Here is a 139,586-nt window from a genome sequence, read left to right as displayed (position 1 = left end):
TCTCCCTGGAAAGCCCCATCTTTCCAGGAATCCCCGCCCCTAGTCTCTGCCTACTGCCCTAAGACATCTTACAAATCCCCCTTTGCCCTACTCCCACCCCCTACCCCAAGAAGGTGCTTTGAGCACAGGCTCCCCTTCTCCATTCCTTGATCAGTGATAAAGTTTCTGCTCTGCTTAACCGAACCTGGTCTCAATCTATTGGCATGAACGGCACCAAGCAGGGAAAAAACCCCATGAGATCAAAGACCCCCTTGAGGGTCGGTAACAGAATCAGTACAAAGGATGCAAGTATGAGCTCCAGAACATAGATGAAAATGCTCAGCAGAAAAATACAAAAATAAACAAACCAAAAAACTTGTCCAAAGGTGGCTGCATCCAGACCCTGTCAGATCCTCACAAATGACAGCTCTTTACCTCAGGGGCATTGGATAATATCAGGCTCAGGCTGTTCCAGGAGTGGGGGTCCCAGCTCAGTTGGCTATATCGGGCTGTTCCTTCTCCAGCGTTCTCAGGAACTCTCAGGGTTCTCCCCGATGCCTCGGGGTCTCTAGTGAGGGGGAGTGGCGGCAGGCCGGCGATTTGGGGCAAGGAGTGAGAGTCAACGAAGCTGCCTCTGTGATGACAGTGGCCCTGAGATCCGTCTCCTTACCCTTCCGCCCCTCCCCGAGTGCTGGTGTCTTAGCCTGTGGGACACCCCTCCCCCCGCTCCCTCCTCCCACCCCCGCCAAGCCCGCCCCTTCGTTGCCAGAGCCAGAGGGCTCTCCTTGCGTGCCGTTGGTCCCCAGTCCGCGTGCGGCGAGTCTGGGGACATCGACGCTTCAGGGCTGCCAGCACATTCCCCGTGTGGATGCCCACGGCCTCCCAGCCGGGCCGGGCTTGGGATTTCCCTCCCAGCCTCAGACCCTGGCCTGTCCCCCTCCGCCCGAGGGTCATCGCTCCGGCCTCGACGCCCTCCAGCTGTCGCCCTCGCCCGGCTCCGCGCGCCTGGGCCTGGGGGAGAGCAGTGCCCTCGGCGCTCTGCAGCCGGCGGCCGGCCTCCGGTGTCCTCGCCGGGTTCCCACAGCAGGGGATCCCCCACCACGCCTTCCCCCGCCTCAGAGTAGCTGCTGTCTGACCAGGCGCTCCTGTCGCCTCAATGCATCCCGCCCGACGTGGCCCCTTCCCTCCCGACGGGTCTGTGATCACGGCTTCAGTGACCTTGTCCCTGCCCCCGGGCCTTGGTCTAGCGCGCGCTGCACAGGCGTTCTCCCGCTCCCTGACGACCCTGTCTCCTCCCTCATTCCTTGAGGCCGGCTGCCCCTCCCCTACCCCCAGCCTCACTCAGCCTCTCCTAGCCTCCCCCTTTCTCTGCACCCACGAGTCTAAAGGACAGCGCCCCCCTCGCGGTTTCCCGCAGCTGGCCCTTGGAGGTTCCTGGGTGTCGCACGGCTTCCTCCTTTCGGGGACCCCTGTCCTTTCCTGAGTGGCCACTGACGCTCCATCTCTTGAAGGGGTACCCCTCAGCAGCTTGCGCCCCCTGACGCCGCCTTCCCTGTTCCTAGGGGCCGAGGGACGCCCTACCCCAAGTATCCCCCAGCACATGTGTGCACCGCTGTAGATGCCCTCTCTCCTTAGACGCAAGGCCCCTTTCGCTGACACCGTCTCCGCTCCGGTTCCTTATGCTCTCCTTAACTTTATTTTTCCGGCCAGGCCGAAGTTGTTGCTGGATCCCCGGCCCACAGTCCAATCCCATGAGAGCAGTCTGCGGGGTGCGGTGGGGGAGGGCCGGCAAAGACATCCACCCAGCAGCCCAGGTCACACACAGGCCGATGGGAAGGCTCGCCCTTCTTGGCCCAAACCGAATGGCTTAGAACTCCATCATTTCACCATGCCCATTCTCCCCAGACTTGCATTTTTAAGCCTTTTAACTCTAAATGGACGACTTTTTCTACTTTTAAAGGAATTTCAGGAATTACGTTGATGGTATCACGTTTCGCCTCTGTAAGCTCTCTAGCTTTATTGCCTGTTATCTCTATACCCTACTCCCACTTGCCTGCCCCTAGAGTTGTCCATTCCATTCTGTTTATCTTTCGTTTTTATGTGTTCTTGCCAAAAAGTGTCTTGTTTTGCTGACATGCTTTTAAATTTGTGTAAGAGGAATTGTATTCTCATTCCATTTCTTTTTCAATGCTTAGATTTTAAGATTGGTTCATGTACCTTCTGCCCCTTCTAATTACTACCCTTGGGCCCATCTGCCTTGTTTTACCCTTCCCTTTACCTATCCTGCTCCCACTAGTAACAGTGCAATAGGCATTCTCATAATACCACTTTATGCTTCGCTTCTCAAACAGGGTGCAATGTATCACCTGGGAATCTTGTTAAAATGCAGGCTCTTGGCCAGGCATGGTGGCTCACGCCTGTAATCCCAGCACTTTGGGAGGCTGTGGTGGGCAGATCACCTGAGGTCAGGGATTCAAGACCAGCCTGGCCAACATGGTGAAACCCCGTGTCTACTAAAAATACAAAAATTAGTCGGACTCGGTGGCAGGTGCCTATAATCCCAGCTACTCAGGAGGCTGAGGCAGAATTGCTTGAACCTGGGAGGTGGAGCGCAGTGAGCCAAGATTGCACCACTGCACTCCAGCCTGGACAACAGAGCAAGACTCTGTCTCAAAAAAAAAAAAAAATGCAGGCTCTGATTCAGCTGGTCTGGAGCAGGGCCTGAGACTGTAGTTCCAACCAGCTTCCAGGTGATGCCTATGTTGCTGATTCTGGGACTACATTTTGAGGAGCAAGGCCCTTATGGACCTCTGTGAAAATTTTGGGTTTTGAGTCCTAGGGTATATGTAGATCTGATTTGATGAGTATTGCCCATCTGCTCTCTAGTCTGGCTGCACCTCCTTACCCCATACCAGCTGGGCAGGAGGGTAAAAGGTATATAGTCTGTGGGGAAAGGAAGAAGGTCTTCTCCTTGCTGATGCCCACATCTCATCCACCAGTGCAACTGGTCAGGGCCCAAAACTCCTCTCTCTCTTCATTGGAATGGACCCAAGGCTCCAGAGCAACGTCCCTGTCTAGCAATGCATGGCCAAGTCAATGATGGATCTAGGCCAGGCAGCCTGGTCTCTGCCCTCACCACATGGGATCCTGCATCCTCAGCCTGCCAGACATCTAGATTGGTTTGACTCATGACCTCCCTAGGCCTGGGCTTTAGCTCTGATAGGAGCTCTTGAGAAGCCATGGGGTCTTCAGTTAGTTAGGTTGTTTGTGTTTCCTTTGCCCCCTTCACCTTCCCTTGAGTAGCCTGGTAGGACTCAGATGGCCTGGCCTTCCCATTGGCAAATGGCTATCCTGGGCCTGACTTCTCATCTCTAAAATGGGATGGTCACAGCATAGCTATAATTTGTGGTGCTAGGAGCAGTCCCAGGTCCTTCACTCACATGCCAGAGCCCTAAGACAGGGATTCTTGCCTTAGTTTTACCCATGAGGAAAGTGAAGTTGAGGAAGGTTTAGCAATTTCCACTAAGGGCATAGAGCTAGTAAGTGAGAGTGCTGGGATTCAAGCCTAGCCTCAGCTCATACACCAAAACCCATCTAACCATGAGACCATGTCAGTCCCATGTCCTACCTCGCTCTCACTACCAGGCCATAATGCAGGGAGAAATACAAAGAAATAGAAAGGAAGGACTGGACCTTGGGTTTTGGCACTGATGCTGAAGGCATCTAATCAGTGGCATGGAGGGTTGCAAAACTCTAAGGCAAAAATGAACCAGGGTTCTAGGGGCTAGCCCCAAGGCCCTGAGTATTTATGGGGCAAAAGAGGGGGACCTTGGGTCTAGGGCTTCAAGAGCAAGGATTTTAGGGTCATATATAAAGCAGGGATCAGAACTGGGCAGGAGTTGGGGATGGCCAGGGATTGGGTGGGGATCAGGTGTGGATAAAGTTATCTATCATGTACCTTACTTGGTAATAACCGATCACTCAATGTTTTGTTGGAGGGGCCAGCAAGTGAACGAATGGCCAGCATTCAGGGCATCAAAGGATTGCCCTTTCCAAAGCCCTTCTGGTGCCTGAGCGGCTTGCTGAGTCAGTTTTGGAAACCCTGGGGCTGTGCTTTCCCCACTCACACAGCTGTGCAAGCATCTCCTGGCACCCAGCCCCAGGCCCAAGCATTTCATAATCAAAATAGTTCAACATCTGCACATTTTGAGATTTCATGGCACATGACCTTTTACATCTTGTCCACACTTAACCAACCTCTTGTTTACCATTTTAGGGCCAAAATTCTATCCAGGACAGAGAGTTGATCTGAAAGCCCAGAGAAGCTTCCTGTTCCTTCAACAGTCTTTGGGGTCAAAAGATCTTATGCGCCTGCAGAATGTTCTTAGAGCTCAAAACAACATCTTACAGGTTTTTGGCTTTTACAAAATGCTTCACAAATAGATATTGTCTTTGACTCACAACAACCCCATGACAGAAGTGGCCCACGTAACATTGAGGCTCAAATGAATTAATTGGCCAAGGCCACACATTGTGTAAGTGGGTGAAATGGGACTTCTTGATCATTTTTCCATAACAGACCTTGGGATTCTTAGAGAGTGAGTAGGTGCTGTCTGACCCCAGTTGGCCCATTTCTCAGAGTTGGGGATGTGGAGTGAGGCAGGAAGTAGGAAATGTAGGGAGGAGGATGCGTGGGCTGCAAGGTTTGGAGAGCAAGTGAGTTGAGGTCTTCTGGGGCTTCTGGCCAGCCTTCTCCCTGATAGATTTTTGTCACTGGGACCCTCTCTAGAGTCTGTATTTCTCCTGGAAGTGGAAAGAGGGGATTGGTGGGAGGAATGGCAAGGCCAGGGGTACCCAGGTAGAAGTTCTCAGTGAGTCTGAAGCTGAGACAGCTGAGTGGCGTGAGAAAAAGATGCTGTCAGTTGCCAAGGGGGCCCCATGGGTATCATCACATCCATATGGGTGCTATCAGTGGCTTGGTCAAGCTCTGCCCCTGGCTAAGCAATTTCCACCAATGGCTAAGCCATCTTTCTTGACCCCTCTTCTGAAAGCCCCCAGCCCCTCACACCAGGAACCTGCAGCATTGACTTGAGGAAGGAGTCTGGGGTCAGGCCAGTCTACTTGTTAGGGATTGGGGGTCTGGGGCCTGCCAAGGCAGGAGGCCCTGATCCCATTGTCCTCCCTCTCCCCATGGGGTCTCAGGCCCTAGGCCAGGGCTCAACAGACACAGGCAGTGGGATGGGGTTGCCCTTCTATTGATCCAAATCCTGAGTGTAGCCTGGGTGAGTCATGGAGGTGAGGAGGCCCACGAGGCTCAGCAGTGTGGAGAAGAGCAGCAGGAAGGAGGCCGTGAAGAGGAGGGCAGGCAGGGCACTGAGCACCAGCAGCAGGAGAGCCGGTAGCAGATGGCGCCACACCGCGGCCACGACGGGCCACAAGGAGCTCAGCAGGTAGGAGCCAGTGGTGAAGAGTGCATGGCACAACATCAGTGCCAGCAGCAGGTAGAGTATCCCCTCCAGACCCCACAGCAGGCGCTGCAGCGGTTGCCGCCAGTTCGAGGTGCTCCACCACTGGATCCAGCTCGGGGGCATGTGGCTCACCCACCAGCGCACCCAGCCGTGCCTTGTGACCCAGGCTGACCAGGGCACTGCCTGCTGTGGCCCCTCGCCAGCCCCGATGGTATCTGTCTCCACTCGCAGCTGCTGCATCATGGCTGGTGCACCTGGGGAGAGGGCCAGGGCCTTGGAGATGCCTGGGACCTCAGGTGGGGCAGAGAGGGGGTGCAGGGGTCAGGAGGGCACCAGTGTGGGTGGGGTAGGGCAACAGAATTAGGGCCTGGGACTTACCTCTGGGCAGTTACCTAAGTCATGTTGCTTCCTGCAGCGCCCAGGATGGCCTGGCAGGCAGATCCAAGTCCCCACTCTCATCTACCCCCACCCACCCCAGAGGAGCCCCTTTGTGACCCGGGCTAGGGTGGGGTCCATCCAAGAGAGGAGTCACTGTAGGGTGTGAGGCCCACCCAAGTCCCTCTGCACAGAACCTCCAGGCTGGCAGGGGAGCCTCAGAGCCCTGCAGATGTAGTTTCTCATGTGTTCTCATGGGAAGTCCTCCCTGGGTCCCTGTCCCTTTCCTGCTTTCCCTGCTGGCTGATATCCACCCCTTTCCAACCTGTTCTCTCGCAAGTCTTTCTGTCTGGACCTTCATTCTCTAGAGCCACAGAGGAGGCCAGAGTGGCTGCCCCCAACCCACAGGCTCTGAGAAGGCTGCCACATTCTTCCTCGGGCTCCCTGGCTAGTATCCTGCCTTCTCTTGCTGCCCCAAGACTCAGACCCAGGTATCTGATACCTATAATATGGGACTGGAGGTCCTGTGAGGTTCAGACTGGGAAGAAAGGGGTATCATCCCACCTGCCCAGCCAGGAAAGAGAAAAGGGGGCCTGAGGAAGCAGGGTGGCCATTGTATATTTGAAGGACACTGAGTTGTGGAGAGGGGCTCTCAGGCCCAAGGATGGAGGCAGAAAGCCAGGCCAAGCAGGGTCAAGGGCATGCCACAGGCTCTCAGGAGCGGGCCCAGCCCCATGAGCAGCAGCAGCAGTGCATCCTGGAGGCTAAGTTGTCCTGAGACTGTACCCATTTGCAGGAGTAGAGCCTCATGCTGTCCTGGACCCTCACCAGCCCCCTGACTCTGGCCCCTGGTGAGAAGTTTGCGCTGTGGCAGAGTGCCACCTGCGGGCCTGTGGAGAGAGAGGGTGTCGACTGGGTTTAGGGAAGTTGTCCACTGGCCTGCCCGCCTACTATGCCCATCTGCCAGGCTGCTGCCTACTTACCTATGGAGCAGGTCAAAGGCGAGGAAGCTGACCAGAAACAGCAGCAGGGCTGGGCCAGTCGTGGAAAAGACTGCCCGGATTGTCAGTCCTAGTGTCCCCAGCCCTAGGACAATGTAAAGGAGCTGGGCCCAGCTAGGGCCCCAGGGGGATACACGTGGACACACTGGTCTATCTGATCCCTCCCCAGCACCCAGGCCCCTTGGAGGAACTGGGATCGGATCCTCATGTGCTTCGGGTCTGGGTAAGCAGAGCCGGGTCATGGAGGGAGGTAGAGGTGACAGGAAGACCTAGTGCTGAAAAGGATTATAAGGGTGAGAGTGGGGGAAGGGGTAGGGCCCTGGCAGACACAAGGGTGATCTCAGAGTGGGGAATTAGGCTCCTGCAGAGTCTCCCCCTCCCCCATACCCACCCACCAAACCCTCCTAACCTCCTTCCACTTTGGTCAGCATTCGGGGAATGGGCACCTGGGGCATTGTGACCTGTTGCCAGGTGGGGCCGTGGGGTAGGGAGGAGGCTGCTGCTGCTGCTGCCCTGGTCTCACAAGCAGCTGGTGGTCTAGGTGCGGCTTAGCTGGGAAGTCAGGGATTTCTGAGAACTAAGACTCATCCTCTTGCCTTTGCTGATTCTCTGCCCTAGGGCCCTCCCTTGGGGATCTGAGTTGTCAGGAAGGCATTCTAACCCCATTACTGCTTGGGCATCTGTCCAAGGGAGCGAGGTCTGCTTTCTTCTTCCTGTGAGTTTGCAGAGCTGCAGGTCCAGGGCCAAGTCATTCAATATCTCTGTCCCCAGCTGTCTTCCCTGTGGGTCCTTCTGGGGGATTTTTCAGGCCTGAAGTTCCAGATTGCAGAGATGGGCTCTGCCAGGAGACTGCCTGAGGCTTCTGGGGCTGGGCTTCCGCATAACCTGCTAAATGGGGGTGAGAGAGGAGGGGGCTGTTCAGGTATTCTAAGCACTACAGTTTATAGGGGGTATTATGCATACTGAGGTAGAGGACATGAACTTAAGAGGACTATGACCTAGTAACCCCCATATTAGAGGTTAAGGTTACAGTCTGAGAATGGAGTTAAGGAAAATGAACATATAATGAAGGGGTTAGTCACTTGGACTATCAGTATATCAGATTATACTGATAATCTGTAAATGGGTGGTGGCCATAGGGGTCCAGCACATCTCAGTTTAGTGACTTGAGAGGCAAGAGCGGAAATGTGTCATAATAAGAGAACTTAATCTTTGCCAACATATCATACTTTGAAGGAAAACTGGTAGGGGTGGCAAAAGGGGAGACAGTGGCCATACAGCCCCTAGGAGAGGAGGAGACAGAACAAGAATCAGGCTGCATATCCACCTCCAGCAAGCCTTGCCCAGAAACGAGCGTCACCAGCCCTAACGACCATGCACTGATCGCCCTTGCTCTGGCTGTTCTTGCTTATCCAGCAGCTGGGTTTTAGGAGTAGATTTGTCCATAATGGGATAGGGTATAACAGAAGATCCCAGAATTTCTTTTTTGGCATTAAGTTCCAATTGTGTTTGTAAATGAACATTAAGGTTTTTTTTTTTTTTTTGAGACGGAGTCTCGCTCTGTCGCCCAGGCTGGAGTGCAGTGGCGCAATCTCGGCTCACTGCAAGCTCCGCCTCCCGGGTTCACGCCATTCTCCTGCCTCAGCCTCTCCGAGTAGCTGGGACTACAGGCGCCCGCCACCACGCCTGGCTAATTTTTTTGTATTTTTAGTAGAGACGGAGTTTCACTGTGGTCTCGATCTCCTGACCTCGTGATCCGCCCACCTCGGCCTCCCAAAGTGCTGGGATTACAAGCGTGAGCCACCGCGCCCGGCCAAGGAGCATTAAGGTTTAAGATTGCCAATTCCCTGAGCCTGATCAACCCTGGATGCATCCACACAAATGCATTCCTGGACTCAACCCTGGATGCATCCACACAATTGCATTCCTGGACATACAGACCTGGGGAGCATGTCCTGATGAGTCCACCAAGATGAGGCTACTCCATATTGCAGGGCATGGGGGGATCGGAGAGACTAAAGCTCCTTAAAGATTTACTATACACCAGGTGCTCTGTACGCATGTATAGGAGAGTTCTGTCTGTGATTTTCTCAGAGTTTATTTTTTATTCAACAATCATTTATTTAAGTGCTTCCTATGTGCCAGGCACTGCACCAGATGGTGAGTGTATTAGGCCATTCTTGTGTTGCTATGAAGAAATACCTGAGACTGGGTAATTTATAAGAAAAGAGGCTTAGTTGGCTTGCAGTTTTGCAGGCTGTACAGGAAGTAGGGTACCAGCATCTGCTTTTGGGGAGGCCTCAGGAAACTTCCAATCATGGCAGAAGGCAAAGGGTGAGGAGCAAGGCAGAAAATGGTGGTTGGGGGAGTTGCCACACACTTAAACAACCAGATCTTGAGAGAACTCACTCACTATTTCAAGGACAGCACCAAGCCATGAAGTATCCACCCCCATGACCCAAACACCTCCCATCAGGACCTACCTCCAACATTGGGATTTGAGATTTCAACATGAGATTTGGACAAATATTCAGACTATATCAATGGGTCATAATTTCTAAAAGTAGAGCCTGAGATGGGGATACTTGTACACATGGTTTATTGAGGGAGTGTTCTGAGGAGGAAAACTTTTTTTTTTTTTTGAGACAGAGTTTTGCCCTTGTTGCCCAGGCTGGAGTGCAATGGTGCCATCTCGGCTCACTTCAACCTCTGCCTCCCAGGTTTAAGCGATTCTCCTGCTTCAGCCTCCCAAGTAACTGGGATTATAGGCGCCCACCACCACACCTGGCTAATTTTTGTATTTTTAGTAGAGACAGGGTTTCACCATGTCAGCCAGGCTGGTCTCAAACTCCTGACCTCAGGTGATCTGCCTGCCTCAGGCTCCCAAAGTGCTGGGATTATAGGCGTGAGCCACCCTGTCCAACCAGAAGGGGAAGATTTTTAAAAATCAAGAGACTCTTCAGAATTGAAGGACATGATTCTCTAGACCGTAAGTTTCCACCAATTCACAGCCCAATACATGAAAAAGGGCTAACTAACATCAAGGCATATAATGAAATTCACATTAGCAGGGATAAAAAGACACTCCTAAGAGCTTCCACCAAATAAAAACATCACATACATCGGATCTGAAGCAAGAATGGTATCACACTTCTAAACACCAGTACTGGTAGCTGGAAGACAATAAATGCCCTCAAAATTATTTCCAATATAGAAATGTATATGTCTAAATGATTATTAATTGGGAGGGTAGAATAATGATGTTTCAATCATACAAGGTCTCAAAAATTTGACCTTGCATATACCCTTTCTTAGAAAGCTACTGGAGGATGTGCTTCAGCAAAACAAGGAATTAAACTAAGAAAGAGAGAAATATGGCATTCACTAAATGAGATTAAACACAGAAAAGGGACGATGAGAAAGACCTGGGATGTCAACTATACCCCCGGGTATGGAAAGTAACCAACCCAGCCTGAAACCAGAAGATGTGCTCCAGGAGTGATGTCTCCAGAGGAAAATGAAATCAACTGATTGTTAGCTATGTTTGGCTACATTGGGTAAATGTTCAGTTGTATTGGAAGCTTTGGGATTGAATTAATGATTGATGACTAGAAAACTAAGCAAATGATAAAAACAAAGTAATTACTAACTCCAGGTAGCACAAAAAGTTAAACATAATATTTACATAGTCGTAACAAAAGCACTGAATATTGATTCCAAATGGCAATTTAGCTTTACTGAAAATGGAAGGAGGGAGTGTAAGTTTGTGTATCTGGATGTGTGTATTGAGGGGAGGGTGGTAGAAAAACTAATTCCTCAATTTCGTAGCAGAAATCCACAGATAACAACTACATATAGAAAAATCAAGAAATGCACAGTGACTCACGCTGTAATCCCAGAACTTTGGGAGGCTGAGGTGGGCAGATCACTTGAGGCCAGGAGTTCAAGACCAGCCTGGCCAACATGGTAAAACCCCATCTCTACTAAAAATACAAAAATTAACTGAGCATGGTGGCAGGTACCTGTAATCCCAGCTACTTGAGTGGCTGAGGCACACGGATCGCTTGAGCCTGGGAGGCGGAGGTTGCAGTGAGCTGAGATCTTACCACTGCACTCTAGCCTGGACAACAGAGCAAGAAATTGTCTTTAAAAAAAAAAAGAAGAAGAAGAAAAGAAAAGAAAAAAGAAAAAAGGAAATAGCAAGAAATCTAAGCATAGAGATAAATACAGGAGAAATAACAAAAAGAACTAAAAGTGCTTGGCTTGGGAAAGGCCTAGAGCAGAGTCTTCCATTACAAGCCTAAATATGATTTACCTTTAAAACTATATTGTAGCCTGGACCTCTATGGAAAACTGTATGGAGATTTATCAGATAACTAAACATAGATCTACATTCAATTCAGCGATCTCACTACTGGATATCTACCCAAAGGAAAATAAGTTATTATATCAAAAAGACACCTGCCTACATAGTTTATTGCAGCACAGTTCACAATTGCAAAGATATGGAACCAATCTAAGTGCCCATCAACTGATGAGTGAATAGAGGGAATGTGGTGTGTGTGTGTGTGTGTGTGTACACACACACACACACACACACACACACCATGGAATACTACTCAGCCATAAAAAAGAGTGAAATAATGTCTTTTGGATGGAACTGGAAGTCATTATTCTAAGTGAAGTAACTAAGGAATGGAAAGCCAAATACCATATGTTCTCACTTATAAATGGAAGCTGGCCAGGCGCGGTGGCTCATGCCTGTAATCCCAGCACTTTGGGAGGCTGAGGAGGGTAGATCACGAGGTCAGGAGATCGAGACCATCCTGGCTAACACGGTGAAACCTGTCTCTACTAAAAATACAAAAAATTAGCCGGGCATGGTGGCGGGCGCCTGTAGTCCCAGCTACTCGGAGAGGCTGAGGCAGGAGAATGGCGTGAACCCGGGAGGCAGAGCTTGCAGTGAGCCGAGATTGTGCCACTGCACTCCAGCCTGGGCAACAGAGTGAGGCTCCGTCTCAAAAAATAAATAAATAAATAAATAAATAAATAAATAAATGGAAGCTAAGCTGTGGATATGCAAAGGCATACAGAATGGTATAATGGACATTGGAGACTCGGAAGGAGGAAGGTAAGTGGGGGGTGACAGATAAAAAACGACATGTTGCATACGATGTACACTACTTGGGTGATGGGTGCTCTAAAATTTCAAACTTCGCCACTATACAATTCTCCCCTGTAACCAAAAACCGCTTGTACCCCTAAAGCAATTGAAATAAAAATAAAAACTATGTTGTAGCCTGGATGACATAGCGAAAACTTGTCTCTTAAAAAAAAAAATGTGGCCGGGCACAGTGGCTCACACCTGTAATCCCAGCACTTTGGGAGGCCCAAGGCGGGTGGATCACAAGGTCAGGAGATTGAGACCATCCTGGCTAACACAGTGAAACCCCATCTCTACTAAAAATACAAAAAATTAGCCGGGTGTGGTGGCACACGCCTGTAATCCCAGCTACTTGGGAGGCTGAGGCAGGAGAATCGCTTGAACCCGGAGGTGGAGGTTGCAGTGATCCGAGATTGTGCCACAGCACTGCAGCCTGGTGACAGAGTGAGACTTCGTTTCAAAAAAAAAAAAAAGTAGAAATTAGCTGAGCGTGGTGACACGTCCCAGATACTTGGGAGGCAAGGTGGGAGGATCGCTTGAACCCAGGAGTTTGAGACTGCAGTGAGCTGTGATCACACTACTGCACTCCAGCCTAGGCTGTGGGAAAGAGAGTTTCTGGGGTGCCAGTTGAGTTAGTCTTCCCTGTGTGAGACACCCATTGGAAGCCATGGGCGGCCTCTGAGGAGAAAAGTCTCCTTATTGCCTTCATGTCTTTATGCCGGAGAGCATAACCCCTCAGCGGCATTCCACAGGTTGCTCAGGCAGATAGCACTCCCTTGAAGCAGTGGAGTATAATCAAACATCTTGGCTCCTCCTGAAACCCACTGCCACCCGTTTCAGTCCCGATAAGTTAAAATTTTGTTTTGTTTTGTTTTTGTTTGAGACGGAGTCTTGCTCTGTCGCCCAGGCTGGAGTGCAGTGGTGTGATCTCGGCTCACTGCAAGCTCCGCCTCCCGGGTTCACGCCATTCTCCTGCCTCAGCCTCCCGAGTAGCTGGGACTACAGGCGCCCGCCACCATGCCCGGCTAATTTTTTGTATTTTTAGTAGAGACGGGGTTTCACCATGTTAGCCAGAAGTGTCTCGATCTCCTAACTTCGTGATCCGCCCGCCTCGGCCTCCCAAAGTGCTGGGATTACAGGCGTGAGCCACCGCGCCCGGCCAGTTAAAGATCTTAAGTAGTTTAGACACTCGCCTTTGCTCAAGGAAATTCACAGAAACCGCCACTGCTATACATCTTATCGAATGACTCTCGAGTTCTCCTTCACTGATTAATCCTTTTCCTCATCCTTTCCTCCTCCTCCCATCTGCGCTACGAACAAAGAGCTTGTAAACCAACAAATTGGGCGGAGCCTGAGAGCTCTGGGCCGTGAGCAAGCCTCCGACGCTCCGGTCCCCTGGACCCGCCTTTTAAACGCTTATTCTGTCTCTTTCTAACTCCTTTGTCTCCGAGGGACTCGGGGTAACCGCTAGGTGGTATGGGGCTGTGTTCCCCAACATAGGCAACAGAGCAAGACAGTGTCTCTAAAAAAAAAAAACCAAAACTATATTTTGTACTATTTTAATAAAAATGCCTTAGATACAAAGAACAAATCAACAGATAGTTATGCTGTGGAGATCAGGAATATTCCTTCCCAGGGTAAATGAAAGACCAATTCCCTAAAGTTATGTGGATATACGCATAAGATAAAATTACCAGTGACAGCATCAAATACCAGGGATAAAACTCAGTCTTTAACACGCATATGTATCTCCTGGGGTTGAATCCTCTGGAGGTCTTGTTAAAATGCAGATTCTGAGGCCAAAGCGGGGGGATCACAAGGTCAGGAGATTGAGACCATCCTGGCTAACACAGTGAAACCCCATCTCTACTAAAAACACAAAAATTAGCCGGGTGTGGTGGCAGACGCCTGTAGTCCCAGCTACTCAGGAGACTGAGGCAGGAGAATTGCTTGAACCCGGGAGGTGGCAGTTTAGTGAGCCGAGATCGGGCCACTGCACTCCAGCCTGGGAGACAGAGCGAGACTCTGCCTCAAAAAAAAAAAAAAAAAAAAAAAAAAAAAAAAAAGAGGTGGAGCATCCTGCAGACCTGGCCCCTAAAAGATTGGTGGGAGAGTGCCAGCTGCTCCATCCTAGTCACTTTGGGAACTGGTCTTTCAGTTAATAGCCTGCCACGTCCTCTCCTGCAAAACCTGGCACTGTTGGGGAGATCCTTTCAGCCCTGCTTTGTCCCCTCTAACCTTGAATATATTATACACACACTTTATGAGAGCTGACTAGGGACCAGGTGCTGTTCTAGGCTCTGAGGTGCAGCTGTGGACATTTGGGTACAAAGTTCTTCTGGCAGGGTACTTACCTCCTGCTTGGGGCGGGGGAACCTGAACAGCCAACACATAAGTAAAGCAAGATCATCTCAGTGTTGAGTGCCTTGAAGGCAATAATTTAAACGGGTGGGAGGATAGAGTGTGTAAAGTGAAAAAGTTTGCTTTAGTCAGGGTAGTCAGGGAAAGCCTTTGGGAGCAGGTGATATTGAAAGGAAATCTGACTGAGAAGGCAAATTCCATGCACAAATTAAAAGGCCGGGAGGCTAGTTGGGCTGTTGCCTGGGAGGAGCAGCTAGAATGCCAGAGTGACTGGGGGGATGGGAGCCAGGGGATAGGGAGGCAGATGGAATGGGAAAGGCGTGGGCAGGAAGAACTTGGTCTTGAAGACCTTGCAGGTGAACCCACTGGGGGCTTAAGCCTGGAGGAACTTGACAAAATTTGCCTACTGGGTGGGGAACGGCTTGGAGGGGGTGTGGGCTTCAGGAGGCTGAGATGTCCTGTTTCTTGTGCCCCCTCCTTCCTTCCCAACCCCTGAGAAACATGGATGGGTGTGGGGACCAGAGACCTGGAGGTGGCCAGATTGGGCTTTGGCGGGAGGCTTAGCAGCCCTCGGGACCTGTTCAGACTTCGGCCTCCCACCTTCAGGAAGCATCGGCGCTGTCCATCTGCCCCGGCCTGGCGTCCAGGGAGTCCCGGCTATGCAGCGCTTCCCTTGAATGCCTCTCTGTCCTCCCATCCAGTGCCTGGGACCCGGCAGCGCCGTCGAGGCAGGGCGCTCCGAGGCGGGACCCAGTTGCACGTGCCCTGTGGGGTCACTCCCTTTCGGGGGTCCTCTAGCTCTTTACCCTGCGCGCGTGGGGCAGACCAGATGCCTCGAGGAGCTCCAGGACCGGTGCCTATGAGGCAGTCCCTGCCGGTGGTGGACCCCAGTCCCAGACTGCGGCGCGCTATTTCTGGGGTTCGTGTGAACGTGGGCCGCCAGAATGGTGCCGACAAGCTGATTTTGGGTGATTCAAATCATTTATATAGATAGTGGCCCCGCAAAAAAAATTTGCACAGGGCCCCGCTTACGCCAGAGGATTGCCGGCCACTTCTGGGCATCGCTTCTCGTGGGGATGGGAGCATCTCCCTGGAGAGCCCTTTGCCAAGGCCAAGCGCTGGCCAAAGGCACACCGCTGGACGCGTTTCCTTCCTTCTGGAGAGATGACCAGGAATGCAGGCTCCAAAGGGGGTCTTGGAGGGAGGACGGGAAGGGCATCTCCGGATCTGGGCAGACCCAGGGCTGCCGGCTGCTCGAGGAGAACACGGGTTGGGGGCGGGGAGCTGGAGGGGAGGTCAGGGCGCGCGTCAAGCCTTGGCTCCTCCACTCCAGCCCCAGCCCGCGGGCTATCGCTCAGGCTTCTCTCTCCGGGTTATGTAACCCCGGGACGGGACGTGGCAGCCGGGTGAGTGAGCGAAGGAGTAGGGGAGGGAAGGGAAAGGAGAGGAGGGGCGGGGCCGGGGTTGGTGATGGTGGTGGTGGGAAGCGCCGCCGTGCCGCCTCTTCTTGGTCCCCTTGGGTTGTCTTTCTGGAGGATTCCGGGAGCAGCCCTCTCTCCAGGCTCTGGGTCGCCCCCTAGCCCCCTGCCGCCTCATTTTCCCTTCACTCTTTTCCGCCTTCTGTCCCACCCGCCCTGACAGGGGGCCTCTGGCTCTGGATAGCTTTTCCTCTCGGATTGTAGTTTCCTTCCCAAAGTTCTCAGCTTTGCTACCTCGCCCAAGTCATTAGCCACTCTGAGCCTCAGTTTACCAGTTTGTAAAATGAAGTTTGATTGAGCGGCCACGTGTGAAACTCCTGGCATAGTGCATAGTACAAAGTAGATGTCTGCTGCGGGCTAAGGGCCTCGAGGGGCTAAGTGAAGTGTTGTGTGCCAGGCGGGGTGTCAGAGCCCCGGGAGCCGCAGCCACAAATGGTTGGCTCCCGGGTGGTAAAAGAATTTATCAATAGCAGTATAGGTTTGAAAAGTTTTATTAGATGGAAAGAACTCCACAGCAGAGCATAGCGGGGCGCTTCAGCAAGAGATGCCTGAGCTCACTTGCAGGGAACCGAAGGGTAATTTTGACCACATTAGTTATGTAGGTCATAGTAAATGATTCAATTTGTAGACATTTTGGTACCTAGATGACAGCAAAGGTTGCACAATGGGTTCCAACATGTGTGCATTCCGAAGATGTATAGAAATTCTAGGGAAAGAAGCCTGGCACCAGATGTGGCTTTAGATAATAGGAAAATATCATTCTGAGTTCCTTAGATAGGGGGCTTTGCCTCCTGATGGTCTGCTTGATGGCCACCAGGTGATCCTTGCTCTCCTCATTTTCCCCCTGATAAATATTTTGGGCAAATCTTTGACCCTTTGTATTTCTCCATGCTCATGTCTACTTGTCTGTTAGGATCCCAAGAAATGGAAAATGGCACAGTGAAGAGGGGTGTCCAGTCTGTCTGGCTACTTCCTGCTAAAAAGGGGCGTTGAAAGGATTAGTTGCATTTTTCCCTTTCTTGCTTTCTGTCATGAATGGAATGAAGGGTCATGAAAACTTGTTCATGGAGGGAAGACCAGATTTCATCAAGAGGCCCCAAGAAAATAGAAGTTGCTGTTGCAGGCTGGTAATGGGATTGCATAGTCATCTGTAGGTGGAATCATTGTAAGCTGGAAGATATAAGCATTAAAAGGCAGGAATTACAGGTATGCACCTCCATGCCCACAGATTTTTGTGTTTTTAGTAGAGACAGGGTCTCACCATGTTGGCCAGGCTGGTCTCCAACTCCTGACCTCAGGTGATCCGCCCGCCTTGCCTTGGTCTCCCAAAGTACTAGGATTACAGGCGTGAGCCACCACGCCTGGCCCCTGGGGTTTCAATTTGTGTATTTATGCATGGCCTCCACCAGTCTAGCTTGGAAAAGGGCAGGGCTTTCAGATAGTTTCACACATGCAAAATTATTATTTCTTTTTATTTTATTTGAGATGGAATTTCGCTGTTGTTGCCCAGGCTGGAGTGCAATGGCACAATCTCAACTCACCGAAACTTCCACCTCCCAGGTTCAAACGATTCTCCTGCCTCAACCTCCGGAGTAACTGGGATTACAGGCATGCACCACCATGCCCAGCTAATTTTGTATTTTTAGTAGAGACGGGTTTTCTCCATGTTGGCTAGGCTGGTCTCAAACTCCTGACCTCAGGTGAACCACTCGCCTCAGCCTCCTGAAGTGCTGGGATTACAGGTGTGAGCCACTGGGCCCAGCTATTATTTCTTATAATTTAGAAAAATTAACAGGTTTTATTATATATTTTTCAATCCTTCCAACGGAGAAATTACCATATGATTCTGTCTGCCCCTACCTCTGTTTGGGCCAGAATTGGTGGCCTGGTATTGCCAATAGGTTCTATGTTGGGGACAGCTTCTGCCCAGCTCTGTTATTAGGATTGGGAGCATGAGCTTCATCTGCCCACGCTAAAGACCACGTGTGACTTTTTTTGTGTGGGTACAGCAGGTAGTTAACACCACAAATACATCTTGCCAGGTTAAATCAAAGGTGACAGTTAAAGTCCGAAATTCTTGAATGAATTTAGAGGGATCCTGACTAAATGAACCCAACTTGGATTGAATTTGCAAAAGATCAGACATGATCAGAAAAGAGACATGAACTCGGCTTGTTCCCAAATCTTCATTAGCCACCTTAGGGAGAGGCAAAATATTTTGGGGATTTTTCTGAGGACTCTGTACTAGTAGCACATGTGACTCCCCTGAGAGTATGTGAAGGGGAGAAAGTATTTGGGTATGTGGGTGGGAGATTGACTAGGGAATGGAGCAGATGGAGAGGGTGTAGGTGAAGAGTGAGCAGGTTGAGGAGGATGTAATAGGCAAAACGAAGGATCATCTAAGACATCAGAATCGGGGAGGGAGGAAGTTCCTTGGAAGCATACATGACAATTTGTATGTAATTTTGGGTTTGGGTTTGGGGATAAAGCAACAAAGACCTGAACATATGGGACTTCTGAATCCTTTCCAAGGTTCCAGCAAAAAATCAGTTAAGTTGTAAAATAACATTGCAATCCCAAGTTTCATTAATTGGCCAAATTGATTGATTAGGGAGCTTGTATTGAACCCAAGCAATATTACAAAAAAAGTATATGCTTTTTAAAATCTTACTTATTTTTTATTTTTATTTTTTGAGACAGAGTCTTGCTTTGTTGCCCAGGCTGGAGTGCTGTGGCGCCATCTTGGCTCACTGCAACCCCCGCCTCGTAGGTTCAAGTGATTCTCTTGCTTCGGCCTCTGGAGTAGCTGGAATTACAGGTGCGCATCACCACGCCCAGCTAACTTTTGTATTTTTTTTTTTTTTTTTTGAGACGTTGTTTCACCCTTTTGCCCAGACTGGAGTGAAGTGGCGCCATCTTGGCCCATAGCAACCTCCGCCCCTGGGTTCAAGCGATTCTCCTGCCTCAGCCTCCCTAGTAGCTGGGATTATATGTGCCCGCCACATATAATTAGCCCGCTGGCTAATTTTTTTTTTGTACTTTTAGTAGAGACAGCGTTTCGCCATGTTGACCAGGCTGATCTCAAACTCCTGACCTCAGGTGACCCACCCGCCTTGGCCTCCCAACGTGCTAGGATTACAGGTGTGAGTCACTGTGCCCGGCCAATTTTTGTATTTTTAGTAGAGTTGGGGTCTTTAACTCCGGACCTCAGGTGATCTGCCTGCCTTGGCCTCCCAAAGTGCTGGGGTTACAGGCATAAGCCATTGTGCTCAGCCTTATATGCTTATTTTTAAGAGTTTGTGGGTCAAAATGAGACCAATGGGACCATTTTTAAGGAGGCAATCCAAGGGCGAGTTGGATGGAACTGAATTAATTGAACCGAAGTTGGGTTTAGACAAGGAACTACAAGACCCCTGAGGCATCCCTGTGTAGAATTGAGATCCACCGTTTCCAGACAAGGCTTACGGAGTGTTAAAATGAAAGTGCCCTGCCACTCTGACGGGCTATAGCTCTTTTGTCTTGGCCTTGGGGTAACACTGGGGGATGGCGCTTGGCCAGAAACTGTCAGTTGCTAACGAGAATTCAAGCCGGTTCACTGGCAGTCCGAAAACATAAAAGAGCCCTGGCCAGTACCTCACCCCTAAGGGCAAGGACAGCCAGGTATCCCTTCTCTAGGGCTTCAGGATCCCACAGAAGAGCTGCCTCCACCAGGACCGTCAGTTCCCCAAAGAGTAAAGAACCAGACCGTGGAAGGAAGCAGAGAGAAAAAGGAAGAGGGAAATCCCAGTGAAGTCCCCGTATGGGCCACCAAGATGCCAGGCGAAGTGTCAGAGCTCCGGAACTGGGAAGTGGTTGGCTCCCGGGTGGTGAAATAACTTATTAACAACAGTATAGGTTTGAAAAGGAAAGTTTTATTAGATGGAAAGGACGCTGCAGCAGAGCGCAGTAGGCGCTTCAGCAAGAGAGGACTGAGCTCCCTGCGGGGAACTGCAGGGTAATTTGGACCACATTAGTCACTTAGGTCATGGTAAATGGTTACATTTGTCGATATTTTGGTGCCTTGATGTCAGCAAAGTTTGCACAATGGGTCTTAACGTGCACGCATTCCGGAAATGTACAGAAATTCTAGTTACTTATAAATTCTTGGGAAGGAAGCTTGGTACCAGATGTGGCTTTAGACAATAGGGAAGTGTTATTCTGAATTCCTCAGATAAGGGGCTTTGCCTCCTGTTTGTCGACTTGATGGCCACCAGGTGATCTTTGGTCTCTTCAGTGTGGCTTTGCAGACTATAAAGGCGCAGCGCGCCAGTGAGGCGGGTTAGCCCCAGACGGCGGAGAGGAAGGGCAGAGTCGGCGGTCCCGAGACCTGGGGCGGCCCCTTGAAGGTCAGCCCCGCTCGCTCCTCCCGGCCCTCTCCTCCTCTCCGAGGTCCGAGGCGAGCAGCGGGCTGTGGGCGGGCAGGAGGCTGCGGAGGGGCGGGGGGCAGGAAGGGGCGGGGGGCTCGGCGCACTCGGCAGGAAGAGACCGACCCACCACCCGCCGCGGCCCGCGCGCCCCTGGCACTGAATCCCCGCCATGTGGGGGCTCCTGCTGGCCCTGGCCGCCTTCGCGCCGGCCGTCGGCCCGGCTCTGGGGGCGCCTAGGAACTCGGTGCTGGGCCTCGCGCAGCCCGGGACCACCAAGGTCCCGGGCTCGATCCCGGCCCCGCATAGCAGCCCGGCACAGCCGCCGGCGGAGACAGCTAACGGTGAGTTCCCCGACCGACGGTCCGCTCGCCCGCAAGCCGACTGCTCGGCTCCCCTGCCCCGTGGGGCGACCCCTCCCTAACACACGCGGGCACACGCACACTCACACCCACGCACACTCACTCATGCACACTCACCCCACACGCACGCTCGCACTTACACGCGCACACACGCGCGCGCACTCACACACATTCACACACTCACACTCACGCACACTCGCACGCACACGCGCGCGCATTCACACTCATGCACATTCACACACGCACACTCACACGTGCACGCGCGCGCACACACAGTGCACACACACACACACATACACTCACACACTCACAGTGCACACACACATATACACACTCACACTCCCTCAACTCCCTGCTGGGAGCAATGGCTGCTGACTCGGCAGCCCCGGTTCCCTGCCAGACCTAGTCAGCAGTCCCAGGACAGGCGCCAGTGGGATGCTGCCTCTTCCAAGCCCCAAACCTTTCCTTTTCACCAAAGACGAAACAGGCCAGAACTGGCAGGAGGGGAGACAGAGGGGCAAAAGCTCTCAAGGTGCAGAGCAAGACTGCGTAGGAGAGAGTTTGAAGGCGAGGGCTGGAGAGAAAGAACAAAAGGAAAGAAGGGAGAGCCCCTCGCTGAGGCTGCCGGGAGGATGGGGCAGAGCGGGAGAGGAAGGCAGCCCAACCTCCCAGCTTTCCAGATGTGGAATAGGAGAGGAGGAGCGCAAGTGGATGGCACTCAGGGGCTTCTAGAGGAGGCAAGTGGAAGACGGTCTTGAAGGGTGATGTTCCCGAGTCAGGAGAGTCTGGAGAGAGAGAGAGAGAGGGCTGCCAAGAAGGAAGCGGCGGGCAAAGGCACAGGGGCACCAGATGTGGAAATGGGCAGCCTGTTCTGGAGGCAGCTGTGGAGCTTTGATGGGTATCCCCAGCACCTGCCCTGTGCAGAACCTTGTGCTGAAGGGCAGGCGGGTGGGCAGGCGGGCAGGCCCAGCCCTGAAAGCCTCGACACCCAGGCAGACATGGATTCCAGGACAGGCCATCTGAGCCCAGAGGGCAGATACAACAATGGAAGCGGCACAGGGGTTTTGGGGCACGATGCTGAGTCTGGAGCTAAGAAAGCCTCCTTGGAAAGGCATCTGGGCTGAGGTGCAAAGGAAGAATGGGAATTAGGTGAAAAAATCAGAGGCGAGGGGTAGCATTACAGGGGAGGGGATAGCTAGTGCAGAGGCCTGAAGGTAAAGTGCCAGACTCAGTTCTTTGGAGCAACCAAACAGTTTCTAGAGGCTGGGTGCAGCTCTCCATTGGATTAGAGGTTCAGAGGGGAGGCTGGCCAAGCATGTAGTCACATCAGGGAGGAGAAGGAGGAGCCAAGGAAGTGGCTGGAGAGGCAGGTTGGGGTCAGATTGCAGGCCTTTGATGTCATGCGAAGGCTGTTAGATCCTGGCGGTGTGGCCTGCTGTGGGTTTGCATGTCTTCTTGGATTGGCAGACCTTTCCATCCGGGGTTTCACCATTCTTCCTTTCCCCCATGCTGTGCCTCTCGGACCCCAAGGGACCTCAGAACAGCATGTCCGGATTCGAGTCATCAAGAAGAAAAAGGTCATTATGAAGAAGCGGAAGAAGCTAACTCGTCCCACCCCTCTGGTGACTGCCAGGCCCCTTGTGACCCCCACTCCGGCAGGGACCCTGAACCCCGCTGAGAAACAAGAAACAGGTACTTCTTCTCCAGGGGCCCAGCCCAGACTTGCAGCCCCTGGGGCACTTTACCAACACAGCTCTTGGCCTCATGGGCACCGGCATGCCCCTTGCTTGCCTAGCACAGGAGCAAGCTTAGTCTCAGCTTCCCACCTGCCCTGGCTACCCTCCCTCTGGTCCTGTCTCACTGCTCTATCCCCACCCCAGGCTGTCCTCCTTTGGGTCTGGAGTCCCTGCGAGTTTCAGATAGCCGGCTTGAGGCATCCAGCAGCCAGTCCTTTGGTCTTGGACCACACCGAGGACGGCTCAACATTCAGGTCAGTAATCCTGGCTCAGAGCTATGGCCTCAGGGTAGGGAAGGCAGCCCCTGGGAGCTTCTCTGCTGCCTCCTCTCTGTCCTGGCCTGCCCCACTCTGTCCACCTGGGCCTGACCACCATGTCCTGTGTCTGCAGTCAGGCCTGGAGGACGGCGATCTATATGATGGAGGCTGGTGTGCTGAGGAGCAGGACACTGATCCATGGTTTCAGGTGGATGCTGGGCACCCCACCCGCTTCTCGGGTGTTATCACACAGGGCAGGAACTCTGTCTGGAGGTGAGGCAGACTAACCCTAGGTCAGGAGGTCACAGAAGGACTGGGGTGGGAGTCCTGGGGGCACTGATGATCTCTCTCCACCTCTGCCAGGTATGACTGGGTCACATCATACAAGGTCCAGTTCAGCAATGACAGTCGGACCTGGTGGGGAAGTAGGAACCACAGCAGTGGGATGGACGCAGTGAGTGGTCCCACTGTGTGGCTGGGCCCTCCATGCTGGGAGTTGGGCACCCAGTCCAGGCTAGGCTGAGGCTCCTCTGAGGACAAGGAATAGATGCCAGCTTAGGCTTCTCAGGGGGGTGGGGCTTGTTGTCAGGAGGGTGGCATGCGGCAGGCACCATTGGGAGCCAGCTGCTTTGGGACATGCCCACATCCTCCCCAGATAATGTCACCACAGGGTGGGTGCTGCTTCACGGTACAGCTTGCTCCTGGCATGCCCCTTCTGGCCTGGGGCCTCTGGTCCACATCACTTCTTGCCTCCTCGTGGTTCTGACTTCCGTGTCTCATGGACCTCTTTTACACCAGGCTACAATGTGGAGTCCTGACCAGCTCTAGGATTGGCTTCCCCTGAGTCATGTGGCCAAACTGGTCTAATGAACTGTGTCCAACCCAGAGAGCAAGGCTGCCTAGGGCTGTCCATTGGGAGGGGCTGTGGGCTGGGGTCTGTGTTTGATGCACAGTACAAGTCTCTAGCTGAGCCCACTGGGGTGGGGAGACAGTGAGCTTCGAGGCCTGAGCTCCTTCCCTGGGTCCTGGGCCAGGCTTCTGGGGTTTGAGCAGCCACAACAGAGAATTTGCTGCCCCCAGGTATTTCCTGCCAATTCAGACCCAGAAACTCCAGTGCTGAACCTCCTGCCAGAGCCCCAGGTGGCCCGCTTCATTCGCCTGCTGCCCCAGACCTGGCTCCAGGGAGGCGCGCCTTGCCTCCGGGCAGAGATCCTGGCCTGCCCAGTCTCAGGTGGGCAGTCAGGCCAGGGCTGGTTGGGCAGGGCCTGGATGCAGGGTGCATCCTTCACTGTGGACATACCCTTTACCATAAACTCAATCTCCACCAGACCCCAATGACCTATTCCTTGAGGCCTCTGCGTCGGGATCCTCTGACCCTCTAGACTTTCGGCATCACAATTACAAAGCCATGAGGAAGGTCAGATATAACCACTATGACCTGGGAAGGAGGGCTCACCCATCTCAGGTCCCCTTCCCACCGGGGCACAACCTGCTGTGACTGCGCTTATATGCCCCTGCTGCCTCCTGATGTCTCAGCCTTCTCTCCTGTGGACCCCTAAGCTCCATCCCACTTTCCCTTATTATGGCGCCCCCCCGTCTTGCCCCTTCCTCCCGGCTCTGCTGCCGCTGCCCTCTTATACCATGATGGGATGCCCCCTCTGTGTGGGCCATCGCTGACTTTTTAAGTCTTTCCATGGCACATGTGATCTGCCCCTGGGTGTACCCCTCCCATGCCTCATGCCATGCTACACTCTTCCTGCCAGCTGATGAAGCAGGTACACGAGCAATGCCCCAACATCACCCGCATCTACAGCATCGGGAAGAGCTACCAGGGCCTGAAGCTGTATGTGATGGAAATGTCGGACCAGCCTGGGGAGCATGAGCTGGGTACTGGCAAGGGGAGTGGGGAGAGGTAGGCACAGGGCAGGGCCCCAGGCATGAGCCCGCTGCAAGCCCCCATGTGTCCCCAGGGGAGCCTGAGGTGCGCTACGTGGCTGGCATGCATGGGAATGAGGCCCTAGGGCGGGAGTTGCTTCTGCTCCTGATGCAGTTCCTGTGCCATGAGTTCCTGCGAGGGAACCCACGGGTGACCCGGCTGCTCACTGAGATGCGCATTCACCTGCTGCCCTCCATGAACCCTGATGGCTATGAGATCGCCTACCACCGGGTAGGCCACCCAACATGAGGGCCACTCTGTCCTTCTGTCCTGGTGGCTGGACCTGCTCGACTTGAACAAGCTGCTTACCTGGCAGGGTTCAGAGCTGGTGGGCTGGGCCGAGGGCCGCTGGAACAACCAGAGCATCGACCTTAACCATAATTTTGCTGACCTCAACACACCACTGTGGGAAGCGCAGGACGATGGGAAGGTGCCCCACATCGTCCCCAATCATCACCTGCCATTGCCCACTTACTACACCCTGCCCAATGCCACCGTGAGTATTCTGAAGGTGGCAGTGGAGGGCTGTGGGGCGGCGGTGGGCACCTTGTCTCTGTCTCCTGCCCCTCCTGACCTGCCCCATCCAGGTGGCTCCTGAAACTCGAGCAGTAATCAAGTGGATGAAGCGGATCCCCTTTGTGCTCAGTGCCAACCTCCACGGGGGTGAGCTCGTGGTGTCCTACCCATTCGACATGACTCGCACCCCGTGGGCTGCCCGCGAGCTCACGCCCACACCAGATGATGCTGTGTTTCGCTGGCTCAGCACTGTCTATGCTGGCAGTAATCTGGCCATGCAGGACACCAGCCGACGACCCTGCCACAGCCAGGACTTCTCCGTGCACGGCAACATCATCAACGGGGCTGACTGGCACACAGTCCCCGGGAGTATGTGCCTGAGGGTGGAGTTAGCCCTGGCCCCGTAACCCCTGCCCTGATAAGACATTCTGCGGTTGCGTACAGTGCTGGCGTCTGTTCCCACCCTGAAGTGTCCCTCAGAGAGGGGAGGGTAGCGGGAGGATGGGACTGCATCTTGCTTGCTTAGGCACCAGTGTCTGTGGTACCCTTAGGCATGAATGACTTCAGCTACCTACACACCAACTGCTTTGAGGTCACTGTAGAGCTGTCCTGTGACAAGTTCCCTCATGAGAATGAATTGCCCCAGGAGTGGGAGAACAACAAAGACGCCCTCCTCACCTACCTGGAGCAGGTCAGATCTGCATCCCAGCCCCGGGCCTGCCTGAATCACTCCTGCTGTCCATTTAGGCTACAGCTCCTACCAGGGGTTCTTCTAAGGTCCAGCTGAGCATTTAGACTTACAAGATGCCATGGGCCATGCTTGGTATCAGATTGTCTTGGAAGCACACAGGACAGGAAGTGCAGTTTGCTGGCAGCGTGGCATCGTGTTAGAGCCGGTGGGAGGAGCCTCCACTGCAGTCTAGGTGGTGGTCCATGGCGCTGCCCCAGAGCTATCCTCGGGAGAGACTCGTGTGAGGCAGGTGCAGGAGCTGTCCTGGCATAGAAGCTTCATGTTCCATGGAGCTCATAACCCTTGTAATGGCTCCATAAGCAGAGCTTCCAAAGGGTCTACCAAAGATAAGCCCAATAACCTGGGAAAGCCCAAGGATAGATAAGCCTTCCTAACAGGCATTTATCGTTTTCTTAGTCCAGATGTGATTTATCAATCAAGATTTTTTTTTCCAGAAGTAGTGTCACCTAGGAACATAGTAGACCTACCACTTTGATCAGGTTTGCAGGGCAACAGAGCCAGCAAGTTAACTAAACGGCATGTTATCCTGCAGAAGGGGAAGGGCGCTGATAACCTCTTCCCACACAGGTGCGCATGGGCATTGCAGGAGTGGTGCGGGACAAGGACACGGAGCTTGGGATTGCTGATGCTGTCATTGCCGTGGATGGGATTAACCATGACGTGACCACGGGTGTGTTTGACCGGGAGGGCAAGGGAAGGGGCTGGAGGCCTGGAGGCTTGGGAAGAAGCAGAGGATCATTGATTGGGTCCTGATCGTGCCCTTCACTCTCCTCAGCGTGGGGCGGGGATTATTGGCGTCTGCTGACCCCAGGGGACTACATGGTGACTGCCAGTGCCGAGGGCTACCATTCAGTGACACGGAACTGTCGGGTCACCTTTGAAGAGGGCCCCTTCCCCTGCAATTTCGTGCTCACCAAGACTCCCAAACAGAGACTGCGCGAGCTGCTGGCAGCTGGGGCCAAGGTGCCCCCGGACCTTCGCAGGCGCCTGGAGCGGCTAAGGGGACAGAAGGATTGATACCTGCGGTTTAAGAGCCTTAGGGCAGGCTGGACCTGTCAAGATGGGAAGGGGAAGAGTAGAGAGGGAGGGACAAAGTGAGGAAAAGGTGCTCATTAAAGCTACCAGGCACCTTAGCTCATCTTCGTGTTGTCTCTATGCCCCAGGTCCTCTCCCTGGGGTGGGCCTCAGCCCACCCCTCAGTTCCTATTTTGCACACTTGCACACTCATCAGTTGGCTTCTGGACACATTGTGTGAAAAGAGGATCCCACCTGGGCTCTTCTTGAACCAAGGGCCTGGCAGAGCAACTCATTTCTGCTCATCAGCTTCTGCTACAGGTACCATTACATTGCTGCCAGGCATTCTGTAAGCACCTGCTCATTGCCAGGTGTGCAAGGAATCAGTATCAGCAGTGCCTGCACTCAAACTCCTGGGGCTTCTAGTCAAGGGAAAGGATAGTTCAGTACATTGTGAGGCATGCTAGGGTGGAAGCCAGGTGCCGTGAGAGTGCAGAGGAGCTGCACACGTGAAATACAGCACTGCAGATCAACAGGACTGGGGCAGTCAAGGATGCAATAGAGGTAGTGGCTCTAGAAGTTCAGGCGGGAGGTGGGCAGGGTGTGGAGTATGGACAGGGATGGCTCCAAGGAGGAGGGTCAGCCAAAGGTGGGTCAGCTGAGAACGTTTGAATTTGCTTCAGCCATTCTCAGAGTATTGATAACTGATAGGCTTTGCTGAGTTTCTATCAGACTGAAGGGGAAGTTGTGTATCAGTCTGCGTCTTGCCAGGTAAACAACCCATTCTAGGCATTTAAAGTGGAGGGAAATTTAATGCTGGAAATTGGATAGGAAGGTGTTGGAAGAGCTGGATGAGGCCGGGTGTGGTGGCTCATGCCTGTAATCCCAGCACTTTGGGAGGCTGAGGTGGGAGGATTGCTTGAGCCCAGGAGTTTGAGACCAGCCTGGATAACACAGCAAGACCCCGCCTCTACAAAAATAAGAAATAAGAAACATAGTCAGGTGCAGTGGCGCATGGCTGAGGGAGGCAGAGGTGGGAGGATCACTGGAGCCTGGGAGGTGGAGGCTGCAGAGGCAGCAGTGAGCCATGATGGCGCCACTGTACTCCAACCTGGATGGCCATAACAAAATAAACAAAAAAGAGCTGGATGAGAAAAAGGAAGGGAATTTTACCCAGAAATCAGGATAGCACCCTTGGTCTGGTGCTTATAACCTGTATTTGCTGATGGTGCTGGAGGCTTGTAATCACTTGTGACTACTTGCAACCACAAGCAATCACCTGCCATGGCTAGAGCCAGAAACAGGATCGGTTCTCATTTCCTCCCACTTTCTAGTCCCTGACCTATGAAGTCCACTGGCAAAATCTAACAGTAACTCAGCTGGCAAGGAAGCCTACAAAATGTAGTCTCCCAACCCCCTTGTCATTCAGAGTAGAGCTTCCAAGGACAGGAATGGGGCAAATACTAATAGGCAAAATCAGGCATAAAGACATCATGCAGCCTGTTGCCATGTAAGTTCTGCCTACTACTTGGCTCTTGCACTGTTTCTTGAGATGTCTCTGTCTCTCCCACACATCGTCAATATCCATTAATCACCACGAAGGATCTAGTGCCAAATTTCCCTGCACCTTTTTCCCTCACCTCCACTTATATAGTGTCATTTTTCAAAAACAGATTTTTAATTCATTGAAGTTTATCGTATATAATGAAAAGTGCATATAAGTTCACAGCCACATAAATGTACACAGACAGAGCACACTCAGGCACCCATAACCCAGGTTTAAAAAACCCCAATACTACCAGCACTCCAAAATTCTCCCTTTGTTTATCCTTCCAGTCAATACCCCTGTCTGTCAAGAGTAACCACTATCCTCATATCTAACATCATAGTTTAACTTTGCCTGCTTTTTTGTCTAAGATTTCTTATTGTATTCTTGAGTTTGTTCTACAGTTTCTTGGATTCTATTTTGGTTTCACTGGGCATAAGAGTTCTTAGGTGTAGATGATAGAATCCACTCTAAATAGCACTCTAAATAAGCAGAAAGGGATTGATTAAAGGGTCTTAGGAAGCTCACACACTCTCCAGGAGGGATGGAAACCGGACTTGGATGCTTCATAACCAGAAACGTTACAGTCAATGTCAACAGCGGCAAGAGGGAATCCCCAACCGTGTATGTCATGGGAATGTTCCTAGAGAAATAATCACTTTCACCATTGCTTTATATTTGGCAACTAAGATACTGGGGACTAGACGCCAGAACATTTCATATTTGTACCAAAGAAACCATACAGCTCCACTACCATGACTGCCAGAAAATCTGATCTCCCTGAATGTGGTTGCCACCTCCTTTTGCCCATTCTTAGCTCCAAGTTTAGGGCCAGTGCATCTGTTTGACAGGACCTAGATTACACGAGGAATGCCAGATAGAAAAGAAGTTGGGATATTTAGCTTTTAGCTTTCCAGCCTTTACATTATAGGAAGTCAAGCCAAAGAGAGGTTAAAATGAAGTTAAATGGGCCAGTCTCTCTCTATATTCCTTCCTTCTTTCCTTCTTTTCTTCCTTCCTTCCTTCCTTTCCTTCCTTCCTTCCTTCCTTCCTTCTTTTTCTTTTTCCAAGAGAGTCTAGCTCTGTCATCTAGGCTGGAGCGCACTGGCGCAATCTCAGCTCACTGCAACCTCCGCCTCCCAAGTTCAAGTAATTCTCCTGTCTCAGCCTCCAGAGTAGCTGGGATTACAGGCGTGTGCCACCACGCCCAGCTAGTTTTTGTATTTTTAGTGGATACAGGGTTTCACCATGTTGGCCAGGCTAAACTCCTGACCTCAGGTGATTGGCTCCCCAAAGTGCTGGGATTACAGGCGTGAGCCACCGTGCCTGGCTGGTCAGCCTGTGTTATCTGAAATATTGTAGAATATCCATGAGTAGGATCACAGTGTTGTACAACTTTAGGGAATACTGTTTGTAAAATGAACAGAGAATTTTATATCGGTCAGTCTGTTACATGTAACACATAATTTTTAAAATGAACCGAGAATTTTACATCAGTAAACTTGTTACTCAATTGTCATACAAATAATTTTTTAAGTACAATAAGCATCACATCAAAAATCAAGGAAATGAGGCAGCAGTAACAAATAGGAGATCTAGACCTACAAAGATTTAATAAATTTGAATCACCAGTTACAGATTATAAAATAACTATGTTCACATTGTGTAAAATAAAAGTCATACAAGATGCCTCCTCAGATTAGAGAAAAAAAAACTTTAAAATGAGCTATTTGGGTCAGGCAGTGTGGCTTGCGCCTGTAATCTCAGCACTTTGGGAGGTTGAGGCAGGCAGATCAACTGAGGTCAGGAGTTCGAGACCAGCCTGGCTAACATGGTGAAACCCTGTTTCTACTAAAAATACAAAAATTAGCCAGGTATGGTGGTGGGTGCCTGTAATCCAAGCTACTCAGGAGGCTGAGGCAGGAGAATTGCTTGAACACTGGAGGTGGAGTTTGCAGTCAGCCTGGGCAACAGAGCGAGACTCCCGTCTCAAAAAATATATATTTATATATCTATATCTATATAACCTAACAATTTCTACAAATAAAAATACAATAACCTAAAGTAAAAACTGAATGGGTGTGTATAATAGTGGGTTAGACAGTTAAAGAGAGAATTAATGAACTAGAAGTTAGGTCAGAAGAGAATATCCTTTCTGGGGAAAGGACAGAGAGAGATAGAGGAAAATGTGGAAAGAGATAGAAAATATTGAAGAGATGTTAAAAGACATGGAAGAAAAACTGACAAGTGAAGAGAGAAGAATGGTGAGAGACAGCTTTTTTTTTTTTTTTTTTTTTTTTTTTTTTTTTTTTTTTTTTTTAGACAGGGCCTCACTCTCACCCAGAGTGCAGTCATCAAAGCTCACTGCAGCCTCGATCTCCTGGACTCAAGTGATCCTCCCACCTCACCCTCCTGAGTAGCTGGGTCTGCAGGCATGCACCACCATGCCCAGCTAAGTTTTGTATTTTTTGTAGAGACGGGGTCTCCCTGTGTTGCACAGGCTGGTCTCAAACTCCTGGGTTCAAGTGGTCCTCCTGCCTCAGCCTCTCAAAGTGTTGAGATTATGGGCATTAGCCACCACCAAAGTCAAGAGCAATTTTTTATTTTTTATTTTTGAGACAGGGTCTCGCTCTGTCACATAGGGTGGAGTGCAGTGGCGTGATCACTGCCCATTGCATGCAGCCTCAACCTCCTGGACTCAAGCAATCCTTCCACCTCACCCTCCCAAGTAGTTGGAACTGCAGGCATGTACCACCATGCCCAGGTAATTTTTGCATTTTTTGTAGAGACAGGGTTTTGCCATGTTTCCCAGGCTAGTCTTGAAATCCTGAGTTCAAGGGATCCTCCCACCTCGGCCTCCCAAAGTGCTGGGATTACAGGCGTGAGCCACCGTGCCCAGTCCAAGAGCAACTTTTGAAGAGATGCTAACAGAATTTTTCAGAACTGATGAAAGACACTAATTCACAGGTACACGAATCCTGACAAACCCCAAGAAGAATAAATAACCCAATATAATAATGGGCAAAAGATGTGAACATGCGTTTCACAAGACTGAACTGGCATGTGAGCTCCCCAAGTGATGTCCAAGCTCTGGATTCTCCTGATTTACAGCTAAGACATTTCCATGGCCAGAGATCTTCATCTGTTGTTGCTAGTTTTCCAGGTGCCCCCAGCCCTCACTAGCCTTCATAAATATGTAGTGTCATGAAAAGTGGTCCACTCTCCTGGAACTCTTTCAACAGTGAGTTTAGCCCTGCCTGACCTAAGCAAGCTTCCTTTTGGATAAAGGGAATTTGGGGCATCATATACATTTTTTTCAACTCTTTGCCTGGAAGTTTCCTCTAGTAAACCCTTACCTGTGTCAGTACCACATGTCATTAGAGGTATTTGCTCTTGCATTCCGTTTGACATGTGTGGTATGAGAAGATGGAGAACACCTCAGCATAATCTAGTAGCATTAAAGGCACACATGCCCAATTCCTAGATATATAATATATACCATAGAGAAACTCTTGCAAATATACAAAAGATACATGTACATGAATGCTCATAGCAGTTTTGTTTGCAATAGATCCAAATTGGAGCAAATCCAAATGACCACTAAAAATAGAATGAAGAGGCCGGGTATGGTGGCTCACACCTTTAATCCCAGCACTTCAGGAGGCTGAGGTGGGTGGATTGCTTGAACTCAGGAGTTCAAGACCAGTGTGGGAACATGGAAAAATGCTATCTCTACAAAAAATACAAATATTAGCCAGGCATGAAGGCACCTACTTGTGGTCCTAGCTATGTGGGAGGAGGAGCTGGGAGGATCACAAGCCCAGCAGGAGGTTGAGGCTGCAGTGAGCAGTGATCATGACACTGCACTCCAGCCTGGGCAACAGAGTGAGGCCCTGTCTCAAAAAAAAAAAAAAAAAAAAAAAAAAAAGGAGAAAAGAATGAAGAATAAAATATGGTATATTTTGTGCAATCGAATTATACAAGAATGAAAATAAGTAAACTAGTACACACAACATAGATGATTCTTGCAAAACAATTCTGAGTAAATAAGCAAAATGCAAAAGGAAAAGAATTACATTTTTTAGTGATGCATGAATGATAAAAATATAAAGAACAGCTGGGCACAGTGGCTCACATCTGTAATCCCAGCAGTGAGGGAAGCCAAGGCGAGAAGATTGTGTGAGCGCAAGAGTTCAAGACCAGCCTGCGCAACACAGCAAGACCTGGTCTCTAAAAAACAAAATTCAAAAATTAGCTGGTGGTGGTGGTGTGTGCCTGTGGTTCAAGCTACTTGAGGGGCTGAGGCAGGAGGATCGCTTGTACCCAGGAGGTTGAAGCTGTAGTGAGCAGGAATTGCACCACTGCATCCCAGCCTGGCCAACAAAGTGAGATCCTGTCTCAAAAACAAAGAAACAAACAAAAAAAGATAAAAAATAACAAGGACATGATTATGATAAAATTTAGAATTGTGATTGAGTCTATGGGGGAGCAATGCAGCAACATTCAGGGAGAAGAACATAGGAAGCTTCTGGAATGCTCACAATATGCTTTTCCCTTACCTGGGTGAGAGTACATGGGTGTTCACTTAAAAATATATGTTCACGCCAGGTGTGGTGTCTCACGCCTGTAATCCCAGCACTTTGGGATGCCGAAGTGAGCAGATCACATGAGGTCAGGAGTTTGAGACCAACCTAACCAACATGGAGAAACCCCGTCTCTACTAAAAATACAAAAAAAAAAAAATAGCTAGGCTTGGTGGTGGGTGCCTGTAATACCAGCTACTTGGGAGGCTGAGGTACAAAGTTGAACCCGGGAGGCAGAGGTTGCTTGAGCCAAGATCACGCCATTGTGCTCCAGCCTGGGCAACAAGAACAAAACTCCACCTCAAAAAAATAAAATAAAAATACATATTCAGCATTGAGTGAACATACTATGTATTTTTAAAAATTATCAATTTTTGGCCGGGCACGGTGGCTCACACCTGTAATCCTAGCACTTGGGGAGGCCGAGGCAGGCGGATCACAAGGTTAGGAGATTGAAACCATCCTGGCCAAGATGGTGAAACCCCATCTCTACTAAAAATACAAAAATTAGTCAGGTGTGGTGGCATGTGCCTGTAGTCCCAGCTACTCGGGAGGCTGAGGCAGAAGAATCGCTTGAACCCGGGAGGTGGAGGTTGTAGTGAGCTGCCATCATGCCACTGCACTCCAGCCTGGGTGACAGAGCGAGACTCCATCTAAAAAAAAAACAAAAATTATCGATTTTCATTTATTGGCATTTAAAAAATTTGCATATGATAAAATTCACCTTTTCGATGTACAGTTCTATGAGTCACATGCATAGATTCTTGTATTGACTATCACCACCCTCATAGAAACAGACATCAAAGGGCTGGGCGCTGTGGCTCAGGCCTGTAATCCCAGCACTTTGGGAGTCCGAGGTGGGCAGATCACGAGGTTAGGAGATGGAGGCCATCCTGGCTAACACGGTGAAACCCCGTCTCTACTAAAAATACAAAAAATTAGCCGGGCATGGTAGCGGGTGCCTGTAGTCCCAGCTATTCGGGAAGCTGAGGCAGGAGAATGGCGTGAACCTGGGAGGCAGAAGTTGCATTGAGCCGAGATCGCATCACCGCACTCCAGCCTGGGCGACGGAGCGAGACTCCATCTCAAAAAAAAAAAAAAAAAAAAGAAACACACCAAAGAATTCCCTTATGCTGTCCCTTTGTATTCAGATCCTTCTCCCACTCCAACCCTAGGCAACCACTGATCTATTTCCTGTTTTTATACTTTTGCTTTAGTTCAACGAACTCTCAGCAGGACAATTTCAAATATATCCACATCTAGAAATATTATAATCAAACTGTCAAAAGCCAAAGACAAAGAGAAAATCTTGAAAGCAGCAAGAGAGGAGCAACTCATCATGTATAAAGAATCCTCAGTAATATTAACAGGTTACTTCTTATTGGAAACCATGGTGGCTGGGGTGGTGGAGGAGAAAGGAGTGGGAAGAAATATCCAAAAGAAAGAAAAAGACTGTCAACTAAGAATTCTAAATCCAGCAAAACATCCTTCACAAATGAAGTAAAGGCTGGGCGTGGTGGCTCACCCCTGTAATCCCAGCACTTTGGGAAGTTGAGGGGGGTGGATCACTTGAGATCAGGAGTTCAAAACCAGCCTGGCCAACGTGGTGAAACCCCATCTCTACTAAAAATACAAAAATTAGCTGGGCGTGGTCATGCTTGTCTGTAATCCCGGCTACTCAGGAGGCTGAGACACAAGAATCACTTGAACCTGGGAGGCAGAGGTTGCGGTGAGCTGATAGGGTGCCATTGCACTCCAGCCTAGGTGACAAAGTAAGACTCTGTCTGAAAAAATATATATAAAGAAAAAAAGAAAGAGAAAAGGAATGAAGTACAAATACATACTACAACATGGATAAACCTTGAGAACATTATGTTAAGTAGAAGATGCCAGACGCCAGTGACAAAGGCCATATAGTGTATGAGTCCATTTGTATGAAATATCCAGATTAGGCAAAACTGTAGAGACAGAAAGCAGCAGATTTGTGGTTGCTTAGGGCTGGGCATAATTGAGGAAGAGGGATGATAGCTAAAGAGAACACTTTTTATTTTTATTTTCATTTTTTTAAGAGACAGAGTCTTGCTCTGTCACCCAGGCTGGAGTACAATGGCATGATCATAGCTTACTGTGGCCTTGAACTCCTGGGCTCCTCCTGCCTCAGCCTCCTGAGTAGCTGGACTAGGTGGAGTCTTGCTATTTTGTTCAGGCTGCTTGCAAACTCCTGGCCTCAAGTGATAGTCCTGCTTTGGTCTCCCAAAATGTTGGGATTGCAAGTGTGAGCCACTGCACCTGGCCTTTTTAATTTTTTATTTTAGGTGATAAAAATGTTTTAAAATGGACTGTGCTGATGGTAATACATACCTATGAATATATTTTAAAAAGTTGAATTGTACATATTAAATGGATGAATTGTATGGTTGTGAATTTTATCTCAAAACTGTTTTCAAAAAAATCTGCGTTGATGAGTGTACAGTGTTTAAAAATGTAGTTTGTATTACAGTAAGAGCACAAAGGGGCGGGGAGAAATGGAACTAAATGGGAGAAAATTGAAATTAAGTTACGTTAGTATTAATTGAAATTAATTTGGCATTAATCCAATCTAGATGTTAAAAGTTAAGATGTTATTGTAATCCCCAGCACAACCACCAAGAAAATAACTCAAAAAATATATATAGGAAAGGAAGAACAGGGGAATTAAAATGATGCAATGGAAAATATTTATTTAACACAGAAGAGGGTAGCAATGGAAGAAGAAGAAGAAGAAAGACAGAAAACAAATAGCAAAATGGCAGATGTACATCTTACCTCATCAGTTTAAATGTAAGTGGGTTAAACCCTCGGCCGGGCATGGTGGATCACGCCCATAATACCAGCATTTTGGGAGGCCAAGGCAGGCGAATCATGAGGTCAAGAGATTGAGACTATCCTGGCCAACATGGTGAAAACCCGTCTCCACTAAAAATACAAAAACTAGCTGGGCGTGGTGGTGCGCACCTGTAGTCCCAGCAACTTGGGAGTCTGAGGCAGGAGAATCGCTTGAACCTGGGAGGTGGAGGTTGCAGTGAGCCAAGATGGCACCACTGTACTCCATCCAGCCTGGCAACAGAGCGAGACTCCATCTCAAAAACAAACAAGCAACAAACAAACAAACAAACTCTCTAATTATACAGCAGAGACTGACATAATGGGCTAAAAAATATGACTCAACTATTTGTTGGCCAGGCACGGTGGCTCACACCTGTAATCCTAGCACTTTGGGAGGCCAAGGCGGCCAGATCACTTGAGCTCAGGAGTTGGAGACCAGCTTGGGCAACATGATGAAACTCCATCTCTACTAAAGATACAAAAATTAACTGGGCATGGTGGCGCATGCCAGTAGTCCCAGCTACTTGGGGGACTGAGGCAGGAGGATTGCTGGAACCCAGGAGTTCGAGGCTGCAGTGAGCTGAGATCGTGCCACTGCACTCAAGCCTGGGGGACAAAGTGAGATTCTGTCTAAAAAAAAAGAAAAAGAAAAAGAGAAACAAAACCTATTTGTTGTTTTCACCAGACATGCTTCAGATTCGAAGACACAAACAGGTTGAAGGTGGGATGGAAAAAAAACTATGCAAACAGTAACCAAAAGAAAGCCGAAGTGGCTATAGTTTTGCCCTTCCCAGAGTGTGATGTAAGTGGAATCATAAAGTATGTAACCTATTGAGTCTAGGTTCTTTCACTTAGCATAATGCATTTCAGAGTCCTCCATGTTGTGGCGTGTATCAGTCATTTGTCCCTTTTATCTCTGAGCAGTATCCCATCTTGTGGATCTATTTACCCGTTGAAGGACATTTAGGTTGTTTTGACCATTATGAATAATGCTGCTGTGAACATGTACAGGTTTTTGTGTGAATATACTTTTCCTCCTTTAGGATAAATACCTAGAGGTGGGATTGCTGGGTCATGTGATAAGTGTATGTGTAACTATAAGATACTGTTCCTGAGTGACTGTATTAATTTGAATTCCCACAAGCAATTATGAGAGTTCTTGTTGCTCTGTATTCTCATCAGCATTAGGTATTAATAGTATTTTTAATTTTAGTTATCATAATAGGCATGCAATGATTTCTCATTTTGGTTTTAATTTGCATTTCCCTTAATGACTAATTATACTAAACGTCTTTTCATGTGCTTATTTGCCATTCATATATATTCTTTAATGTAATGTCTTTACATCTTTTCCCCACTGTTTAAATTTTTTTTTTTTTTTTTTGAGATGGAGTTTTGCTGTTGTTGCCCAGGCTGGAGTGCAATGGCGCAATCTTGGCTCACGGCAACCTCCACCTCCCAGGTTCAAGTGATTCTCCTGCCTCAGCCTCCCAAGTAGCTGGGATTACAGGCATGCACCACCACGCCTGGCTAATTTTGTATTTTTAGTAGAGATGGGGTTTCTCCATGTTGGTCAGGCTGGTCTTGAACTCCCAACCTCAGGTGATCTGCCCACCTCGGCCTCCCAAAGTGCTGGGATTACAGGTGTGAGCCACTGGGCCCGGACTTTTTTTTTTTTTTTATTTGAGACAGAGTCTCTGTTGCCCAGGCTGGAGTGCAGTGGTGTGATCTCGGCTCACTGCAACCTCCCCCTCCCAGGTTCAAGAGATCCTCCCACCTCAGCTTCCTGAATAGCTGGGACTACAGGTGCGCACCACCATACCCAGCTAATTTTTATGTTTTTTGGTAGAGACGGGATTTCACCATGTTGGCCAGGCTGGTCTCGAACTCCTGACCTCAAGTGATTGGCCCGCCTCAGCCTCCTAAAGTGCTGGGATTACACAGGTGAGCCACCATGCCTGGCCAACTTTTTATTTTGAAATAATTATAGGTTCACAGGAAGTTGTTCACATAGTGCAAAGAGATCCATGTGCTTTTGACTATTCCCCCAGTGGTAACATATAGCTGTAGTACAGTATCATATGGCCCTAATCGTCTTCCTCCCAAATTCATATGTTGTAGTCCTAACCCTACCTTCCTCAGAATGTATGTGGTGATAGGGTCTTTCAAGACGTAATTAAGGTTAAGTAAGGTCAAACAGATGGTCCCTCCAATATGACTGGTGTCCTTATAAGAAGAGGAGTTCGGGTGCATTAGCTCATGCCTGTAATCCCAGCACTTTGGGAGGCTGAAGTGGGAGGATTGCTTGAACCACTGCACTCTAGCTTGGGTGACAAAGAGAGGCCCTGTTTAAAAAAAAAAAAAAAAAGAGATTAGGACACAGATACACACAGAGGGAAGACCACGTGAGGACATAGAGAGAAGACATCCATCTGCAAGCCAAGAAGAAAGGCTTCAGGAGGAATAAAATCTGCTGACCTTGGACTTCCAGACTCCAATACTGTGAGGAAATAATTTTTTTCCCCCAAGACAGAGTCTTGCTCTGTCATCCAGAGTGGAGTACAGTGGTGCAGTTTCGGCTCACTGAAACCTCTGCCTCCCAGGTCCAAGCAATTCTCCTGCTTCAGCCTCCCAAGTAGCTGGAATTACAGGCGCCTGCTACCACGCCTGGCTAATTTTTTGTGTTTTTAGTAGAGACAGGATTTCACCATGTTGGCCAGGCTGGTCTCCAACTCCTGACCTCAGGTGATCCACCCTCCTCGGCCTCCCAAAGTGCTGGGATTACAGGCGTGAGCCACCGCACCTGGCAGAGAAAATAATTTTGTTGGTTTAAGCTACCCAGTCTGTGGTACTTGGTGTGGCAGCCCTAGCAACCTAATACAAACATCCAAATGAGAAAACTGACATTGGTACATTACAGTCAACTCGATTACAGACCTTGTTCAGTTTTTGGCATTAAAAAACCCCCCCAAACCCTGTATCCATTTGTGTGTGTGTGTGGTGTGTGTGTTGTGTTTAGTTTTGTGCAATTTTATCCTATGTATAGATTTGTGTAACCACCACCACAATCAAGATATAGAACTGCTCCCTCACCACCAAAGAACTCCCTTATGTTACTTTTTTGTATTTGTGTCCCCTGCCTCCCCCATCTCCATTTCTTTCCCTTGATTACTCCTAATTTGTTCTCTCATTTCTATAGTTTTGTCATTTAGAGAATGTTATAGGAATGGAATAATATAGCATGTAACCTTTTGAGATGGACTTTGTTTTCACTAAGCATAATGCCCTTGACATTCATCAAGGTTGTTGCATGCCTTGATAGTTCATATCCTTTTATTGCAGAGTGATAATTGCTTTACATGGGTGTTCCAGAGCTTGTTCAACCATTCACTCATTAAAGGACATTTGAGTTGTTTCCAGTATTTTGCTATTATAAATAGGGCTAATAGGAACATTCAAGAACAGATTTTTGTATGCACATAAGTTTTCATTTTTCTGGGATAAATGCCCAAGGGTGTGATTGCTGGATCGTATAGTAAGTGTATGTGAGTGTCTGTACCATTTACATTCCCATCAGGAATGTACGAGAGAGCCAGCTTCTCTGCATACTTGTCACCACTTGGTGTTGCCATGACTTGTTATTTTAGCTGTTCATTACGCACCTATTTTAGCTGTTCTAATAGGTGTATAGTGAAATAGTGTGGCTTTAATTTGCATTTCCCCAATGGCTAAGGATGTTGGAAGTCTTTTCACGTGCTTATTTGTCATCTAAATCTCCTCTTTGGAAAAATATCTGTTTATCTCTTTTGCCCATTTTATAATTGGATTGTTTTTATTTTTTTTAAACTGCAGAGTTTTTTTAAACTGCCCGTTTTAAAAAATTGCATTGTTTCTTTTCTTGTTTTTAAGTTTTGAGAGTTAGATACAAGTGCTTTGTCTGATACATGATTTGTAAATATTTTCTGCCAATCTGTGGCTTGTCTTTTCATTCTCTTTTTCACTTTCTTAAGGAAAAGAAAGAGACTTGTTTTATTTGAGTGATTGGTCTATGTAATTGCTGAGGCCACTGAGTACAGACAAGGTGGGTGGGGGCGCTTTTTTTCTTTGTCTCTTCCTCCTTGGACAGAGCCTTGATGAACCTTTTTGGACTGCAGGTGAATATATTTGTATGCTTCCTTGGTCTTAGACCTCAACTTGTGGATGTGTTCCATAAGAATCCGTGTATTTTTGAACATGTTCTCTTTCACCTTCAGGTATAGGCTGTGATACATGTGGTGGCCAGTCTTCTTAGATTCCCAGTATCTTCTGACCATCTGATGCAGAATTCGCATCCTCCCCATCCAGGGTAACCTCTTTGGCACTTGAGCATTGACAGTATCCTTTCATTTACTTATGCCCATATTCCTGCCCTCCTGGCAGGTCAAGGTGTTTTTCCTGCATGAAGCCCAGGAAAGGACAGTCAGGGGCTTGGGATTATCAGCCCATCTTTGATCAGCTTTCGAATCTGCTGGCAGGTGTTGGCATTGGCGATTTCGTTGGTCTTGTTAGGGTCTAGCCAGACCATCTTTTTGCCACAGTGGAGAATCTTAGAGGCAAGTCTCTTCTGAAGCTTGGACATACAGCTGTTGCTGCAGTGACAAAAGGAAATAACTTTTTATTCTCTTAATAGTGTTTTTTGCAGAGCAGAAGCTTTAAATTCTGAGAAAGTGAAATTTATCCTTTTTTTCTCTTATAGATAGTGTTTTTTGTGTCCTATCTGAAAGCTCTTTGACTAACCAAAGATCATGAATATTTTCTCCTAAGTCTAAGAGTTTTATAGTTTTACGTATTAATTTATGTTTATCATATATTTTGAGTTAATTTATATATATATATGAAATGTAAGTCTAGGTTTTTTTTTGCATGTGGAAGTCCAGTTGTTCCAGCACCTTTTGTTGAAACGGCTGTTCTTTCTTCATTGAATTGTCTTTACATCTTTGTCAAAAATCAGCTGACCATATTTATGTGGGTCTATTTCTAGAATTTTTAGTTTGTTGCATTGGTATTTGTCTTTTTGCCAATATCACAGTGCCTTGACTATGGTAGCTTTATGATACATCTTAGAACCAGGTAGTGTGCACATGCAAAAGAATGCAGCTGGATCCTTTTGTTGCACCATATCCAAAAATTAACTCGCGATGGATCAAACCCTGCACTGAAGAGCTAACACCATAAAATTCCTAGGAGAAAAAAACAGTGAAAAATCTTCATGACATTGAATTTGTCAATCATTTCTTGGATATGTCACCAAAGTACAGTCAACAAGAGAAAAAACAGATAAGGTGAACTTCATCAACATTAAAAACTTTTGTGCATCAAAGAGAATGAAACAACAGCCCACAGAATGGCAGAAAATATTTGCAGAAATTTAAACATCCAGAATATATAAAGAACTTCTACAACTCAACATCAAAAACAAAAAAAACAAAACAAACAAAAAACATAATTCAAAAATGGACAAGGAACTTTTTTTTTTTTTTTGAGACAGAGTCTCACTCTGTCGCCCAGGCTGGAGTGCCGTGGCGCTATCTCGGCTTACTGCAAGCTCTGCCTTCGGGTTCACGCCATTCTCCTGCCTCAGCCCTGGGACTACAGGCACCTGCCACCATGCCCGGCTAATTTTTTTTGTATTTTTAGTAGAGATGGGGTTTCACCGTGTTAGCCAGGATGGTCTCGATCTCCTGACCTCGTGATCTGCCTGCCTTGGCCTCCCAAAGTGCTGGGATTACAGGCGTGAGCCACCGCGCCTGGCCTGAGCAAGGAACTTTAATAAACATTTCTTCAAAGAAGATACACGAATGGCCAGTAAGCATATGAAAAAAATGCTCAACATCATTAGTCATTAGGGAAATACAAATTGAAACGAGATACCACTTTACACCCTAAATTAGAATAGCTACTATCAATAAAATTAACAATAAAAAGTATTGGTGGGCTGGGCACGGTGGTTCATGCCTGTAATTTCAGCACTTTGGGAGGCCCAGCCAGGTGGATTACTTGAGGCCAGGAGTTTGAGACCAGCCTGGCCGACATGGTGAAACCTCGTCTCTACCAAAACTACAAAAATTAGCCAGGCGTGGTGGTGCATGCCTGTAGCCTCAGCTACTCAGGAAGCTGAGGCATGAGGATTACTTGAACCCAGGAGGCGGAGGTTGCAGTGAGCTGAGATGGCACCACTGCACTCCAGCCTGGGTAACAGAGCGAGACTGTCTCAAAACAAAATAAAACAAACAAACAAAAAGATGTTGGTGATGATGTGGAGAAATCAAAACCTTTGTGCATTGCTAGAATGTAAAACATCACATCTGTGGTGGAAAACAGTTCAGTGATTCCTCAAAAAGTTAAACACAGAATTACAATATGACCCAGCAATTTCACATCTCAACATTCTTCCAAAGAATTGAAAGCAGTAACTCAAAGAGATACTCGTACACCAAATGTTCATAGCAGCATTATTCACAATATCCAAAAGGTGAAAACAACCCACGTGTTCAAATGGATGAATGAATACACAAAATGTGGTACACACATGAAATAGAATATTACTCAGCCTTAAAAAGGAATAAAATTCTGATACAAGCAGCTACAGCAAGGATGAACTTTGCAAATATTATGCTAAGAGAAATAAGCTAGATACAAAAGGACAAATACACGATTCCGCTTATATGAGGTAACTGGAATAGGCAAATTCATAGACACAGAAAGTAGAATAGAGGTTACCAGGGACTTGGGGGAGGGAGTGAGGTTAATGTCCAGTGGGTACAGGGTTTCTGTTTGGAATGATGAACAAGTTCTGGAAATAGATAGTAATGCTGGCTACACAACCTTGTGAATGTATTTAATGCCACTGAATTTGAATTATACACTTAAAAATGGCTGAGGGCTGGGTGTGGTGGCACAAGCCTGTGTTCTCGGCTACTCAGGGGGCTGAGCTAGGAGGATCAGTCTAGCCCGGGAGTTCCAATCTAGCCTTGGCAACATAGTGAGACTCCATCTCTTAAAAAAAAAAAAAAAAAAGCTAAATGGTAAATTTCATCTTATCCATATTTTACCACAATAAAACAATCTGGGAGGCTGGGTCCAGTGCCTTACGCCTGTAATCCCGGCACTTTGGGAGGCCGAGGCAGTTGGATCACCTGAGGTCAGGAGTTTGAGACCAGCCTGGCCAACATGGCAAAACCCTGTCTCTACCAAAAATACAAAAATTAGCTGAGTGTGGTGGCATGCACCTGTAATCCTAGCTACTTGGGAGGCTGAGGCAGGAAAATCGCTTGAACCTGGGAGGCAGAAGTTGTAGTGAGCCGAGATTGCGCCATTGCACTCCAGCCGGGGCAACAGAGCAAGACTCCGTCTGAAAAACAAACAAATACACATCAACCTGGGAAACACACACACATACACACACAAATGGGTAGTGTGAATCCTATGCCTTTTTCTTTTCAAACTTGTTTTGGCTATTACTGTCTTCTTACCTTTCCATACACAGTTTAGATTTACCTTGTCTATCTCCAAAGAATTTTGCTAGGATTTTGATTGGAATTGCATTAAATCTGTGGGTCAGTTTGGGGACAACTGGCATCTTAACTATACTGTGAGGCTGGGTGTGGTGGCTCACACCTGTAATCCCAGCACTTTGGGAGGCTGAGGCGGGCAGATCAGGAGGTCAGGAGTTCAAGACCAGCCTGGCCAACACAGTGAAGCCCCGTCTCTACTAAAAATACAAAAATTAGCTGGGCGTGGTGGCACGCACCTGTAATCCCAGCTACTCAGGAGGCTGAGGCAGGAGAATCGCTTGAGCCCTGGAGGTGGAGAGCCGAGATCGTGCCACTGTACTCTAACTTGGGCCACAGAGCAAGACTCTGTCTCAAAAAAAAAAAAAAAAAAAAAACAACAACAACAAAACAAAACTATACTATCCTTTCCAATCCTGGAACACTGTGTGTTTATTAGCTTATTAGGTCTTCTTCTATCTCTTTCACTGGTGTTTTGTAGTTTCTAGCATACAAATCCTGCACATCTTATGTTAGATTTATATTGAAGTATTTCATTTTTTGAGCTCTTATCTATGGCATTTTTATGGGCTGAATTATGTCACCCCAATTCATATGCTGAATTCCTAACCCCCAATACTTCAGATTGTGACTGTATTTGGAGACAGAACCTTAAAGAAATAATTAAGTTCACATGGGCCCTAATCCAGTATGACTAGTGTCCCTTTAAGAAGAGAGACAGGCTGGCGTAGTGGCTCACACCTGTAATCTCAGCACTTTGGGAGGCCAAGGTGGGCGGAGTCGTTGAGGTCAGGAGTTTGAGACCAGCCTGGCTAACATGGCGAAACCCCATCTTTACTAAAAATACAAAAATTAGCTGGGGGTGGTGGCGCGAGTCTGTAATTCCAGCTACTCAGGAGGCTGAGGAAGGAGAATTGCTTGAACCCGGGAGGTTGAGGTTTCAGTGAGCCAAGATTGCATTACTGCATTCCAGCCTGGGCGACAGAGCGAGACTGTCTCAAAAAAAAAAAAAGGAGAGGAGAGAGACACAAGAGTTTTCTCTGTCCACCATGTGAAGACATAGGGAGAAGGTAGGCACCTGTAGGGCCAGGAGAGAGGCTTTAAGAGAAACCAAATCAGCTGATACGTCAATCTTTGACCTCCACACTCTAGAATTGTGAGAAAATAAATCTCTGTCATTTTAGCCACCTGGTCTGTGGTACTTTTTAATGTCAATCCTAGCAAACAAATGCAGGTGTTATTTTTTTAAATTTTGTTTTTAATTGTTCCTTGCTAATATATTGAAATGTAGTTGATTTTTGTATATTTATCTCAAATCTTGTGATCTTGATAAACTTGAGTATTAGTTAGAAGCTTTATTTCTTTTTGACAGCTGTCTTGCTCTGTTCTCCAGGCTCTATGCTGCAGTGGCGCAATCCAGCTTACTGCAGCTTCAGACTCCTGGGCTCAAGTGATCCTCCTGCCTCAGCTTCCCAAGTAGCTGGGACCACAAGCACACACCACTATGTCTGGCCACTTTAAACATTTTTTGTAGAGATGGAGTCTCCCTGTGTTGCTCAGGCTGGTCTCGAACTTCTGGCCTCAAGCAATTCTCCTGTCTTGGCCTCCCAAAGTGCTGGGATTACATGTGTGAGCCACCATGCTTGGCCGTGGAGCTGTTTTCTTCCAAATATATATATATATATTATATATATATAATATTATATATATATAATATATATTATATATGTATATAATATATATATATTATATATATATAATATATATTATATATGTATATTATATATATATATATACATATTCCTTAGGATTTTATGCACAGATGATTATATTATTTGTGAGTGGGAATAATTTTATTTTTTCCTTTCAATATTAAGACTTTTGTTTCTTTTTCTTGCCTTATCACACTTGCTAGGACTTCTAGTACTATATTAAATGAAAGTTAAGAAACAATGGCTGAAAACTGCTCAAATTTTGTGAAAGCCATATATTTTCAGATCAAAGAAGCACAAACAAGAGTGATAAGACTGGGCATCCTTGCCTAGTTCCTGATTTTAGGGCAAAAACATTCAGTTTAGGGTTAGCTGTTAGGTTTTCATAGATGCCCTTTATCATGTGGAGGTTTTCTCATCCTAGCTGGCTGAGAATTTTTATAGCAGATGTTAGGTTTGTCAAATGCTTTTTCTGCATCTGTTGAGGTGACCGTATATTTTTTCTCTTTTAGTTTGTTATGGTGGTGGATTTTATATTAGAGTTCCATCCCAATTAGAAAAAAAAATCAGAAACAGTCCTCATTCACATAAATATTAACTCAGCGTTTTGCCCTAGGGCTATGTTAATTTTCCTGGTCTGTATCATAATATAGTTTGAAGGTCTCTGTACTATCCATATGTCATGCAGACACTGCAGTGATCCTTTATGTTACTGATGTCATGCAGGCGGGCAGGATAAGCACAACATGGCTAGCACACTGGAGGCCTTGGTGAGACGCATGCAATCCAGATGGTAGGAGATAAACCCTGGGAGGGTTCAGGGACCTGCCATTTTGGTCAAGTTTTACGAGGTCTGTTGGCCAAGGGCATGCCAGGATATCTCCTCCAAAGTTAGAGACTAATTGCTGTATTTTGTATTCCCTGCCACAAAGAAGGAAGCACAGCACTTGGTGGCCTCTGGATTCTGGAAACAACACATTTCTCACCTAGGAATACTGCTTCAGCTAATACATCAGGTGACACGAAGGCTGTCAGCTTTGGGGGAGGCGCAAGTGTTCCTGTATGTTTATCTTAATTATTGTTGTTAAGGAATAAATATTAACATAACACTTTTTTGGGGGGGGCTTGAGGAAGAGACACCTTTTTCTAATTTGTACAGACATCATATGTACTATGCCTGACATGAAACCTATTTAATTTCCATGGAGAGGAAGACAAAGGTGGCACCAGCCTCTGCGAGATAAGTCCCAAGCTCAATGCCCCCATGTTTGTGAAGCAATATGGAGGAAATAAAGAGTACAGGCTTGGCCAGATGCAGTGGCTCATGCCTGTACTCTCAGCACTTTGGGAGGCCAAGGCGGGTGGATCACCTGAGGTTAGGAGTTCGAAACCAGACTGGCCAAGATAGTGAAACCCCTTCTCTACTAAAAGTACAAAAATTAGTCAGGCGTGGTGGCACATGTCTGTAATCCCAGCTACTCGGGAGGCTGAGGCACAAGAATTGCTTGAACCTGGGAGGCAGAGGTTGCAGTGAGCCGAGATCACGCCACTGCACTCCAGCTTGGAAGACAGAGTGAGACCCTGTCTCAGAAAAAAGCAAAACAAAACAAAGCACAGGTTCAAAATTTAATGTAAAACTATCACTTACTAAAATCTGCATGTGAGAAGAAGAATTGGGGGAGTACGCTCAATATAGTGACCCAACCCCTGAGACAACTTAGAACTTTAAGTTACAAATGTTCTTTCAATTACAGCTTTATTAGAAACACAGCTATATGAAATATAGATATCTCTGATGGCTTGCTTGTATTAGGTTACTAATACAAGCTTCAAAAAGTGTTTCAGGGCTGGGCGCGGTGGCTCATGTCTGTAATCCCAAACTTTGGGAGGCCAAGGAAGGAGGATTGCTTGAGGCCAGGAATTCAAGATCAGCTTGGGCAGCATAGCGAGACCGCATCTCTACAAAAAATTAAAAAATTAGCTGGGTGTGATGGCACATGCCTGTAGTCCCAGCTACTCAGGAGGCTGAGCACGAGGGTTGTTTGAGCCCAGGGGTTCAAGGTTACAGTAAGTTATTGTCGTGCCACTACACTTCAGCCTGGGAGACAGAGTGAGAATGTCTCTTAAAAAACAAACAAACAAAAAAACCCAGAAAAACAGAGGCCGGGCAGGGTGGCTCAGGCCTGTAATCCCAGCACTTTGGGAGGCCGAGGTGGGCAGATCACGAGGTCAAGAGATCAAGACCATCTTGGCCAACATGGTGAAACCCCGTTTCTACTAAAAATACAAAAATTAGCTGGGCGTGGTGGCAGGTGCCTGTAGTCCCAGCTACTTGGGAGGCTGAGACAGGAGAATTGCTTGAACCCGGGAGGCAGAGGTTGCGGTGAGCTGAGATCGTGCCATTGCACTCCAGCCTGGTGATAGAGCAAGACTCTGACTCAAAACAAAAACAAAAAAACAAAACAGAACAAATCTGCCCACCCAAAAAAAAAGAAAACAGTGTTTCAGTGGCTGAAGGCCCTTATGACTTGAGTGATAAGTGGCAAATTTTCAGCCACTATTTCTTTGAGTATTTTTCTTCTTTTCTTTTCTTTCTTTTTCTTTTTTTTGAGATAGGGTCTCACTCTATTGCCCAGGCTGGAGCACAGCAGTGCAATCTCAGCTCACTGCAACCTCTGCCTCCCACACTCAAGCCATCCTTCCACCTTAGCCTCCTGAGTAGCTGGGACTAGGATGTATGCCACCACATGTGGCTAATTTTTGTATTTTTTGTAGAGGCAAGGTTTCACCATGTTGCCCAGGCTGGTCTCGAACTCCTGAGCTCACACAATCCTCCTGCCTAAGTCTCCCAAAGTGCTGGGATTACAGGCATGAGCCACCACACCCATCCCTGCTCTCCTTCCGGAACTCCAGTGACACTAATGTTAGCTCTTTCGTTATAGCTCCATAGTCTCTAGAGGTTCTCTTTATCTTTTTTTTTTTTTTTTTTCAGTTTCTCTTCTCTCTTTACAGATTTGGCCATTTCTATTATTCTGTCATTGAGTTTATGGATTTTTTCCTTTGTACCTTCCATTTTGTTGTTGAGCCCATCCACTGAATTTTAAAATTTTAGTGATTCTGTTTTTTCAGTTCCAATGTTTCCATTTGGCTCTTGTTATCATCTACTTTTTCAGAGACTTTCTATTTCTTTGCTGAGGCAATTTTTTCATTTGTTTTAAGCATATTCTTAGTTGTTTGTTGAAGTATCTTGATCATGACTGCTTTAATATCTTCATCAGTTAATTCTAGCATCTTGGTGTTACATCCAATAGATGGCCTTTCTTTATTTGGTTTGAGATCTTCCTGGTTACTGGCATGACAAGTGACTTTTGGTTGAAACTTGGCCTTTTTTCTTTTTTTTTTTGAGATGGAGTTTCACTCTTGTTGCCCAGGCTGGAGTGCAATGGCGCCATCTCGGCTCACCACAACCTCCACCTCCCCGGTTCAAGTGATTCTTCTGCCTCTGCCTCCCAAGTAGCTGGGATTACAGGCATGAGTCACCACGCCCAGCTATTTTTGTATTTTTAGTAGAGATGGGGTTTTTCCATGTTGGTCAGGCTGGTCTCGAACTCCCAACCTCAGGTGATCCGCCCACCTCGGCCTCCCAAAGTGCTGGGATTACAGGTGTGAGTCACTGCGCCCGGCCTGAAACTTGGACCTTTTTGTATTGTGTTATTAGACTCCGGATCTTATTTAAACTTTATGTTTTAGCCGGGCGTGGTGGTGCATGCCTGTAGTCCCAGCTACTTGGGAGGCTGAGCGGAGAGGATTGCTTGAGCCCAGGAGTTCATGGCTGCAGTGAGTTGTGATCGTGCCACTGCACTCCAGCTTGGATGACAGAGCAAGACCCTCTCTCTTTAAAAATAAAATTGAAAAATATGAATAAATAAATATAAACTTTGTGTTTTAGCTGGCTTTTTTCTGACACCAATATGTCTGGCAGGGCAAGGCAGGGTGGTGAGGGGTGGGGTTGAGTCTTCTCTGCCAGGTGGGAGTAAAAAATGACCTCTATCGACACCTGTAGGGGGCAGGTGCTCCTTTTTACTGGTGGGCAAAGGTGGGAAGTCTGACTCCAGCTGTGATCTCCACTGACACCACAGCTGCAGGGCGAAGAGGCAGGGTAGGTGGTCTAATAAATTGCTCTGGGCCATGGCGAAAATCCTGACTCTCCACAAGGCTTCCTGTGACACATCTCAGCAGGAAGCGGGCGAGGCGCCTCTTTACTGGGGAGTACAGGCTGGAAATCCAGGTTCTTCACGTGGTTCCCAGTGTGGTGGTGGTGCTAGTGAGACCGTGGAGCACGGAGGAGGCCGCTTTGCTGGCTGACACAGATGGTCGGCTCAACTCTCTGCCCGGTCTTCACCGGCACTGCTCTGGTGGTGGTCACTGGGGAACCTCATTGCAGCTTGGGAGGGTGGAATTTACGCTCCCCACTGGGCCTTTGCTGTGTGGATGTAGGTGGGGTCTCAGTTTATTCCATGGGGCTTGGCTGAAGTAAAGTGGTTTTTGTGTCTCGGTTTCAGCCTTACTAGGTTGCTGTTCACTTGGTCCTTTGGCTAGAGGAACAGGTTTTTATTGGGGCTTTTTTTTATTTTTTGGCACGCCTTGGCATTGCTGGGTTGCCAGTTTCTTAAGTTCCAAATCTAGGATATGTGGAACAGAAAGAAAACCCAGGGGACTCTCTGCCACGTCTTTGCTGGGGTGCAGAGGCCTCTAGATAATCTGCCTCTTTTTCTCCACCATTCAGAATCCTTTTTTCCCCCTAGAATCTGTTTATGCTTGTTGTATATATAATGTCCAGGGTTTTATTTTTCATTTTTATTTATTTATTTTTTTAAGCAACAAGGTCTCACTGTTGCTCAGGCTGGAGTGCAGTGGTGCTACTATAACCTCAAACTCTTGGCCTCAACAATCCTCCAGCCTCAGTCCCCTGAGTAGCTGGGACTACAGGCGCGTACTACTGAGCCTGGCTAATTTTTCTTTTGTAGAGTCAGGTGGTCTCACTATGTTGCACTGGCTGGTCTCGAACTCCTGGCTTCAAGTGATCCTCCTACTTGGGCCTCCCAAAGTGTTGGGATTACAGGCGTGAGCCGTTCAGGGTTTTAAATTATACTTAGCAGAAGAAATGGCAAAACTACATCATTCCATCTTCTGGGAAGTCTCTACTTTTCTTGTTTTGTTTGTTTTTTGGAGCATGAGGTGCTTTTCACACGTTTTCTTTTCTCTTCAGCTCCCTCCACCTCCTGTCATATTTCCTGTGGGGTGCCTCTTTCTGGGGCTCACCCTCCCAGAGGACACTGCTGTCCTTCCTCTCTGGGCACTGCATCGAGTCCCTTGGACTTCCCTTCGCCCCTTTGTTCTAATTTCTGTGAGCTTCCCCTACTTAGTCAGTAGTGTCCCTACTGCCTAAGGGAAATTAGTGTTGCTGCCGGGCATTGCAGAGGGAGAAACAGAGCAGACTCACAGTTTTTGTTTTGTTTGGGAAACAGATTCCTTTTTTTTGTTTTTGTTTGTGTTTTTTTTGTTTGTTTGTTTGTTTTGGAGACAGAGTCTTGCTCTGTCACCCAGGCTGGAGTGCAGTGGCATGATCTTGACTCACTGCAACCTCCGCCTACCGGGTTCAAGCAGTTCTCCTGCCTCAGCCTCCCAAGTAGCTGGGATTACAGGCTCGCCCCACCACGCCCGGCTAATAGTTTTGTATTTTTAGTGGATGTTGGCCAGGCTGGTTTCCAACTCCTGACCTCAAGTGATCGGCCCGCCTTGGCCTCCCAAAGTGATGGGATTACAGGCATGAGCCACCGTACCTGGCCTGGAAACAGACTCTTGAGTATGAAAAGGGAAGGCCACAGAGAAGCAGGAGCAGATGCCAAGGTGATATCTTGGAAAGAGACTAGAGCAACAGCAAGACTGCCAGCCCTCACCCTACCTTAGGGACTGGCTCAGCGTCGCTGATCTGGGAGGTAGAAGAGAAGGGAAATGGGGTTCAACCTGGGTAGGGGGTAGGTGGGAGGACAGGCAGAAGAGAGAGTCAGCTTTTAGAGACATCCAAGGCAATGACGCGAGTCCCGAGCCAGCAGAGCTGACGTGGACAGCACCCATGGCCCTCCCAAGCAGTGGCTACGATTGAGTCAACTGTGTGCTTGCTGTGTGTGTCCACCTCTGCTGCACAGCTCTGTTGAGCATCACCTGATCTCCCTGGGTGGATTCCTGCCCTTTGTTTGTCAATGGCCCAGGACATTCCCTATAAGCCCTACTTGCAACAGAAGAGGAGTCCTTGCCACCCAAGAAGTACGGCTGGTGTAAAGACGGGTGTTGCTCCTGGTCTCGGATTTACTAGGTAGAGGGGTGCAGTGGAGGCTCTTAGAGTTCCACCAGATCCTTACCAGCCAGTGTGCTCATCCCCAACTGCGGTGAGTGTTGGCTGCTGACAGCTCACAGCTGCCCCCTTCTCCTAAGTATTGCCCTTGGCCAAATGGGAGCTGCTTTGCCCAGGAGGTTTCACTCTCCACTCTCCTCTGGCAGCCTGCAGCCAGTGGCTGACAGGCTCAGAGATATTAGAGGCATCTCCTTGTCATGGCAAGGTCCAACTGAGGTGCCCTTCATGCTTAGGCTCCGCGTGGGACTGTGCTAGCCTCCTGCAGAGACTTGCCCAGCTCTTTCCCCTGCCCTGTTCTGCTTTCTTCTCTCCTTTTTGTCCAGAGAGCCCTTTCATGTGCACCCAAATCCCCATTTCAGGCTCTGTGTTCAGGGAACCCCACCTAAAATAATGGGCTGATGGTATGGGCTGAACAAATTGTGGATCTGGCTGGATACGGTGGCTCACATCTGTAATCTTGGCACTTTGGGAGGCAGAGGTAGGAGGACTGCTTGAGGGCAGGAGTTCAAGACTATCCTGGGCAACATAGTGAGACCCCTATCTCTATAAAAAATAGAAAAATTAGCCGGGTCTGGTGGCACATGCCTGTAGTCCCAGCTACTCAGGAGGCTGAGGTAGGATTGCTTGCGCTCAGGAGGTCGAGGCTGCAGTGAGCTGAGACAGTGCCACTGGACTCCAACCTGGGCGACAGAACAAGACCCTGCCTCCAAAAAAAAAAAAAAAAAAATTAAACTGTGGCTTTAACAGCAATGTAGCCCCATCCCACCGGGCTGTGTTAAGGGAAGAAGAGGTCTTGCCAGCACTCTTTCTCCTCCCCTGGCAGCTCCTGCTTTGTGCCCACACCCACACGGGCACACGCTCCTCCCTGTACCCCCTCCCCACCATGCCTTCTCCTGCACAGCCGCTTCCCAGAGGAAGTGGGTTGAGGTTTTCTGTCAACCTTCACACTTGATGATAGCCTTTTTCACTTTCAGTTGAGACCAAAAGAGAGGCTGCCCCGTCCTTACTCAACAAGGGACAGAGAGATGCCCAGAAGTCTCTCGGTACCTGCTCCTGGCCCCACCTGACTCTGTAGGGCTCTGTGTTGTGGAACCTGCGGGGGCACCACGGACAGACCTGCCAGGTTTGGGCCTGCTCTGCTACATTCCACCGGCAGCCACAGTTTGTCTTGGCAAGGTCAGCCTCCAGGCCCAGCTCCAGGAAGGCCCTGGGGAGCAGCCCAGACAAACCAGCTTTCACCACAGAAGCCAACGCTGGCTGGGCTTGAGGCAGTGCCAGCCTGAGAGTGGCTGGAGCCTCCCACACCCACCTAAAGGTGAACTCAGTTCTGGGTGAGCGGGTGGGTGCGTGGAAGGGGCAGGATCCTACATGGGTGGAACCCCCAGAGAGGCAGCAGTGGCAGGAGCCAAGCCAGAGGGTTTTTCTGCCCTACACGAATCAGCCCTTCAGGAACTGGACTCATGGGATGACTGCCCGGAGCCCCGGCAGCTTAGCCTGAGCCTCCTCCTCACACACCGCCAGATGAGGGTGCATCTCGGTAGCTCTCGCTCCCAGGCTGACAGGGGAGGGGCAGGAGAGGCTTTGGAGAATGAATATGCTGGGATGCTGAGCCCCAGGGAACAGCAAATCTGCTACTGGACGGCCAGCTTTCCTTCCCCCATAAACACTTGGCGCCTTCTCTCTCAAGGAATAAAATACTCAAAAAGGAATGTATACAAACAAAACGGTCTTGTTTCTGTTCCTGCCCTGCTAGGCAGCCTCTCCTGCATCTTTAGAGTCATGAATTCTCTTCCATTCTGTCTCCAGTGGGGGTCTCTGAGACCCTACTACCCATTCTGCTTGTCAGTCTCTGCAGCTCCAAACCCAGGACCTCCCACCCTCCTGAGGCTGCCACTCTGTGACCCCCTGCCAAGGTGAGGCAAGGAAGGGAGCTTTGAGTATCTTCACCTTTGGAAGTGAGCGGTCAGGGGCTCCTGAACAGAGGACTCACGAGGACTGTTCTGGATTTCCAACAGAGGGGACCCAGAGCTAAGGAGCCCAGCTGGGTTTGAATCTTAAAGGTTAGAATAGAATGGTAAAAGATGGGTTAGGATCAAAGTAGAATGACTTAGTGAGAGATTAATTTGTGTTTGTTCTCGTGTTTTTCCCTCCACTGCTCCCAGAAGGTAGCCAAAGCCAGCATAGCAGTGTGAGGTACTGAGGTGGTCTGCAGAAAGCCTAGCTTCTCCAGGAGAAGCAGGGAAGGGCAAGGGCCAGTGAGTGACTTCTTAGAGAGTAGTGCAGAGAAAGAAAGAGAAAATGGGCTCTGTGTTAATAATTGGTATACCCTGTATAAAGAATAAGGCCAGACATGGTGGCTCATGCCTGTAATCCCAGCACTTTCGGAGGCCAAGGAGAGCAGATCACTTGAGGTCAGGAGTTCCAGACCAGCCTGGTCAACATGGTGAAAGCTCATCTGTACTGAAAATACAAAAATTAGCCAGGCGAGGTGGTGTGCGCCTGTAATCCCAGCTACTCAGGAGGCTGAGGCAAGAAAATTGCTTGAACCAGGGAGGGGAGGTTGCAGTGAGCCGAGATCGTGCCATTGCACTCAAAAAAAAAAAAAAAAAAAAAAAAAAAGAATATATGGCCATTTATAATTAAACATATAATTAACTAATGCAGTGGCTTAAAATTAGACATGTAATTAATGTAATTCAGCACATTAATGAAATAACGGAGAAAGTAATTTGATTACTAATATATGTAGAAAAATATTTCATAAATTTTGGCATCTATTTATAATTTTTAAACATTTTTAGAAAATTAGGAATAGAAGGATATCTATAAACCAAACACAATGCTTAATGATGAAATATTAAAAGTTTGCCCTCCAGAATCAGGAGCAAAACAAAGATGTCCACTCTCACTACTTCTATTCAACATTGTATTGGAGGTTGCAGCCAGTGCATTTATGCAAGAAAAATAAGTAAAAATAAAAAACTAAGGACTGCAAGTGAAGAAATGAAACTGTCCTTTGTTTGCAGATGACATAACTATGTAGCTAAGAAAATTCAAGATAATCTAAGGATAAGTGGCTAAGCAAGATTGCTGGATACAAGGTAATTATACAAAAATCCGTTGTTTCTATATATTCACAACAAATAAATAAAATTAAGAAAATGATACTATTTATAATACCACAAAATAATCAAGTAGAAATAAATGAAATAGGTGCAAAACTTTCATACAGAAATCTATAAAACATTATTAAGAAAAGTTTTAAAAAATCTAAATAAATGGAGGGATATACAATATTCATAGATTGAAACACACAATATTTTAAAGACATCAATTCTCCATTAATTAGTTTGTAAATTTAATGTAATCCCAATGAAAATCCAGCAGATTTTTTTTTTTTTGGGAGATGGAGTCTCGCTCTGTTGCCCAGGCTATAGTGCAGTGGTGTGATCTTGACTCACTGCAACCTCTGCCTCTAGGGTTCAAGAAATTCTCCTGCCTCAGCCTCCCGAGTAGCTGGGACTACAGGCGCATGCACCATGCCTGGCTAATTTTTTACATTTTAGTACAGATGGGGTTTCACTGTGTTGCCCAGGCTGGTCTTGAACTCCTGAGCTCAGGCAATCTGCCTATCAGTTTAAAAAATAGAAATTAATAAACTGATTATAAAATTTGTATTGAAATGAAAAGGACCACATGTAGCTGACATAATTGTGAAGAACTAAGTTGAACAGGCCAGGTGTGGTGGTTTAAGCCTGTAATACGAGCACTTTGGGAGGCTAAGGCAGGAGGATCACTTCAGGCCAGAAGTTCAAGACCAGCTTGGGTAACATAGCGAGGCCCTATCTCTATAAAAAATTAAAAATAAAAACAAAAAAATTTGAAAAGAAGAATTAAATTGGATGACTTGCCATACTACATAGCAAAACATACTATAAATCTAAAGTTATTAAGATAATGTGGCATTGGTATAAGGATAGATAAAAAGACGAATGGATCAGAATAGAGAATCCAGGACAGACACATACTTATATGAACATTTGATTTATAACAAAGATTTCAGTTCAATGAAGTGGGGGAAAATGTACTCATTTCAGTAAATGGTGCTGGGCCAATTGGTTATCCATATGAAAAAAAATTAAATTTTATCTGTAGCTTACACTGTACACAAAAATAAATTTTAGTTGGATTGTGGACCTAAATATAAAAGCCAAAAAAAAAAAAAAGAAAAATTCTAAAATATCTTCTTGACTTTGGTGTAAGTGAAGATTTGAAAATTTATTTTATTTTAATTTCATTTAATTAATCAATTAATTTTCTTGAGATGGGGTCTCATTCTGTTGCCCAGGCTGTGGCATGATCTCAGCTTACTGCAACCTCTGCCTCCTGGGTTCAAGTGATTCTCTTGCCTCAGTCTCCTGAGTAGCTGGGACTACGGGCATGCACCACCATGCCTGACTAATTTTTGTATTTTTAGTAGAGACGGGGTAGACGGGGTTTCATTATGTTGGCCAGGCTGGTCTTGAACTCCTGACCTCAGGTGATCTGCCCACTTTGGCCTCCCAGAGTGCTAGGATTATGGGCGTGAGCCACTGTACCCAGCAGAAGATTTGTTTAAAAGCACACAAAAGGGGAGGGGAAGCGTGAAGCAAAATAATAAATAAATTAAAAGCATACAAGAAACACTAATCATAAAGAAAAGATTAATAACTTATACTACATTCAATTAAGACATTCTGGTTATCAAAAATCTAATGGCCGGGTGTGTGGCTCACAGCTATAATCCCAGCACTTTGGGAGGCTGCGGCAGGTGGATTGTTTGAGCGCAGGAGTTTGAGACCAACCTGGGCAACATGGAGAAACCTGTCTCTACAAAACACACACCGAAAAATTAGCCTAGCATGGTGGTACGCGCCTGTGGTCCCAGCTACTCCGGGGGCTGAAGTGGGAGGATCACTTGAGCCAGGAGGCTGAGGCTGCAGTGAGTTGTGATTGTGCCACTGCACTCCAGCCTGGGTGACAGAGCAAGACCCTGTCTCAAAAAATAAATAAATAAAGAAAGAAAAGAAAAGAAAAAAAATCTCATAATGAAGGCAGGCGTGGTGGCTTACGCCTGTAATACCAACACTGTGGGAGTCTGAGGCAGGAGGATCACTTGAACTCAGGAGTCTGAGACCAGTCTGGGCAATATAGTGAGACCTCCATCTCTTACCCTCCAAAAAATTAGCTGGGTGTGGTACCTGTAGTCCCAACTACTCAAGTGGCTGAGGCAGGAGGGTTGCTTGAACCCAGGAGTGAGCTCTGATTGTGCCACTGCACTCCAGCCTGGGTGACAGAGCGAAACCCTGACACACACACACACACACACACACACACACACACACACCTCTTAATAAGAGTGAAGAGAAGGGGAACATGGGAGAAGTGATAAGAGGATCCTAGGTCCGTATTTGTCGATGCCTCGCCCCCATCAGGACTCTCACGTTGAAGGTCTTCTTGTGAACAGCCAACTTCTAGGCTGGTGGCTCCAAGGAGGTGGCCCATTCCCTTCCATCACCCAGTGGGTGTTGTTACTACCACTGAGGTGGTAGCAGAGGAGGGAGCTGTGGACAGGGTGGGGAAGGCGGCTGCCCCAGGATAAGCAGTTAAGAGCTTCGGGGAATCACTAACTGTGAAGACCTAGTCTCTCCTCATTTAGAAAGACACTGTGAACTGTGAACTTTTTCCTATTTGGAAAAGTTCTCCTAGAGAAGTGAAAAGAGACTTTGGGGTCCATTTGAACCATTTCAAATATGTTCAGGGCTTGCTTTATTCCAAAGTTGGTCACATGGGTAGAGAAACAGACCTTGGTTATCACTCTGGCAAAAAGCTTCTAGTCTATCTTCAAGGGCATAAAGACTTATTGCTTTAGGTTTCACAGTTCCATCCACAATCCACCTGGAATTGATTTTTGTGTATGTGGAGAGGTCAAGTGTAATTTTTGCATATGACTATCCAATTAACCCAACACCATTTTCTTTTTTGAGAGATGGGGGTCTCACTTGTTGCCCAGGCTGGCCTCAAACCTCTGGGCTCAAGCAATCCTCCTGCCTCAGCCTCCCAAGTAGCTGCCTGGGCTCTAACATCACATTCTTAAAAGACCATCCTTTCCACACTGCACAGCAGTTTCCACTTCTCTAGGGGATTTTTGTTTTTGGAAGAGGTTGAAAGGCTCTGCCAATATGGGTAGGGGGCAGGGGGCAGGGATAATATTTTGCAGAATAGTCAGCAGAGGGCTGGTCAAAGCTGCTGCCTGGCTTCTCTTGAGCCAGTGAGACCTGTCTATAGCGGGTGCTGTCTGAGCCAAAATGTAGCCCCAGAAGCTCTCTGGTCCCCAGGGTCAGATGCAAAGTGTAGCAGCCTGGTTCTGCTGGGAAACATTTGTAAGAGGAAAGCAGAGGACTTACTGGAGATGTACTCTCTCTGAAGGGTGAGCAGCCAAGGGTCTGATGCCCTTTCTACTCCCATCCCCATTAGAAGCCTGGGGGTGGGCTGACACTGAGAGGGACCCCTTTGTCACCTGGCATCTTGGTACTTCAACAAGAAATAGCCTGGGCAGTTTCTGTCACCTGGTCCCAGGTAGAGGTGGGACCTGCAGATATAGGAAAAATCCATGCCTACTCCAAACTTACTTTAAGTAGAAAAAACCATCTTCCCCTGGATGACTGCCAGGGACCACCTCCAGGTATGTGCCCCACCCACATCCCCTCATCTGTACCTCCTCTGTGTACACCTGTCTGATTCCAACTGTCAGCTCCTGCTTCTCTTTGTCTGAGTGTTTTCTCTGGCTACTGGGACTGTTTTACCACCTGTGCGGAAGACTGGAGGTGTCAGAAAGCTAGTACTGCCTTCCCACTCCATCCAGAAGCCCTAACCCCTGACTGATGAGAATTAGTGTATAAGTACGCCAGCTGCCTCGCTCCTCAGGTGCGAAATTCCTGAGGTATGCATTTTATAGCCTCCCAGAGCTCCCAGCTGGGATTAAGCTTCAGAAAAACCCACAGTAGTAGCCTGCTCAGTAGCACTCTGTATTGGGCTTCCTTCTTTCTGCTGCCTCCCCTCCCTGCTCCCCTGACTGGTGCCTTCTGGGATTGTTGCCCAAATAAACCATCTGGACCCACCTCCTGTCCCAAGGTCTGCTGCTGGGGGAACCTAAACAAAGACAACTTCCATTCCAGGCGAATGATCCCACCCTGACCAATATTCACATAGGAATTGGAGCTAAGGTTAGGATTTTCATCACTGGCCTGGGATATCCAGGCTCTGTAGGGATGAATGCCAATGAGCCAATCAATTCTACTTGTGTGCAAGGCCTCAGGACTGAGCTAAACTAAGACCTGGTCATTTGATAGCATTTATTGGGTAGTGGGTCTCCACTACAGATTTATGTAAGCTCAAGGACAAGTTTCTGCCACTTGGCTTAATGTCATCCTCAGACTGAGGATTGCTGGTGCTACTGAGAATGGAACCTCTTTGACTACAGGATGTGGGAAGTCCAGAAAGGTGTTCCATTTGCAAGGCCCAGAAGATGCCCCAGTTGCTTTGCAGAAGGTGCCGCAGACCCAGACACAGGCCCAGGTTTGCTGGTGGGCCGGTCTTGTACTGACTCATGGTCAGCAGTTTGACTTGCTCCTCACTGATTATAGACTACAAGAAGGCCTGGTGTGATATTGACTTGGCTAATAGTTTTCATCTCAAATAACAACTCTGATCAGTAGCTTCGTTGAAAATGATTCTGTCATCATGGTGGTTTTGTGGCATAGCAGAGGCTCTTGGTGCCTTGTCCACATCATCTCAGATTACTGTCCTGGAATTTGCTGACAATATTCTACAACAAAGCCTAACTGGTGATTTTTCCTCCATGTAGATGGGAGGGGCAGGCCAGAAACACTAAAGGGTTAATTTCCTGGAAGCAGCCCTCAGCTCACAGATGGAAAAAAAAATGTTGTATTAGTTTGCTTGGGCTATCATAACAAAATACCATGGACTGGGTGGCTTAAACCACAGAATTTTGTTTTCTTACAGTCCTAGAGGCTGCAAGTCGCAGGCCAAGGTGCCAGTTGATTTGATTCCTGGTGAGGGCTCTCTTCCTGGTTTGCAGACGGCTGCCTTCTCTGTGTCCTTACCTGACAGAGAGAGCACACTCTGGTGTCTCTTCCTCTTCTTATAAGAGCACAAATTCTATTGGATCAAGACTCTACTCTGACGACCTCGTCCAACCTTAATCACCTCCTTAAAGGCTCCATCCTCAATACAGTCATGTGGGAGGTTAATGCTTCAACATATGGATTTTAGGGAGGCACAATCCAGGCCATCGCAAACATGGTAACTGGTTAGCTATGTCTGCTGTGGATGAAGGAAAAGGACAGTGTGGACTCAAATGGTGGCTTGAGCAGCATTGTGGGATTGTTAGGGACAGACATCATGTCTCATTTATATCCACCATGGCACCTGACCCATCCTGGGAACCAGAGTGTGACCACTATCCAGTTGTCACCTGTGTCCAGTGCAGATTAGAATTTTGCAGGGCCTCAGCTGGGAGGGCCCTGGGCAATGGGAGCTGCTCAGAGCCAAATAAAGCAGGGCGTGGGCAGGCAGGCTTTGGTGCTCTAAGCGGGAGGCCACACAAGCACAGAGAATGGGACAGGATGACCAGAAGGCAGCATGACCTCTTGCCGTGTGTCCAGGAGAGATGAATCCCAGGCGCTGGCCAAGAACACCAGAGAAAGAAGTAGAGGCCTCTGAAAGACAGGACCAGCCCATCTGCCCTGGCAAGTGTGCCTGTCCAGAAGGCTGCATTTGCAGGTCATGGACGCATGGGTTGAAAGGGCCAGGGTGTCCAGAGGCCAGAGCCCAGAAGCAGGGCCAGGAAGAGAAGGAGGAAAGCCTGAGGCTTGGGGCTAGACACGGGGCTCACTGGATCGTGGGTCAAAAAAGTGGCTTTCAGGGTCAGACAGCCAGACCATCATCCAGGGGACATATCTCAGGGGGACAACTGGGACTCATCCTAGAGGGGTGGGTGGTGGAGTGAATGGGCACAGGAATCTTGCCTCCTTACCCTCCTTCCACCCAAACTCTGAGGCAGGTGAGCCATAAGGTGCCTAGGCCTGGGGGTGGGGGCGGTGGGATGGGATTGGGTTGTGGCTCAGATAAACCACCCTGGGAGCCACAAGCTGCCCCACCCAGCCCAGGCGTGGCCCTGCAGCCTCTATGTTGGATTGGATCCAATTTCTGAGCCTCTGTACATCTGGGTCATATTTGGTTTGGTCTCTCCCGGTTCTCAGCAATGTCCTGACAACCACCACTTTGATCTTGACTAGAGAGCTGGGCAGCTGAGTCCTCAGTGGCCCTATTATGCTCCCAGGCAGAGCTCAGGCCTGCTAGCCTGCTCCCCCTCCCCCAACAGTCCCCAAGAACAGACGTGGGGCAGGGAATACTTGCTTAGTCGAACTCTGGGGCTGTTTAAAAAGCCCAAGGTGCAAGAGGGCTCCCCGGGGGCAGGGTTTGGAGCCTCCCCTAGAGCTGCTGAACTGCTGCTAAGAAAAGCAAACTCACACCAAGGAGGCAGGTGAGAGGCCAGGCGGGCACCACCTGCATCTGGTTTATTGTTCTGTTTTCTCCAAACTTAGCAGAGCAGAATGTGAGGCCACCTGGGGGGCGGCTGGGCCCGCTGCATGGGGCCAGCCAGAGTCATTGTGAGTGTGTGGGGCCAGAGTACATGAGACATCCACTGGGGGAAGACCCCAAATACAGGAGGCCTGGCACCCCCTCTTCTGCCTCCTCCATGCCCAAGGCCCCCACAGGGAGGCATGATGTGGCAGGCATGAGAGTGCAGGTCTCAAAGGAAGTGGGGGCAGCTGTGGGGCCAAGCAGCTGTTGGAAGCTCCACGGGAGCCTGGGCAGGCCTCCCGAGGCTGCAGGGCGCCACCCTTTTGCTGTAGAGAAGTTGGGATGCTGGGCCAGTTGAGATGGGTCAGATGCAAACAGGACCTTTTCAGGTCACTTCTCCCTGAGCTGTCCTCTTTCCCACGGTCCCCATCCCATGCTCCCCTCACTCGACATCCCTGGTCTGCACAAGATCCATTTCCTTCAGAGGAACCAAGACCCAGACATTGAGGCCCAGAATCCCAGCACCTCCCTGGGACGCTCTCCTGCCAAGAGCATCTGCACAGTGCTGGGGTTTCTGACCACCCCAAGACAGGGAGGCGAGAGAAGCCTGTGGGGCTGCTAGCGGGGAGGCTTGAGCATGGGGTGAAGGCCTCTCCCCGTTCAGCTCACGGGTTGAGGTCTGCCCATGGCCCTGGCCTTGCATCTGTCTGTGCCACCATCCAGGGTGTGGCTGTGAATCCCAGAGGGACCTCCAGTCCGGGCTCCATGGGAACAGCTGCAGACCTGGTGGGGCGAGAGAGGGAGAGAAGAAGGTCGGGGAGGAAGGCTGGCTGCCAGGGGACAGGAAGCCACTTCTCTCTACCTGGTCAGCTTGGGTTACTGGGGTGGGCTATGTACCTCAGAAAGCTGTCTAGATGGGCCCTGGGGAGGAAGACTTGGACCCCAGCTCCCCATCCCTGCGGGGCTGCTAGCGGGGAGGCTTGAGCACAGCATGAAGGCCTTTAGAGAGCAAGCCCATCTCAGGGCCAGGTGGGGCGGGGGAGGCCAGACCCAGTCAGAGACCTACCGTAATTAGGAGTATGCCAGGCCCTGAAGCCCCCGGGCTGGAGAGTGGAACTTGTCAGAATCCTCAAAAGACTGGTCTGCAGTAATCAAGGAGAAAGGAGCCATAAGCCATGCGCCACCTGGGGAGCCACCTGCCTGTCACTCTCTGGGCTGGAGACAGCAGGCAGGGGATATAGCACTTTCTGAAGGCAGTCAGCCATCCCTAGCCCTGGCCCACGGCAGCACTGCAGATCAGGGGTGAGGGGTGCCTCTCAGATGCTCAGGGGATGCAGCCCATGCTCTTGCTCCCTTACCTCCCTCAAGAGAGAGATGACCCCAGGCTCATTCTCCCAGGGTGGCCTCCTTCAGAGGGCCCATCTGCTTCCTCAAGCACATGGCCATGTACCAGGGCAGAAAAGGAAAGAGGCCAGCCTCCAGGAGTACTGATTGACATACCCACAGCAGCATCCTGTCTGCCTCCCACACCTATGAAATTCGTCACTTCACCACTCCCCACCCCTGCCTGACTCCCCGCCATGGTTCTCTTTGCTGGCAGAAGAAATCAGTGACCCTCTGTTCTCTCCATCCCTCACATTCTAAGCTCCAGACACACCTAAGAAAAATTATCCAAAACTTGGAAATAAGGCCAAAAAAGTGACTGTGTATCCTTTCAAAGTCACCCTAGAGCATTATCAAATAAGCCAACCTTAAGAGTCATCTTATTCTGGGGCATGTGACGTCTTTTGATTTCACGCTACTGGCTAGGGCCCAGGCTTTGCTCAGTTGAACGGATGTTCACTTGGAGGAGGCTGAGAAATGGCGGATGACTTCTCATTGGTAGAAAAGACAATCCCCAGAGGAAGGTTACAAGTTTATTGCTCTGTAGAAGCAGTTTGCAGCCAGCAATCTTATTTCAGCCCTCCTTGTTTTACTGGCTTCAGTCTGTCACTGTCTCCTTTAAGCCACTCTGTCATCCTGTTAGCTCCCTCACTGATGAGTTAAATAAATCTTTGGCCTATATTTGTATGTTATTTATTTATTTATTTATTGAGACAGAGTCTTGCTCTGTTGTCCAGGCTAGACAGACTGGAGTGCAATGGCGCAATCTCAGCTCACTGCAGCCTTGACCTCCCAGGCTCAAGTGATCCTCCCACCTCAGCCTCCCGAGTAGCTGGGACTACAGGCATGGGCCACCACACCCAGCTCATTTTTGTATTTTTTTTAGAGACGAGGTTTTGCCATGTTGCCCAGACTGTTCTTGAACTCCTGATCTCAAGCGATCTGCCCACCTCAGCCTGCCAAAGTGCTAGGATTACACATGTGAGCCACTGCACCTGGCCATGTTATGTTCTTAATGTTTTGAACGTGGGCTCCAAATCTCTGCCTTCCCACCCACACACCTTCAGCCCGAGGTCTACTCTATCTAGGGCATTCCTCCCCCACTAAGAACCCCTGCCTTCTTCTTCAAACCCTGCTTGGGCAAGTCCTTCCCTGAAGATGGGCTACCCCTGGATGGGTCACCAAGCAGCCCCCTTGCCCGCCTGCCCTTCCTGGCACAAAAGTCTGTTATTATTTGAGTCACCATCACAGGCCTGTCTGAACTGTGCAGAGGAGGGTCCCTGGTGGGAAGGGGCCCCATTCTGTGTGTAAGGCAGGGCATCAGCACAGTTCTCAGAAGTTTCTGGGCTGCACCTAGTTGCTCTGACTGCCCCCAGAGCAGCTGATTCTGCAGGACGCTGTGGACATGTATCATCCTCAGTTGTTCTCCCAGGCCCTGAGGTTTCGCACCCTCTTTCCAGCTTCCCTGGACTCTCATACAGGGACCCTGGAGCACAGAGGCTCCGTAGAGCATTGTCCACAGCCCCCTCCCCTGCCTCAGCCTGGAGGCTGCCCCACCTGCCCCTGCCTTGGATTTGGAGATGGCTCTGGGGCCCAGGCCATTGGCCTTGCTCTTGTGACAGGCATCCCAGCCTGATCAGCCCCCACATCAGGCTGAGGAAACCATGAGGGTGTCTCTTCCTGCATCTCAAGGTCATTCCCCAGGAACTAATCTCAAGATGCTGTTAGAAAAATACATTTTTGTGCTCAAATAAATTTGCATCTCCTGTTTCCTAGAAGGTTCACAATGTACCCTGGCACATGAAAGGCTCTGACAAATTCTTCAGTAGCCACTTACGTAATTTCAACACTGATTCTTTCCTAATGCTCTGTTGCTCTGACCCATTATTGTCTTGGGGAATAAGCGATAGGACATGCTCTAACCCAGCCTCTTCCAGATCAGTGCCCCACAAACTGCACTGCAGCCTTCTGTGTGGGTGTGAATGGTGCCCTTCTGACTCATATATTCATTCAATAATTCGACTATTTATTAAGCACCTGCTGCGTGCCAGATTGAGTCCTAGGGGATCCTGTGGAAGCATCCCTTAGCCAGATAAGAAAAACACCTGTAAGCCTCTTAGGGAAGACACTGGCCCTGGCCCCCACCATCCCCATCAACAAGGACCTGTTCTGCCCCACCCACATCCTGTTGCCTCCTCCTTTTCCACAGCCGGTCCCTTCCTCTGTCCTCCCAGTGAGTTTCCAATCACCACGTGAATAGGAAAGGCTCTGCTGGTTCAAAGGTTCTGCTGCACGTGGGTAAAGTGAGAGAACAGCCATTTCACGAATGGAATGTGGGAAGATGACTTGGTCTCAAGTCCTAATCTGTAAAATGTGGGGAGGGAAGCTGGGCTAAGCCTCTTCTAAGGTCAGTCCCCTTCCATCGTCAGCGACCCAGTCCCTCACAGTGGTGTGTGCTACCCTCTGGTGGACACAGGGAGGCACAGGTACAGGCGTGCAGCCCACCAGCTCCGAGGGTCTTTGCTCTGGGCTCAGCTGGATGGGGATGGCATGTTGGGGTAGTTTCTAGACCCCATCAACTGTGATTTGAGTCTCTTCTCCTTGGCCAAGTGGTCAACTGAGAGCATTCAGAATGGTGACCATCCCAGGCTGGGAGACCAGGGGAGTGGGGGCCAGAGGGACCTCCCTGGACCCCAGCAGAGCTCCCTGCTCTCCGTCCTCCAAGAAGAGCAGGTTAGCCAGCATGAGGCACTGGTGAGATGCGGATGGAGCAGGCTCCTCTAGCCCAGCTGCTCCACAAGGGCCCTTCCTTCCTGCCGCACTGAGGCAGGGTGGAGCACTCACCTGGAAGCCCCTCTCCGTGGGCTCTGGGGCAGGCCTGGGGTGGGGAGCTCGGGGGGCGCAGCACGGGGGCGAAGGCGCTCCTCTGTTTGACGGCGGAGATCATGTTGACAGGCGAGAAGGAGAAGACGCTGGTGGTGGGGGCAGCGGCCGGGAGGGACATGGAGGAGGCAGCCGCCAGCGGGGGGCTAGAGGGCATGACTCCGGGGCGGGGCGGGGAGGGGCAGGCGCAGCAGGGAAGGTGGTGGGAGACACAACAGGGAGATAGCACCAGAGTGAGCTTTGCTGGGGCCCCACGTGGGCTGCTGACCCAGGTACCAGGCTCAGACCTCACTGGGAGCTGTGAGGGTCCTGGGCCAGCCCTGACCTCTCAAGGGTTCTGGAGACCTTTTCGCGGGGCTGGGGATGACAGGGCCAGATGAGGTAAAGACAAAAGCAAAACCAGAACATTCAAAAAAACCAAACCAAACTCAAAAATGAGATGAGCAACAGCTGGACTACTTCAGGATTTCTGCTGAAAACCCCTGGGATTCTGAGATGCTAGGAAACGTTTATGAGCCTTGCTTGGGGTGCCAAGGCTATAGTCATAGTTCAGGGGTCACAGAAGAGCTGGAGCAAGTAGTCAGGGATGAAGTTTGGGGGAACGCACAGGCTCCTGTTATAAGCCTGTCTGCCCAACATCATAAACAGCACTCCAACTTCCTCCTCAAATATGCTCTCCTTGCCAATGTCCCCTATGCTCCTCTGTCCCTCTCCCACTTCCCCCTGCACCCTGGGGCACTTTGTTTCCTTACAGCTTAATGCAGGTCCTTGTCATCTCCAGCCTGGGCCCTGGGGGGTCTCCTGAATCTCCCACTTCCAGCTGGTCAATTTTAAAGCAAAGTGCAGGGATCTACATCCTCAGATCTTCCTGTTCTCAAACTCCCTAGCCACCCAGGCTGTGGCTTGCCCTCCTGGGAATGGCAAGGGAGCCTCCTGCACACAGGCTTTGCCTGCCCCCTCTTCCTGCAGCCTCCTCTCCTGGGGGCTCAGGCCCAGGGCATCGCTGGATCCCACCTTTCTACATCCTCATCTGAACCCAATTCCCTGCCTCTCTCCTATAAAGACTGGTAAGGCTGTGATTTGAGTATTGTCCAGGCAGCAGGCAGTGGGGTGGGTGGGGCTTCCTGGAAGAAAGCAATAGCCTGAGAAGGCTGCCTTTGGCATCAGAGGACCCTCCTACCTCCCTTGATACAATAACGCCTTGGACAGCTGCCCCTCTTCCAAATGCCCTCAGCCTCATCTCCTTTAAGACAACAGTTACTGCCAGCTGGAGAGGCCCCCAGAGCCCGATGAAGGGCTTGAGACTAATGCCAGAAAATGTACTATAGCTCTCAATGGCCAGGGCTCATAGCCACATTCTGTACCTTGGGTAGGTAGTGTGGGGAGTTGTGAGTCATTTCAGGGTTGCTGGTGGCTGAAGCAGAAAAACAAAGAGAGACCCAAGCAAACAGCCCCTGAGCCTCTGGCTGGGGCAGTTCTGATGTCATTCCAGGAATGTTCTGACAAACTCAATGAGAATGACACCCGTTGGAGTTGGGCCACAAAGCACCCTGAACGTGGGGAGTGGAAGGGTACCTGGGTAAGCCTTGGTCAAGACAATATCATGAAATAGGACCCAACCCTCCCTCAAGTCCAGTGTGTCTCCAGCTGATGCTGGGTTTAAGCAGCTCTAGAATTCTTGATCTTCTTGATGAGTCGGAAGACCCCAGGTGGGCTGGGTTCTGCACACTGGGGCGATGTGTTCCTCTACTGTTGACCACAGTGTATGTGCGGGAAGGAACTGATGTTCCAGACCCCACTAGTGTTGGCCCAAGGGGAAAGCTTCAAAACCAAGGGGGTGCCCACAGAGAGGTTGTGAGGGTACTGCCCCAGAACTGAGGGGAAGGAGGAGCAGTCAATCCTGGCCTGAGCAAAGAGCCAGGAGAGGCAGGGGCCTTAGGAGGGACACCAGAGGGCCATGGCCTATGTGGACTCTGGCTTATGGGGCCTTAGGACCCAGAAGTTGAGCCCAGGCCAGAGGAGAGGGCCAGGCTCAAGCCTTCAGCCAGAAAGCAGGCAGGACACATGCCCTGCAAGGAAAGCCAGGCTGGTGGACAGACAGTGCAGTGTCGGCAATGGCAAATATGGGACAGGGAGAGGGGAGGGCACCATGGGCAGAGCCATGACCAGTTCCTTCTGGGACAGCCTTCACCACCTCTACAGCTCTGCAGAGTCGCCTAGGACTTCAGGGACAATCTCTCTTATGATTGATAGGGAGGCTTCTTGCAGGTGACAGGAGTGGGGGGATCCCCCAAGCCCTGGGCTTTGCATACAGTGGGCGCTTTATAAATGCCTGCTGAATAGCTAAGCTAAAAAGAGCTGTGAACATGCTGATCTGGAACTTGATGATGGAAGAGTCTTGAGGGCAGTGTAAAATGACAAGGCATCAAAGCCGTTCGGAATGTCACTCACTCATGACACGCAGACATTGCCTGTCCACCCAGCTCTGAGCTCCCCACTCTAAGAAGCCAGATGGGACGTGGTCGGCGCCCACAGTCAGGGCTGGGACTCTGAAATCATACACTGGCCCTTTAGGCACAGTGGCACATTCAGATCCGAGATCAACCTTAAGCAGGGGGTAGAATTGACCCTATTTGACTGCGAGGAAACAAGTTCAAATAAGTAACTTGCTGAATGCCCGGCAGCTCCTGATTTGGACACTGAAACTCAAATTCTGTCTGATCATACAGAACTCGCTCGCTCGCTCTGCCGGACGACATCGCAGGGACCGCATCCTCCCCACGCCCACCTGGCCTCTGGAGTCCTGGGAGCTGGGGGCGGCTGGAAGCCGGTTTCCCTCGAGCCCTGAGTTTCCTTAGGCTTCCGGCAGGCGGCGCCAGCCTCCTCCCCAAGTCCTGGCGCGAGATGGGAAGGGGGCGGTGTCCCAGATTTCAGATGGACGCCCGCCACCCATTAAAGCCCACTTCAGGGGGACTGGAGGCCTAGAAGCGATGTGCATAACGGATCGGCAAAGAAGGCTAAAGGTGCACTAAGTACTCTGGCCCCAGGACCCCAGGATGTGCAGCCTAGGGGTGGGGTTGAGGTCCTGCGGCAGGGGAGGTGCCAGACGGGGACTGTGGGCCTGCCCCCGAGGGCTGAGCCAGGGTCGACTCTCACGGCGCCGGCGCCCCAACCTCTCTGGTATGGGCGGGGGCGGGGCTGAGTCCCGTTCCGCTCCCCGGCCCCCGACCTTCCCTCGCGGGCGGGGGACACTCACTGGCGAAGGGCGAAGTGGCGGTGGAGCCATTGAGGAAGCTAGGGGACCCAGGCACGCCGAGGCCGGCCACGCCCGGCGCGCCGTAGCCGCCCAGGCCAGCTCCGAGGCCGCTGCCGTAGCCGCTCTGCTGCGAGCCGGGGCTGGGCGCGAACCCGCGGGGGGACGCGCTACTGCAGCTGCGCGCATAGCCTGCGAGAGAGAGCGCGGCCGTCAGGGGGCGATGCCGGCCGGGGAGGGGCGGTGGCGAGGCCCGAGGACGGCGGGGAGGCGCGGCGCACGCACCCGGCTCGGGCCCCGGGGTGGCGTCCCCGACGGCGATGGCCAGCGGGCTGCTGAAGGCGTTGATGCCCACGACGGCGGGGTGTGGGTGGCTCGGGGCCAGGGGTCCGAGCGGCCCGGGTGCGCGGGGGGTGCTGTACAGAGCCTCGGCCACGTCCGCCGCGCGCTTCAGGAGGAGCTCCTGCGAAGACAAGAGCGGGGCACGGCCGGGGCAGCCGCGGGCGCCGCGTGCTGGGGAGCCCGGGTCCCGGCGGCGCTGGGAGGGCGGAGGCGCCATACCTGGTTACTGCCGGGCACTCCGTACAGGGCCTCTGCCAAGTCGGCCGCCCGCTTCAGCAGCACTTCCTGGGGACAGGGGGAGAGACAGCGGGACGGAGGGGCAGCCCCTGGGGGCGACGAAGGGGCCCTCGGGAGCTCCTCCTCACCCCCTTGCCCACAGGACACCCTCAGCCCCGCCCCACCCCTCTGAGTACCTTGGGCAGCCTCTCGGGGTCTCCGGGGTGTCTGGGAATGACTTTCTGTAGCCTCTGGAATCCGTAGTCAATGGTAGGCTCGTTCAGAGCTGGGGAAGGGGGCGGCGTTTGGAGGACGTCTCTCCCGCAGCCCCCCACTCCCAGGGTGAGACGCAGGGCGCCAAAAGCAGGCCAGCGCCCAATCCAGGAGCCTCGCTGCAGCCCTCTCCACCAGGCCAGCCCAAGTGCCCCGGAAAACTCCAGGCACGCCTGGCAGCGAGGTTCAGGGAAGTTTCAGTTCCTTCGTTTGTTTATTCAACAAATACTTACTGAGCCAGGCTCTGTCCTCGGCCCTAGGCGCTTGGCATGAACACACATGCACCCATTTGTGATTAGAAAAAAGGGAAACCGTATACACATATGAGTTATAGTCCTAAGGGCAGGACTCGATGGAGAGTTTTCTCTTTTCATCTGGTCAAATCAGGAGTTTATTATAAAAAAGAAAAAACTTAACAATCTTCATTTATCACGGCTCAAGTGGACTCTCTGCAGCATCTGAGAGCTAGAGGTTTGCATGCACCCTAGGGAAGCAGCTGGAGAAGTGGGTGGCTTGGGCTGGGGCGGGAGGATGGAAGTAGAGAAGATCCGGCCAGCAGCCAGATTCTACATTGCATCTCCACGTGTGTTGTGTTCACTGCTCACCCTGGCGTTGTGCAAGGGGTGTGTGTGTATGCGCGTCTGACCCAGCTCCCCACGCCCTTCTCCTCCTCCTTCCCCTTTTCCTGATCCCCGCACCGCCCTTTTCAGATAGCCTGGCCCCGACCTAATCCACCAGTCTCAAAGCCCTACCTTCACATCTAATTCTGACTTAGTGAATTTCCTTTAGTTTCCCGGCAAAGAGAAAGCACTCACTTCTGGGGCTCGGTCCTTGTCATTCCTTCTGCAACCGCCCTTCCTTCCCCAGGTCAACCTCCCCACTCAGCCCTCGGTTTCGGCTTAGCCGGGCTCAGCAGACACTCCCTACCAAAGGTTTTCCTTGATTGTCAGCCCCTTGACCGTGTGACCCCATCCACCCCATGCGGTTCTCTGCTCAGCCTTTCCGTGTTAGACTGGAGCTCCGGGGAGGGTAAGTAGGGTCACTACCGAGTGTCCCTCGAAGGGCTCGATGAGCATCGGTGCGGGGGGCGGCGCGATGGTGGGGACTGCGGTGGCGTGGAGAGAAGTGGGTGGCTTAGCTGGGGCGGGGCGGGAGGATGGAAATGGAGAAGACTCGGCCAGCGGCCAAATAGAGCGAGGCTGGGGGGTTCTACACTGCCTCTCCACGTGTGTTCACTGCTCGCCCTGGCGTCGTGCAAGGGATGTGTATGTACGCACGTGTGTGTGCGTGTACATGCAGAGTGAGGCCTGGGGTAGCGTGGGGGAACCAAGAGACCCAGAGAAGATTCGGGGAGCAGCGACCCCATTGGCATCTTTGAAATAAACATCCTTTTGGAGAGGCTCTAAACCCTGGAGAGTCTGCGGGCGGGAGACACAATGTTCAGGAGGTGAGATGGCCGAGGGAGTAAGAATGTTGGTTGTGGGGAGGACTTTGCCCCGGGGAAGGGACTAAGGAGCCAGAGGCCAGGGAGGGAAACACACAGAGCCAGAGAAAGACGGTCCTGCGAGCGGAGCGATCACAGGCATAGGTGGTTGAAGGGACCCGAAGCCGCCTAGGGGGCGTGGCCACAGCGTAGAGCTCTGCTAACTCCTAACACCAAGAACCGAGATCAGTGCGCGGGGTGGGCTCCCTCCGCGCACCTTAGACCTCCCCTCCCCCGCCGGACTCCTTACCTGTGTAGACAAAGCGGCCGGGGGATCCCTTGCAAAACTGCTTGGACTTGTAGGAGAGGGTCACCTCCACCACCCCGGGGATGTGCCGCGGGGGCGTCTGCACCCGGATGGCGTGGGGCGTGATGAGCTGCAAGGGGAGAGGGGAGGCCTGCAGGTCCCGCACCGGCGAGGGGAGGGCCCAGCCCCTAGGCCCAGAGGGAGACTGGCGGGGTTGGCCCACCTCGCTCCACACGAGCACGTTTCCGAACACGACCTGCAACCCGTCGAAGAAGTTGTCGCCGATGACAATGACGGTGGCGCCGCCCGTGGTCCAGCCCTCCCCGGGGCTGATGGCCTTGATGCAGGGGGTGGCAGCTGGGAGGCAGGAGAGGACCCAGGTCAGGGGACCGCGCTGAGGTGGGGCCTGGGGGCTGGCTGGGCCCGCGGCGGCCGGGGCTGGGCCAGGGTCCTGACCTTCGGAGGGGTCCAGGCGGCGCGCCCTGCGGCCATGCTTGGAGTTGTTGTGCACAAACATGTTGTCGGACACGGCCAGCACGTGTCCGTCCACGCTCACCGTCGTGGACACCACCACCTGCGGGGAGAGCCGAGGCCAGCCTGGCTGGGGCCCTCGGGGGCTCCCGGGAGGGGAATGTGGTGGGGAACCAGCACCTTGAGGCTGGTGGCTGGATGCTGGAATTTAGGGTCACTGGTGGGAGGAGGAGGGCTTCAATCCTGCAGTGTCTGAGCTGGTGGAAGGGGGCCAGCTGGATCAGGTGATACCCCCAGATGAACTGACTCCCCAGGCGCTACAAAAATAAAGACCCCTGAAAAAACTGGCTCCTTAGGCAAAGAATGGCTACTGTTTTTGCATACGGAGAATGCTGGGCTGTATCCACGGGCCTCCAAGGCAGGAATGGGGTCTTAGGCAAGTGGAGGTGGGCAGCATCAGCCGGAGAACCCAGCAGCAGGAGCCCCTGCCCTATTATGGGGAGAAAACTAGGGCTGCCTTCTTCCCCCGCCCTGCACTGGGAGGGGTGTGCAGCTTGGGGATGTGCTAAGGGCAGCTGCTCTCCGCTTCATGCTATGCAAATTGCCTGGGTCGTTAATCATGTAAAAATGTCACAATTAGCATCTTCTTAAGTGGGACTCTAATGAAGCCTCCCTTGGCAGCCAGCACAAGTTGAGAAGGAGCTGCCCCACCCCCAGCAGGCACCAACCAGGCCGGGGAGGCACAGGGCTGGGCAGAGATCTGCCTTGGAGGCCGTTCCCAGGGTGGCAGGGTCACAGTCTTCCCTTCCCCCTCGCCTCCCCTCCATTAGGAAAGGGTGGGGTTGCAAGGGGAAACCCTCTCTCCAGACCCACCTGGAAGCGGCGCATGTCTCTGGGATTCCCCGCATTCTTCAGGCAGTTCTGGTTGCATTTGAGGAAGAACTTGAGGAAGAACCTGAAACAGTGTGGTCGGTGGGCTCAAGGGTCTGGGGGTTCTGGAAACAGATGCAGATCCAACTGCTCCCTGCCATGCCCCCTCCCCGCAGGATGACTCTCCTCTGCCTGCTCCCACTCAGGCGCACATCCCATATTCCCATCATGGCCTCCATATACCAGGGTGCCTGATACACACCAAACAGACCCATCACAATGACAACTTTGCGACACAACCACACACACCATGTACTGATCACACAGTGCTTATTTATGCTACAAAGTGTATATTTAGCACTCCCACACAGTATATATTCACCATAAAGAGTAAGTCCATTATATACACTACATATACCTATTACTCATTATACCCAACACACTGTATACCCATCACACATACAATATATGCTCCGTATGTGGCGTGTATGCACACTTACCCAATGTAATTTTATCACACACTGAGTATATGTCACAGTATATGCTCATCACCCATATAGTACTTGTTACACAACACATCCCTCCCCAGAGTATACACATCACCCACACAACGTACACTCCTCAGACACAGCACATTCTTTGTAGACACTGTTTATGCCTTGTATACTATTACAAAATACAGCCATCACACACACTCGGGGTATAACCTTCACACACGCATAAACAACATGTACTCCACATATAGTCTGCACTCATCACACACATGGCATACTAATCAGACACAGAGCCTGTACCAATCATGCACGGTGTATGCCTGCCCTACACAGTATATGCACAGAGAAACAGGAAATACACAGAACAAATACATTAATACACATTTTATGTTGTAAATGATTACCCAAAATATAGTTATTGCAAATACTGTAAAGCCATCCCATATAGCAGATGCCCCCAGCAAATTCACCTCCCACATGGCATATCCTCCTCCCACACATTTTATATCCATTATACACGTAGGAAAAGCTTAATCGTACAGAGCACATACCCACCATATACACATGGTGTATCTGTCAGACATGTGGTACAGAGACACTGTGAATGTTTTCTTTTTTACATAGAGTTATTGGGAAAAAAAAACACATATGCGCTGATGAGGCTGCTTTTTAGACAAACACATGAGCACTTGGGCCTCCTCTCCTTCCCGGCAGTTGGCTGGGAGGGTGGGTCCTTGGTCCTGTCACCTACCAGTAAGGTAGCCATGGACAATATTCTGGCTGTTGTACTCTTTTTTTTTCCTGTTTTGTTTTGCTTTTTGTTTTGAGACAGAGTCTTGCTCTGTTGTCCAGGCTCGCTATGTCTCACTGCAATCTCCACTTCCCGGGTTCAAGCAATTGTCCCTGCCTCAGCCCTCAGCTTCCCAAGTAGCTGGGATTACAGGGGCCTGCCACCACGCCTGGCTAATTTTTGTAGTTTTAGTAGAGACGGTGTTTTGCCATGTTGGCCAGGCTGGTCTCGATTCCTGACCTCAGGTGATTCACCCACCTCAGCCTCCCAAAGTGTTGGGATTATAGGCATGAGCCACTGCACCCGGCCCTGTTTAACTCTTACTAAACTCGGAATATGATCAGTGTCTGCCTTATGCCTTATAGCACTCTGTGAGCATCTGGGAAGATGCCCTTTACAAACTGTAGAGCGCAGGGCTAACGTCTGCAATAGGTCCTGATATGTGGCACAGCCTCCTAGGCCACTGTATGAGTTTCTCCAGTCAGTCAGCTTCCTCATTTTACCTCCACCCAGTTGGGAGATATTTTTACCATACTATTTACTAAAGCAAATACAAGAGTCCCAAACCTGGGGTGGAACTTTAACCACTGTATAGTTACTCATGTACTACTTATATACCCCAAATTTGAATGTTCATTTAATTCACCAGAGTTGCCTCCAAAGTCTGCAAACATTAAATTCCTGTTCAGAGGAAGATTTGTTACAGGTCCTGAAAGCCTAGTCCCCAAAAAGGAGGTCACCAAGTGCTGGGAGGAGTAAGCACCAGCCCTGGAACTGAGGTGTCCCCAGGGGGCAGCCCCTCCTTGGGAGCTGGTGGCAGTCACCTTCCTAGAGATACCTCTCCCTGGGGTCCTGCATCTGTCTACATTCTCAGCACTTGTCATGTTCCCCCACAGTGGGCACCCCGTATATTTCCCAAATGGTGCACCCCTACAGTGTAGACAATCCATTTACCCCTACAGGATACCCTGCAGTGCAGACAGCTGTTATGCCCCCAAACAGTAGTCACCAATGTGTAGATGCCATATATACCCCTATGGGTCATCCCAAGGTGCAGACACCTCCAGTGCTCCTGAGAGGTACACCTGCACAGTGGACACACTCCATTTCTCTCTTATTAGTTACTACAGTAATCACTCCCTACACCCTTTATGACACCCCATGGTGTAAACACACTACACTAACATGTGCAACATGTTCCTCATCCATGTCCCACACTCACATGTGACAGACTGTAGACTCCCTACTCACACACACAGTGCAGACCAGTTCATTTAAATTAAGTACTCATGTGCTCGGTCCTTTGGCAGGTGCTAGATGGAGGGAAAAACACCAGGATGGGGCACGGTCTCTGTCCTAAAGGGATTGAAGGCTCACCTTTGGATACCACTGAAGATGCGACATGCATAGGACTGCACCAAAAGATGACACATGTGCCCACTGCACCGCACTCTACTCAAACCTACAGAATCAAGAGGAAGGGTCCTTGGGAAAGGGACAAGATAGGGGCTTTGGCCAGGCTCGGACTCTCTGCGTGACCTGGGGTAGGTAAATCCTTCCACACCCATGAAGGGAGAGTAGCGATTGAAGGCTGCCATGACACCTTCTAGTCCTGCCTCTGGGACATCCTTTACTTCTGCCCTCCCCAAGGCTGTGGTTTCCTGCTCCCTCACTGGCCCTTCCCCAAGCCGTTGCTCAGCAGGTCTTCCCACTGTCCCTTTCCAGCACAGGTTTCATTTGTCCTTTGGGTCCACACCAATTCTCACGCCCTGTACAGCCACCATTTTCTGGCCACTCTAGGTTTCAAGGACCACCCCTCCCTGAGAGCACTAGGGCCCTGCCAGCACCTCTGTCTATGGCGACACCTCAGTGTTTCAGCCTGGCTAGCATTACCTGCAGAGTGTGGGTGAGTAAAAGCCGCCGCACAAGGCCATGGCCTGTGGTGGGGGCTGAGGGTCAGTCCCCTTCTCCCTTCCCTCTGGGCCTGTCCTCAGAGCTAGCACATATTCGCAGCCATCTATGGTGTGGCTGAAACCTCACTCCCTTCCAGCTGGTAGTCCATGAGGCTGCTCCCAGTCAGAGAGCCTGCACCATCCCCCAAGACCAGCAGCATCAGCGTCACCTGAGACCTTGCTACAAGTGTAGAATCTCAGCCCCTATCTCAGACCTGCTGAGTCAGAATCACATTTCTGCGTTCATACGCCTTCCAGGTGATGCTGGTGCACCCTGAAGTTTGAGAACTACTGCACTGGAGCTGCGCTACCCATTACTATAGCCACCAGCCCCACGTGGCATGAACTCTTGCAGTGTGGCTAGTCCGAACTTGAGATGTGCTGTAAGTGTAAAATACACATCAGATTTCCAAGACTTAGAAAAAAAGAATATAAAATAATTCATCAGTAATCTTTTATGTTGATTTTATGTGGGAATGCTCATCTTTTAGATATATTGGGTTAAATAAAAAGTATTATGATAATTAGTTGTATCAGTTTCTTGTGGCTACTGGAAAATTTAACATTACATATGTGACTTGAGGCCCTGCTCGGTGGCTCATGCCTGTAATCCCAGCATTTTGGGAGGCTGAGGTGGGCGGATCGCTTGAGGCCAGGAGTTTGAGACTAGCCTGGCCAACGCTGCGAAACTCCATCTCTACTAAAAATACAGAAATTAGCTGGGCGAGGTGGTGCACGCCTGTAGTCCCAGCTACTCGGGAGGCTGAGGCACGAGAATTGCTTGAACGGGGGAGGTGGAGGTTGCAGTGAGCCAAGGCTGAGCCACTACACTCCAGCCTGGGTGACAGAGTGAGACCCTGTGGCAAAAAAAAAAAAAAAGAAAGAAAGAAAAGAAAAAAGCATATTTACATATGTGGCTTGCTTGCATTATATTAATATTGGACAATGCTTCTCTGGAGTGTATGTCTCTAGGGCAAAGTGACTCACATTTACTACTGATTGATTGGAGCACAGACTATAAAGTTAAGTGCTAATTTGTAGAAAACTGATAAGATACAAATGATATTTGTCAGTGGGAGCTAAAAACTTTGATGACCTGATACAAAAATTAGCTGGGCGTGGTGGCAGACGCCTGTAATCCCAGCTACTCGGGAGGCTGAGGCAGGAGAATCGCTTGAACCTGGGAGGCGGAGATTGCAGTGAGCTGAGATCACGCCATTGCACTCCACCCTGGGGGACAAGAGTGAAACTTTGTCTCAAAAAAATAAATAAATAAATAAATAAATAAAAACTTTGATGACCTGGAGGTAGAGCATGGAAAGACAGATAATAGAGACTGGGAAGGGTGCGTTAGGGGGCGGGGAGTGAAGAGAAGTGGGTTATAGGGTACAAACAGCAAGATAGAAGGAATAAACTTGATGTTTGATAGCAGAGTAAGGTGACTATACTAAGCCAAAATGTATTGTACCTGCGTGATGGACACCCTAAATATCCAGATTGGATCACCACACATTGTATACTTTCACTTGTACCCTGTGAATTTATACCCCCCCAAATTCATATGACTTGGAAACAAATGATATTTGTCAGGAGAAGTAAATAATTTCTGTTTGGTGGAGAAATTAGCCCTAAAGATGATAAAATTGTCCTATGGACATTAACTAGCTTTGTATCTAATTTGGCAATCTTATTCCAGTATTTTTCACACAATCCCTTGCCTCTCCCTCCCTCCCCTCAACCCCTTTCCATATACACACGCACACTCACACACTCACACATGTATCAGTTTCTCTTCGTCTTCTTTGAATCAGCTTTGTCATCCCATTGGTTACCTCACCAATAAGTTATAGAAAACTTCAACACATGCTCAGTAGCAATTTGTATGAGAATCATGCTTTTGACATTTTGAAGACTGTGCTTTGGCAAAGGTGACCGGCGCCCAAAGGCTCCTACCTTCCAAGGCTGGACCTGGAATTAGAGGACTTCCACTGGGGTCTAGAACCACGAGCAGTGCCCTGGCTCTCCCCTGGACATAGAGTGACTGCCGACCCTCCGGGTGCCGCTGCCTGGTCCTCTCCTTGCCCACCAGGGGAAGACAGACACACCGCGGAGGCTGGAAGGGCGAACGTGAGGACAACCCAGGAGACTTCTCCCTTGGCTGACACCCAGGGGTGACACTTTATTCCACCTGAGCAGTCAGGGAAGGATGAGAATGGAGTCAGGGAAGAAGAAGGCGGGGCAGCAGGTCCTCCAAGCCATGTCTGCACAGAGGCCAGATGCGGGGGCTGGGGACTGGGGAGAGTGAGGGACCTGGTGGGGAGGGGAGTTGGAGGGAGACACATACATACGTGGAACACATGTGGACATGGGAACTGCGGGCAGGTGCTCCCCTTGAAAGAAGAGAGCCTGGGAAGGGGCTGGGTAAGTGAGGACAAGGTTCTGGGCCTGGGACACCCTGTAGGGACTTGAGGCAGGAAGGGATGTGCACTTTGTTGAGGGGCTTGAAGCCCTGCTTGTCAGCATGGAACCACCCCCCACCTCTAAAGTTCGGATGAGCCTGGGGGTGTTCTCTGAGCAGCCCTCCCCGCTCCTGGCCCCTATGGGGCTGAAAAGGAGTCTAGGAAAGCCCCTTTTTCCTGACCAGGAAGGGAGCAGGGGGCAGGGAGTGGGGGGAGTAAAGTGAGCCCAAGTCCACAGCTCTCTCCGATCTGAGGATCCCCATGGAGGGTGACCACTGCAGGACCAGTGCCCAGTGCCATTCCACTGTGGCCATGAGGCTCTCAGAGGGCATGGCTTCCTAATCCAGACCCCACAGAAAAGGGAGTAAGGGAAAGGCGAAGTCCCAGAAGCTTCCATTAGGTTTACTGGAAGAAAACACCATAAATACAAGCATGACTTACAAATAAAATGCATTAGGGAGGTAACTATGCAAAAACAAAACAAACAAACAAACAACAAAAAAAGAAAAACAGGGAACCAGGTCTAACCCATCAGGCACTTAGCAGCTTAGCAAGTGCCCAGAACGCTGCTGAGTTTGTCCCTTTGGCATTATCTTGCTGAATCCCCCAGGTGGTGTTGCTCTGCAACCATTCCCACTTTACTGATGAGAAAACCAAGACTAAGCTATTGACTGTGACTTGACAAAGTCATCACAGTCAATGCCAAAGTCAGGATATGAACACGGGTCTTTATGAACCACTGATGCCGACAAGAGTCCTAATAGTCCTTCTAAGTGGGGCTCTCAGTCTGACCCAGGCTGGTACTGCAGCAGCAAACCCGCCTTCAAAAGCAGCTCTGAGAGGCAGGCTGTGTGGGGACCAGGATAGTATGTTGTGGGGATTTCCTAGAGGTTACAAATTCAACAGGGTTGCAAAGGACAAACTCAGGTCCTCTTGCTCCTAGTTTTGGGCTTTTGGCTGTTGTGACTGCTGCTGTCAGTCGAGAATATCTTCAATATTAAAAAACAATGGAACCAATGGTTAAAAATTGTCCTAGCTCAGGCCGGGCGCGGTGGCTCACGCTTGTAATCCCAGCACTTTGGGAGGCCGAGGCGGGCGGATCCCGAGGTCAGGAGATCGAGACCACGGTGAAACCCCGTCTCTACTAAAAATACAAAAAATTAGCCGGGCGTGGTGGCGGGCGCCTGTAGTCCCAGCTACTCGGAGAGGCTGAGGCAGAAGAATGGCGTGAACCCGGGAGGTGGAGCTTGCAGTGAGCCGAGATCGCGCCACTGCACTCCAGCCTGGGTGACAGAGGGAGACTCCGTCTCAAAAAAAAAAAAAAAAAAAAAAATTGTCCTAGCTCATTGGGGCTATATGGGCTTCATTATTCCATTCTGCCTATATTCCACATTCTCAATAAAAACTTTAATGAAAGACCAGAAGAAGAGCTGTGAACAGTGGTCATCCAACTAATGAAGTATCTAAAGGATGGTAGTTATGCATCACGACTCTGATGCCTGTGACTTAAAGGAAAGCTCAGAGTAGTTCACCCACACACCCACCTTACTACATAATCATGTCTATAAATGCTTTTTATTCCTCCCCGTAAAAACAGCTCAAGATGAAATGAAAAGACACATCTTGTCCATGGAGTATTTCCTACCAAAGAAGCAAATTCTGGGTTGAGTATGGCTGAAGTGCAAACATTTAACTTATACGCTACTTCTCAGGGGTGACACCATTGCATTAACTCCCCAGGCACAGTGCTTTACTCAAAAGAGACACTCAGTAGAGAAGGCAAGTGTGCAGGCAATTGATGTGAGTCCACTGATAAACTCTAGGTTTTCAGGGGGTAGAAGGCAGAATGGGATGGAGCTGTTTTTTTTTTTTTTTTTTTTTTTTTTTTTTTTTTTGAGTCAGGGTCTAGCTCTGTCTGGATTGCAGTGGCATGCACTCCAGGTCTAGCTCAGACTGGAGTGCAGTGGTGTGATCTTGGCTCACTGCAGCCTTGTCTCCCGGGCTTAAGTGATCCTCTCACCTCAGCCTCCTGAGCAGCTGGGACTATGGGTCACACTACCATGCTCAGCTAATTTTGTTTATTTTTTGAAGAGACGGAAGTCTCAGTATGTTGCCCAGGCTGGTCTCAAACTCCTGGGCTCAGGCGATCCTTCTGACTCAGCCTCTCAAAATGCTGAGATTACAGTCATGAGCCACCATGCCTGGCCTGGAGCTTCTTTTGGAAGACAATGTCCAGGAACTTTATCAACGTCCAGTGAGTTGATGCCTGCCTGATTCCCTCAGACCCCAGCTGCAATGTAGACTGTCAAATGGCTCACAGCTGCCCCGAGGTAATCTGAGAATTACCCTCAGCCAAGAGCATATACTCCCCACCAGTAGCCCACAGCCAATGACAGATTGACATTACAAGGAGGACCAACTCTCTGGCCACTCACACTCCAGACCGCCGCATGGATAGGCTGACGCTAGACTCCGACCGAGACCACATCCTTGTTAAGCTCCCTCTATGCTCATTCCTTTTCTCCTGAGAGCTCTCCTTCAATAAACCTCTTTCACAAGAATCCCCATCTCAGGCTCTGCTTCCAGGAATCCCACCCTAAGAAAACTTAGGTCACAGAGCTAAGGCTTTTCACCAGCTTTTTCTTCCCTGCATCCCCACGAGATATCTAGGGCTGAAATTATGTTCTCGCTTCCAAAGAGAAAGCTGTCAGTAACTCAAAGAGCTGGAAGGAGAGCCCGAGTGCATTGCCCACTACAGGACTGTCAGGGGCAAGGAAGAACGTGTCTAGATTACAGTGCTCCCTAAGGGAACTTTTTCCAGAATGATATGCACTAGCCACACATGGCTACTGAGCACTTGAAATGTGGCTAGTGCGACTGAGGAACTGAATTTTATTTCATTTTAATGAACATAAATCTATATTTTTTTTGAAACAGAGTCTCGCTCTGTTGCCCAGGCTGGAGTGCAGTGGCGTGATCTCGGCTCACTGCAACCTCCACCTCCTGGGTTCAAGCGATTCTCCTGCCTCAGCCTCCTGAGTAGCTGGGACTAAAGGCGACTGCCACCACGCCCAGCTAATTTTTGTATTTTTAGTAGAGACAGGGTTTCACCATATTGGTCAGGCTGGTCACGAACTCCTGACCTCAGGTGATCCACCCGCGTTGGCCTCCCAAAGTGCTGGAGTTACAGGCGTGGGCCACTGCGCCCGGCCATTTTAATTAACATAAATCTAAATAGTCACATGTGGCTTGAGACTACCATATTGGACAGTGCAGATCGAGAAAGAAGGCGTGCAGTGAATGGATATACGAGCCGGGGCAGGATGTTCCAAACAACAGTGTGTCCTGTGAAGGCCTTGGGAAAGACAACAGATTAACAGTGAAGGGTAGATTACATTGGATATGTGTTTCCAAGCCCAAAGTTGGCACTGCAGCCTGAGATGGGGAAATAAGGGGACAAGGGATCCTCTGCTAATTTTTATCCTAAAAGATTTGTCTTGGACTCCCATGAGCCTCAGAAGAAACTGAAGCAGTTTCTGGCTCTCCAGCGTGTTCATTGTCTGCCTCTCTCTACCCTCAGCTCAGGGACAGAGGAGGACACAGATGGCTGCGCCATTCATCCCCTCATTCATTCCATGCACCCACTTAAAAAGATTAAATACCTTCTATGTGTTAGGCACTGGGGCATTGTACAAAATCTTAAGGAAATTACAACCCAACAGGAAAGAGAAACTCAGGAAGACAGAGTGGTGGGCACGGCAGGAGGATGTGACAAGTGTAATCTGCAGTAGCCACTTATTTTGCCTAGGGGAGGTGGAATGCTTCCTAGAGCTCCGATTTGGTCTTGGGTGTTGGGTCTTGGAGGATCTCACCAAGAAGTAGGAGGCAGGGCCCTCCATGCAAAGGGACTAACAGCTCCACCATGGGGCAGATGGCTCACTCGTCCAGTGGTGCCTGATAAGACTGAGGAGGGCAGCGTGGCTTGGGGCCTGGGGCCAAATCATGCGGGACTGGGATCCTCTGAGTGATGGGGAGGCTGCAGGGGATGTCTCCCTCCAGGCAGAAACAGGCACCAAAGGGCCTAGGCTAGAGAAGGGAAGGGAAATGAGGAACTTACTGTAATAGTTCAGGCCCATGTGGGGTTGGCCCAGGCTGCTTCCTGGTCTTAGCCTGCAGTAGAAGCCAAGACAGACTGTCCCCAGGGCCATAGCCACCTGCCAGGCCTGGACCTGGCCTCCCCACCATGATCCCCACCCGGGTAGAGGTGGCTGCAGTGCAGATGGGCTGGGGGACTATAAATAGCCAGGGCGCATACATTAGCATGCCAATGCACCCGCACCCCATCCTCTATGCTAATGGCCCACCATGCGCCTGAACACCTTCTGTTCCCCTGCATGTATTTGCATGCACAATTAGCATAATCTTGTATAATTAATGAACAGCGTCAATTTTAGCTCCTAAGTAATTTGATTAACATGTTGATAGGGCACTTACTAGGCTCTCCAAACCTCAGGGCTGGGCATGGGGCCTGAGGAGAAGGGGAGGGGGTGTGGAGAGACTGCTAAGGGGCCCCCAGCTGCCCACCAAGAGTGGCAGTGGCTCCACTTCCCCCAAACTAGGCCTGAGGGGAGAGGAGGAAGGGTGGAGTGGCCACTAATGGGAGGCCTCTGGGCATACCACATGCAGCGGCAGGAAGGGGCTGGTGCATGGTCACCATGGTGTGTGCCTGTGTGGACACAGATGTACACACACACCCACACAAGTCCCCTCAAACCTGGGGAGTCTTCTGCGAATGCAGGCTATCAGAGTCCACAGGAGGAACAGAAGAGAAGGAGAGATAGAGAAAAAGGAGGGAGGAGGGGGGATGGGGCATGGACGGCAGCAGAAGTCACAGAGCTGGAAGGGGTGCTTGTGAGTCAGAAAGAGATTTAAAGGAGAAGGTGGAAGTCTGAAGGAAAGAAGTTGTGGGTTCCTCTGGCCTTGGACAGAGGTGGTGGTGGAGGTGAACCCCGGGCTCCAAGGCCAGAGACCTCGGCACCTCTTATCTATGAATCAGGTGAGAGGTGGGTAGGGGGTGTTAGCAAGGCCTAGCATCTTCTACAATTCACCAAGCACCCAGGGCAGAGAAAACAGACAGAAGATCAAGTGAGAGTGTCCCCCTTCCTATTCAGAGAAAGACCCATCCCCAGCCTGGGATGTCTACCCCTGACTGTGGGCTCTGGCTCTGGAGGCAGGACGTTCCTCCTTGGTTCCCACTAAACTTTCTTTTTTTTTTGAAACGGAGTCTCGCTCTGTTGCTCAGGCTGGAGTGCAATGGCGCGATCTTGGCTCATTGCAACCTCTGCCTCTTGGGTTCAAGTGATTCTCCTGCCTCAGCCTCCTGAGTAGCTGGGACTACAGGTGTCATTTTTTTTTTTCACATTTTTAGTAGAGACGGGGTTTCACCATGTTGGCCAGGCTGGTCTCAAACTCCCGACCTCAAGTGATCTGTCCACCTTGGCCTCCCAAAGTGCTGGGATTACAGGCGTGAGCCACTGCGCCCGGCCTGAACTTTCGTGCTGCCGTCCAGGCTCAGCTGCACTTACTCTAAGATGATTGGTAAGGGTGGGGCGGCAGGAGGGTAAGAAATGACTCTGAGGTGGTCACTGTGCTGGGCACTGCATGAATACATCCTACTAACTCCACAGCATCCTCTCCTTCCCAGAATCACAGGAGGCTCATTGGTCAGCTCTATTTTACACATTAGGGAACTGAAGCTGTGGGAGGTGAGAACTTGCTCCAAGTTACACAGCCAGACATCCCAGGTTGGCTTGAGTCCCCAACCCTCAATAACTTTCCGCTTTGTGGAGAAAGCTTATTATTCAAGTTGCAGGCGGTTCACTCACTAGCCGCCTCCACTCCACCTATTATGGTTCCTAGGCTGCCTCATGCCTGCGGTCCCCTTCTTCCCCCAATTTTCTTTTCTTTTCTTTTCTTTTTTTGAGACGGAGTTTCGCTCCTGTTGCCCAAGCTGGAGTGCAGTGGTGTGATCTCGGCTCACTGCAAGCTCCACCTCCTGGGTTCACGCCATTCTCCTGCCTCAGCCTCCCAAGTCGCTGGGACTATAGGTGCCCGCCACCATGCCTGGATAATTCTTTTGTATTTTTAGTAGAGATGGAGTTTCACCATGTTAGCCAGGATGGTCTCGATCTCCTGACCTTGTGATCCGCCCACCTTGGCCTCCCAAAGTGCTGGGATTACACGTGTGAGCCACCGTGCCCGGCCCTCTTCCCCCAGTTTTCTATGGAGGCACTGTCCAAATCTCTGCTCCTGTCTCAGCATGGGGGCCAATCTGGCCCTAAGCTTGGCTTCGGCTGCCCAGAGATCTCCTCATAAGTCCTTCCTCTTCATTAGGGGTCCTTTGGAGACCCTTGTCCTTATGACTGGCATCTCAGTCTATATGACCCTCAGAGCACATGAGCGAATCTCTCTTGAACCCTCTGCTTCTCCCTCTCTCAAATGCTCTCAGCTCTGAAAAGAGTGGTGGTGGTTGGGGGGAATGGGAAAGGAAATGCAGTGCATTCAGGTGGCAAGAGGGAAGACCTTAGTCTCACCTCAGCACTGACCCAGCAGGGAGGTTCTGGAACCTCAAGGGGGATTGCCAGAATGGATCTGGACAGAAGTCTGTGCTTGCACCATGAATGTGGGAGATCCTGCTGGAAAGGGTGGAAGGAGATGGATGACATTGGGCTAGTTTTGTGGCTGTAGAGGAAAACAGGGAATGTTGCATTGACCAGTGGATTAGGAAGGGGGCTGATTCTTTTGCAGTTCCCACAGCCCCTTTCATCTAATTGCACTTATAATGTGCCTGATCTAGGGTCTAAATTTGCCCCCAATAGAGTAGACCAGAGCTTACCTTTGCCAGGTGGCTCAGACCTAAACTATTCCAACAGTGTCACTGAACAACACTCACCAGGCAGCAGGCACAATTACATGCCAGGGAGTATCCATAGCCCCCAGCTCCTATCTATCCCTAGGAGCCAGAGAAGGGCTATGAGCCTCCCATGGGAGGGGATCTTTCCCCACCCCTACCATAGGGTCATCCTGGACAATCAAGCAAATATTTAAAGTCTTAGAGCTGTGATGTCAGATAGAGTAACCATGTGTTATTTCTTAAATTTGATTTAAATTAAACACAATTAAATATTCAATTCCTCAGTCACAGTAGCTACATTTCAAGTGCCCAGTAAATATGTGTGGCTATTGGCTACATATTGATTGGTACAGAACATTTCCGTCATTGCAGAAAGTACTATTGGATAGTGTGGTCTTCAAGCCTTACATTGTTCTCTATTTCTTCTTATCATTATGTAATTATAGATAATCTCTACTGACCTTTCTTCAAGTACACACATTTTTTTCAAAATTATAAAATGTTGTTTACATAATTATATTTGTCTTGTCAACTGCTCTGTATGCACTCAGAGGGCAGGGATCATTGTTTAAGCCTCTCTTCTCCCAAGCATCCATCATAATGCCAGCCCCACAACAGGTGCTAAGTGATTCATGATGGAATTCAAGAGTCAAAAATTACTGTGACTGGATTAATGCTGGACTAAAGCCCCCAAGTCACTTTTAACTTGTGCCCAGGTAAGAAATAACAATTACAGGGACAGGACTTTGGGAATTGCTAAGTAAAGACCTCTGAAAATCCGTTCTTCCATAAAGAAACAAGAACGGTGGCAAACATGGTCAAAATCAATTTTCTCAGAACTCTAAAAATTAACAAAATGTGTGCAACAACTCAAGGAGCATTGAGGCAAGAAAGATGGCTGAGTTGTAATAAGAACAGAAAGCTTTGTGGTGTTTTAATTTGCCCTATTCCCATCCCCTACTCCCCAGCCCTGTTGAAGACCAGCTACCTTGCAACCACTATTGTAGTTGTGAAAACTAGCAAGCTAGTAACCATAGGAAGGCATAGAGTGGGTTTGGAGCCTCTCAACAAGCTGTATTCCCAGTCAGTTTTCACTCTTTAACCTTTCTAGCAACTCCCTGACAGCTTTATTTGCAGAACTTCTTATTTGACCTGATTCAGAACTTACTTAGTGGGACAGACCCTATCTTCAGGGTGTTTGTTGAAAACAACTAGTGTCAACTGCTTAACATTGCAGCTACATGAGGCAGCAATACAAGTGGGGGGCAAATAAAAGTTTGGCCATAATATTTTAAAGGAAAAAGTGGGGAATAAGATGTTCACAGGGGGCTCTGAAAAGCTCTGACATATTCCTGGAGATCTAGAAAGCTATGCATATGTGCAGGGAGAGGCACATGCCCAAAAAAGGCATGGAAAGCCCCTGGTCTCTCACCTCTGGTTTATCCCAAGGCCCTGAGCAAGCAGGAAGTGAAGGTCAAGGCAGAGTTGTAAATTGCTGGAGCACTGAAGGCATGTCCTAACACACATACAGAGCCTTTTGGCAAAGGGTTGAACACTTATTGGCATTCAAGGCATTTAAAGAAATGCCTGTCCAATCATGGCCTGATAACTAAGCCAAGAGCAGAAACTTCAGTGATCATACATGACAGGAAATACAGACTTTATATAATTAGTCCAAGAAAGTCACTAAACAAACAAACAGCAATAGCAATAAGAACAAAATTGGGAGGGAGGATCTGATTTCCAGAGTGCAACATTATATGATTAGAATGTCCAGTTTTCAACGATTATGAGACATGCAAAGTACAGGACAGTGAGACCCATACATTGTAATAAAGCAGTCAATAGGAACTATCCCTGAGGAAGCCCGGAGGTTAGACTTTTTAGACAAATACTTTATTAATTTATTTATTTTTGGAACAAGGTCTTGCTCTGTTGCCCAGGCTGAAGTGCAGTGGTGTGATCATGGCTCACTGAAGCCTTGACTTCCCAGGTTCAAGTGATCCTCCCGCCTTAGTTCCCAAGTAGCTGGGACTACAGGTATGAGCCACCATGCCCAGCTAATTTTTGTAGGTTTTTGTAGAGACAGGGTTTCACCATGTTGCCTAGGCTGGTCTCAAACTCCTAGGCTCAAGCAATCTGCCCATCTCTGCCTCCCAAAATGCTGGGATTATAGGAGTGAGCCACTGCACCTGGCATAGACAAAGACTTTAAATGAGCAATTATAAATATGTTCATAGAACTAAAGGAAACTATGTCTAAAAAATTCAAGAAAAGTATGAGAATGAAGTCATACCAAAAAAATCAATAAAAGATTTCAAATCATATTTTTAAAAACTCATGAAATTCTGAAGTAGAAAAGAACAATAAGTAAAATTTAAAAATACCTGGAACAAGCTTCTCTAACCTGTGACCCACGGGGCACATGCAGCCCAGGTTGACTTTGAATTCGGCCGCGAATTTGTACACTTTCTTATTATGAGATGTTTTTGCTTTTTTTTTTCTCATCAGCTATCGCTAGTGTTAATATATTTTATGTGTGGCTCAAGACAAGTCTTCTTCCAATATGGCCCACAGAAGCCAAAAGATTGGACACCCCTGACCTAGAGGAACTCAACAACATATCTCATTTGGTGGAAGGAAAAAAAATCAGTATACTTGAATATAGGCCAATTGAAATTATCTAGCTCAGGAACAGAAAGAAAAAAGAATGAAGAAAAATGAACAGAGCTTAAGAGACCTGTGGGAGCCATCAAGCATACCAGTATATGCATAATGGGAATCTGAGAAGGAGAGTAGAGACAGAACAGCACAGAAAAATGTTCAAGAAAATGCCCCTAAATTTCCTAAATGTGCTCAGTAATGAAAAACATTATTGAGCACATCTTAAGAAGCTCAATAAACTCCAAGTAGTATGAACACAAAGTGTATGATCTATACAAAGACACAACATACTCAAACGTTTGAAAGCCAAAGAAAAAGAAAGGATCTGAGAAGCAACGAGAGAGAGAGAAGTAACTCGTCATGTATAAGGAATCCTTAATAAGATCACCACATAACTTCTGAAACCATGAAGGTCAGAAGGCAGTGAGATGACATATTGTGTTAAAAGAAAACAACTATCAACCAAAAAATTGCATGTCCAGCAAAACTATCAACTTCTAAAATGATCAACTTCAAAAATGAAGGAGAAATTGAGACATTTTCAGATAAACAAAAACTGAGAGGATTCATCACTAACAGGTTTGTCCTACAAGAAAATACTAAAGGGAGTCCTTCAGTCTGAAATGAAAAAAGGCAAGACAGTAATATGAATTAACATGAACAGATAAAGAGCACTGGTAAAAGTCACTACATAGGTAAACATAAAAGACAGTATAAATGTATTTTTGTTTGTAACGATTTTGTTTTCCTATCTAATTTAAAAGACAACTGCACATTTGTTGGGGTAGGGGATATATGGGAACTCTTCATAATTCCCTGTCTCAAAAAAAAAAAAAAAAAGAAAAAGAAAAAAAGAAAAGAAAAAGAAAACACAAAGCACAATGGCAGACATAAATCCTGTTTTATCAGCAATTACATTAAATATAAATGGATGAAATGCTTCATTAAAAGGAAGAGATTGGCAGAATGGATTAAAAAGAAAACTACAACACAATCCAACTATATGCTGTCTATGTGAGACATACTTTAAATTCAAATGTACAAAAGGCTTTGAAAAGAAAGGGGTGGAAAAAGAGATATCATGTGAACCCTAACTGAAAGATAGCTGGAGTGGCTATACTAATTTATGAATAGACATTAAGATAAAAATTATGAGAGACAAAGAAGGACATGTTATAATGATAAAAGTGTCTATTGTCAGAAAGAAATAATAATTATAAGCATATGTATCTAATAACAGTCCAGGTGTGGTGGCTCATGCCCATAACCCCCACACGTTGGGAGGCTGAGGCAGGCAGATTGCTTGAATCCAGGAGCTCAAGACCAGCCCAGGCAACATGGTGAAACCCCGTCTCCACTAAAAATACAAAAAATTAACTGGGTGTGGTGGCATGCACCTGTAGTCCCAGCTACTCAGGGGGCTGAGGTGGCAGAATCAGCTGAGCTTGGGAGGTTGAGGCTGTAGTGAGCCATAAGGCTGTAGTGAGTTGAGACTGCATCACTGCCCTCTAGGCTGGTCAACCGGAGTGAGACCCTGTCTCAAAAGAAACAAACAAACAAACAAAAAAGCATATGTATCTAATAACAGCTCCAAAATGCATGAAGCAAAAACTAACAGAATTGAAGGAACAAACAATAATAACTGACAACTTCAATACCCTACTTGCAAGAATGCATAGAACTATTAGGTTTGACTGGGGCCCGACCTAGCATGCAACTGGTAAAGAAACTCACATTCTGTGTGTTGAAGCTCTGTACACACAATATGAAGTGGCAAGTGAAAGGTGAGGTGCTCCTGGTTTTAGCTCTATTCCTAAGAATTCATGTTCACATCCCAGAAGCACAAGGCCCATCAAGTCACAGGCAGATGGAGGCCTGGGTTCTGTGCCAGTTCTCTGTTCTAAAAGGAATACCATAGATTACAGGGGCTTGCTTAAGAGGGAGAGGCACCTGGTACCCATGGACAGAGAAAAACTTGGTTTGTTCATAGTAAGAAGGACAGTAGAAGCAGCCAGACAGATGTCTGTGGCAGAGAATGCTGGCTGTCCCCGTTATCTAGCTTCCTTCCTTTCTTTTCATGATAGAACCCTCTGAGTCTTACCTAGGTTTAGGAATGCCCATTTAGACCCTACCTTTCCCAGCCTCCCTTGCAGCAGGGTGTGGCTAATGGCATGAGCAGAGGTAAGGTGGGACCTTTAGGTTATGTCTTTATAAGTAAGCTGCATGCCCCATTTCTTCTATCCCCTTGTGGTATCTCTGAGCCTGTTTGGGCTATACAGATGAGGGTGTCACCTTAGGGGAGAGCTGAGGAAAAGACTGCTTGGTCCTGGATGACTTTATGGAGAAGAGCCACCCTGGACTGATGCCTTGGATTGTTTTGAGAGAACTAAACAAATATTTAAGCTACTACATTTGGGGATTCTTTGTTACAGTAGATTACGCTAACTTATAGCGTCATCAAACAGCAAAGCTGGGCTGGGCACAGTGGCTCATGCCTGTAATCCCAGCATTTTGGGAGGCCAAGGTGGGTGGATCACGAGGTCATGAGATTGAGACCAGCCTGACCAACATGGTGAAACCCCGTCTCTACTAAAAATACACAAATTAGCTAAGCATGGTGGCGCATGCCTGTAATCCCAGCTACTCGGGAAGCTGAGGCAGGAGAATTGCTTGAACCCTGGAGGTGGAGGCTGCAGTGAGCCGAGATTGCGCCACTGCACTCCAGCCTGGTGATGGAGCGAGACTCCGTCTAAAATAAACAAACAAACACAAGCAAACAAACAAACAAAACCCAGCAAGGCTGGTAGGAGGGAAATGAGATGGGCTTTATGATTGGAGCACTGACTGATAGGATGGTATATAAGAAGTTTGGTGGAGGAGAAAGAGGATGCTTTCTACCAGCAGAGCTGCTGCACAGCCAACAGGCCCCTGCATGTCCTGTTTTTGCAGAGGATGGACAGGCCAGCTTCGCATGCCTAAAGGGAACAGTGCTTCATGTATGTGTGCTCATGAGTCTCTCCAGCAGTTAAGGGGACAGCAGAGTCCACAGAGCTTGTTTTGAGTGATGTGGTGGCTTAAGGATTACTTGTGTAGGGGATGTCATTGTTACCTCACCCCAATCCCCTTCACTGGGGGTAGTGAGTTGAATGGTGGCTCCCCAAAAGTTATGTCTATGTCCCAGAACCTGTGAAACTGACTTTATTTGGAAAAAGGGTCTTTGCAGGATCTGGAGATGAAATCAACTTGGATTATCTGAGTGGGCCCTAAATTTAGTGACGAGGTCCTTATAACAATAGGACAGAGGGAGATTAGACAGAAGAGGAAGAGGCACTGTGAAGATGAAGGCAGGGATTGGAGTGCTGCAGCCACAGGGACTGGCAACAGAATCCAGAAGCTAAGAGAGGCAAGGGAAGATTCACCCTTAGGGCCTTTGGAGGGAGCACGGACCTGCCAACACCTTGATTTTGGACTTCTGGCCTCCAGAATGGGGAGATAATTAACATCTGTTTTAAACCACCAAGTTTGCAGTAATTTGTTAGGACAGCCCTAGGAAACTAATACACTAAGCAAGTGCATTCATCCCCCAGCTGCAAAGTGTCCTCAGCCACGGGGCACCTGGAAATGCCAGGGGTGGTTATTCCCTCACCATAGGGCTGGCCGGCAGCCTCTGACTGACTTGCTCTCAAAGAGCTGCCAAAGACTGTGTCCTTGCCACAGAGTGGGATCCACACTCCAGAGCTTCCAGTGGCTCTGAGGCTAGAGGTTGGATTCCAGTTCAATGCACATCCTTACTCAGCTCTGCCTCCTGCCTCCTCCCGCTTCCTTCACTCCCTGTGAGGGAGGAACTTGAAAGAGAATCCCCATCTCAGGCTCTGCTTTAGAGGGTAACAATCTCTATAAATAGTAACAACCTCAACTTGCTACTCTTGGTGTAATAGGATGTGAAAATGGACTCTTTTTGTCTTGGTTTCAGCTGAGGTCTCAAAGTTAAGAACGACAACATAGCTGTTGGACCACCTATGCTACCCGGTCATAGACTGTCCTTGAGCTCATCATCTCTCTCTAGGGTGAAAAATAGGAACTGTAGTAGGTGGAGCTCTCAAGATGCTGTAGCTCCCCCCATCTCAATGGGGAGGAAGTGTGGGGTGTGTCTGCCTCACTTCGGCCTAGTGGGGGAGCTTCAAAAGGACGGCTTGCAGAAGTTGACAAGCATCCACTAGAATTCAAAGAGCAGAGAGATCCATACTAAATTCATACTTGGGAAGTTTAACAGCAAGAGGCTGGGGAAAGGCAAGCTCATCCTGAGTAGCTAAACGGGGCCAGACATTGGTGGGGGTGGCTTTAAGAACCGGATGCTGTTTCAGAGCTGATTAGGGCAAGGACCATGCCTGTTTTTCATCAGCCAGATTTGGGTTCTTTGAGTGTGGCTGGCTGTGAACTGTTGCGAAAATGCACTCAATAGGAGTCGGCGAAGGCTTTCAGTCAGGAGTTCTTAAGCTTTTTTTTTTTGGTGCCATGGACCCATTGAACCCATTCTCAGCATCTTGTTTTCATAAGTACAAAATAAATTCACAGAATTATAAAATAAACCAATTATATTGAAAGTTATCAAAAAACATTTTAAAATAGTAATATAGTTATATTCACACTTTATTAATTTATTAAGTAATAAGATCTAGCAGCTGTTCTAACAACTACAGTAATCTTGAAGTGGCAGTGAGTATAATGGGATTTCAAAATATCTGCAACAGCTCTACTATGATATGGTAATTAACCATTCTAATGACAAAATTACACAGAGTGTTAATACTATGGTGATCTGTTGCCCATTCCCACTATTGAAGGAATGCTAAAGATTAGCTAAAGGTTTCCAGGACTGGAAACTGTGTAAAAAAAAAAAATGGAATTTTCCCATCCAAGTTCCCAGAACTCTACCTATGGACTCACGGGAATTCTTGTAGACCTCAGGTTAGGAATCCTGCTGTGGATAAAGAACCAGGTCTAGAAGCTGAGGGGATCATAAAAGGCCATCAGAGGGTCCTGGGTGGGGGATCTGAGAGATCTACAAAAGCTCAGAAAGAAAGCCAGGGTTATTCACCATTTCCAGAGGCACAAATGACAGATTGCCACTGTGCCACCTAAGAACACCTTGTCCCTTCAACCCCCCCCCGAACCTCTTTTCCCTTCAGCCACCTCAACCATGGAGGTGACTCTAGACTACAGGTAATAAGTCGGGGTGAAGGTGAATGGAGAAAGGGAGAAGACCCTTCTACCAAACCCATCCCCACCACTAAACCCAAGGCAGGACCAAGCCAGGAAGATGAGATGCTTTAGAATCAGACAATCTCTGGAGTTTGTTACACTCCTCTGGACATTTTCTTACCTAAGTGATCAGAGAATTTTTATTTCATGAGAGCGATGGAAAAAAGATGAAGGAATAGTCCATTATTTCATCCAGGGATGGAGAGAAATGATCCCACCAAGCAGGTTTACAGGGCAGTTGTTAGAAATGGTAAAGATGATTTTGTCTGCACCCTTCTTAGTGCAACTTATACAATAAATGAATTACATTTTCAAAGCACTTTAAAGATTTGGCATCATAAATATTCCATTTCCTCCAGGTTAATCTGAGTTAAACATGATTTCAATAAAAGTGACACAATTAACAGGGTGAAAAGGCAACCTGTAGAATGGGAGAAAATATTTGCAAATCATATATCTGAGGAGGGGTTACTATCTAGAATATACAACGAACTCCTAAAACTCAACACTCAGAAAACCCCCAAATAACCCAATTTGAAAATAGGCAACGGATCTCAGTGAACATTTCTCCAAAGAGCATGTACAAATGGTCAAGAAGCATATGAAAAGATGTTCAACATCATTAGAGAAATGCAAATCAAAATTATAATCAAATATTACCTCACACGCATTAGGATGACTACTATAAAAAAGATGATAAGTGTTGGCAAGGATGTGGGGAAATTGGAACCTTTGTCGGTGGGATTTTTAAGTGGTGCAACCTTTTAAATAGAAAACAGTATGGTGGTTCTTCAAAAAATTAGAAATAGAACTACCACTGATTCAGAAATTCCACTTTTAGGTATACAGTTGACCCTTGAAAAACACAGGTTTGAACTGTGTGGGTACACTTACATGTGGATTTATTTTAACCAAATGCAGATTAAAAAATACAGTATTCAAAGGATGCAAAACCTGCTTATCAGAGGGATGGCTTTTCATATATGCAGTTCTGCAGGGACAACTGTGGCACTTTTGGTACATGTGTGGGCAGCATGGGAAACCTGGCCAATCCCTGCATATACTGAGGGATGACTGTATATCCAAAAAAATTGAAAGGAGTAAGATCTCAGAGAGATATTTGCACACCCATGTTCATAGCCAAGAGACAGAAGCAACTGAAGGGTTCATTGATGGATAAATGTAGTATATACATACAATGTGATGTATGTATATAATAAAATATATATACATGTTATAAACATATAATATATAATAAAATGTGGTATATACATATAATGGAATATTATTAAGCCTTAAAAAGGAAGGCAATCCTGTCACATGTTACATGAATTAACCTTGAGGACAGTATGCCAAGTAAAATAAGCCGGTCACAAAAAGATAAATGCTATGTGAGTCCACTTATGTGAGGAGTCTGAAGTAGTCAAATTCATAGAAACAGAGAGTAGGATGGCAGCTACCATGGGCTCGGGGGAGAGGGAGATGGGGAGCTGCTTAATAAATATAGAGTTTTGGGTTTGCAAGATGAAAAAGTTCTGGAGATCTGTTGCATAACAATTTGAATATAACACTACCAAACCATCCTCTCATGAATGTGAAGATGGAAACTTTTATGTTATGTGTTTTTTACCACAACCTAAAAAAATAACACCAAGAAGTTATGTTTTGGTGATCTAGACAATCTAATTGTAAAGTCTGTATAACAAATAATCAAGAATAGTTGGGAAAATTCTAAAATATAAGAGTAATGGGGGAAAAGGACTAGATCTACCAGTTATTAAAACACATTTTAAATCTTCAAAAATTGAAACAGCATCATATTTCTTTTCTTTTCTTTTCTTTTTTTTTTTTTTTTTGCGACAGGGTCTTTCTCTCTCACCTAGGCTAGAGTATAGTGGTACAATCATAGCTTACAGTAACTTTGAACTCCTGGGTTCGAGTGATCCTCCAACTCAGCCTCTTGAGAAGCTGAGGCTACAGGAGGACACCATCACCCCTGGTTAATTAAAAAATTTTTTTGCGGAGACATGGTCTCACTATGTTGCCCTGGCTGTTCTCAAACTCCTGACTTCAAGTCAGGATTCTCCTGCCTCAGCCTCTCAAGTAGCTGCTACTGCACCTCACCTCCTGCCTTGCCCTCCTAAAGTGCTGGGATTGTAGGCATGAGCCACTTTGCCTGGCCACAGCATCACATTTCCCCATGAAAAACAGATGGAATAATAAAATTGAATGAAAAGTCCAGAAAAACATACAATTACATTTAGGAACTTGGAATATGATGTGATTGATATTTCCAATTGATGGATTATTAAATAAATGCTCTTGGGGCAACTGGCAGCCATAAGAAAAAAAATACATGTAGAGCCTTATTTTCTACCTTTCACCAGTGTAAATTCTGAATGAATGAGTTCCTCTTCTAGGATAATAGCAGACTACATATCTTGAGGTCCCCCCGGCAACAGAACTAGATACCAGGCTTTCATAAAAACGGTAAGGGAAATTGCCAAAGATATTAAAAAACAAAAATAAGTGAGTTGAAATCTAATTGGGAGCCATAAGCTATGAGCTAACACAAATACACAAATATCGGGACTGTACTTGTGGCAAATGCCAGTATAAACACTGGGATGGAGAATAGGAACCACCTGAGAGGAGGGCCCTGGATCCTCTGAGGAACCTAGAAAAGTCCGAGGTTGGTAGCAACCCTTATTCCAGGCAGAATCAAACAAAATTCTTCTGGGGGAAAACACACCCGGTTTGGGGTCAGATTTGGTTCAACCAAATATCAACTAAAATAACCACCACCACATCAATAACAAAAAGACCAAACACAGAAACAAGCCACCATGAGTAATAGCAGAAATAATGGACAACAGATTTAAAGCCCCAAGGACTTCAGATATTGAAATTACTGAATACAGAATGTAAAATAACTACAAAACGTTTAAAGAAATAAAAATCAACTTAGAAATATGAGCAAGCAAGAAGAGACCATGCAAAATAACTAGACATATTGAAAAAGATCTAAATAAAACTTTCAGAAATAAAAAATAGAATCACTGAAATAAAAAACTCATGGGATAAATGAAAAATTAGATACAGCTAAAGAAATAATTAATGACTTGAAAGATGAATGAAAAACAATTACCCAGAATACAATACGAAGAGAAAAATAGGTGGGAAATATAAAATTGTTTAGGATACATGGAGGATAAAATAAAAAGATCTAAATTGGAGTGTTCTTTGGAGTGCCAGAAGAGAAATGAGAGAAAACGAATGAGATGTAACATTAGGAGAGACAAAGGCTAAGAAATTTGCAGACGTGGTAAAAGATGTATATCCATAGATATAAATAAGCCAACACATTCTAAGCAGAATTCTTAAAAATCCACACCTAGACATACCAGAGTGAAACTGAAGAACTTTAAAGACAAAAAGAAGCTCTCATATACTGCCAGAGAGAAGAGTGAGTTTATCTACAAAAGAATGACAATTATGCTGAACTTTTCTTTTTCTTTTTTGAGAAAGGATCGCACTCTGTTGCCCAGGCTGGAATGCAGTGGTGCCATCATAGCTTACTGTAATCCCCAACTCCTGGGCTCAGATGATCTTCCTGCCTCAGCTACTCAAGTAGCTGGTACTACAGGCATGCACCACAATACCTGGCTAATTTTCTTATTTTTGTAGAGATGGGGTCTCACTATGTTGCACAGGTTGGTCTCAAACTCCTGGGCTCAGGTGATCCTTGCACCTCGTCATCCCAAAGTGTTGGGATTAAAGGCATGAGCCATCGTGCCTGGCATGCTGGACTTTTCAACAACAAAAATGGAAATATTTTCAAAGTACTAAGTAAAAAATAACTGTCAATGTGGAATTGTGTTCCCAGAACAACCATCTTTCAAGAAATAGAGTCACATAAAGACAAAAGTGAGAACATTATTTACTACCAGCCAATCTTTTCAAGGAACTTCTAAAAGATGTACTTTAGAAAGAAAGAAAATGACCCTCCAAAAAGTTGCAAAATGCAAGAAGGAAAAGGTGAGCAGAAAATTTGGTAGAGCTAAAAAAATTATTCATATATAATAAAAAATAATAACAATGATATGCAGCTTTAAAAATAGGGCAGGTGTGATAGAATGGCCTAAGATCAGTAGTGTGCTGGTTAATGTTTAACAACAATTTCCAGATTTTCAGGGTGCAAAACTCTGATTCATAGTGTTGTTGACTTCCATGGTTATATGTTCCCAGCATGGTTGATTTCAAACTGCCAATGGGTGTCACTGAATATAAAACTGAGAAGAGATGCTAACAATCAGCTCTTGTGAGCCAGTACAAACCAGCTCCAACACATCACGGCTAAAAATTGTAATATTAGTCAGGAAAGGAATTATGACTTTCTTAAGAATATATAGTAAATTTCAAGGGCAATAACTCAAAGAATAGAATTGAAGTGAATACATTTCCAAACCATCAAAGAAGAGAAAATGAAATAAGAAACACACACACATCAAATGAAATACTTAATTTTTTAAATGACAAGAAATGAAAACAAAGAAACAGAAGTGGAACAAATAGAAAGCACAAAGCAATATGGTAGAAAATGGTTAAAATATATTGTACATATTAAATATATAAAATTTTTATTTGTCACCTATACTCCAATAAAATTGAAAAAAAAATCTCAATAAAGTAAATGAACTAAACTTGCCAGTTAAAAAATAGACTAGATTAAAAAAATCCAGCAACGTGCTATTAAAAGAGAAACATCTGGCCGGGCGCAGTGGCTCACGCCTGTAATGCCAGCACTTTGGGAGGCCGAGGCAGGCAGATCACGAGGTCAGGAGATCGACACCATCCTGGCTAACACGGTGAAACGCTGTCTCTATTAAAAATACAAAAAATTAGCCAGGCGTGGTGGCGGGCGCCTGTAGTCCCAGCTACTAGGGAGGCTGAGGCAGGATAATGGTGTGAACCCGGGAGGTGGAGCCTGCAGTGAGCTGAGATCGCTCCACTGCACTCCAGCCTGGGCGACAGAGCATGACTCCGTCTAAAATAAAAAATAAAAAATAAAAATAATAAAAATAAAAGAGAAACATCTAAACATAAGGACACATAATGGTTGAAAATAAATGCAGAGTAAAAAGTATCTGAGGCAAATATCACCAAAAGTGTGTTGAGGGAGCCTGTAAATAATATCAGATAAAACAGACTTTGAAGCAGAAGTATTATTAGAAATAAAGTATCAATAAATACTGATAAAAGGTTCAATTCAGAAGGAAGTTATAAAGTTTTCAAAAACCTGTCCACAATTTATCGAATAGTCAATAATATATATGTGTCAAAAATTGATGGAACAACAGGGATAAGGTGAAAACGCATGTGGGAGATTATAACCTCATCTCTCGGTTTCCAATAGATCAAGCAGACAATTATAAGTAACGATAGATCTGAACAACACAATCTTGATTTAATGGACATGTGTAACATAGTAGATCCAATAAGACACACGATTAGGTTAGAAATTAGTGACAAAAGATAACTAGAAAAATACTACGTATTTGGAAATTAAGAAACACACTTCTGCTCTAGCCAAGATGGAGTAACAGAGACCACATTTACCTGCATCCTGAAAACAAAACAAAACAAAACAAAACAAACCAGACAAAATAAATAAAACATTTTTCAAGACAATAGATATTACACCATGAAGGACAGTGATCCCCAAGAGATGAGAAATAAACAGGCTAAGCCTTACAAATATCCCAGCATAATGCTCTGAGAGTTTCCAGGCTGTGGCACAGGGAGAAGGAACTGAGGCACTTCCCAGCAGACTCCCAGAGTTGAGGAGATAGAGCTCAGCGTCTAGGGAGACCAAGGCAGCTAGACTTCTTGGAGAGGAGACAGCCGCATACAAAGAGTATCCTAGAGATTTGCGGAGGAACCTCCTTGAACATTTAGTAGAGTACTGATAAAGGCATGCATGTGAGAAAATTACCTGAAGCCAAGTAAAGAATCACTCAAAACGAATAAAGGAAGCATGACTTGGTGCTCACATAAGGATGAAAATAGTGCTTGTTTCTACCAACTAGACTGAACAAAAACCTCGTAATTCATAGGGCATTGGGTGGAGTACTCAGGAAGGTCTTACTTTAGTAGTGAGGAACAATTAGCCCCAGACTGAATACTGCTGTGGACCATCTAAGAAATCATAAAAGCAAGGCTCAATGAGGGCAGTGGCACATACCTGTAGTCCTGGTTACTTCAGGAGGCTGAGGTGGGAGGACTGCTTGAGCCCAGGATTTCAAGTCCAACCTGGACAACACAGTGAGACTCCCATCTCAAAAAAGAAAAAACAAAAACAAAAACAAGACCAAGGCTCAAAAAGACAAACTGGTTCCAAGTAATTTAACTATATCCCAGAACAAAGCTCAAGATTTACAGAAATACAAAAATATCTACCACCCAAGAAAAAGTTCACAATATCTGACATCCAATTACACATTACCAGGCATGCCAAAATGCTTTAAAAAAGATCTGTAAGGAACAGAATAATCAGTCAATTGAAACTGACTCAGAACAGACACAGATGTTAGAATCAGCAGAAAAATATAATAGAAGAGTTATTATAACTGTGTTTTATATGTTCAGAAAGTTAGAGACATGGGGCCAGGTGCAGTGGCTCACACCTGTAATTCCAGCACTTTGGGAGGCTGAGGCAGGCGGGTCACCTGAGGTCAGGATTTCGAGACCAGCCTGGCCAACATGGTGAAACCCCGTCTCTACTAAAAATACAAAAATTAGCTGGGCGTGGTGGCACTTGCCTGTAAACCCAGCTACTCGGGAGGCTGAGGCAGGACAATCACTTGAACCCAGGAGGTGGAAGTTGCAGTGAGCCGAGATTGTGCCACTGCACTCCAGCCTGGGTGACAAAGCGAGACTCCATCTAAAAAAAAGAAACTTAGGGACATGGAAGATATAAAAAAGATACAAATCAAATCAAACTTGTAGAGATAAAAACTACAATGTCTGAGATTTTTAAAATTGCATGGAATGGGATTAATGGCAGATGAAAACTGGCAGAAAAAAAGATTAGTGAACTTGAAGGCATAACAGTTAAAACTATTCAAAATGAACACAGAGGGAAAAAAATCCAAAAAAAAAAAAAATGAAGAGAATCAGTGAGCTGCAGAAAAACTTCAAGGAGTTCCAATATGTGAGTAATTGGAGTCCCCAAAGAAGAGGGGCAGAAAAAAATAACTGAATAAATCATGGTCAAAAACTTTCCAAATTGAATGAAAACTGTAAACTCCCAGATACAAAAAGATCAATGTACTCTAAGCACAAGAAACATGAAGAAAACTCTATCAATGTACAACATCATCAAGTTGCTCAAAATGAATTATAAGAATATCTTAAAAGCAGCTAGAAATGAAAGACATGTTATGTGCAGAGGAACAAAGATAAGGATAAACATCAGATTTCTTATCAGAAACTCAGGAGAGAAGACAGTGGAGCAACATCTTAAAAACCAACAAAAAAGAAACCCAACTATCACCTATAATTCTATACCCAGCAAAATAGCTTTCACAGACAATACAAGAAATATTTAAGGATGCCCTTCAGGCCTAAGAAAATTGATACCAGATGGAAATCTGGATCAACAGAAAGGAAATGGTAACTACATGGATAAATAGATAAAATATTTTAAACATTATTTAAATCTCATTAAAAGCGATTGACAAAGCAAAATAATAACAATGTATTGTGGATTTTATAACACGTAATAATAGTCTGTGACAGTAATAGCATACAATACAAGAAGGGGTATAATTGAAGGTAGATTGCAATAAATTTAGGATATATACAATAAGTTCTAAATAAACAACTGAAATAACAAAATATAGAGTTTTGCTAAGAAGCCAACACAGGAGACAAAAAATAAGATAATCTGAAAAACCCAAGTCATCTAAAGAAAGGGGGAAAAAAACAAAGAAAAAGATAAGGAAAAGAAGAATGGGCCGGGGGCGGTGGCTCATGCCTGTAATCCCAGCACTTTGGGAGGCCGAGGCAGGGGGATCATGAGGTCAGGAGTTCGAGACCAGCCTGGCCAACATAGTGAAACTCCGTCTTTACCAAAAATACAAAAATTCAGCTGGGCGTGGTAGTGGGTGCCTGTAATTCCAGCTACTTGGGAGGCTGAGGAAGGAAAATTGCGTGAACCTGGGAGGCGGAGGTTGCAGTGAGCTAGTGTGACTATATATTATCAAAGTAGATTTTGTGAATTTTATGATAAAGAAGTCAATTAAACAAGAAGACATAATAATTCTAGACATCCATGTACCTAACAATAAATTTTCAAATTATATGAAGGAAAATTGATAGAATCTCAAGGAGAAATAGACAAATGTACAATAATGGTCAGTGATTTTAATACCCTTCTTTCAATAATAGAATAAATAGGAAGAAAATCAGCTAAAACAGCACTTGAACAACACTATCAATTAACTTGATGTGTTTGATATTTATAGAACATTTCACCCAATAACAATAGAATAAACATTCTTCACAAGCGCAGGCAAAATATTTACCAATGTGGGCCATATTCTATGCCATAAAGCAAGTTTCAATAAATTCAAAAGGATTCAAGTCACACAAAGCACATGTTGTCTGACAAACAATGCAATTAAATTAGAAACTAATAATGAAGGGCTGGGCATGGTGACTCATGCCTTTAATCCCAGTACTTTGGGAGGCTGAGGTGGGCAGATTGCTTGAGCCCAGCATGGAAAACACGGTGAGACCTTGTCTCTACAAAAAATACAAAAGGCCAGGCACAGTGGTTCATGCCTGTAATCCCAGCACTTTGGGAGGCCAAGGCCTAGATTACTTGAGGTCAGGAGTTTGAGACCAGCCTGGCCAATATGGTGAAACCCTGTCTCTACCAAAAATACAAAAATTAGCTGGGCGTGGTGGTGGGCACCTTTAGTCCCAGCTACTCAGGAGGCTGAGGCAGGAGAATCGCTTGAGCCTGGGAGGCGGCGGTTGCAGTGAGCCGAGATTACACCACTGCACTCCAGCCTGGGCGATAGAGCAAGACTCCGTCTCAAAACAAACAAACAAACAAATACAAAAAATACAAAAATTGGTCAGGCGCGGTGGCTCACGCCTGTAATCCTAGCACTTTGGGAGGCCGAGGCGGGTGGATCACGAGGTCAGGAGATCGAGACCACGGTGAAACCCCGTCTCTACTAAAAAAAATACAAAAAATTAGCCAGGCGCGGTGGTGGGCGCCTGTAGTCCCAACTACTCCGGAGGCTGAGACAGGAGAATGGCGTGAACCCGGGAGGCAGAGCTTGCAGTGAGCCATGTTCACGCCACTGCACTCCAGCCTGGGCGACAGAGCGAGACTCCGTCTCAAAAAAAAAAAAAAAAAAAATACAAAAATTAGCTGGGTGTGGTGGCACGCACCTGTAGTCCCAGCTACTTAGGAGGCTGAGGCAGAGGGAGCGCTTGAGCCCAGGAGGTTGAGGCTGCAGTGAGCCATCATAATGCCACTACACTCCAGCCTGGGTGACAGAGTGAGACTCAGTCTCAAAATAAATAAGTAAATAAAACAAATTAATAATAAAAAGATTCTAGGAGAATTCCCCCAAGTTTTCGGAAATTAGGTAACACGTGGGTCAAAAAAGACCTCAAAAAGGAAATTTGAAAGCATTCTAAACTGAATAAAAATGAAAACATATCAGAATTTTGGGTATGCTCCTAAAGCAGTACTTGAGGAGAAATGTATGTCTCTAAAAGTCTATTTTAAGACAAAAATGAAAGATTTTAAGCCAATAACTTAGCTTCCACCTTAAGACACCAGAAGGAGAAGGAATTAACCAAAAGTAAGCAGAAGAAAGGAAATAAATACCAAAGTGGAAATCAATGAAACAAAAAACAGAAAAATGATAGAGAAAATGAATGAAAAACCTGTAGCCAGATTGATGAGGAAAAAGAGAAGACACAATTTGCCAGTATCAGGAATGAGAGAGGTGACATCACTATAGGTTCTAGAAATACTAAATGGATGATAAAGGGAATATTATGCCAAACATTTTATGCCAACAGATTCAACAGTTCATAAGAAATTGACAAATTCTTTGAAAGACATAAATTACCAAAGCTCACTCAGAAAGAAATGAATAACCTTCTTTATCTATTAGAGAAATTGAGATTACAGTTAAAATCCTTCCAACAAAGAAAACTCCAGCCCCAGATGGCTTTATGGTGAATTCCACCAAACACTTAAAGAAGAAATTATACTGATTCCACACAAGCTCTTCAAAAAAATTTGAAGAGAAGGAAATGCTTCCCAATCAATTCAAATGAGGCCAGCATTACCCCAATCCCAAAACCAAAGAAATTACAAGAAAACTACAGAAAAATATCCATTATGAACATAGATGCAAAAATTCTAACCAAAATGTAAAGTAGAATCGAACAGTATATTTAAAAAGATAATACATCCTTATTAAGTGGGGTTTATCTGGGAAATGTAGAATTGGCTTAACATTAACCAGCCAGGTGTGGTGGCTCATGCCTGTAATCCCAGCACTTTGGGAGGCTGAGGTGGGTGGATCATGAGGTCAGGAGTTCCAGACCAGCCTGACCAATATGGTGAAACTCCGTCTCTACTAAAAATACAAAAATTAGCGGGGCGTGGTGGCACGCATCTGTAATCCCAGCTACTCAGGAGGCTGAGGCAGGAGAATCACTTGAACCCAGGAGGCAGAGGTTGCAGTGAGCTGCAATCATGCCACTGTACTCCAGCCTGAGCGACAGAGTGAGACTCTGTCTCAAAAAAAATAAATAAATAAAAATAAAAAAAGAATGCCCACTACCACTGCTTGTATTTGAAGCTGTAACTGAGGTCCTAGCCAGTGCAATAAAGCAAGAAAAAGAAATAAAATATATAAGGATTGGATAGATAAACAAAACAGTATTTGTTTGTATAAGATGGCTGTCTACATAAAAAAATAAAAACGAGGCAAATTAAAGACAAAGATCAATGCAAAAATAATTGCATTTCTCTATAATATAAACAAAGAATTAGAAAACATAACAAAAATGCCATTTACAACAGCAACAAAATACAAATAGTACCTGGAAATAAGCTACCCATACAACTAAATAGCTCATTTCTTCATCTCTTCAGTGTTTCCTGTAACTCTACTTTCTCAATTTGGCCTAATTGACCACCTCATTTAAAATTGTACATTCCCCCAATCCTAATTTATTTTTCTCTTTTTTCATTTATTATCTTCTAAAGACTTATAATAATTATTTATTCCCCATCCCTATATATTCTCTCTCCAGAACAGGTTTTTTTTTGTCTGCTTTGTTTACTCTTGTATTCCTAAAGCCTAGAACCTGGTAGGTTTACTATTTACCTAGTGCCTGGTACATAGTATAATAAATATTTAAAAAAATTGATAAATAACAAATAAATAAATAAAATAAATACTGAATAAATGAATTAGTGAAAATAATGAGTATTTGTGGCCTTTATTGAAAAAATTATAAAACTATATTGAAAAGCATTAAAGAAGATCTACAAAAATGGTGAGATAAACCATATTAATGGATCAGAAGACTCAGTAGCATAAAGACAAATTCTTCTTCAAATTGACATATAGGTTCATTGTAATATTACTTAAAACTCTAAGAGGAGTGTGGTGTTTACATGGAAACACAAAAGGCCAAAATATCCAACATTCAACTGAAAAATGTTCAGGGAAGGTGGGAGACTTGCCCTATACACTTGTCCTTGCATTGGTATTATAAATATATAGTGATTTTAAGAAGTGATGATTACATAGGAGTTATCAAATAGATCAAAGGAATAAAATAGAGAGTCTAGGAACAGACCCACAAATAGCAGAAAACTTGATATAGGACATAGCTGGTACTACAACTCAGTGGGAAAGGATGAGCTATTTAATAAATGGTATTGGAATAATTGGTAGTTCCTAAGTAAAAAATAATCACATTGATTCCTTAATTCACAATACCCCTAATTAGTTCCATAGGGATGACAAACTTAAATGTGAAAGGGAAAACTGTGAAACCTTTGGAAGAAAATATAGAAGAATATCTTCATGACCTCAGCTGAGAAAAAGAATTTTTTTTTTTTTTTTTTTTTTTTTTTTGTTGAGACGGAGTTTCACTCTTGTTGCCCAGGCTGGAGCGCAATGGCATGATCTCGGCTCACCACAACCTCCGCCTCCTGAGTTCAAGTGATTCTTCTGCCTCAGCCTCCCGAGTAGCTGTGATTACAGGCATGCACCACCACACCTAGCTGATTTTTTTTGCATTTTTAGTAGAGACGGGGTTTCTCCGTGTTGGTCAGCCTACTCTTGAACTCCTGACCTCAGGTGATCTTCCCGCCTCGGCCTCCCAAAGTGCTGGAATTACAGGTGTGAGCCACTGCGCCTGGCAAGAATTTTTTTTTTTTTTTTTTTTGAGACAGGTTCTTACTCTGTTCCCCAGCTGGAGTGTAGTGATGGGATTATGGCTCACTGCACCCTCGATCTTTCAGGCTCAAGCAATCCTCCCACCTCAACCGCTAAGTAACTGGGACTACAGGCATGAGCTATCGTGCCTGGCAAGATTTTTAAAGTAAAATACAGAGTAAGGCCAGGCGTGGTGGCTCATGTCTGCAATCCCAGCACTTCGGGAGGCTGAGGTGGGTGGATCACCTGAGGTCAGAAGTTCGAGACCAGCCTGGCCAACATGGTGAAACCCCATCTCTACAAAAAAATACAAAAATAAGCCAGGTGTCAGCTAATCAGGAGGCTGAGGCAGGAGAATCGCTTAAACCCAGGAGGCGGAGGTTGCAGTGAGCCGAGATCGTGCCACTGCACTCCTCCAGCCAAAGTAAAAAAAAAAAAAAAAAAGATATTTGTGGCTAGGAACGGTGGCTCATACCTGTAATCCCAGCACTTTGGAAAGCCGAGGCAGGAGGATTCCCTGAGCCCAGGAGTTCAAGACCAACCTGGGCAACATAGTAAGACACTGTCTCTACCAAATATTTTTAAAAGTTAGACAGGTGCAGTGGCATACACCTGTACTCCTAGCTCCTTGGGAGGCTGAGATGGGAGGGTTGCTTGAGCCCAGGAGTTGGAGGAGTTAGAGAGTGCAGTGAGCTATAATTGTGCTGCTGCACTCCAGCCTGGGCAAGAGAGTGAGATTCTGTCAAAAAAAGAAAAAATTAAAACAAACTTGCAATGTACTACTCTGAGAAAGGATCAGTGTCTAGGATTAATGAAGAATCACTAAGGCAGGCCAGGCACGATGGCTTAAGCCTGTAATCCCAGCACTTTGAGGGGCCAAGGCAGGAGTATCGCTTGAGCCGAGGAGATTGAGACCAGCCTGGACGACACAGTGAGATCTTGTCTCTACAAAAAAAAAAAAAAAAAAAAATCAACCAGGCATAGTGGCACACATCTCTAGTCCCAGCCACTCAGGAGGCTGAGGTGGGAGGATTGCTTGAGCCCAGGAGTAGAGGCTGCAGTGAACCATAATCACATCATTGCTCTCCAGTCTGGATGACAGAATGAGACCCTGTCTCAAAAAAAAAAATAAATAAAAAGCCAGGTGTGGTATCTCACACCTGTAATCTCAGCACTTTGGGAGGCCAAGGCAGGCAGACCACTTGAGGTCAGGAGTTCGAGACCAGCCTGGCCAACATGGCAAAATCCCATCTCTGCTAAAAATACAAAAATTAACAGGGTGTGATGGCGCACGCCTGTAATCCCAGCTACTCGGAAGGCTGAGGCACAAGAATCACTTGAACCAGGGAGGCAGAGGTTGCAGTGAGCCGAGATTGTGCCACTGCACTCCAGCCTGGGTGACAGAGTGCAACTGTGTCTCAAAAATAAATAAATAAATAAATAAGCAAACAAATTAAAAGATGTTCAACTTCAATAGTAATACGGAAAACACAAATTAAGGCCATCACAAAATTCCCTGTACACCCACTAGATTGGCAAACGATAAGAAGTGTGACATTATTAAGTGTTGGTGAGGATGTGGAGCAATAGAAACTCAGTATTGTGGGTGGGAGTGTTACTTAGTCAAACCACCTTGGAAAACAGTTGACATTAACTTGTTAAGATGATCACGTGCATATCCCATGACCTGACAATTCCTGACCTAGTTTATATCCTAAACAAACTCTTGTACTTACTCAAATTAAGAGACACAAACAAGAATGCTCATAGCAGCTTTGCTTATAATAGCAAAAACTAAATACGACAAACTACAGCTAAATACAACAAGATAGATAAATCTTAGAAATATGCTGAATTTAAAAAGAGCCTTGCAGAAGGCTGCTGCAATATGATATCATTTTTTTATGAAGTTAAACACAAGCACAACTAAACTACGCCTACACACTTTTTTTTAGGATTATGCAATCTGTGATGAATTTTTTTTTAACAAGCAAGGTCATGATAAACACAAAACTTGGTTTACCTGTGGGAGAGGGTTGGGCAGTGGTATGAGACTGGGGGCAACCGGCTTCAATGGAATTTCTCATGTTCTAATTTTAAGTTTGTTGGTAGGTTCACAGGTGTACATTGGTTATTATACCTTATAATTTTTATTTTGTTTTATTTTTCTTTTGCATGTATCATATAGGATACAATAACAAAATATTTTTCAAATGAATCAAACATTTAAATGTAAACAATGAAACCATCTAAATACTGGAAGCAACCACAGGATACATTTTAAAAATAATATTGGAGTGATAAAGGCCTTTCTAAATATAATGAAAACCCAGAGTATGTAAAAGATTTAGGAACTGGGCAAATTTCACCATAGGCAAAGTTAAATGACTTGAATAAATACGGACAACTCATCACAAAGGGATAATTTCATTAATACACACTCCTACAAATCAGTTTTTTAAAAAGTCAGTAATTTATATAAAAATAAGCACATGGTGGGGTGTTGTGGCTCATGCCTGTAATCCCAGCACTTTGGGAGGCCAAGGCAGAAGAACTGCTGGAGCCCAGGAGTTCGAGACCAGCCTGGGCAACATGGCAAAACCCCATCTCTACAAAAAATACACAAGTTAGCTGGGCTTGTTGGTGCGAGCCTGTGGACCCAGCTACTTCAGAGGCTAAGGTGGGCGGATGGCTTGAGCCCAGGAGGTCAAGGTGCGGTGAGCTATGATTGCGCCACTGCACTCCAGCGTGGGCAACACAGCAAGATCCTGTCAAAAAAAAAAAGAAAGAAAGAAAGAGAGAGAGAGAGAGAAGGAAAGAGGGAAGGAAGGAAGGAAAGAAGGAAGGAAGGAAAGAAGGAAGGAAGGAAGGAAGGAAAGAAGGAAGGAAGGAAGGAAAGAAGGAAGGAAGGAAGGAAAGAAGGAAGGAAGGAAGGAAAGAAGGAAGGAAGCAAAGAAGGAAGGAAGGAGAAAAGAAAAATAAGCACAGGATATGAACAGACAGTTCACAGTAAAGGAAACATAAATAGCCTTTAAATAGCCCTGGTGGGCTCAACCTCACTCAGAGTAAGAGAAACGGAAGTCACTGGGATACCGCGGTTCGCTTACACAATGGAGAAATATGAGAAAAAACAGTTATGGTAACCACTGCTTGTTGTTGCCATTTATCTTCCCCAAGATCACTTACCTTCACTCCATGAAGCTTTACTCCTGGATCATTATATACACCCTTGAACATTTGTCCCTGTCATAATTCTTGGTTATTTCAATGTCAGTATAGACACATAATCCTTCCAATGCACTCTCTTCTCTATTCTGTGAGCATCTTTTCTCCAAGGATCTTGTCTCCACCTTCCCTGGTCAAGCATTACCAATTCAACCCTGAATCCCATTTGCAGGCAACCCATTCTCCATCCATCTAATATCCAGCTCAACCCCTGTCTCATATCTCAACTCCAACAATTCTTTGGCTCCATCAGAATCGATGTCCACACTCTCATCATACTCTTCTCTTTACCCACCTTAAATCCTTCCATTTTAAAAAAATAAATATCCCCTTGCACATACATTTCACTCTCTTGCCCTCTCATGTTTCCTTCTACTCAACTGACAAACCCCTAACTCTGGTTTTATGCAACCACTCACCTGTTCTGCACCTGCACCTGTGCAGCTCAACGTGCCTGGATAAAGTTATCACCAAATTTATGATCATAAATGTCAGGGGTACCCTCAGTGTGCTTGTCAATCACATGACATTCACCCCGCCCCCGCTTCACTCACTGTCTTGGATAACTATATCACGCCCTCTAGTGTCTCCCTCTCTATCCTTATCTTCAGCTGTTGACCTTGGTTCTTAGTTCATGGAGAAAACAAAGCAATCAGAAGACAACGTCCAAGCTCCCACTTGGATATACCCATTTATCCACTTCTATGTCCATGTTCTCTGTCTTCCCTGCTTTTCTATGGATGAACTGTCTATGCTCCCAGCTAAAACCAGCCTCTTTATCTGTGCACTAGGTCCCATCCCTTTTGCCACCTGAAGGATATTGCTTCAGCAATTCTCCCCTCTCTCTTGCATCCTCATTTTTCCCTTCCCTCCTGGCTGTTTCTCATCAGCATACAAGCAAGCTATATTTTTTCTTGGCCCTACACTGTGCTCCAGCCATCATCTGATTCCTTTGATCTCTTTAGAGCAAAACTCAAAGGAGTTCCTCTGCTCATTGTCTCCAATCTCTCTCCTCCTGTTCTCTCTTAGACACAATCCTATCAGGCTCCTGCCTCTCCGCGCCACTGAAATGGCTCCTGTGACAGTCACCAATATCCTCCTCATTGCTAAATCTAATGATCAGTCCCTAGTCTTTGTTATCATATCCATGAGCAGCACGGGACACAGATGCCTCCTTCTTGGAACATTTTCTTATCTTGGCTCCAGGACACGACACTCCCCTGACTTCCCTCTTACCTCACTGCTCACTTCTTCTCATTCTCCTTTGCAGGTTCCACATCTCCGTGACCTCTAAATACTAGACACCCCAGGATTCAGTTCTTAGGCCTCTTCTGTTTGCTATCAACACTCATCCCCTTGATGATTTCATTCATTCAAATTTACATCTGCAGCCTGAACCTTTCTCTTGAGTCCCATCCTCATGTTTTCAGTGGCTTTTTCAGCCCCTCACTTGGATGTTTAGTGAGCATCATAAACATAACACGTTCAAACCAAACTCCAGATCTTTCTCCTCCAAAACCTGCTCTTCCCCAAATCACACCCTTCTCAGGAAACTCCGTCCTTCTAAGTTGATCAGGTCAGAAACCTTGGAGACATCTTTGAATCTTTGACTCTCTCTCTCTCTCCTTCCATAACAAATCCTGTCAGTCCTGCCTATGAAATGAAATGTACACAGAATGCAGCCGCTTCTTACAACCTCCCCTATAGCATCCCTAGTCTCAGCTTCCATCATCCTTCACCTGGGCTATTGTACTGGCTTCCTAACTCATCTCCCTGCCTCGTACAGGTCATTGTCAACATGGCAGCTAGAGTGATCCTGCTAAAATATAAGCCAAGTCTTATCATTCTCAACACCCCTCAATGGCTTCCATGTCATGCCAAAGCCCTTACAATGACCCACATGTGTGGCCTACATGCAGCCTATAAGACCCTGCATGGTCGTGCCTTCCTCTGCCCCATTCATTATTCCTGACATCATTTCCTCCTACTACCTTCCTTGCTCCAGCCACCTGGGCCTCCTTGTTGTCCCTTAAACACAGCAGGCACACTCTTGCGGAGAACATTCTTCCCCCAGATGCATAAATACATCGCTCACTCTCTTACTTCCTTGAGGCCTTGAGGTCTTGGCTCAAATGTCATCTTCTCAGTGAGACCTTAAATACCCTAAAGCTTCAAACCTTCCTTCCTAGGCACTCCCAGATCTTCCTCAATGGCTTTATTTTTCTTAGCTGTTATCACCATCTAACCAGCTATGCATTTTTTTCATTTAGTTTGTTAATGTCTATTTCCCCTACCAGATTGTAAGCCCATGAACACAAGGCTTTTTGTCTATTTTGGTTATTGCTTAATCCACAGCATATAGAAAAGATCTTGGCACAGAGTAGATGCTCAAGAATTGTTGATTGAACAAATAAACAAAAATATTTAATTGGCCAGAGTGTAAGGAATAAGCATTCTCAAAATTGCTGGTTTCAATGCCGTTGATATAACCCCTACAGAGGTCGAATTGGCAGTAACTATCAAAACTATAAATGCACATATTCTTTGCCCCAGCAGTTCTACTTAGTAATAGCCTTCATATAAATTTACACATGTGTGAAATGACACATGGACAAAGTAATTCACTGCAGCATTTTAAAATCCCTGAAAAGGGATGAAAACAACCAAAACGTCCAGCAATAGCTGACTATTTAAATAAATTATGGCATACCCATACAATGAAATATTTTGCAGTAGCAAAAAAGAATAAGACTTCTTGTGTCCTGATATAAACTCCCAGATCTAAATTTTTCAAGGAAAAAGAAAGGTGCTGAAAGTTGTGCTTCCTGCCACCATTTTAATTTTAATTTAATTTTATTATTATTGTTGTTGTTGTTATTATTATAATTATTATTATTTTAGACAGAGTCTCACTCTGTTGCCCAGACTGGAGTGCAGTGGCACAATCACAGCTCACTGCAGTCTAGACCTCCTGGGCTCAGGTGATCCTCCCACCTCGGCCTCCTGAGTAGCTGGGACCACAGATGTACACCACCATGCCCAGCTAATTTTTGTGTGTGTATTTTTTGTTGAGACGGGATTTTACCCTGTTGGCCAGGCTGGTCTCAAATTCTCGGGCTCAAGCAATCCCCCTGCCTCAGCCACCCAAAGTGTTGGGATTACAGGCATGGGCCACTACACCCAGCCACTGTCACCATTTTTATAAAAACAAAAGGAAAGGGTACAAAAAGAACATATAACTATTTTGTTGTATATGCACAGACTATCTCAGGAAGGATACAACAGAAACTGCTAACAGTGGTAGCTTATTTGGTGGGGAATGGATGGGTGGGAGACAGAGGTGGGAGATAGTTTGCTGTAAACCCTTTTAAACTTCTTGAATTTTTGCACCTATGAATGCTTTTTCTATTAAAAGGAGAATAAGATATGGTTTATGTTCCTGTATGGAATATCTAAAATATATTGTTACCAAAAAAATAACATGTACAGTATGCTCTACATAGAGGTGGAGGGAGACTTACTTTTCATTATTTACTGTTTTGTACCATTTGAATTTTGCACCTTATTTATGCATTTCCTCTTCAAAAAGAAGTAGGCCAGGCACAGTGGCTCATGTTTGTAATCCCAGCACTTTGGAAAGTCGAGGTGGGTGGATTGCTTGAGCCCAGGAGTTCAAGACCAGCCTGGGCAATATGGCAAAACCCGGTCTCCAAAAAATACAAAAATTAGCCAGGTGTGGAGGCGTGTGCTTGTAGTCCCAATTACCTGGGAGGCTGAGGTGGGGGGATCACTGGAACCTTGGAGACTAAGGCTGCAGTGAGCCATGACCACACCACTGCACTTTAGCCTGGGCGACAAAACAAAACAAACACACAAAAAAGAAAATAAAGAAATAGAAATCATGGTGTGCAAATGCACTTTCACATGCATCACCTCGACAATTCTATGACCGAAACCTGCCAGCTCTTTCCCCACTTTTCCAGTGAAGGAAACGAACATTCAGAGAAGTCAAATCAGACAGCACAGGGGTGAACTGGGAGCCTGAACCTGGTTTTTGCTGACATGACCACGCCGGCCACTACACCTGGGCAGTTCCTGAGTGCAATTCCCCCCCTCCTTTCCCATACCCCTCTCAACCTCCCTGCCCTCCCTGGCTCCTTCTCTCAGGGAGTCCGGGAAAGCAGCTCCAGAAAGTTGGCCACCAGGGGCCTCACTCAGGGGACACGGCTGGAGGCTCCCTGGTGCCTGGCAGTTTCTCTCTCTGCTCAGAGCCACCCAACCTGGTGCCCTGGGCGGCTGCTCCACTCCTCCCTTGAGCCTTCGTGCTCTGCGGTTGAAAACAGCCGCCCCTCCCCAACTCCCCTCTGAGCTTCCAGGCCCCCTCCCTGAGCCTGTACCTGTCAATGATGACGGGGTCTGAGGGCGTCTCATTCCGGTTGCCACAGCTCTTCCGGTCACAGCACCGGCTGAAGGAAAGATGAGGAAGGAGGGAAGGTGGAAGCCAAGGAAGGAGGGGACCATGACAGTGTGTGAGTTGTGGGGGGCTCCCTGAGCTGAGGGTGCTGATGTCCTGTCTCTGGGTGTGGAATCCTTGGGCTGGAGGGGCTCACTCCCAGGGCCTTGGGGGAGAAAGGCTGTGGGCTCCTCCGCAGGGACCCCGAGAGCCTAGCCTGGGGATGAGGCTGGCCAGAGACCCCTGCCCCAAAGGCACCTCGTTCCTGGAGGACCCAGGAAAGGGCAGGCTGCAGGTCACCCACAGGGTCTCTATGGAAGCACAGTCTACGCAGAGACAGGAGCTCAAACGGTGAGCTCATGAATGACCACAAAGTGAATCTTTTTTTCTTTTTTTGAGACAGAGTCTCATTCTGTCGCTCAGGCTGGAGTACAGTGACATGATCTTGGCTCACCGCAACTTCTGCCTCCTGAGTTCAGGCAATTCTTGTGCCTCAGTCTCCTAACATAGCTGGGATCACAGGTGTGCACCACCACGCCTGGCTAATTTTTGTAATTTTGGTAGAGATGGGGTTTCACCATGTTGGCCAGGCTGGTTTTGAACTCCTGGCCTCAAGTGATCCGCCTGCCTCGGCTTCCCAAAGTGCTGGGATTACAGGCGTGAGCCACTGTGCCTGGCCAACGGATGGCCACAAAGTGAATCTGCCCGTGAAAGCAGCGTCCACACCAAGAAGTGCTGTGTGGCCAGCAGCCCAGATGCCGGTCATGCCTCTTCCTTGTCACTCCCCTTTCCAAGGGCAGCCACAGTTCCAACCACAGATTTATTTATTTTAAATTTATTTTACTTTATTTATTTTTTTAGAGACAGGGTCTGGATCTGTCACCCAGGCTAGAATGCAGTGGTGCAATCATAGCTCACTGCAGCCTTGAACTCCTGGGCTCATGCGATCCTCCTGCCTCAGCCTTCCAAGTAGCTGGGATTACAGGCGCCTAGCTACCAACTACAGATTTCAGAACCTTGTTCTCTTTTCCATGCATCAGGAACTGCCTCTGAGGACCCTGTATGACTGGCATCTCCTGGGGAGACCTTACTAGAAATGCCAAGCTCTGGGATAACAGGGAAAAGGGAGCCAAGAGCTGTGCACCCCCTCACTCCTGCCCTGCCCCACCAGAGAGCTGCCCTAGGATTCAAAATTTCCTCAAAGATTAGCTTCTGAGCTAATCCCAGAGGCCTTCCCAGGCCCTGTTCCCGCAACCCCAGCAGCCCTCCCCTGAGCTTTATTAGCTAAGCTTCCCAGCGGCGGCAGGAGGCCTCTCTTACAAAAACACTCAGAGAAGCCACATAAACAGGCCAGGCTAATGGGGCCTCAAGGACCCTCTCCTCAGCCAGTGCTGTGCCCAGGGGCCTCACCCCTCCCTTCATCACCTGCCACCAGGCTTCTCCAGGGAGCAGCAGCAGAGAGCAGCCAAGGGCAAGGGCGGCAAGGGGGCAGGGCCTGGGTGGAGTCCTCGGAAACGCCTTGGCAGAGGGGCGAGGTGTGAGTGACATGGCCATCTCACCTGCACATGATCTCATGGGTGAGCAGCACTCGGCACATTTCGGGGTTCTTGTCCTGCCCCTCATAGATGATGGCCTGGGGAGAGGGAGGTGCACAGGCTGGAGGGGAAGGAGGCTCCTCTGAGGTGCAGGTGGCAGCACAGATGGACCTGGCATCTCCCAAGCCTAGGCCCAGGGAGACGCTGCCCCAGGGAAGAGCATGCCCTCTGCCTTGCTCTGGGCTGCCGTGGCGGGGGATAACCCCTCCTCCCAAACCAGACCACCATCGGCTGGCAAGAATGGTATGAAGTCTGCAGATTCTGTCTGTCTGTAGGTGGCTCTTTCCAGAGCTGGCTCTGCTTGGGGCAGGGGGTTCCTCATGGTGCCAGGACAAAGGTCAGGTGGCTGGTGGGGTAGACATACTCCTGTGCCCACCCAGCACCAGGCCCCTCCCCTCCCCCAGCATCCTCCTGTGTGCATCCTCCATGTCCTGGCGGACCTCTGCTTCTGTTGATGAGTGTTGTCCTTCTCAGCTATCCCTGCCAGCCCAGTCAGCTCCAAGGGCTGCACGGCTGCCTCTTCCCCCTAGATACCTATTGCCTCTTCCCCCATACGATCCCCAGCCCAGCTTGGTCTTCCCCTGGGACTGCTGCATCACCTCCTCACCAGTCTTCCAGCCTCCCTCTGCCCAGAAGCAGGAAGTGAGCTTCCTAACTGCAAATCTGCCTTCCCAGTTTATAACCCTCTGTGCCTTCCCCCATTTGTGGGATCCCTCTCTCTGTGGACTTCCTCGAACCCCTTCCACACCCATCCCCTTGACAGTTCCACTTGGCACTGCCTGGCCTGCCACCCCCAGCCCAGTGGCCATGGGTATTCTAGAAATAAACCATTCTTCCCTCTGCCCTGGGATTGGGTGGGGGCTGCCAAAAGACCCTGCCTGTGTAGGAAGCCCAGATCTCCACCTTGCATTCCTAGCCCGCTAATCTGGCCCATTTGAGACTCAGCCCCCTCCTTGCCAGCATGCACAGCTTCTCTGAAAAGCCCTGAGATTTGGGGCCCTGTGTTGGCAGAATCCATCAGGGCCTATTCAGGTTTCAGTTTCCTCCAGCTCCTTATGCTGGCCTCTGAGCCTCCTTCCCGTAACCGTCACATCAGCAAGGTGCTGAGGGTCTGCAGTGGAAATTCCCAGGGCTGCACCCACATCCCCTTTACTGGACACGTGTACCTTCCCATGGCTGTGGCCGATGTCGGCTGCAGAGGGCTTCCTCCTGAGAACTGCTCTCAGTGGATAGGAACTGCCTGGTCTGAAAATGTCTGGGAGGTTACATGCTACCCTTACGAGTGGTTCCCAGCCAATGACTAGGATATGGGGATATCCAATGACTGGTGATACGGGGTACAAAATCCTGGTACTTGCTTCAAGGGGGGACACGTCTGGTGCCATTCCTTCTCCAGAGCTCCCTGTGCAGTTTTCTGTCCAGCTTGCCTCCCTCCCCTGCTCCTAGGAGCCCCTCCCATCTCCCCAAATAAACTACCTGCACCTGAATTCCCATCTAAAGCTGGGCTGCTAGGAAACACGACCCAAGCCAGGGTTTTTGTACAAATATTGTCTTTTCTAGAACAGAGGGCAAGAGCCACACACCCTCCGGCATAGGCTGGGGTGAGAACTGGGGGAGCTAGGCTGATGGGGATGAAGAGCATAGGGAGATGAGGGCAGGAACAAGGAGGCTCACTCAGACCAGGAGGAGGCAGGGTCCAGGAAGAGAGTGAGATGGGCCTCAGCACCCCCTGCGCTGACTCACCTGCTTGGACATGGAGTCGATGAGACGCACGTAGAGGTCTTGCTCTGTCCGCAGTCCTAGGATGAGAAGATGGAGAGGGCTTGCTGCCGGGGGAGCATGTGCAGCCTCAACGACCAGACCACATCACACCCTCCCCAGCCCTAGCATGTGGGGCATTAGGTGTCGCATGATGCTGCAGTGCCCAGACTTCAGGGGCAGGGCTGGGTAGGGCAGGGGCCTGCACTCACCATTGTTATACACCAGCCGGAGGCGGTAATGGATCCCATTGTTAGTCTTTTCTGCCCCGGGCTCCTGCAGGGACAAGATAGGAGGATGCTCGGGTGCTCAGGGATCCTCCAGCCTCCCTCGCCCACCCCTTCTCCTAACCCTAACTTCTTTCCCACCCCTTCCAGCCACTCAGCCAGCATCCATCCATTCATCTGCCCTAGTGTGTGTGTGTTTGTGTGTGTGTGTGTGTATGTGTGTGGTTGGGGGTTCCCTCCCGGGGCCAGTCCCAGCCAAGCCCACGAGCCTCTCACTCGGTCCTTTTCCACGAAGTCGATGAAGGCTGTGCGCTCCACCTCCACGGGCTGCCCTTGCCGGTCGTACATGGCCAGCACGAAGTGGAAGAAGTTGGATTTCCTGAGGTTGGAGGGAGGCTGCTTCTCAAAATGTGCTCGTGCCAGACCCACGCCACTGTGGGAGGAAAAGAGCTGGAAAACCACTGGAAGGCCCCCCAGTGAGAAAGACTCCAGCGCCTCAGGCCAGGCAGGCACGCTGGCCAGGACATGGCTCCAAGATGCCAAGAGTTTGGGCAAAAAATCCAACTAGACAGGCCCTTTCCAGCCTGACCAGGGCCATCTTGCTTCCAGATAGAGGTCTCTCAGCACGGAGGGCACCCCAGCCTGCCCCCTGGAAAACAAGAGGCACAGTGGTGACTGCAAAGGAGGAGGCCCTGTCAGTCTCCCTCCCAGGCTTGTCCCTGGGCAGCACATTTTGCAAGGCCAGTCTCAAAAATCAAAAGTATGAACCAATCCGTCTTTCTGACCAGAGGCTCTTGTGACTGTCCTTTAGGACTTCAAGGAGACCCGGGGGGCCCTAGAACAAATATCCCACTAAACCCCAGCCCAGGCTGAGGCTGTCATGAGCCTGTGGTGTTGCCTGGGGAATGACGATGTCCATCAGACCCTTGGAGGCATCAAACTGGCTCAGGACCACTAGTCTGCCTGGTCTGGGCCCTGGCTGAAGGTGGGGAGCACCCCCAAAGTGTAGAGGAACCTGCCTCCAGGCTTTGGGAGAGACAACCACAGGCTCCCTTGGGCAGGAGGAACTTCTCTTCTGGCCTTGCTAAGGGATCTCTCCTGGCTCATCAGAAACCATGCCCAGAAGCAAGGCCAGAGTGACAGCAGGAGGAAGGCATTCCCTCTTCCCCAAATATCCCCTGCATCCCACTGATACACCAAGCACTGGACACATGGCAACAACTGGGGCTAGGAGCAAATGCCTGGAAGAGGGGAGAGAGAGAGAGAGGTACAACATCAGAAAAAGGGGCAGGTGCCCCCCGAAAGATGTCACCATGCAAAAAAACTCGAGAAGTAAAGGAAGAAAACATTAATTCTTCTTATGGGAGATGAAGGGAAGGCTTCATGGAATGGTGGCTTTTCCCTAAGTCCTTGAGGAATAAACAGAAGCTCAACAGATGAACAAGGAAAAGGGCAGAATAAACAGCATAAGGAACGGCTGGATGTGCAGAGGCTGCTGCTGTACCGCAGGTGTCAAAAAGTGAAGTGAAAGGAGGAAAGTTTGTACTGGAAGTTCGTGCCAGATCATGGAAGGACACAGACACCAGGGGAAGGGGTTAGATTCTCTTCTCTGAGCCACGGCCTTCCAAAGTGTGTTCCTTAGATCTCTCATGGCTCCAGAGCCTCCCTTGAGAAAAGGGTGCTGTGGCCACATACATGGGTGTATTTGGGGGGCCCTAGGACACCCTCCAGGAATGTACCCTGCTTGAGTTGGCTAGGGCTGGTGCCCTGTCTATGCGGGAGCCAGCCTACAAGATGGTTCCCAGTGAGCCCCACCGCCTGGGATTCATGCCCTTAGCCCTCTCTTGTATTGTGTTGGGATTGGCCTGTGAGGTCAATAGACTATGGCAGGAGTAATAGCATATAACTTCCAAGGTTAGATCATAAAAGCGCTGTAGCTTCTGACTTCTTCCCTCTTTTGGATTAGTGATTCAGGGGGAAGCCAGCTGCCATGTCTTGATGACACTTAAGTAGCCCAATGGAGAGGTCCACAGGGAGAATAACTGAGGCCTCCTGCCGACAGCCAGCCCTGACTTGCCAGCATGAGTGACCTTGGAAGCAGATCCACCCGCCTCAGTCAATCCTTCAGACGACTGCAGCCCCAGCTCTCATCTTGCTGCAGCCTCATGAGAGGCCCTGATCCAGAACCACCAGGTTAGTCTGCTCCCTTATTTCTGACCTCAGAAATTGTGTGAGATAATAAATGTTTGTTGTTTTAAGTTGCTAAGTTTTGGAGTCAGTTTTTTTTTTTTTTTTTAGATACAAATTTGAAGACTTGGGCTCAAGACCTGCCCCGCCTTTTTTTCTTCAAGGCAGGATCTCACTCTGTCACGCAGGCTGCAGTGCAGGCTGCAATCACAGCTCACTGCAGCTTCGACCTACTGGCTCAAATGATCCCGCTGCCTCAGTCCTCCAAGCAGGTGTGACTACAGGTGCATGCCTCCACACCCGGCTAAATGATCCTTCTGCCTTGGCTTCCCAAAGTGCCGTGATTACAGGCATGAGCCACCATGCCCAACCTGGAATAATTTTTTTTGAGACAGGGTTTTGCTCTGTCATCTGGGCTGGAGTGATCATAGCTCATAGCAACCTTGAACTCCTAGACTTAAGCAATCCTCCTGCCTCAGCCTCCCAAAGAGCTGGGATTACAGATGTGAGCCATCATACTCAGCTTGGAGTAACTTTTTTTTTTAAAGACAGGGTCTTGCTCTGTTGTCCAGGCTGGAGTGCAGTGGTGTGATCTCAGCTCACTGTAGCCTCAACCTCTGGGACTCAGGCAATCCTCCCACCTCAGCCTCCTGACTAGCTGGGACTACAGGCATGCACCACCATGCCTGGACAATTTTGTTTACTTTTTGTAGAGATGAGGCTGGACTTGAACTTCTGGGCTCCAGCTTTCTCCCATCTTGGCCTCCCAAAGTGCTGGGATTACAGGTGCCAACCACTACACCTGGCCAACTGGCACACCCTGCTTGCCTGACTACGGAGCACATGGTTTGGGAAACATGACTAAAGGCCACTAGAAAGTTCTGAAGCCAGGCAGGGCTTAAAGATGCTATGGGGGAAAGGAGGGTGCAGTGTGGGGGACAAGAGAGAGGCTGCTGCAGGGATGCAGGGGAGCGCCGAGGATGGGGAACTGCCTTGAGGACCACTTAGGTCAGCTTGTCCAGGTGCCCATCATGAGCATGCTCCTGTGACAATGGCTGCCACAGTCACCACTAATTACTGTTTTTCTTCATATAACTTTAAACCAGTTTATTCTTTTACTTGGCTTCAGGCTAAGCCATAACACCTAGGATGTCATGGGCATGAGGGACTTGCTATTGTTTTACACATACAAATTATAATAAATAGTAAAATGGAAAATGTTTCCTCCTCTTGAAAGCTTGCCCCGGAGCCTCTCTCAGTGGTCCACATGAAATGCTGACTTAGGAGGCAGAAGCCATAAGTCTTCTTGTCCTTCCCTGATCAAGATGAGGGGAGGGGACCTCCAATATCTTTTTTTTTTTTTGCCCTGTCACCCAGGCTGGAGTGCGATGGCACAATTATAGCTCACTGCAGCCTCAACCTCCTAGGCTCACGTGATCCTCCCACCTCAGCCTTCTGAGTAGCTGGGACTACAGGCATGAGCCACCATGCCCAGCTAATTAATTTTGGAGAGATGGGGTCTCACTATGTTATCCAGGCTGATCTTGAACTCCTGGGCTCAAGTGATCCTCCTGCCTTGGCCTCCCAAAGTGCTGGGATTATAGTCTTGAGCCACTGCGCCCGGCCTCAACACCTTTCTTTCTGACCAGATTCTTTTTACAGATGCTCCTTTCCCTAGGGAATTCACTGTCCCTCCATCCTTCCCTGCTTCACCCCCTCGCCCTCAGGCTGCAGTCCTTTCAAGTTGAGGCCTTGATGGCTCCTCACCCGCTCCCCAGCCAGCAAGAGGCAGGGAAGCCCTAAGAGGGCTTTCGATCACAGCGGGGCCCTGATTACTGTTGATGAATATGCTAATGAGGCCTCAACCCTGAGCTCCTCCCTCCTGCTCCCAGGACCAGCTTAACTTGAACTCCACCGGGGATGGGTTCCAGGACCACCTAGTGGGAGAGAAGGCCAGAGGAGATGGGTTTGTGAAGCACTCCCAGGTCCCTGTGGCTTTTATCCTGTCATCTAGCCCAGCGAAGGGGCCTGGAAGGCTCTCAGGCAGCGGGGAGGGAGGCTGTAGAGGGAAAAGGAAGCCTTGCCAGAGGAGTGGTGGGTGCTGAGAAATAATGGAATCTCCCAGACCACTGGACATGCCCTTTCTACACAGACACCCTGCAAGTGCTCAGGCCAAATTCCAGACTGGTGCAGCATAAATCAAAGATGCTGGCCTGAGCTTCCTGTCTCACCCAAATATCAGCCATTCCTGGGTCCTGGCTGCCCCCCAGCTCCTGCCAGGCTGCTGAGGACCAGACCTGGGAAGTCTGGCATAAGCCCCAAGCCAAGCTTCCTTCCCAGGGCTCAGCATCCCTGCAGGAGGGGATTACACAGGAGCGAGGGCACAGGGACCTAGGGAGGGGGAAGACAGCAGGTTCCCCTGGGGTCTCTGGGCCAGTGTCTTCTGCCAGCTGGGGGCAAGGAGGGGCTGCCCTGCTTTGCACGCCTGTGCCCTGCCCCATAGTAGGTTTAGGCTCAGTCCATTGCCCCGAGGCAGCCCAGAGCGGCATCCTGCCCTTCCCCAGCATGGCTCAGTGGGTCTGAGGCACACTCACCCTCCCAGGCTCACACCCACCCGTGGAGCAGCACTGGTTAGTTTACAGCTGCAGGACAAGATCCGTGCCATGGACAACAACAGGGCAGCCCCAGCCCCTTCCAACCAGAGGAGGACTGCAGAGTGGGCAAGAGCCCTGCAGCACACATGGGGCTGCCCCTTGCCTGGGAATGTTTCCAGCTCACCCTGTTCGTAGCCCTGTCAGGCCTGGAGAAGCTCAAGGCAAGACGAGCAAAGGATACTTCCTATGAACAAGAGACGGAGAAGGACACGAGGAACAGCATGTTGCAGGGAATAGGACTTGAGGCAGGTGTCGACGGTGCCTCCTCCTTATTGACCCCAACGTGCAGGAGGTGACCAATCAACACTCGTAGAATGGAAATGCAAGTTCCAAAGAGACAGGGCTGGGGAAGGGGAAGGGGAGATTTCTTATTCCTTGGGGGTAGCTGATGCTCTTGTAATGAGAAAACAAACCCAGACTAAAGAACAGAAAGAAAGAAACACAGAGATAGAGACTCAAACAGCTCAGGAGGTGCTGAGTGGTCTGAGGGCCCCTGATGGGCACATCCTGGGTGCAGATGTGTGGGGACACAGGTGGGCGGTGGGGGCCACTGTCTGCCCTCAGACTGGCTTAGAGACAGAGAGATGTGGACCAAGGCCAATGTCTTTGATCCCATGGTGCTGCTCCAAAGTGATGCTGCCTAAGACAAACATTGGGGTGTGGAGAGAAACTGCAAGTATGTCTTTTGATATGTATCCTTAATCTAAAAGAAAGAAAGTGGGAGAGGGGGAATAGAGCTTCTGAAGCCTGGAGAGGCAAGTATTTTATTTGGGTTCCCCTAGAAGCAGACCTGGGGACAAGGATTCAAATACCAACAGTGTATCTGGGCAGTGATTCAGAAACACTGGGGGTTGGGGGTGAGACAAAGATGAGAAAGCAGCCTATAGAGGGTGCATTTTCAAGTCCCCACTGTGGGCACCCTGGAGCTCCATTCCATGGGGAACTCTGGAAACAGCATGGAATGTGTGCCTCAGCATTACCCCACCAGAGGGATGGGTGAGGGAGCTGGGGTATTTATCCACCAACTCCAGTCAGTCACTGATGGAGGGCTTCTAGGGCTGTTACTTCTCAGGTACTTCTGGGCTGAGCAGAGCAGGCCCTGGCAGCCTGAGCAAGTCCTCAAGTAAAGGGAAGCAGATAATAGCAAGGGAGGCAGACCCTTGACCAAGGGTCCTGAGGGGATGTGGGTGGGTACCAACTGCCAGTCATTCAGAGGTCTGGGGTACAATGGATGCCAGCAAAGCTACAGCCCCAAGGCCCTGAGTGCAGCTTGGCAGGTATCAGTTTATGACAAATACAAGTAAGAACTGCCTCACCTGGCACATGTACTGCTGGCACCCATAATTCAGAAACAGCTTATTCACTTAGCATCATTAGTGAACAAACCATGCCACATAAGCGCCTTTTCCAGAGAAATGCAGCTGAGTGACAAAATCAGCCACATTAACCACTTTTGCAAGACTGCAAAATGAATTATACATTTCCTCGCTTTCTTAAAAAGATTGTTTCAAGCACAATGTTCAAAACACTTTCTTCTCAACTCCAGAGTGTCCTGAGGCAGTGGGACATTTGCCCCTGTACGAAAGAACCCAGATTTGGGAAGAGAATATGCTCACTTTTGTATTTCCACTGTGCCCCACTCACTTCCTTCCCATCTTTTGTTCTTAAATAGACCGAAAATTAAAGGAGACTCTTTGAGACACCTAAAAAGATTTATGTTGCACAGATGCATTTTGGTCAGAGTCAACATACTTTGTAGTGAGCATGGGTGTGCATGGACATCCTGAGCACTGTTAAGAATCCAGGTTCAAGCCAACACCAAGGGCAACCTGACCTTCACAGCCTAGGCCATTCAGGTGGACTGTGCTCCAGAATGTATGCGGATGCCTGTGGGGAGATGCTGGAAGCTGCAGACGTGTCTGACTGCTACTGCTGGGGCTGCCCAGCAGGTCCTGGGAGATGCTCCTTTGCAAGGCTGAGCAGGACACTCCAGGGCCCTTTTCGCGGCAGCTGCTCTCCCCTGCCACAGCATAACTGTCTGGTACAGACAAAGCCCCCCTCACAGTCTCTGTTCTCTCTTCCCAAGGCCACTCACGGCTCTTCACATCCTTGACTACATGCTTGTTATAAATGTGAGCAATTTAACCACAGCCAGCTCAAATCCCACAGAGGACAAGTGACCAAGGCTGGAGCCTTGGCCTCCTCTCAGAGGCACCCCCAGGCGTCTTGCCTTCCCTTCTCCCCACCAAATCCTAACTCTTGGCTGCCTTGATAACTCAAGGTTTTGAGCCGTGCCTTGCCCTGGCCCTAATTTGTCTTTGAGTCTGGGATGCTGGGGCTACAGGGGACAAGCCCTACTTTCATCAGTAATAGGGGGAGGCTCTTTGTTGACACCCCTCAGCCCAGGAAGTGGAAGGAGCAAAAACTCCTGCATCTCATCCCTTTTCGCAGATTTCCCCAAAGTCTCTCTCTGCTAAGTCCAGCTCTTCTTAGCCCCATCCTGACAGGGCTCCATCAGTCCCTTTCCTCTACATCCCCCCTTCCTCCAAGCATCCCGTTGGCCCCCCGCTCTCCCCTGCAGGCATCCTCTGGACCCCGGGACTGCTGATGATGATCAAGCTGGGCCTGGCCTTCCTGCCCCAGACAAGATCTATTGGCCTGGCCCTGCCCAGCCCCTGACATGCCAACCCCTGACCATGGTGCAGACTGGGGAAGATAAAAGCAGCAGCTCAGTGGGGCACACCCACCTCAACAATGCTTGCACAGGGAGGACCTGGTGGCTGCAGGCAGCTGCCCAGAGCCTGTGTCCAGATGGTCCTGATGGAGATGAGGTTTGGGTCTGGGGAGGGTCCCTATCCCCTCTTCCCACTGTCCCAGCAGCTGCCCTGCTCACCTGCCCCAGGAAATTGGCACAGTGACCAAAGTCCCTGAAGGCAGGGGAAAGGGAGGGGGAAGGATCTCACAGGCCTGCTCTCCCCCTCTTCTTTTGGCCCTCAATTCTACCTAAAGACTCCCCACTCCACTGCTCTCTGCCCACCCTCTCGCCACCCACCCACAGGCCTGCCTGCCAGGTCCCAGGCTGAGAATCGGCTATGAATTATTAAAGCAAACAAAAGCATTTCCTAGCAGGGATGCTAGCCTGCAGCTGCTTACAGGAAAGGCAGCCCCAGCTGGCCTCCCTCTCCGGGGCCCTGCTAGTGTGCAGGGACCAGCTCCAGTGGGAGGTCTGGCCTGGGCCCTCCAGAGGTCTCCCCAGACTGGGAAGCACATCAGAAGGAGAAGAGAGCTACTTCTGTGTCGAGTGTGCCAGCAGGAGGACTTGAGTCTTCAGGGGAGTCAGGGGAAGATGGGCTGGGGCTGGGCAAATGGAGCTCAGAGATAAAGTCCTGTCGGCTCAGGGCAGGGGCAGGGGTCCTTGTGCAGACTACCCTGGTAGGAAGACATTGGTAGGGAGAGGGCAACCCTCTCCACCAGCCTTCCCATCCCCATTGCCTCCAGTTTAAGGGGAGGCAGCCCCTCTGCTCTCCCTACCCCTGCCCTTTTTTTTTTTTGGAGACAGAGTCTTGCTCTGTCACCCAGGCTGGAGTGCAGTGGCGCGATCTCAGCTCACTGCAAGCTCTGCCTCCCAGGTTCACGCCATTCTCCTGCCTCAGCCTCCCGAGTAGCCGGGACTACAGGTGCCAGCCACCACGCCCGGCTAATTTTCTTGTATTTTTAGTAGAGATGGGGTTTCAATGTGTCAGCCAGGATGGTCTCGATCTCCTGACCTCGTGATCTGCCCGCCTCGGCCTCCCAAAGTGCTGGCATTACAGGCATGAGCCATCGCACCCAGCCCTCCCTACCCCTCTTTTGCTCAGAACTTTCCTTCCTGTTGGCAGAGCCTCCCTCACTGATCTTAGCAGGCTTTCTGGGCCTTTTCCTCCCCACCCACCTTCTGTAAAATCTTAGCATTGTTGTAAAAGTCAAGTTGTACAACTGGACAAGAGAAACTGCTCCAGTAGCTGATTCCTGGGTCAGGTAGAACCTGGAGTCTCCCAAAGTCAAGAGGGGAACCCAATATAAGGGGACTTGGGAGCCCTCTGAGAAACATTACTGCTTCCTCCGGCAGACGATTATCACCCCCACCCCCCATGGACAGCTTGAGCCTGCCCTGGGTGCTGTGGACACAAGGATGAATGGACCGCTACCCTTGCCTTAGGGGAAGGCCCCAGCTGGCAGGGCAAGGAGGACCGGGACAGGCAGAGGACAGCAGATGCTGGCCTATGGTAAGCATTCGTAGGCAGCACTAAAGCCACTCCCCTGGGCAGGGTGGGAGGGCACAGAAAGAGCAGGTGCTGGGGTCAGTGGGTGTGGGAGGGAGTCCTGAGGCTGGTGAGACTTAATCCAGGGGATGTGCGGGTGCTGAGGACAGAGGGATTGTTTCAATAGACCATATAGCACTTACTGGAGGCGCAGCTAATTCTCCAAGTATCCACTGCCTGCCAAGTATCACGCAGAGGAGGCTGGGGAGGAAGGCTGGAGTCAGACCATGATAGGCCTTGAATGTTGGAGATATCCATGAGGAAGCAGTGGGGCTTGGGGGGTTGGTTGCTTTATTTTATTTTATTTTATTTATTTACTTATTTATTTTTGAGGCACAGTTTCACTCTGCCGCCCAGGCTGGAGTACAGTGGTGCGATCTTGGCTCACTGAAGCCTCTGCCTCCCGAGATCAAGCAATCCTCCCACCTCAGCCTCCCAAGTAGCTGGGACTACAGGCATGCTTCACCACGCCCGGCTAATTTTTGTATTATTAGTAGAGATAGGGTTTCACCATGTTGGCTAGACTGGTCTAGAACTCCTGGCCTCAAGTGAAACGCCCACCTGGGCCTCCCAAAGTGCTGGAATTACAGGCGTGAGCCACCGCGCCCAGTCTGGTCGCTTTATTTGTAATCGGAGAGAGACATGATCAGAAAAAAGTACTTTGGAAATACTGCTTTGGTCCCCAATACAGGGAAGATGGTTTTAGGGGAGTGGTGAATGGCTGGGGCTAGGCGCTGGGCCAGGAGGCTGAGGTGGTAACCAGGGTGCAGTTAACCTTCAAGCCAGGGAGGAAGCGGGTGGAGGGCCAGGGGGTTTCATTGCTAAAAGTGGTGGCTGAGGGCACTGAGATTGGGACTAGGACACAGAAAAGAACATTCCTAAGCCTTGACAATCAGGCAACTGTGGGGTGAGGCTGAGGAAGGTGTCAAAGCCAACTCTCGGATCCCGGTGAGTCTTTTGGGACAGCACTTCCATGAAAGTTTCTCAGAGATGAGAGGGAGAGAAACCAGGCAGCGATTAAGGCGGCGGCAGGGCCAGGGGGAGGAATTTTCATTGTTGCTGTTTTGGGATGAGAAGACCTGCGCAGAGGACTGACTGAGGAACAAGATACAACTGTAGTGATGACAGACAACACAGGGAAGAGTGGGGAGGAAGGATGAAGCAGCTCCCTCTGGGACAGGGAGGAAAGTCAGCTGAACAACAAAGCGAGTGGGGGCTCCTTGTCTATGTCCTGAGACAGAGAAGTCTCCAAACCTGGTGATTAGCAGACCGAGCCTGAAAGAAAGCCCGTTCACATTGCGGAAGCCCTCTGCATCCCAGCATGTGGCCCTCACAATGTGGGGACTCAGACTGGACACCCCAAGCCCACTCAACCCCACTATGCGCAGACACCACTGCTGTGGCCCATGCTCTGGGGGAAGCCTTATCCCCACACTTCTTGAACCCCACGCAGTCTCCAAGGGCACTGCCTCCTTCACGTCTGCTTCCCCTTCATCAGACCTGCCTCTGGGTAGGCAGAGGGAAAGGTTGCAGAGAAATGGAACCTTAACTCCCAGAGGCCCCCGTCAGCACTCCTCACCCACTCTTACTAAGAGCTCTCGCCACACAGAGGGGGCCATGTTAAGAAACTGACCTTCTCAAGTTGAAAAAAAAAAGACGAGAACCAACAGAAGAATAGGCAGGAGGTGGAATTGTAAGCATAGCACAGGAAAACACAAGTTAATGGGAAGAAAAATAGGAAGGAAATACACTAAAATGTTGACAGTAGTTGTATTAGAGAGGAGGGACTAAATTTTTTATTTTCCAGTTTTTCTGGAATATAGCTATATCCCTTGTAAAAGTTTTGGAAATTAACTCATCCACAAGACCCTTTCTCTTCCGGAAGAGATCAGCTCTAGAGCCCCCCAGCGTTCCCTGACAGCCAGGAAAGGACCGGCGTGCAGAAACGGCTTCAGTTTGCGCATGAAGCGCGGTGTGTGTCTGTTACACGGTGAGGTTGAGGCGTCCTCCGGGGTGTGAATGTGGGCTCCTGTGTCAGGCCCGGTCTGCCCTAAGCCCCCCATTCAGAATCCCTTTGGGCTGCTGGAACAGCTCAGACTTCTGGGAAGCCCAGTGCCCACCCTGTCCCAGCTGTCAGCATAGCTGGCACCTCCCTAATCCTAACCACAGTGACTCCCCATAGGATACCTAAATGCCTCCCTCCATGGTCACAGCTGAAGGTGCAAAAAGCCAGGGGGTGCAGGTGCTTTGGGGGCAGGTCAATCAACTTTTAAAGTTCGCCTTCAAATCCTGGAGTCAATCCCCTGCTGATTGCAGACCCCTGCAAAGAAGTCAGAGGAGACCGGCGCGGGTGCTGGGTTCCCAGGGACTCTCTGCCTTCCAAAAGACCTACCAGAAAAATACCTGAGGGAAAGGAAGGGGCCCTGCCCAGTTCCCAGGCCAATCAGTCCAGCCAGGCCGACTGCCCACCTCATCTCTTCGCCACTGTCCAGCCCCCAGCCGCTTCTCTGGCTCTGCACACCCCCATCCTCCAACTCTGAGGGGCGTGGGAAAGGAAAAAGGGGGCTGGGTTTCGTGCCTTTCCTGACAGAGAGCTGCGGAATTGGACAAGGAGAGTCACTGCGACTGCCCAGGAAGGAGGGGCTGGACGTTCCTAGACGGCCGGTGGCTGTGGGTCATGGCTCGGAGCTCTGCCTCTTCTCTCAGAGCCATAGACAGCCCGGCTGGGGTGGCATTCACCGCCGAACCCGCAAGCGGCCGTCAGAAATCTACCCGGGCAGCCCGGAGTGGAGGCAGAAGCCCCGCCCCGGCCCGCCCCACATCCTCAGGAGGCAGCACAGGCACTCCGGACGGGGTGGGCGGGGGAGCTCGCCGGGACCGTCCAGAGTTAGGGCTCCTACCGCCCCTGGCTCCAGCAGCTCCAGCAAGCTGAGCTGAGGCGGCGCGGAGCCGTCCAACCCGAGCGCACCGGGTCCGGTCCGAGCGCTTACCTCTGCGCCGCGGTGCTGGCGTCCAGGATGCCCGCGCCTTGCATCCAGGAGCGCACTGAGCCCAGGCCGGCGGGCAGCAGCGGCTCCTCCTTCAGGTTCAGCCCGCTGCGGGGCAGAGCGTCCTGCGCAGGGAACATGAGGGCGCGCGGTGAGTGAGCGCCCCCGCCGCCCCGGATCCGGTCTCGCTGAGGCTGCGGGCGTCTAGCTCAGCCCGACCCGACGGCACCAGGCGCCTCCAGCAGCGCAGCGCCGAGTCCGGGCGGCTCAGTGCGCGCTCTCCTCTTGGGCGCTCCCTCGGAGAAAGCGGGTCCGCGGGCGCCGGCGCTGTCCCCTCCCCTCCTGGGGCGCGGGGCGGGGAGATGGAGGGATTCCCCCGCGGCCTGAGCGCTGGCGGGCAGACTGCGAGCGGGGCGGGGAGGGCGGGGAGCGGAGCCCGCACCCGATCCGCGCGGAGGCGCCCCAGAGGCGCGCTCTGGCGGCTGCCCGGGGCCGCGGTCGTCGGAGGGGGGGGGGGGCCCGAGCGCCCCGGGAGCTGCCTCGGGCAAGGCGGGGGCGCGGGGCTGCCCGCCCTTTCCCCCTCGCCGCCCCCACCTCCCGCCCGCCCGCGGCGCCAGCGCGGGGCGCTGATTACCATCTGGGAGGCGGAGGCTGCGGGCGCGGAGCTCGGCGGCGGCGGCGACAGTGGCGGCAGCGGCGGCAGGAGCAGCAGCAGCCGCGCGTCCCGGGGAAAGGCTGGGGCCGCGCCGGGCCAGCAGACGCCGCCGCCGCCGGCGCCCCGCGTGCCCCGGCGTCCCGGCCCTGCCGTAGCCCCGGGCGGCAGCACCTGGAGCAGCAGCAGCAACAGCCCGGCCGACTCCCCCCGGGGCCCGGTTCCCGCGCCGCCCCTCCGCGGCCGCCGCCGCCCGCCGCTCCCCGGGGCCTGGCCTCGGGCCCGGGCCATCCCGCCGCCGCCGCCGCCGCTCCCGGGGGAGCGGTAGCCGAAGGGAGGGAGCGCAGGCGGGAGGAGGGATGTCGGGAGCGGGCGGGCCCAGGGGACGGGGGCCCGGGGGAGGCGGGGGCGGGGCGGCGCGGCCGGCCGAGGGGCGGCCGGGGACGTGACATCATCGGGGGAGGAGCGGCCGGGCCCGGGCCGCTGCGGCGGGGCGGACCCTGGCGAGTCTGTCGCCCGGGCTGGGGGCTGCGGCCTGCTCGAGGCCGCGGGAGGGAACGGAAGAGCCCGGCGGGGGCCACGGAAACCCGTGCAGGGAGGATCTGGGGCCGCGCGGCGAGGGAGCCCGGCCGGAGCGGGAGGTGCGCGACCCGCTGCGCTCGGGAACCTCCGCGGCCTCCCCGTCGCCGCCGGACGAAGCCCCGGCGTCTTCGCGGCCTCATCTCCCTCCCCCGGCACCCGCTGTACTCTCCGCGCCCCGACGCCTTGTGCCTGGACTTGCTGCTCGTTTTGACGCCTCCGAGCTTTCGCTCTTGACGTTTTTCTCCTGCGTGACTGTACTCCCGCATTTCCCCGGCGACCCTGACCTCACTTTAACCCCAGCTAAAGACTGAAACGTCTCTGCCTCGGGCTGGGGCCCCAGACAAGCTGGGCGAATTCCCTGCATCCAACCATCCCTATTCCTGATGCTGGGTTACCTAAGCCTAAAGCATTTTCAGTTTCCCTCTGTGCCTTTCAGGAACCTCCTGATTTCTCATTGCAAGTTGAACAGGTAGGCTCAGAGCCCATCTCACCTTCTGTTTCTCCCCAGCCGCGTCCCCTCTCAGATCCCATTCCTTTTTTTTTTATTATTAGTTCCTGGCACAGAAGTCGTCTGGCCCTTGACCGTGGGGCAGAGACATTTCTGCCCCTCTCCCCACGTTGTCCTGGCCAGGCTTTGAGCAAGCCCAGAATGAGTCCAGCAGTTTCCCGTAGAACAGCATGGGGGCCACCTGCCCTGCCTGCCATGTTCACGCTCAGACACCCCTGCAATAACACTTTCCTGCTCCAACTCACTCTCATCCTCTTTTGGGGGGCCTCCAAGTGTGAGTTATGTTCTGTCCCACATTGGCCCAGATGAGGCGTCCTGGGGGCACTGCTGGTTCTCCTACCATCACAGAGGCCCTCTCACCTCCTTTCCTGGTCTCTTTACCACCTCTTCTCTCTATGCCTCTCCCCATCACTCACAGGGGGCTGCCATTCCCACCAGGACTCCTTCAGGTCTCAGCTTTTACCCTAGGTGGGATTATCAAACATGGGCCTCTCCTTAAGACGATTCTTAAGCCAGTCTCTTTCTCCTTCTCCTGATCTGCCTCTCTAAATCTTGCTTCTCACAGTGTGGTCCCTGGACCAGCAGCACTGACATCACCTGGGAGCTGGTGGTGAGGAATGCAGACTCTTAGGCCCTGCCCGGACCTGCTGAATCAGAACCTGCAATTTTCCAAGACCTGTACACACATTACAAGTGAGAAGCCCCCCAGAGCTGTTCCACACTTGCTCCACTCCTCTCCCCAACATTAAGACCCACCTCTGGCTCTCATTTCCAGCAGACACCCTTCCTCTTACCCAGTGGAGAGGACTCAGGGAATCCTGGCAGAACTCTGCCGGCACCATCAGCAGCGCATGCTCCTCCTCGTTTCTGTCTTTTCACCCATTCTCTTCTCCCCGTCTTCCACTGTGGAGATGGATGTGGAACCTTTTTGCTCAGTCCTGTCTTCTGCCTTTCCTGAGGTTACCCCACCCATCTCCTATTTGTGTCTCAATATGTTCTTTTCTCTGCTCAGATCTCCCCATTCTTAAAAGAACTGTCCCCTCCTCCTCGCCTCCTTCTTCAATTTCTGCCCCTCCTGTGTCTGAGACCGTTCACAGGAACGCTCTGCCAAGGATGCCTGACTGGCCCCCAGCAAGCCACTCCTGGAGCCCTTGCGGGCTGGCTCCCTTCCAGCCCTGCCTTCCTGCTTCTGCTCTCAGACTCCGTGGTCTCTCTTGGGCTTCAGGCCCTGGGACCTCCTGGCAGCAGTGGGCTACCCCACCCCCCAACCCCACACACACATGGAAAACCACCCTGATGACCAGATATACATATACATATATATGTGTGTGTGTGTGTGTGTGTGTATGTATTTACACACACCTGGGAAATACATATATATATGTATATATATCTGGTGTATATGTATTTACACACACCTGGGAAACCGCCCTGATGACCAGAGCACACTGTCTTTCTCCTCTGCCCTCTGAGCACCTCAGGCTGCTGTGCCTGGTGCTCTTCTTCTGTTCTCCCCTCACAGAACTCACGTTCCTCCACAGTTGCAGAGAACATCTTTGAGGAAATAGTCTCCCTGTATGGGACTCTTGCTTCTGTCAGTCCTGAACATCAGTGGGTGAGGACAGGGCTGGGCTTGGCCCTCAGAGAGGAGAGGAGCACCTGCCTCCAGGGAGGGTCCCTATCCCAAGAGGCTCTGTCCCTAAGCCTGGATGGGGCTTCTTGGTCTCCACAGGTTCACTCTCCACCAGCTAGCTCTTCTTCCTGACTCCCCTGTATCTGTGCTGGGCATCCATCCTCCTCCTGCTGCCCACCAGGCTTGGAGTTTGGGAATCATCTCCAATACTTTTCTCTCCCGGTCCTGCACCTACCTGTTTGGTCTTAAGGGGTCTCCCTTCCCTTTCCTCCCTACCCCAGTGCCCACAGAGAATATCTAATAGCAAAACATACTTTTCCTCCACTGGACTTCACCTGGCTTGAAGCAGATATGGAATTCCCAGTTCTGCCCACAGCCTCCTCCCTTAGCTCCCATCCCCAGCTGCTCACCCCCAAACACCCCCATCCTCCTGCCACAGTTTTAAAAAGTGTTGCTTGGATTGGGCCATCGCCTGCTTAGAAACTTAAATGTATTTTTGTGGCTTCTCAAATAGACATTTAGGCCCTTAGTTTGGGAACATTCTAGGCCCTTTGATGCTCTATCCAATTTCTCTTGCTGGCCAGCCTAACCTCCACTCCCTTGCTGTGTGAGTTTCTTGCTTATCCAGCATGGGAGATCACACCGTTTCCCAAACCCAGCTCCCTCTCTCCCAGCTCCAGCCTTCATGCTGGCTGGCCCTTCCCGCCGGAATGCCCTCACTTTGCAGCATTCATTTTTGTGATGATTGAAGTGCTTTGGTTGGAATGCTTTTCATTCTGGAAGGTTGTCCCCAAGGTAGACTGGGGGATAGGTGCTCAGAATTAACCTGCGGCAGAAGGTGGAATCAGTCAGCCCAGGAAAGTGGCACTGAGTTAAGGCTCAGTCATCATAAGCTGGGGCAGTCTCCCAACTTGTGTGGGTTTCTGTTCTATCCTAACCACATGGAACAGAAAACTAGCCAGGATGGTGTTTGAGGCTTCCCAGAGCCTGCAGCCCCAGAGAAGGGCTCCTGGGTTAGAGCTGCTGAACCAAGAGGTGATGAAGGGAGGAAAGTCAATGAGCAGTTCTGGGGCAGCACTTAGGGGTCGGAGGTGAGTGTCTCTGCTTTAGACATGGCTTTAGATCCAGGTGAAAGTCTGTTGTTTCTTGGAACTCTCTGTGTGCTTTTATTTTGCATTAGTTATCTTATTTTTTAACCTTTTATTTATTTATTGTTTTAGAGTTAGGGTCTCACTCTGTCACCCAGGCTGGAGTGCAGTCGCACGATCATAACTCACTGTATCCTCAAACTCCTGGGCTCAAGTCCTTCCTCCTTAGCCTCTCAAGTAGCTGGGATTGCAGGTGTGCACCACCATGCCTGGCTAATATAATTTTTTTTTTGAGACAGAGGTCTTGCTATGTTGCCCAGGCTGGTCTCGAACTCTTGGCCTCAAGTGATCCTCGTGCCTTGGCCTCCCAAAGTGCTGGGATTATAGGTGTGAGCCACTGTGCCAGCCATGCATTATTTATCCTAGTTCCTTTGTATATTTTCCCGTTCCAACTGCTGCATCTTCTCGATGAGAAAGGAATTTGGTGGGTGGGGTGGGGCGAAGTGATGCAACTGTGGCCACAGAGAGCTACAGGGGTGGTAATGACAGAGGAAGCTTGGTGCACGCCTGCAGAGAATGCCACTCTCTTCTGGCAGGGGCTCACCACAAACCCTCAGGCTAGAGCCTCGGGTCTCATTCTGCGCTTTCATTGTGCTCATGTCCACGAGAAGGGCTTTTTTGTGAGTGGCCAGTGCTAGAGAGTGAGCAGATAATGAAACCCAGGTGGTGCCCTTATGAGCTCACAGTCAGGTGGCAGGAGACTCATGAATGCTCAGTGTCACTCTGGAGTGACCTGGGCTGTTACAGAAGCGGAGCAAGTCCTGGGACAAGCACAGAAAAAGGGCCTGAGCCTGAAGATGAGGAGGGGCCCAGGAGCAGCTTGTGTAAAGACTAGCAGAGCGGAATGAGTGGGTTTGCTGCACTTGCTTCAAGGTGGAGGTTTTAGCACCTAGCACCGGGAGGGTCATGCTGGTGCCTAACATGCCATGCTAAGGAGTTTGGACATTTTTTCTGTAGGTCTAGTCATAAAACAATGTTTTTTTTTTACATCAGCAGAACTCCCCCCCGCCTCCGCCTCATTAAGCGGGTGCAAACCATATAAAACAAATAGGAAGTGGTGAGTTATGCTGAGGCGCGCTTGGCCACGCTGTGTGTTGGGCCATAGCGCCCCCTGGAGGCCCCAAAGTGTGATGCCGGCACTTGGATCCACTTCCTGTCAAGTACCCTGACGGTAATTAAAATTAAAGGAGGAATACAAAAACTAAAGCGCGCATTAATTATGGAAATTCTCATAGTTCCATGAAGAAATCCAGAATGACAAGGGTCATCCAAGAAGGTGGTCTGGTAGGTATGCGCCAGCTCTGGGCCTTCCTCGCTGTTGATTCCTGAGGCCTCTTCAATTGCTTCAAGAAAACCCCACAGCACAAGTATTAGTCTTGCCCTAGGATCCATCCCATCCCACATCTAGGCTGAGTTATTCAATCTTGAATAATAAAACAATAGGAGCCATCGTGGTGGACCCTTTGGCAGGAGAGTCGAGCTCCTATCCCCAGGCTCTGGGATCATTGGTCCTGGTTGTTCACACACCTGCCAATCACAAACAACTTAAAAGACACCCGGTCTCAATGCCCACTGATGAAGAGGAAGGGAACCATTTTCCTAGTGCAGCAAGCGATGCCCACTCCCTGCTATTTTGCAGAGCATGGCTGTCCCCTGCAGTCTCGAACCTAAAACTGCAGCAGCACCCAACACTATCCCTGATGGCTGCCCCTTAGCTACTCATAGGCAATAGCAACAATTTTGAAAAATTATATATATATATATATATATATATATATATATATATATATATATTTACCAGTGGGGCAAGATCAAATTCATTTTCAAATTGCTGGGGAGGGCCAGGCACGGTGGCTCACGCCTGTAACCCCAGCACTTTGGGAGGCCAAGGCGGGCAGATCATTTGAGGCCAGGAGCTTGAGATCAGGCCGGCCAACATGGCAAAAACCTGCCTCTACTGAAAAAAACAAACAAAACGAAACAAAAACAATACAAAGAAAACAAAAGTTACCCGGGTGCAGTGGCATGTGCCTCTGGTTCCAGCAACACGGGAGGCAGGGGCTCAGAACTACTACAGAGTACTTGAAATAAATAAGTAAAAGCTCAGCGCAGTTAAATTCCAAGTACATTGGGAGCAAACCTGAGTTCAGGTTACTTGGTTTAAATCAATGTCTCGCCACTGGCATAAATTGAACTTCAGTACTATGGCTACACTGTCTTCATTCTTACTTGACCCAACATCCCGTTGGCAGTAGGCACATTTATTCTAGATCACATTTGAGTTTCTTTTGTTTTTTTTTTAGATGGAGTCTCACTCCCGTCGCGCAGGCTGGAGTGCAGTGGTGCGATCTAGGCTCACTGCAATCTCTACCTCCCGGGTTCAAGCAATTCTCCTTCCTCAGCCTCCCGAGTAGCTGGGATTATAGGAGTGTGCCACCACGCCCAGCTAATTTTTGTATTTTTGGTAGAGACGGGGTTTCGCCATGTTGGCCAGGCTGGTCCCGACCTTCTGACCTCAGGCGGTCCACCCACCTTGGCCTCCCAAAGTGCTGGGATTACAGGCATGAGCCACCACGCCTGCCTTGAGTTTCCTAAAATGCTGAACTTAAGTCAGAATCCCATCTCTGCCACTCACCAGATGTGTAAACTTATACTGAGCCTCAGTTTCCCATCAAATGAGAATGATAGCACACAGTTGTGAAGGTGAAATAAAATTAAACACGAGGAAAACAATTTTACAAACTTTTGAACACTATACCTGTGTAAGGTTGCTATTCTGGGCGTTCAGCACCTTGGGTTTTCTTGTGGAAGTAGGAAAGATATATAACTGTCTTTGGCCGGGCGCGGTGGCTCACGCTTGTAATCCCAGCACTTTGGGAGGCCGAGGTGGGCGGATCACGAGGTCAGGAGATCGAGACCACGGTGAAACCCCGTCTCTACTAAAAAATACAAAAAATTAGCCAGGCGTAGTGGCGGGCGCCTGTAGTCCCAGCTACTGGGACTGAGGCAGAGGCTGAGGCAGGAGAATGGCGTGAACCCGGGAGGCGGAGCTTGCAGTGAGCCGAGATCGCGCCACTGCACTCCAGCCTGGGTGACAGAGCGAGACTCTGTCTCAAAAAAAAAAAAAAAAAAAAAAATAACTGTCTTTGTTGGAGACATTAAGCAGCTTATTTCATTTTCCAAATGGATACTAGGGACAAATATTTATACTTAAACTATTACATTAAAAACAAAAAAACAAGAGCATAATATTAAAAAAAAAAAAGCATGAGAAGTGCTTGAACCCAGGAGGAAGAGGCTGTTGCAGTGAGCCGATCGTGCCACTGCACTCCAGCCTGGGCAACAGAATGAGACTGTCTCAAAAAACAAAAACAAAAACCCAAATTGCTGGGGAGGTAGGAGGAGGGTGGGGGAGTGGGAGTCAAGAAGAAAGGAAACTATTATCCTTGAGGTAGAGCAGGGTGGGGTAGGGGTAGGGGGTGAGGGGAATATAGGGGGTAGGCAGGAGGGAGCTATTTTTCCCCTTGTCCCGGGTGAAGTGGGGAGAGGACTTGGCAGAGGCTGATTCTCCATGAGGCTTAATCTTCAGGCTGTCATCTACACCAGCCCCTTCCCAGGACCCCCAAATGTTCCTTGTGACACGTTCACATGGTTACATGTAATTGTGTATTCATAATTTTGTATTCTTCTTAAGGAGTTACTCCTCCAATTGTATAAGCTTCAGGTCTCCCAAAATCTAGATCTTCTGGTGGGACCTGGAGTTGGGTAGGAACGGTTCAGGTAAGAGATAATAAAGATCTAAACTAAAACAAGGTCAGTGGGGAGGGATGCGTTTCTTAATAGAAAAGTGCTATCATTTACTGGCCTGTAGCTCTTGCAGATGAGGATGTTTGATTCTTTTCTTCTTTTCTGTAACCATAGTGCTGTGAATAGTCCTTGGAGGATAAATATTTATGGATGAATACTTGTCTGGGAGGTAGAGGTCAGAAACTCATGATTGATTGGCTATGTGGGGTCCCACAGGGTGCCCCAAAGAGATGAGCTCCCAGCTGGGTGCGGTAGCTCATACCTGTAATCCCAGCACTTTGAGAGGCCAGGGCAGGTGGATCACCTGAGGTCAGCCTGGCCAACATGGTGAAACCCCGTTTCTACTAAAAATACAAAAAATTAGCTGGGCGTGGTGGTACACACCTGTAGTTCCAGCTACTCAGGAGGCTGAGGCAGGAGAATTGCTTGAACCTGGGAGGTGAAAGTTGCAGTGAGCCCATATTGCGCCACTGCACTACAGCTTGGGCGACAGAGTGAGACTCTGTCTTTAAAAATAAAAAGAGTCCCTTGTCACCTATCCCTACTCTGCTGTGTCACCCAGGCCTATTCCTGGTGTTGGGGAGAGAGGTCTTAAGCTCTCTCTTTCCTTAGCCTTCAATGGCTGCTTGGCCTGGGGGAGCGAGGTCCTTGCAATGTGCCATGTGGTGGAAAGAACACCGGACTTGGGGTCTGGAGACCTGAACTCGGTAGGCAAGTTACTGACTTATTCTCAGCTGCAGTTACTTCGTGGATAAGCCTGAGGTACTGGTGGCCAAGTGGTGCAACCATAAGTGGTTAACAGCTTTCTTTTTTTTTTAAATTATACTTTAAGTTTTAGGGTACATGTGCACAACGTGCAGGTTTGTTACATATGTATACATGTACCATGTGGGTGCGCTGCACCCATTAACTCGTCATTTACATTAGGTATATCTCCTAATGCTATCCCTCCCCCTTCCCCCCACCCCACAACAGGCCCCGGGGTGTGATGTTCCCCTTTCTGTGTCCAAGTGTTCTCATTGTTCAATTCCCACCTATGAGTGAGAACATGCGGTGTTTGGTTTTTTGTCCTTGTGATAGTTTGCTGAGAATGATGGTTTCCAGCTTCATCCATGTCCCTACAAAGGTCATGAACTCATCACTTTTTATGGCTGCATAGTATTCCATGGTATATATGTGCCACATTTTCTTAATCCAGCCTATCATTGTTGGACATTTGGGTTGGTTCCAAGTCTTTGCTATTGTGAATAGTGCCGCAATAAACATACGTGTGCATGTGTCTTTATAGCATCGTGATTTATACTCCTTTGGGTATATACCCAGTAATGGGATGGCTGGGTCAAATGGTATTTCTAGTTCTAGATCCCTGAGGAATCACCACACCGACTTCCACAATGGTTGAACCAGTTTACAGTCCCACCAACAGTGTAAAAGTGTTCCTATTTCTCCACATCCTCTCCAGCACCTGTTGTTTCCTGAATTTTTAATGATGGCCATTCTAACTGGTGTGAGATGGTATCTCATTGCGGTTTTGATTTGCATTTCTCTGATGGCCAGTGATGATGAGCATTTTTTCATGTGTCTTTTGGCTGCATAAATGTCTTCTTTTGAGAAGTGTCTATTCATATCCTTTGCCCACTTTTTGATGGGGTTGTTTTTTTCTTGTAAATTTGTTTGAGTTCTTTGTAGATTCTGGATATTAGCCCTTTGTCAGATGAGTAGATTGCAAAAATTTTCTCCCATTCTGTAGGTTGCCTGTTCACTCTGATGGTAGTTTCTTTTGCTGTGCAGAAGCTCTTTAGTTTAATTAGATCCCATTTGTAAATTTTGGCTTTTGTTGCCATTGCTTTTGGTATTTTAGACATGAAGTCCTTGCCCATGCCTATGTCCTGAATGGTATTGCCTAGGTTTTCTCCTAGGGTTTTTATGGTTTCAGGTCTAACATTTAAGTCTTTAATCCATCTTGAATTAATTTTTGTATAAGTTGTAAGGAAGGGGTCCAGTTTCAGCTTTCTACATATGGCTAGCCAGTTTTCCCAGCACCATTTATTAAATAGGGAATCCTTTCCCCATTTCTTGTTTTTGTCAGGTTTGTCAAAGATCAGATAGTTGTAGATGTATGGCATTACTTCTGAGGGCTCTGTTCTGTTCCATTGGTACCAATGTTTTGGTACCAAATCAATAAATGTAATCCAGCATATAAACAGAACCAACGACAAAAACCACATGGTTATCTCAATAGATGCAGAAAAGGCCTTTGACAAAATTCAACAACTCTTCATGCTAAAAACTCTCAATGA

General features: G+C 48.7%; 4 protein-coding genes, 1 long non-coding RNA gene and 1 pseudogene across 10 annotated transcripts; 2 read left to right on the top strand and 4 right to left on the bottom strand.

Moving 5' to 3' along the window:
- Positions 1-4,225: 4,225 nt before the first annotated feature.
- On the bottom strand, positions 4,226-5,939 carry TMEM239 (transmembrane protein 239). 3 transcript variants are annotated; one of them, XR_010119369.1, is made up of 2 exons: positions 5,826-5,897; positions 4,226-4,782 (listed from the first exon to the last, which is right to left on the bottom strand). XR_010119369.1 is itself a non-coding variant. In XM_055266126.1 (2 exons), the coding sequence occupies exons 1-2, from the start codon at positions 5,904-5,906 to the stop codon at positions 5,232-5,234; spliced, it is 588 nt and encodes a 195-aa protein (XP_055122101.1). In that variant the 5' UTR covers positions 5,907-5,939; the 3' UTR covers positions 5,082-5,231. The 3 variants fall into 3 exon arrangements, 2 of the variants coding, with proteins under 2 accessions (XP_055122101.1, XP_055122102.1); XM_055266126.1 differs by lacking the exon at positions 4,226-4,782 and adding an exon at positions 5,082-5,738 and having other exon boundaries at positions 5,826-5,939; XM_055266127.2 differs by lacking the exon at positions 4,226-4,782 and adding an exon at positions 5,082-5,701 and having other exon boundaries at positions 5,826-5,912.
- A 78-nt stretch (positions 5,940-6,017) lies between these two features.
- On the top strand, positions 6,018-26,920 carry CPXM1 (carboxypeptidase X, M14 family member 1). 3 transcript variants are annotated; one of them, XM_055266125.2, is made up of 15 exons: positions 6,018-6,313; positions 6,993-7,046; positions 22,122-22,283; positions 22,472-22,581; positions 22,718-22,857; positions 22,948-23,038; positions 23,665-23,815; positions 23,913-24,001; positions 24,348-24,471; positions 24,555-24,751; positions 24,837-25,016; positions 25,108-25,405; positions 25,588-25,727; positions 26,355-26,457; positions 26,563-26,920. In XM_055266125.2, exons 3-15 carry the CDS (start codon positions 22,175-22,177, stop codon positions 26,802-26,804), a joined length of 1,974 nt encoding a protein of 657 aa, XP_055122100.1. In that variant the 5' UTR covers positions 6,018-6,313; positions 6,993-7,046; positions 22,122-22,174; the 3' UTR covers positions 26,805-26,920. The 3 variants fall into 3 exon arrangements, with proteins under 3 accessions (XP_055122100.1, XP_055122098.1, XP_055122099.1); XM_055266123.2 differs by lacking the exons at positions 6,018-6,313; positions 6,993-7,046 and adding an exon at positions 20,316-20,573; XM_055266124.2 differs by lacking the exons at positions 6,018-6,313; positions 6,993-7,046 and adding an exon at positions 20,326-20,573 and having other exon boundaries at positions 25,108-25,183.
- C24H20orf141 (chromosome 24 C20orf141 homolog) lies at positions 6,421-7,237 on the bottom strand. The gene is made up of 2 exons (XM_055266128.1): positions 6,806-7,237; positions 6,421-6,712 (listed from the first exon to the last, which is right to left on the bottom strand). Exons 1-2 carry the CDS (start codon positions 7,063-7,065, stop codon positions 6,475-6,477), a joined length of 498 nt encoding a protein of 165 aa, XP_055122103.1. The 5' UTR covers positions 7,066-7,237; the 3' UTR covers positions 6,421-6,474.
- Positions 26,921-34,148: 7,228 nt separating the features above from the next.
- On the bottom strand, positions 34,149-40,413 carry LOC129474423 (large ribosomal subunit protein eL19-like; annotated as a pseudogene).
- A 20,656-nt stretch (positions 40,414-61,069) lies between these two features.
- On the bottom strand, positions 61,070-129,969 carry EBF4 (EBF family member 4). Of its 2 annotated transcripts, none has more exons than XR_008654550.2 (18): positions 129,591-129,969; positions 128,960-129,081; positions 117,104-117,260; positions 116,813-116,876; positions 116,586-116,641; positions 114,807-114,880; positions 113,192-113,260; positions 72,545-72,626; positions 71,657-71,774; positions 71,424-71,557; positions 71,204-71,330; positions 69,395-69,483; positions 69,201-69,266; positions 68,925-69,102; positions 68,643-68,831; positions 65,348-65,429; positions 62,187-62,262; positions 61,070-61,903 (listed from the first exon to the last, which is right to left on the bottom strand). XR_008654550.2 is itself a non-coding variant. In XM_055265812.2 (18 exons), exons 1-17 carry the CDS (start codon positions 129,897-129,899, stop codon positions 62,192-62,194), a joined length of 2,103 nt encoding a protein of 700 aa, XP_055121787.2. In that variant the 5' UTR covers positions 129,900-129,966; the 3' UTR covers positions 61,070-61,903; positions 62,187-62,191. The 2 variants fall into 2 exon arrangements, 1 of the variants encoding a protein (XP_055121787.2); XM_055265812.2 differs by having other exon boundaries at positions 65,348-65,545; positions 129,591-129,966.
- On the top strand, positions 68,283-76,242 carry LOC134735842 (uncharacterized). Its single transcript, XR_010119375.1, has 3 exons — positions 68,283-68,409; positions 75,136-75,369; positions 76,036-76,242. It is a non-coding gene; the product is annotated as an uncharacterized lncRNA (long non-coding RNA).
- Positions 129,970-139,586: the final 9,617 nt, after the last annotated feature.

The sequence above is a fragment of the Symphalangus syndactylus genome, chromosome 24, assembly GCF_028878055.3.
Source record: "Symphalangus syndactylus isolate Jambi chromosome 24, NHGRI_mSymSyn1-v2.1_pri, whole genome shotgun sequence".
NCBI lineage: Eukaryota > Metazoa > Chordata > Mammalia > Primates > Hylobatidae > Symphalangus > Symphalangus syndactylus.
The sequence above is the reverse complement of the archived record's forward strand: the minus strand, read 5'-3'. Positions and strand labels throughout refer to the sequence as shown.

Excerpts from the sequence above, each read along its gene's own strand:
- TMEM239 (XM_055266126.1), bottom strand. The coding sequence starts at position 5,906 with ATGAGAGTGGGGACTTGGATCTGCCTGCCAGGCCATCCTGGGCGCTGC. Across the intron at positions 5,739-5,825 it reads ACTTAGGTAACTGCCCAGAG|GTCCCAGGCATCTCCAAGGC; the intron begins GTAAGTCCCAGG and ends GCCCCACCTGAG.
- C24H20orf141 (XM_055266128.1), bottom strand. The coding sequence starts at position 7,065 with ATGACCCGGCTCTGCTTACCCAGACCCGAAGCACATGAGGATCCGATC. Across the intron at positions 6,713-6,805 it reads GCCTTTGACCTGCTCCATAG|GCCCGCAGGTGGCACTCTGC; the intron begins GTAAGTAGGCAG and ends CTCTCTCCACAG.
- CPXM1 (XM_055266123.2), top strand. The coding sequence starts at position 20,402 with ATGTGGGGGCTCCTGCTGGCCCTGGCCGCCTTCGCGCCGGCCGTCGGC. Across the intron at positions 22,858-22,947 it reads GGCAGGAACTCTGTCTGGAG|GTATGACTGGGTCACATCAT; the intron begins GTGAGGCAGACT and ends CACCTCTGCCAG. Across the intron at positions 23,039-23,664 it reads ACAGCAGTGGGATGGACGCA|GTATTTCCTGCCAATTCAGA; the intron begins GTGAGTGGTCCC and ends TGCTGCCCCCAG.
- EBF4 (XM_055265812.2), bottom strand. The coding sequence starts at position 129,899 with ATGGCCCGGGCCCGAGGCCAGGCCCCGGGGAGCGGCGGGCGGCGGCGG. Across the intron at positions 72,627-113,191 it reads GACCCCGTCATCATTGACAG|GTTCTTCCTCAAGTTCTTCC; the intron begins GTACAGGCTCAG and ends ACACTGTTTCAG. Across the intron at positions 69,103-69,200 it reads GAGTGCCCGGCAGTAACCAG|GAGCTCCTCCTGAAGCGCGC; the intron begins GTATGGCGCCTC and ends TTGTCTTCGCAG.